Source organism: Dipteris shenzhenensis, chromosome 6, assembly GCF_047967505.1.
Source record: "Dipteris shenzhenensis isolate YYH24624 ecotype China chromosome 6, Dip_SZ_1.0, whole genome shotgun sequence".
Classification (NCBI taxonomy): Eukaryota; Viridiplantae; Streptophyta; class Polypodiopsida; order Gleicheniales; family Dipteridaceae; genus Dipteris; species Dipteris shenzhenensis.
Window position 1 is genome coordinate 19745554 of NC_141601.1, and position 141382 is coordinate 19886935.

At 42.7% G+C, this 141382-nt stretch overlaps 1 protein-coding gene and 1 pseudogene across 2 annotated transcripts; both read right to left on the reverse strand.

Moving 5' to 3' along the window:
* Positions 1–24943: 24943 nt before the first annotated feature.
* LOC147900906 (calcium-transporting ATPase 5, plasma membrane-type pseudogene) lies at positions 24944–30431 on the reverse strand (annotated as a pseudogene).
* Positions 30432–55425: 24994 nt separating this feature from the next.
* Positions 55426–110938, reverse strand: LOC147900907 (uncharacterized). Of its 2 annotated transcripts, none has more exons than XM_087375795.1 (6): positions 108633–110938; positions 108458–108526; positions 94144–94401; positions 57425–57641; positions 56779–57132; positions 55426–56504 (listed from the first exon to the last, which is right to left on the reverse strand). In XM_087375795.1, exons 1-6 carry the CDS (start codon positions 110409–110411, stop codon positions 56377–56379), a joined length of 2805 nt encoding a protein of 934 aa, XP_087231921.1. In that variant the 5' UTR covers positions 110412–110938; the 3' UTR covers positions 55426–56376. The 2 variants fall into 2 exon arrangements, with proteins under 2 accessions (XP_087231921.1, XP_087231922.1); XM_087375796.1 differs by having other exon boundaries at positions 56371–56504; positions 56733–57132.
* Positions 110939–141382: the final 30444 nt, after the last annotated feature.

Below are 141382 nucleotides of genomic sequence, written 5' to 3' on the forward strand. Positions count from 1 at the left end.
ACACACCTAGGACCATGTTCTTTTATGGTTGTGCATTACACTGAGACAAAGATGGTGTTTTATGCTTGATCGAAAAAGCAAAGCATATCCGATGGGCATAATACTTTGCACACACCTTAAATGAGGTGAAATTGACTTACATGCAAAGTGGAGCGCCCATCCCATAAGTACTTGATCGAATAACATACCTAGTAGCGTGTTTTTTTACGGATGTGCATGACACGAGCAAAAATGGCATTTAATGCTCGATCGACCATGCAAAGGATATCCGATGGGCACAATACTTTTCCTACGCCTCAACCTAGGTGGTATTAAAATGTTCTCACAGAGGCATACCCATCCGATAAGTACTTGGTCAGATAACATACCCAAGGGCGTGTTTTTTTGCGGATGTGCATCACTACGGTAAAAACGGTGGATAATGCGTGATCGACCATGCAAAGCATATCCGATGGTCACAATACTTTTCACGCACCTCAACCTAGTTGAAACGGACTTGTGTGCAAAGTGGAGCGCCCATCCCATAAGTACTTGATTGAATAACATACCTAGCAGCATGTTTTTTTACGAATGTGCATGACACTAAGGCAAAAACAGTGTTTTATGCTTGATCGACAATGCAAAGCATATCCGATGGGCATAATACTTTTCACACACCTTAAACTAGGTGAAATTGTCTTACATGCAAAGTGGAGTGTCCATCCCATAAGTACTTGATCGGATAACATACCTAGCAGTGTTTTTTTACGGATGTGCATGACACTAGAGCAAAAATAGTAAATTTAATGCTCGATCGACCATGCAAAGGATATCCGATGGGCACAATACTTTTCCTATGCCTCAACCTAGGTGGTATTAAAATGTTCTCAAAGAGCCACACCCATCCGATAAGTACTTGGTCAGATAACATACCTAAGGGCGTGTTTTTTTGTGGATGTGCATATCACTACTAGAAAAACGTTGTATAATGCATGATCGACCATGCAAAGCATATTCGATGGTGACAATACTTTGCATGCAACTCAACCTAGTTGAAATTGACTTGCACGCAAAGTGGAGCCCCCATCCGATAAGTACTTGTTTGAATAACACACCTAGGACCGTGTTTTTTTATGGTTGTGCATGACACTAAGGCAAAAATAGTGTTTTATGCTTGATCAACAATGCAAAGCATATCCGATGGGCACAATACTTTGCACACACCTTCAACTATGTGGAATTGACTTACATGTGAAGTGGCATTCCCATCGCATAAGTACTTGATCGGATAACACACCTAGCAACGTGTTTTTTTATGGATGTGCATGACACTAAGGTAAAAATGGTATTTAATGCTCGATCGACCATGCAAAGCATATCTGATGGGCACAATACTTTTCCTACACCTTAACCTAGGTGGTATTGAAATGTTCTCAAAGAGGCACATCCATCCGATAAGTACTTGGTCAGATAACATACCTAAGGGCGTGTTTTTTTGCGGATGTGCATATCACTACCGGAAAAACGGTGGATAATGCGTGATTGACCATGCAAAGCATATCCGATGGTGAAAATACTTTGCACGCACCTCAACCTAGTTGAAACGGACTTGCGTGCAAAGTGGAGCCCCCATCCGATAAGTACTTGTTTGAATAACACACCTAGGACCGTGTTTTTTAATGGTTGTGCATGACACTAAGGCAAAAATGGTGTTTTATGCTTGATCGACAATGCAAAGCCTATCCAATGGGCACAATACTTTGCACACTCCCTCAGCTAGGTGGAATTGACTTACATGCAAAGTGACATTCCCATCGCATAAGTACTTGATCGAATAACACACCTAGTAGCGTGTTTTTTTACGGATGTGCGTGACACTAAGGCAAAAATGGTATTTAATGCTCGATCGACCATGCAAAGCATATCCGATGGGCACAATACTTTTCCTACGCCTTAACCTAGGTGGTATTGAAATTTTCTCAAAGAGGCACATCCATGCGATAAGTACTTGGTCAGATAACATACCTAAGGGCGTGTTATTTTACGGATGTCCATATCACTATCGAAAAAATGTTGTATAATGCGTGATTGGCCATGCAAAGCATATCCGATGGTGACAATACTTTGCACGCACCTCAACCTAGTTGAAACAAACTTGTGTGCAAAGTGGAGCCCCCATCTGATAAGTACTTGTTTGAATAACACACCTAGGACCCTGTTTTTTTATGGTTGTGCATGACACTAAGGCAAAAACGGTGTTTTATGCTTGATCGACAATGTGAAGCATATCCGATGGGCACAATACTTTGCACAAACCTTAAACTAGGTGGAATTGACTTACATGCAAAGTGGCATTCCCATCGCATAAGTACTTGATCGGATAACACACCTAGCAGCGTGTTTTTTTATGAATGTGCATGACACTAAGGAAAAAATGGTATTTAATGCTCGATCGACCATGCAAAGCTAGGTAGTATTGAAATTTTATCAAAGAGGCACACCCATCCGATAAGTACTTGGTTAGATAACATACCTAAGCACGTGTTCTTTTGCGGATGTGCATATCACTACGGTAAAAACGGTGGATAATGCGTGATTGACCATGCAATGCATATCCGATGGTGATAATACTTTGCACACACCTCAACCTAGCTGAAATGGACTTGCGTGAAAAGTGGAGCCCCCATCCGATAAGTACTTGTTTGAATAACACACCTAGGACCGTGTTTTTTTATGGTTGTGCATGACACTAAGGCAAAAATGGTGTTTTATGCTTGATCGACAATGCAAAGCTTATCCGATGGGCACAATACTTTGAACACACCTTCAACTAGGTGGAATTGACTTACATGCAAAGTGGCATTCCCATCGCATAAGTACTCGATTAGATAACATACCTAGCAGCGTGTTTTTTTACGGATGTGCATGACACTAAGGCAAAAATGGAATTTAAAGTTCGATCGACCATGCAAAGGATATCCGATGGGCACATTACTTTTCCTATGCCTTAACCTAGGTGGTATTGAAATGTTCTCAAAGAGGAACATGCATCTGATAAGTACTTGGTTAGATAACATACCTAAGAGCTTGTTTTTTTGTGGATGTGCTATCACTAGCGGAAAAAAGGTGGATAATGCATGATCGACCATGCAAAGCATATCCGATGGTGAAAATACTTTGCACACACCTCAACCTAGTTGAAACCGACTTGCGTGCAAAGTGGTGCCCCCATCCGATAAGTACTTGTTTGAATAACACACCTAGGACCGTGTTTTTTAATGGTTGTGCATGATACTAAGGCAAAAATGGTGTTTTATGCTTGATCGAAAATGCAAAGCATTTCTGATGGGCACAATACTTTGCATACACCTTCAAATAGGTGTAATGGACTTACATGCAAAGTGGCATTCCCATCGCATAAGTATTTGATCGGATAACATACCTAAATGCGTGTTTTTTCACGGATGTGCATATCACTATAGGAAAAATGTTGTATAATGCGTGATCGACGATGCAAAGCATATCCGATGGTGACAATACTTTGCACACACCTCAAACTAGTTGAAAAAGACTTGCATGCAAAGTGGAGCCCCCATCCGATAAGTACTTGTTTGAATAACATGCCTAGGACCGTGTTTTTTTATGGTTGTGCATGACACTAAGGATAAAACGGTGTTTTATGCTTGATCGACAATGCAAAGCATATCCGATGGGCACAATACTTTGCACACATCTTAAGCTAGGTGGAATTGACTTACATGAAAGTGGAATTCCAATCGCATAAGTACTTGATCGGATTAAACACCTAGCAGCGTGTTTTTTTACGGATGTGCATGACACTAAGGCAAAAATGGTATTTAATGCTCGATCGACCATGGAAAGCATATCCGATGGGCACAATACTCTTCCTACAACTTAACATAGGTGGTATTGAAATGTTCTCAAAGAGGCACACCCATCTAATAAGTACTTGGTCAGATAACATACCTAAGGGTGTGTTTTTTTACAGATGTGCATATCACTATGGGAAAAATGTTGTATAATGCGTGATCGACCATGCAAAGAATATCCTATGGTGACAATACTTTGCACACACCTCAATCTAGCTGAAATGGACTTGCATGCAAACTGGAGTGCCCATCCGATAAGTACTTGTTTGAATAACACACCTAGGACCGTGTTTTTTTATGGTTGTGCATGACACTAAGGCAAAAACGGAGTTTTATGCTTGATCGACAATGCAAATCATATCCGATGGGCACAATACTTTGCACACACCTAAAACTAGGTGGAATTGACTTACATGCAAAGTGGCATGCCCATCGCATAAGTACTTGATCGGATAACACACCTAGCAGTGTGTTTTTTCCGGATGTGCATGACACCAAGGCAAAAATGGTATATTTAATGCTCGATCGACCATGCAAAGCATATCTGATGGGCACAATACTTTTCCTACATCTCAACCTAGGTGGTATTGAAATGTTCTCAAACAGGCACACCCATCCAATAATTACTTGGTCAGATAACTTACCTAAGGGTGTGTTTTTTTACGGATGTCCATATCACTATCGGAAAAACGGTGTATAATGTGTGATCGGCCATGTAAAGCATATCTGATGGTGACAATACTTTGCACAAACCTCAACCTAGTTGAAACCGACATGCGTGCAAAGTGGAGCCCCCATCTGAGAAGTACTTGTTTGAATAACACACCTAGGACTTGTTTTTTCATGGTTGTGCATGACACTAAGGCAAAAACGGTGTTTTATGCTTGATCGACAATGGAAAGCATATCCGATGGGCACAATACTTTGCATAAACCTTCAACCAGATGGAACTGACTTACATGCAAAGTGGCGCACCCATCCCATAAGTACTTGATCGGATAACATACCTAGCAGCGTGTTTTTTTACGGATGTGCATGACACTAGAGCAAAAATAGTATTTAATGCTCGATCGACCATGCAAAGGATATCCGATGGGCACAATAATTTTCCTACACCTCAACCTAGGTGGTATTGAAATGTTCTCAAAGAGGCACACCCATCCGATAAGTACTTGGTCAGATAACATACCTAAGGGTGTGTTTTTTTATGGATGTGCATATCACTACGGGAAAAACGGTGGATAATGCGTGATCGACCATGCAAAGCATATCCGATGGTCACAATACTTTGCACGCACCTCAACCTAGTTGAAACGGAATTGTGTGCAAAGTGGAGCGCCCATCCCATAAGTACTTGATCGAATAACATATCTAGCAGCGTGTTTTTTTACGGATGTGCATGACACTAAGGCAAAAACGGAGTTTTATGCTTGATCGGCAATGCAAAGCATATCCGATGGGCACAATACTTTGCACACACCTTCAACTAGGTGGATTTCACTTACATGCAAAGTGGCATGCCCATCCCATAAGTACTTGATCGGATAATATACCTAGCAGCGTGTTTTTTTACAGATGTGCATGACACTAGAGCAAAAATGGTATTTAATGCTCAATCGACAATGCAAAGGATATCTGATGGGTAGAATACTTTTCCTATGCCTCAACCTAGGTGGTATTGACATGTTCTCAAAGAGGCACACCCATCAAATAAGTACTTGGTTGGATGACACACATAAGGACGTGTTTTTTTACGGATGTGCATATCACTAGGGAAAAACGGTGTATAATGCGTGATCGACCATGCAAAGCATATCTGATGATGGTCACAATACTTTGCACGCACCTCAACCCAGTCGAAACGGACTTGCATGCAAAGTAGAGCCCCCATCTGAGAAGTACTTATTTGAATAACACACCTAGGACCGTGGTTTTTTATGGTTGTGCATGACACTAAGGCAAAAACAGTGTTTTATGCTTGATCGACAATGCAAAGTATATCCGATGGGTATAATACTTTGCAAACAACTTAAACTAGGTGGAAGTGACTTACATGCAAAGTGGCATGCACATCCCATAAGTACTTGATCGGATAACATAATTAGTAGCGTGTTTTTTTACGGATGTGCATGACACTAAGGCAAAAATGGAAGTTAATGCTCGATCAACCATGCAAAGCATATCCGATGGGCACAATACTTTTCCTATGCCTCAAACTCGGTGGTATTGACTTGTTTTCAAAGAGGCACACCCATCCGATAAGTACTTGGTCAGATAACACACCTAAGGTCGTGTTTTTTTACGGATGTGCATATCATTAGGGGGAAAACAGTGTATAATGTGTGATCGACCATGCAAAGCATATCTGACTTGCATTCAAAGTGGAGGCCCCATCCGATAAGTACTTGTTTGAATAACACACCTAGGACTGTGTTTTTTATGATTGTGTATAGCACTGAGGCACATGTTTAATGCGTGATATACCATGCAAAGCGTAGACGATGGGCACAATACTTTGCACGCACCTCAACGTAGGTGTTATTGAGTTGCATGCAAAGTGGCATGTTCATCTGATGAGTACTTGATCGGATAAGTTCTCCCACCAATAAATTAAGTACTAATTAAAAATTATAATAAATGAGTAGATTATTAAAAAGAGACTAATACTTATGTAATTGTTGCTACTGCAGCTTGCTTGCAAAGGACTCTCACAAAGGAGATGGCTATAGATTTTGTTCCAGGGATGGATGTGATTTTATGTAGCAAAAGAGAAGTAGTTGCATTTGCTACAATCCATGATAGTGATCCCAATTCAATTTGCCACTTTCGAAGACTTGGCGAAGATAAGGTGGCACTTACTGTATCAAAGATTCTTAGCGCACATGTTGAGCTAAAGTATAAATGTGGAGATATGGAAACACTTGGAGATGTTATGCCCTACAATACATCCAACAAATCATTTATAGCATGGGACAAAGATGAGACTTATGCAACAACCATTATCAAGAATACAAAGTGCACCACCTTGGATTTTACTATAGGGGACATCTTACAAATGAGATCATTTGCAAATAAGACTGTAGTAGAAGGTGAAGTATTGGGATTTGAACAAGTGGAGCAATGGTCATTTGCATAGATGAGGATCCTAAAAGTCACTGATGATGGTATGGTTGATAACATAACATCCTTATGTGATCCTTACTATGAGGTAGGCAAGAATATGAGATGGAGCATGCAATTTTTAAACATGAGAAAGAGGCACGTGGTTTTCAATGATAAAGACAAGGTATACTACAATATCAAAGGACCTAAAAAGCATGCCCATGTGCTAGGCTCTATCACTTCAAATGTGGATGATTTCAATGTACTCAATTATAGAAGTGACATCTTATCTGGAGTGGATGAGCTCATTGGTTCTGAGAAACAAAATGATTTTAGAAGCAAAGCCTTATCTGGGGTGGATGAATTCTTGCATAGTGAGAAGGGCAAAGGTTTCAATAGCAATGTCTTGTCAAGTGTGGATGAGTTCATGCATATTAACAAACCTGGTGTCAATCAAGCTTGTGGATTTGTGAAAGCCATGCAAGATGTCCCAATGAGCGATGTTCTCTTAGGAGTGGAAGAGTTTCAAGGTTCTCAATACTCTCGTAGAATATTGAATTCATTGAATGGTCCTAAGAGTATGTTAAAAATGAGGGTGAGATCAACAGAGGATTATTCAATATTTAACTTTGATTGTGATATGGCCAAGGATGCAACGACCAATCATAGATGCTTGGTTACAAACAAATGTGAGGAGAAGAAGTGCATAAATACAGATAACAACGTGCACAAGGAACGAAAACGGTCATACATATGCATGAAGAGAAAGCGAATCCAAGCAGATCCACAAAAGCAACCAAAGAGGAAGAGAGTAATGAAGGAGGAGAACATGTTAAATGCATTGGGATATCTATGTTGCAAGCGAAGATGTATGCGCTTCATTGATCTTGCAGACATCAGGGAATGTAGAGGACATGTGTGGCAAAGAAGAGGAAGCGAAAGAAATGAATACCTTCTCACAAGTCTCTCTTGCTTTCTTCAGAATGGCAATAAAAGGCTAAGTTCAAGACAAAAGGTAAAACCTCTCGTAAATGGAAAAAAGATTTGCAATAAGGCATATCGCAATATTACTGGATTATCCCATGGTACATATTGGGATTTAGTGACCAAGGCAAAGGGCAGCAACAAATTTAGCATTCACGGTAATAGAGGAAGGTCCAAATCAAGAATCCAAAATATGCACTGGATGTCACCCAAGGGTCAAGGCTTAGCAAGACAATAGGGAGTTAATGCAGATGGCACCTGGCAAGGGACTGTCACATTGAGTAATAAGACAATGGGGAGTTAATGCACCCAAGGGGCAAGGCTTGGCAAGACAAGTGGGAGTTAATGCAGATGGCACCTAGCAAGGGACTGTCATGACATTGAGCAATAAGACAATGGGGAGTCAAATTATGCAGATGGCATGAATTGAGGCTCTTTAAGAGCAACAATTTAAATTGTAAACATATGTTCAATCTATATCATTTTATACAAGGACTCTAGTTGAGAGCAACGTCTCTCAATGTAAACATATAATGATAGCTATAATTGCTATTATAATTCTTTGGTTCAATACAAAACTTGGGTCTTATGGATCATGTCTTTTGTTTTTTATTAAAAGTTTTAAAAATTTTGTGTATATTGCGAGTGATAATGTTATTTACATGAAATATTTAAGTCTCCTTTCATGGATTTATAAATTTATCACGTCAAGGAAAAATATTGAAAATAATTAAATTAACAAATAACTTAGGTATAGCTAGAATTTCTAAAATAGGATTATTTCAAATTCTTGCATGTTGGTGCAAAAGTATAGATTGAAAAAACCAAATTTTTATGTGAATATGATAGTGCCACAAAGTGAACTTTTGATTTGGGAAGAATATTTTCAGAAAGTAAAATTATGATTTGGGAAGGATATTTTCACAAAGTAAACTTTTCATTTGGGAAGGATTTTTGGGCTTCATCCAAAAACAACAGAAAAAGTCCAAAATTAATGAAATAGGTGTTTAGTGGGATAATTTTGTAACTGTAGGGACACTTATAACTATCCCTAAAAGCCACTAGAAGTGGCCTTATCCACCACACCATGTTTTGGACTATTTTTTGTTTTTGAATATTACCCGACGAATGATGTTATAAACTCATCTTCACCTCTTGTATGGGTGTTATTGTTGTGATCTTTTGGAATACAAACTACTAGTAACATTTCTACTGTATACACATCAATCTCAGTTCTTTTTGTGTCTTGAGTTATCTTTGCATCTTTTCGACGTTAGCTAGATGTGAGTCCAACCCTGGCGCTACCATTCCCTCGCGTGGATATGTGTTGGTGTTTCCCAGCTTTTAGGAGACACCATTAACACTATTGGCGATCCTCTAATGTGTTTGAACTATGACTGCTGATTGTCGCTACATAGCAATTCTACAAAAAGAGAACAAACAGTAAGATCTACAATGCCACATGAAAAATAGACTAGCAGACGCAACAACTTCCACGAAAATCAAGCATACAAAGAAGCATTGTCGCAATGACAACTTTGCGCAAAGCAAAAAGCAACAAACCACATTCAACAAAAGAAATACATAAGAAATCACTTGAAGGTGGACTATGGTCGGAATTCCTTCAAGGCTTTTGTTATCGACTTCATTCAAAGACAATCAGCTGGATAGCTGCCACACACTCTGGAAAAGTTTGCAACGAGTGGGGTGCTTACAAAGATGTAGCTTAGAATCTACAATCAGTGCCAAGCAGAGCCTAGTCCGACTCCTATTCGACAATACAAGGAAGGAACAAGCGGACCGACATCCTACTGTGCACAAAGCACAATCAACTACTTCCGACCAAAGGTTTAAGAAAGTGCCAGTTGACTACTCATGAAAATGCACTAGAGGCAACTCTACAGTAGGCAGTGATTAAGGTTCTATATTTTTCTCTTACATGGCAAGTAACTTGGTCCATGTCAGATAACTCTCAAGAGAAAACGTTGCCTTGGTGAATTGGCTATGCCTACTTCACCAGAAACCATGCTAGATTGGAAGCAAGCACATAGACGGATGATCAAGATGATATTTTCCATGTAAAGGACTCAACAAGGCATTAAGGACAACAGTAGCTGGTAGAGATCAGATCAAAGGAGTAAATGATTTCAACAACATAGTTGATGCTACACAAAGAGCAAAAAGAAGACTTGGCACTAAGTCAAGGTCCAAAAAACAAAAAAGAAGAAAAGACATTCTGACTCTGACACAGATTCTGAGACAGAAACAAATATTGATGCAGAAGAAGAGGAAAGTGATGCAATAGCAGATGACACATCAGATGAAGAGAGTTATGAGAAAGAGACCTCCAAGAAAAATAAAAGACAAAGCAAGGACAAAGACAAATTAAAAGATAAGAAGAAAATAGACAAGCTCTCTAAGTTAGAGAAAATGATCAAGGAGCAATTGGAAACTTTGAAAATGCCCCCACCTCCACATAAAATTACTTGTGCATTTTGTGGGAAGGACAATCATAAGAAAGAAAGATGCTGGTATAATCCACATTATAGGGGGAGAGTTCCTTCTCATGTACAAAACTCAAACAGCCAAGCTCCACCTGTGGTGGCAGCCAATCAAAATGTAGTAGGCAACCAAGGACCATAGAGATTCAACAATCCACAACCAAGAAGACCAAATCAACAGAATTGGGGAAATCAATAAGGGCAAAACTAGAATCAACCATGCAGATACTATGGCATGGAAGGATGGTCCTCAGTGTGAACTTTGGTGCAAGCACTGAGGAGAAAGAGGAATCCCCGTTATCAACTATAATGTACGCGATAATCAAAATCAGCAATAGCAGCCACCACCAGACGTGCATATGGTGTACTTGGATCCTATCAATGAGGAATACAATAAACAAACTCAAAGAAGTCAGAGTAATATACAAGAATTGGCAGTGACTAGCTCTAAAGGTACAAAGCCCATGCTCGGCCTTGGAGATGCACCAAGCATGACAACAAATCCCATGAACTGGCCCAATCAGGCACAAATCAAAAATCAAGCTCTACAATAGATACTAGAGAATAATGCAGCACAGAAGCACAAAGATCGCAACTCCACAACAAGGGTAAGGCTAAGCGTGACCTCGGACAAGTCCAAACATAGTCTAGCATTGTTTCGACAGAAGACATCGACATCAAGCTATAGCCAACAGTCAACTTCAGCATGGCAACATACAGTAATTTAACAAGACCCCTGACACACAAAGAAGAGCAGAAGCCTCCCCTAACCAGAAATATATTCCAAAAGATAGACAAGATTTGATGGCCGGACCTAGTTCTGACTCAATGCAGAAGCAAAACAGTGGTGAATAGATAACAGAAATCATAGAGGGACAGATAGATCCAATTCCAGACACCACGCTCAACACCAGAAGTTAGATACAGGAAAAGGAAAAGCATGAAAAGGAAGATGGAATATGTACAATCTCTTTCCTCCATCCTGAGTACCATAAATGTAACTGTGAAGGAGAGTCCCATAATAGTAATTTCCTATCCTCGTAGTATTCCAAGAGGTTGTATCCTCCTTTGGTCAGCCATTCTGACCTGAAATGGTGCTGGTGCAAGTCCATTACAACAAAATGTTTCAAAGAAATCCTCAGAGAGGATACTCACCGCTGACCCTCCATCAACTCGTACCTCAAGTATCCTTTGCCTTTTATAATCCACATCTATGAGTGGGACTTGATAATCCACATCTTCAATACAGGATGTGTAGATGTTGAGGGTTTCCTCTTCATCATCAATCTGTGGCTGATTTGTGGGTAGAGGATTGTCTATAAAATGCAAATTTTGGCATAATTGATGCTTAAAACCTAGAACAAGAATCAGAAGTTGATCCAATGTTATTTTCACTTTGGACTCCAAAAGCTCTTGAAGAGAGAGCTGCTAAAGTAAAACAAGACTAGGGATCAAAAAGAATTACAATCAGGAAAGGCAAAAAGAAGTTCAAAGTCAATCTCTCTTCGAGGAGAAGCTTCCCAAAACAAGCTCAGCCACGACAAGCAGAAGGCATTAATATGATAGCAGAATGTGAGGAGGATGAGGAAGAAAATTTCCTTAGGAGAAATCCTACGGTTTTTCTAATCTTTGAAATTGATGTAATCAAAATTATTGATTCAGTATACATGCTCAAATCAACAAACAGAGCCATCCGACCTACATCCAACCATGGTAGAACAGAAATAGTCTGAAAATAGTCGGAAGCAGATATTATCAACATTAGCATCCAAAGTAACAATCAGGCCCATCCAGATGACCCACTACATGAGGATACTTAGAAATCAGCTGCACAGGCCATCCTAGAAGCTGAATCTCACTTTGAAGAACATATGCAAAAGAGTGCTAGAGTTTGACAAGATGAACCTTGGAGACCCCCACAACCCCAAAACAATTTTGGTAAGTATAGGTCTTCCTCCACCATTCAGAATGGTGTTAAAAGGCTTATTGATAGAATATAAGGATGTCTTTGCTTGGCATTATACTGATATGAAAGGAGTAGACCCCAAGTTCTGTCAGCACAGAATCAACCTCAAGCAAGATGTTGTGCCAATGATCCAGGGAAGATACATAATGAATCCCAACTATGCCAAACAAGCTAAAGAGGAAATTGATAAGCTATTGAGATTTGGTTTTATTTATCCTCTCACACTTACACATGGCTTTCACCTATTGTGATTGTGCCCAAAAAGAATGGAAAACTCAGAATATGTGTGGATGATAGAAAGCTCAATGCTACCACCATTACTGATCCTTTCCCTCTACCATACTAGATGCTATAGCAAGTCATGAAATCTATAGTTTTCTTGATGATTTTAGTGGGTACAACTAGATAAGAATTGCACCTGAAGATAAAGACAAGACAGTGTTTGTGACTGAATGGGGAGTGTTTGCTTCAAATGTTATAACATTTGGTCTTAAGAATTCTCCTCCAACATTTCAAAAATACATTCAGGAAGTATTTGCTGAATATCTTACATCTTTTATGAAAGTTTTCTTGGATGATTTTTCAGTACTTGGGAAAAAAGTGGAGCATCTACAACACTTGAGCTTATGCTTTGCCAAGTGTAGAATAATTGGAACCCAGCCAAATGTGCATTTGCTATAAGTAGAGGAATACTAGGGCACATCATCTCCCAAGATGGAATGGAAATAGATCCAAACAAAGTTTCAGCCATTGAACATGCTAAACCACCCAAAAATATCAATTACCTTTAAGATTTATAGGCCAAATTAAATGGTAGTGTAAATTTCTCAGATACCTTGTTGACATATGGTGTCCTCTCACCAAACTGACATGGAAAATAGAGCCATACATTTGGGGTGATGCACAGCAATATGCTTTTACTACGCTGAAGAAAATGTTAATGATAGCTCCTATATTACAACCACCTGACTGGACTCTTCCTTTTGAGGTTTTTGTTGATGCTTCTGTTGCAACAGTAGGTGCAATACTTATGTAGTAAAGAACACCAATGTGGTTCAAACTAGTTTACTATGCCAGTAGAATCTTAACTTAGCATGAGAGAAACTATGCAGTCATAGAAAGAGAAGCACTTGGAATGATTTATGCATTGTACAAATTTAAACATTATTTATTGGGCAATAAGGTACATTTTCATGTGGATCATCAAGCTTTCTGCTTCAATAGCATTTTCACATGAAGGATATCTTCATCACTATCACCTATGATGATCAAATCATCAACATAAATGACAAGCAACATAATGCCTTTCTTTGTTTTTCTCACATAAAGTGAGAAATCTGCCTTGGAAATCTGAAAGCCAATAGTGACAAGATATTGTCCTATCTTCTCAGACCATGCTCTGGGTGCTTGCTTCAAGCCATACAAGGCTTTCTTTAACCTGCAAACAAACTCAAGATGAACAGCATGCACATCATTTATTTACTAGTGAACAAACTGCAATTAACAGGAAGATTGGCCAGATGGATGCTTTTGTTACAGGAATTAGACTACAGCATTGTGCATAGGCCTGGAAAACAACATGCCATTGTTGATTACTTGAGTAGGTTGCTATCAGGAGAAGCTCCAACTGGCATCGTAGATGGACTTCCTAATGTATTTTTATGGTAAGAATTGAAGAACCACCTAATTGGTATGATAAAATGCTATTCTTTCCCACTGATGGTTTAATCCTTGAAACATTATCTAGGGATCAGAGAAAGAAACTTGTTTTACAGAGCAGACCTTTTGTAGTCATTGCTGGTGTTTTGTATAGAAGAGGAATTGACCAGGTAATCAGAAGCAAGCTGGTTCTCAACTGGTTCATGGTGGCCTATAATTCTAAAAGATGCTCATAATTGGGCCAAAGCATGTCTTCCATGTCAAAGAGATGATAGGTCACTTAATAGTGATAGGATACCCCATCAACCAACCCTCCCCTTGAGACCTTTTCAGAAATGGGGGCTAGATTTCATTAGACCTATCAAGCCTCTAGCAAAATTTTTAGGTAATCAGTATATTTTGGGTGCCACTGACTATTGTACAAAATGGGTTGAAGCTGTAGCACTCAAAACATGCAAAGCTAGAACTGTAGCACATTTCCTTTATCATAATATTGTAATTAGATTTAGTGTTCCTATTGAAATGGTGTTAGGCAGAGGAACACATTTCCTCAACAAAACTATCAAGGAGATGACTAAGATGCACATGATATTGCATAAAAAGTCTACAGCCTATTATCCACAAGCCAATGGGCAAGCTAAGAGCTCCAATAAACTGATGAAAAAGGTCTACAAAAGAATAGCTGCTACTGATCACTTTGAGGATTGGGATCAACACTTGGATTTAGTGCTATGGGCACTTAGAACAGCATAGAAGGTTGCAACTAGGTTAACACCTTTCAAATCGATATATGGTTGTGACGCAGTAGTACCTATGGAATTTTCGGCAGGTAGCTTGAGAGTGGCAATAGATAATAAATTATCTCCAGAAGATTCAATAAATGCAAGATTAGAGCAACTTCTGCAATTGGATGAGGATAGGTTCACAAGTTCACATACTGCTGATATAATTCAGAAAAGGAGGGCATCATTGATAAATGGGAACATCAAGTTCAAATTATTCAAAAAAGGTGATTTAGTGTTAATGTTTAACACAAAGTTGGGGAAAATGCCGGGAAAGTTCAAGCTCAGATATGATGGTCCCTTCAAGGTACTTGAGGTTTTTAAGCAAGATACCTTCAAATTGGCTGACCTACACGGGAATGTATTTGACAAACCAGTCAACAATTTCAGGCTCAAACCTTATATTGGACCTGATCCCACTCAAGAAAAAATCAACACAATCTCTCTGTAACTCTCCAAAGACCTCCATCACAATCCTATATATGTTTCAATTATTTAGATTGATGAATCTATCTTTAACAAGCTCCGCCGACACAAGTCTGACAGGCACACATGAAACATGTTGTGTCATCAATAGCAACATTCAGGTAAGCTCTAATCCCAACAAGCCCAATTGATGCAGGTACAGAAAACTTCAAAGAAGCAAGCACAGTGGTGAGCCTAGCCCCAACAATAATTCGACAACTGTCCAACAAGAAAACATTTGACTCTGACTCCGACTCCCACTCCTATCTGCACAAGACGTGCGATGTCACTCCGCCCATCCGACCTCACTCCAACTCAAATCCAACTCCAAGACCCGCTCTCATTCCACTTCACACCGAAGGGGACACTTCATCTCTGAACCGACTACTTTCTCACCATCCGGCACCATTCCAACATATTGAAGAACTTCCAATAGCCCTATAGAAGCAGAGGGTTCCACCTATTCACAGCATGGCCGACCTGCCAACATCACCAACACAGAATCAAAGGGTTCTGCCTACAGAAGGAGTATAGGACAGTAGAGAGCTAGAACATGCACATAAATTTTTACAACACTATGTTGATGAACAAAGGACAACTCAGCTGTAGGTGAGACAGTGAGTACAAGAATTAACTAAAGACAAGAGGGATGGCCATGAGTACATGCTAAAGTAGGTTGACTTGCAAAAGAAGCTACATGCTACATAGTTAGAGCTCGAGGATGTCAAAAGAGAATATGCATAGTATAGAACCATGTAGGAGGAAAACGTCTCCAAGCTCACTGCATAGGTGCGAGTCCAGAAAGAATGCTTACCTACTGTCACGAATTATTCTTGCACAAAAACCTTAAGGTCCAGAAAGAATGTTTGTTATTGTCCAAAAAGGCATAATAGGGTGCAATAAGGGACAATAAGGTGGACCTAAGGCATAATCTCATAGGCATCCCATAAGAATGTTTGTTATTGTCCAAAAAGAATGCCTCTGAGATTATGGCTCAAGAGTTGGAAGCCCATAGAGCTGCAACTTAGAATGCTAAATAGAATCAAATGCTAGTGGATGGTGACACAAATTTTAGAGCTGCCAACAACAAAGCCTGGGAAACTAGATGAAACAGAGCAAGGCCAATATACATAATTGTCTGCTGGATATGCTCCTTTGAAATATGACAAATATTAGGATACATAGTTAATTGCTCTCCCCAACCAAGCCTTAGTCCCCTAGCGATAGATTTTGAAGAGGTAGAGACCAAAATGCAAGAGGAACTAGAGCTCCATGATCGCTACAAGGAAGAAACTGAGGAAGAAAATCCCATTGCTTCCAAGGCAGCAATCATCGATCTAAACTCAACACATACTATCAAGGTCCACCTGATGGACTATTTCTAGTAAGGGTTCATGTCTTCCACTTTTTGGCAAAAGTTTTACCACTGGGAGTGCCAGGTGTTGAGGGTGACCTCTCCACCCACGTGGACTTCACCCAAGGAGGGTTAGTACACCCCTAGTAAAGGGAAGTTACATTAGGAAGTAGTGGGATGATTTTGTAATTGTAGGGACGGTTATAACTATCCCTAACAACTAGTAGAAGTGGCCTTATCCACCACATGATGTTTTGGACTATTTGTTGTTTTTTACTGTTACCCGACTGAAGCTGGATGATGTTATAAGCTCATCTTCACCTCTTGTATGGGTGTTGTTGTTGTGATCTATTGGAATACAAACTACTAGTTCTTTTTATGTCTTGAGTTATCTTTGCATCTTTCCAACATTAGTCAGGACGTGAGCCTGCCCCTGGCACTACCATTGCCATGTGTGGATATGTGTTTGGTGTTTTCCAACTTTTAGGAGACACCATTAACAAGTGTTCTTTGAGCCTCCATAGTTCTTATGCTCATCTAGTCACACTAGGCTTAGTGGTCGCAATAACATTTTGTCTCTTTAACATGGTATCAGAGGTAGTTTAGGGTGAGTGGCACACTCTTATCTTGATGTTAGGGAGAGTTTGTGAGATTATGTCCATGAGATAGTTTCAATTCATGGTGGATTCTTGAGTGTTCATTATTCTATTCTCAAGAGAAAGTTATTGGTCATTCCTTTGCTTAGGGAGAGAGAGTTCTTTGAGTGTTCATTGAGAGATTTGAGATTTTGTGAGAGTCCTTTGTGAGAGAGAGTGTGTTCATTTTGAGAGGGAATCCCCTCTTTGAGAGAACCTTAGAGAAAGACAACGACCTCTCCATTTACAAGAGAGAAAGAAAGAGTCCTCTCCATCTCCACAGAACACGAGCCACCTCTAGTTTGAGTTCTGCCTTCAATTCTGGATCCTCAAGTTCCCTCTCCCTCTGATTGATTTCCCTTTGAGTGAGCCCCAATCTGTGTTGGTAAACTGAAAGGAAAGGAAAGAGTGGACACAAACTCAGAATACTTGCATTACTTGCTTTTTGGAATGAAGAAGAGTGAGGTCCTTAAGTAGGCACCTCATACATGCTCACTGACATCACTGATGACTTCAGAGCTCCACAATCATCTCCTCAATCTACTCCTAGATTCTCTCAATCATCCTATGTGGCTCTTCCACCACCTAACTGTGCTTGTGGGCACCTAACTGTGCCTCGCACTCACACATAGAAACCAAGGTGTGCCTGAGGCATGCACCTTGAGATATCCCAACAAACCCCCCCTCAAGGGAATGCCTCAGGCTATGTCAAGGATACATCTAGTCTCATAGTTTCTCATGCCATCTCATGGTGGTCAAGGATTAATCTATGGCTAGGTTCTCATGCTAGCAAGGGTTCCCTTGGGTGTAAGGTAAACAAAAAGGGTTACAAAAAGACCTTCCAATGGTTATCTCCCCTGCATGTACATGCACACAATGTCTGCAGGAGGTACCATGGGGCAAAACATACACATGGCCTACATCATAAGGTGACCAGAGGTGTTTACAAAACACACAAAACACAATAATTTATTTCATTCATTTTGGAGGACTATCTAGGCTGAGTACCTTGACATAAAAAGAGAGATCTGGAGCATACATAGAGATGTTTTAAAATGCATAATCTTCAAAGGATGCCTCATCTTGTGGAGGCTTATCAACTGAAAGTAGATTTGCATTTTCTATCTTTGCTTTGGCTCTGCAAAACTTCTCATTATGGTTGTTCTTGCCACAGTGCTTGCATGGATTAATTTTGAAGCAGTCCTTTGAAAGGTGATTTGTCTTTCCACAGTGATTGCAAGGGGTATACTTGCTCTTCTGGACTTTTACAGCATAAACAGTGTCATTGCCTTTCCTGAGCTCCATATGCCTTTCTTCTTCTTGGAGAGCAGAGATAATACCTTCAAGATTAGGATTAGGAAGATTTTTCAAAGTGGTAACTATGTAATCATAATCTTCAGGCATACTCTTAAGTAACACTGCCATAGCATCATCTGGAGTAATAGGAGAGTTGATAGAAGCTAGTTGAGTCATAAGACTCCGCATATAGTTGACATGAGCTGCCAAAGTAGTACCACTAGCCATCTTCAATTCAAAGGAAGAGATTTTAAGTGATAGTTTAGAGATGTGAGAGCTAGCACCAAAAATCATGTCAAGCTTCTGCCAAGCTTCTGAAGGAGACTCCAAGTCAGAGATATGGTGAATATAATCATCTCCTAAAGCAAGAGCAATTATACCGTATGCTTTTTCTTCTCTAGCTGGATCCCTTGCAGGTCGTGTCAGAGTTGAGGATTCTCCAGCATTGGAGGCCGTAGAAGAAGCGGTAGGAGTAGGTTTGATAAGTCCCCATAAGTTCTCCCTCATCAATGCAAATTTCACCTTCATCTGCCATGTGTGGAAGCCCTTTCCATTGAACTTCTCTAGATTCAATAAGGTAGCCATGAGAGGGTCTAACCCAGATATTGGGCAGTGTCTATCTCTCTTACAAGGCAAAAAATAACTGAAAGACTTCCAAAATATGAGCACTTGATGTAGCAAAGACTAGTGACCAATATTCAATCAATGATGCTTCTTCTTACATGCTTCATAGAAGTGGCTAAAATGAATACTTTCCAATCAAATCCAGGTCTAGTAATTCAAAACAAAACTGAAGCCACACTTGTACTGAAGTTATTGAAAGTTTCAAAAAACCAGAAATGCTAGAGTAGCATTTTATGTAGCATCATCTTCAAAAACTTGTCCAAAACTGTCAAAACCAAAAGGTTGAACTTGGAGGGCTTGTAGTTCACTCTTCAAAGCAAGGAAAAGAGGGCTTTTTGAAGCAAAAGAAAGCTCATATACTAGAGAGAGTCCAGCACAGAGGTTGGACGAAATGGTGCGCACTTTTGCCTAGGAGAGTTGCTATAGGCTGAACCTGAGTTTTGACGATTTCTCCCTCGTTACTAAACCAAATGAGCTGAAAAATGTCTCAAAATCTTCATCTTAAGGTCGCCCATCTACTCTTAAGAGGGCTCAGGCAATGGTGGAGCAGGCAGGGAGTATTGAGCAGTAGAAGAAATGACAAAAAATGCGCTGTTTGGGGAATGGCAGCCACCACAGATGTTTTTTCTTCAATTCCTTGCAGGTGGAAGTTTGCCCATACTAGAGGAGTTTCTAGCTCAGAGGGTTTGGGCAATGGTCGTTTGTAGGTGGAGAACCAAGCTCTCAAAGATTTTCGGAAGAAAGAGGAAAATGGAGAAGAAGAAGATGAAGAAGAAGATGATGATGTGGCAGAAATGGGCTCAAGGGGGATCAAAGGGCTCTGATACCATGTTGGTAAACTGAAAGGAAAGGAAAGAGTGGACACAAACTCAGAATACTTGCATTACTTGCTTTTTGGAATGAAGAAGAGTGAGGTCCTTAAGTAGGCACCTCATACATGCTCACTGACATCACTGATGACTTCAGAGCTCCACAATCATCTCCTCAATCTGCTCCTAGATTCTCTCAATCATCCTATGTGGCTCTTCCACCACCTAACTGTGCTTGTGGGCACCTAACTGTGCCTCTAGCACTCACACATAGAAACCAAGGTGTGCCTAAGGCATGCACCTCGAGATATCCCAACAATCTGTAATCTATACTTACAGATTTTGGCCTAACAGCCACAGTAGTATTCCTCTCTTCAGTAGGCTCTTTAGTTCCAACTATGCTCCAACGGCTAACCTCCATGCAAAGGCAACAACCTACTACACTCTACCAGCACATATGGGCTATCATAGTTCCGTAACCCATCAACTGCAAAACGCAACCTGGCTCCTAGCAAGGGTTTCCCAAGAGGGAAGGTTGTAAACCAGCAAAAGGAGAGGGGAGAGGGAAGCGACCTTATTAAGCCTCAAGTGCGTGCACATTTGCTACGAGAGCGCCATGGATTTGTCAAAAGGCCCATGCTCTTTTCGCCTCACATGTGCTTCTTCCTTGCCGGCTTCCTAGCATGGACTATGTCCACAACAACACCCACGGGCTACTCCACAACACGAGCAAATAGTGACGGTGTGCTGTGATAATAGCGAAAGTGAGAGAGGGAGAGAGAGAGGAGTGCACACGATATAGCTATCTGTACACTAAGTGTATTGACAATGAACATGAAGATATACATGTGAACCCCTTAGGGTTAGGGTTAGGGTTGCCCCTATGCCCTATGTGGATAGTGCAATTTACACTATCTTTAACACTCCCTCTTAAATTGCACAACAGGGTAAGTAGAGGGTGCATTTACAACACCTTTTTGTGAATTTCGTTTGGTGTGTATGCTAGCATCCAAAGCTAAAAAGAAATCAGAGTAGTATGTGTGTATGTGAGCACAGTGACTACGGAGTGGAAGCATGTACAATGAGTACAACTTACATGGTCTTGTACAAGATGTAGATTTCCTGCTCTTAAGTTGTGAGTCATCCTTTGCCTTTGGGAATAAAACCTTGAATATAGGCCAAAAGGAAGAGGAAGGAAATGCAAAAAGTCAAGTCCACCTGGATCAAAGATTGTGTGTATGGCTGTGTGCTAAACATGTCAATGCTAAACATGTCATAAGTCATCGTGGACTGTGTAGTTGCTCTATAGAAGAGGCATCCGAATGTGAGGCTAGTCTCAGTGTAGCTGTGGATAACAAATCCGATAGGTTGTGATAGACTATAATGTCACCAAACCAAAAGAACTGGCAGCAATGGCGGAGGTATGCTACAGTAGAATAATCTCTATCGAATGATGCTAAAGATGACTACGTGTATGGCTGTGTGCTGAACATGTCATGAGTCACCATGGATTGTGCAGCTGCTCTATGGAAGAGGCATCCGAATGTGAGGCTAGTGGATGTAGCGATGTGATCCGGCAGGTTGTGACATATGAGAGTGTCACCAACCCTAAAGAACTAATAGCAATGGTGAAGGTATACTGCAATAGAACTATAATCTCTATCGAATGATGTGGAGTCAAAGAAGACTGCATAGTGGGTGTGGATAGAGTGATCCAGGGGCTGAAAATTTGGGGACAAATGTGCAAGTATGATACGTTGCTCTGCTCAAGAAGAGGCTCATACAAATGACAAGGTATAGGAACCTGTCCAACCTGTATACTCAATTGTCATGAGCTAAAGGTCTCGTCTGATGTGTGCATGGCTAAACATCCATCGGCATGGAATGTAACATCTTTCAAAGGCTCATCAAGAATGAGCTAACAGTATAAAGGCCTAGAAGTGTGAAATACAACTGTGAAAGCATAACATGTCCCTAAGGCATATGTGGTGTCAAATGCTAATGAAGGGACTGATCTATAGTCATGGATCCAACCACTGATCTGCATCAAGTATGGACTGTATACAATAGCCGTAAGTGCATGATGAAACACTAAGTCTCCCCAGGTTGTGCTATGGCTGAACCTGATGATGTCCATTACACTGGGGCAGGGCCGTACTGATGCATAGGTATCCTCGTGCTGAGGAATGATCTGTTGATCGAAAGAGGTGGTGGTGATAACTGGATCTAAGGATGCAATGACTGAGCCAATGCTGAAATGTCCTGAAGACTGTCTTCTACTAATCTGAACTAAAGGTGGAAACTGTGTCCATGATATGCTCCATGTCAGAGGTGAAAGAGTCAATGATGGTTGCTGGAATGGAATCACCTGAGGAGTGGAATGTGCTATAGCATAAATCCTGCATGCGGCTGGAGATGTGAGTGCCTCGTACTGAGGTACTGAGGACTTACCTGCTATAAATCTACATGATCATTGAACTCCTGCTAAGTATCTGCATCTATGGCAAAGGATGGAGTTAGATCCATGCATGAAGGTGATGGATGTGCATCACGAGAATCAGTCTGAGCTGATGTCAATGGGACTACCTCGTACTGAGGACTTACCATCAAATATGCCTCATGTGGAGGGCTTACTACTGAATGTGCCTTATGCAGAGGGCTTACCGAGGAATGTGCCTCATGCTGAGGGCTTACTGACAAATGTGCATGATCAGAAACTACAGGCTGATCCATGCTAATATCCAAAGCATCTACATCTGATCTGTCAAGGCCAATGAGGCTCAAGTTAGCATCATACATTGGTACATACCCTATGGCAATAAATAATAGAAGAAGGTTCTCTTTCCAGTCATGGATCTTGTTCGGAGTCGTGACTGGTGTATGATCAACTGCGAGATGTGGATAACTCCATGATGGAGGCGGTCTAGTGCTCTATGCAAGAGGCTTACCTGTGTACCGGCGAGAGTGTCTACCCATGAGAACACTGTGTGAGAGCTCGCTGAACGGTCAAAACCAAGTCACGTGAAAACTACTGTGTACTAGGATCAAGCTTGTAAAGAGTGATGATAACTAAGTGTTTAGAGTAGCCAAGAGGTTGTACAAGGCTGATGAATGTGTGCAGGAACCAATGCCAAAAAATACTCAACAAGCGTGACTGTACATGGGTGGCATGTGGGTGTGCAAACGTGCAACAATCCCAAATCCGAGGGGAAGATTACTGCCAAGTGTCAGTTTGGTGTGGTGAACTACCGGATGCCAAAAGACTGAGCTGATGTCAATGTAGAATGTGTATACCGATGATAGAGCCACATGGATTGATGCCGGTGGGAATTAATCGGGTAATGTGGCATGGCTTGCTTGGCTTGGTGGAGTTGGATCTCCTCTATGGCAGTGCTAAGACTACACATCGAATTGCAAAATGTAGCAAGTGAATTTTATCTTCATTCATTTTAAGTGTTGGGTGTGCTGTAGAGGATCAGGAGGTGGTTTCGATGATGAGGTTTTGATGATGCTGGCCTGTGGAAATGTTTGATGGAATATCTGAGGTGCTCAACGCATAGAACACGATCTAGCGAGTATTTTTTCTTTTTGGAGCGCCTCGAAATTCCCTCTGGATCAAAAGATACGACCCCCAGAAGGATAGGCAGATTTTGATCCCAAGAAGGCCCAAAAATAATGATGTGGCCTAGAGGGTGATGTGGCATACTAGTGATCACATACAGAATACAACTGTGCCTATGAAGAGACAAAATTGTTCCTGTCTAGCACTCTATGTACTGAGGTGGCACATGGTGCTGACTGGGCAGCTAAGGTGTCCCCTGCTGATGTGGCAAGCTGACATGTCACTGCTTATTGGGCAGATGATGACGTGGATTTTGGATGATGTGGTAATGCCACATTGGTAGATGATGTGGCACCTCTAGCTACCACATAGCACAACCTTAACTATTCCTACTAACACAAGGTTATCTGATCCTAACCTTGATTACATCGTATCTAACACGTGTCACAGGCTAAACCAAGCCTTACTGACTAGACCCCGATTAAACAAGGTTAACTGAACCTAACCACAGTGAGTTTCAATCTACCATGTGGCAAAAGGTGGAGCTCTGAGGCTTTGAGCGATGGAGAAGATGGCTATGGCTAAAATTTGACGAGGCGTAGGTGAGGATGTAGATGAATTGGGTCGCTTGCGGTCTGGTCGTGGTGGTGATGGAGAGCCGTGGGCTTCAACGTTGCTGTAGGTGCAAGAGGTCGTTGGCGTGGAGAGTTGAGCCGCTTGTTTGAAGGCTGGAGTCAACGTAGCTACGCTGATCGTGGAGCTCATCCAAGGTTGTGGCACATGAGCGAGGAGTTGTTGGGTGGCTACCTTGCAGATAGGTTCGGAGCATTGGCGATCGGGAGCTGCATGAAGTCGTAGCCTTTGCTAAAGAAGCATGGATGTAGCCTTAGATGTAGTTGGCTCGTCCATTAGCCATTCATGTCGAGGTAGAGTTGAGTAGCTTTCAGTGATGCTGTGAAATTTTTTTTTTGCGTTCACTTTTTACCATTCATGGTGCATAATTGTCTAAATTGTGCATCGTATACTTCTACCTTACATGTTGACATCTAATGGTCATGAAACCTAGCAATGGACTTCTTTTGAGTATGGCTTATGTGCTTCAAAAATATGACATATTTGTATGATGCGGCATGCATATTTTCTCATGCATGGTGCATAAGTGTCAAAACATTATGCATCGGCGTGCTTACTAACTCATATATTTGTGCCAACTAGCTATGAAACATTTTAGGGAGGTTTTTATTAGTAAGATTCATGTATGTGTGAAGTTTCATAAGAGCTCTTCTCATGTAAACTATGCGACATACACATTTCCTCATTTTTTGTGCATGGGTGTTAAATGCACATCGGTATGCTTATATCATAAGTGTATACGAGTAGTTTGACCCATCTACAATGGGTTAGAGACCCGCTCCACTAGGCCTCAAGGGGGGATCTTAAACTGTCTTTAAATTTAAGAAATAAAATTACAAGTTTCAAGACTACCTCCACCATAGGCATTTCATGTTTCAAGACTCCCTCCACTTTAGAACCACTTGGCTTGCTCTATGCTCATATTACTCAACTATTAGGCATACTCAACTATTAGGCACCACTTAGCTTGTCTCTATGCTCAGCTTACTCAACAATTGAGCTGAATGAGTGGCCATGTGACATTGATCAAAAGACAAAGCAAAACTTTGTCCCCCTTCTCCCCCTCCCTCCCCCCCCCTCTCTCTCTCTCTCTCTCTCTCTCTCTCTCTCTCTCTCTGGACTTTCCCTTTGTGAATATATTTGACCTCATGCATATGGATGTATACCATCTCTCTCTCTCTCTCTCTCTCTCTTAAAATTTTATAGGACTTTCCCCTTGTAATTGTATTTGGTCTCATGATAGACATCCATATGCATGAGGCCAAATAAATTCACAAAGGGAAAGTGAAAAGAGAGAGAGAGAGAGAGAGAGAGAGAGAGAGAAAGCGAGTGAGAGTAAGCAAGCGCACATGAGAGAGAGAGAGAGAGAGAGAGAGAGAGAGAGAGAGAGAGAGAGAGAGGAGGAATATACATGCTCTACCACACAAATGATGTCCAAAAGTTACGAAAACTAGTAAATACATAGACTTTACTCAAACAAAGGTCCCTATAAGTTCTCTTGACCATCAAACACTAGTGGGGCACTACTGTATCTTTAAGGAGGATGCTAGAAAATAAGGTGCTCATTTAGGTTGGGGACAAAATTCTGGGTTTAGCCATGGTATTCTTTTTATTTATTTTTAAATCAATGTTGATTTCCAACAATAGCCAAACTTTGACAACCTTTCTCTTTTGATTTGACAAATGTCAAGACACGATTTGAATAATTATCATGCTTTTTGCACCATTTGGTAAAGTATCATGCAATAAAGCAAGCATATTATAAAGATTTGGCTAATTTTCTTCACCAAGTGTAGAGCATGGTCACCCATTTCAGGCTATCATTTGTCAAGGCTGAGGATCCCACTTAGTCACTCCCTTTTCATTTAAAAAAACACTATCAAACACATACACTTATGATATAATCCTACTAAGACGCAGCACACCATGCATGGTTGAAAATGAACAAATATGCATGCTCCACCATAAAACTCATTTTTGACCCATATGAGAATTTGTGAGTATATGAGAATCTCTTTAAGGAGATCCCTTTCAAAGTTTCATAACTATCAGGCACATATACATGTGCTGTCATGGATTGTCAAAATGAGAAAATGTGCATGCCCCACCATATGGATAATGCCAAACCCTTATGACATTCTTAGTATATGTGACCCTACTCAAAAAATGTACTTGCAAAAGTTCATGACCATGCGACACATAGATGTATGATATATGCATATTGATGCATACTTTAAATGAGAATATGTCCGTATGCTACCATACAAATGATGCTCACACACTTGAATGAAAAAATGCAAGTATATGGGACTTAGACCCTAATGACATGGAAATTTTGGAGGTTGCAATTTTATAGTTTTTTGGAAAAACTAATTCCCCATTTTGAAATATCACAAAATGTGGATTTTATGTCATTTTAAACCCTCAAATGCTTCACCAAATCTTTTCCCCACAAAACACTAAGCTCAAGAGCTCACTAGTTTTGTAGAAGACAAAAGTCATAAGGCATTTAGTTAAAAGAAAACCCTTATCGGGCCTGAACATGGTACCAATATGCATGTTTTAGACACTTATGCAATGTGTAGTCAAAATCAAGAAATGCATATGCTCATCTATGCAAAATGATGTATATCCCTTATGAAACCTTGAAAGTACATGGGACTCACTTTAAAAGAGCAATTTTTCATGATTAGTGAACTATGGCTTCATCCTCTAGTTCTAGAAAGGACTCTTTTCTTTTCTTCCTTTTCTCAAGTGACAATACCACATACTCCTCACTCATAAAATCTCATACTCTTCTCCCAAAAAATCTCTTACAAAGCTCACAATGAGCGTACATTCAATGGCATACATTCTTTAAAATGTAAAAGTTTTACATCATAGCTCCTAGAATAGCTCACCTTTATTCACCTTTACTAAGAGAGCAATAGGCTAGAATAGCTCACCTTTATTCACCTTTACTAAGAGAGCAATAGGCCAACTTAGTGATGCCAATATTATGCAAAGTAGCCAATGTTGCTAGTCTAGCCTCATAGTAGAAGCAAACTTCTCCACCATCACCACTTGCAATGTACATTCTTTAAAATGTAAAAGTTTTACATCATAGCTCCAAGAATAGTTCACCTTTACTAAGAGAATAGTTCACCTTTACTAAGAGAGCAATAGGCCAACTTAGTGATGCCAAAATTATGCAAACTAGCCAATGTTGCCAATCTAGTCTCATAGTAGAAGCAAACTTCTCCAAAAATTCCACCATCACCACTTGCAATGTAAGAGTACCTATCACAATCCCAACAAAGAGAGGGTTGTTGAACATGCCTTGAAAGATATTTTTCTTATGTAATTGGCGGGCATTGACCTCGTTGAAGATCTGGCAAAGAACAAAGGTATTGAAGATAATGGTGCGATTGATGAGAGTGGCATGAGGCCCCGATAGATGTAGGATTGATTGGCCACGAAATTGGAGCATGAGCAAGATGGCAACTTGGTAGGTAGCTTGAGCCAAGAGGTTACGCCACATGGTGTGGGTGATGAGGGGCTCAGTGTGTGGGGTAGGAGGTTGGACCATGAGTTCATCTGTCGGGGGTTCAGTTGCAAGAGCGAATGCACCAAGGGTGTCCATGATGAGGTTGACCCAAAGCAGTTGAACAGCTGTGAGGGGCACGTTGCCGGAGCTGACAGCAGAGACAAAATTGACAACCAATGCAGCCACATTAACAGTGAGTTGGAATTGGAGAAATTTTTGGATGTTGGAGTGGACAGAGCGGCCCCAACGGACCACTTTCACGATTGAGGCGAAGTTATCGTCGAGGATGATGATGTCAGAGCTTTCCTTGGCAACTTCAGTGCCCTGGATACCCATGGATAGGCCGATGTTTGCTTGGTTCAATGCTGGGGCATCATTGCTTCCATCTCCAGTCACGGCCACCACCTCTCCCATGGCTTGCAATGTCTTGACAAGCAAGAGCTTATCTGAGGGCGATGCACGTGCCACCACAGAGAGGTTAGGCAGATTCTCTCGCATCTGAGCATCGTCCCACTGTCGAAAAGCAAACCCCTCGACAGCCAACTGGGTACCACGATGGATCCCACACTCGGTGGCGATAGCGAGGGCGGTGCGAAGGTTGTCGCCAGTGACCATACGAACGTGGACACCAGCAGCAGACACAAGCTGGACAGCTTTGGCGACGCCAGGTCGGCAAGGATCTGTCATTCCCACCAAGGCCAACAGAATCAGTCCCCGGCAAGGTAATGTCCATTCCGTGGCATCGAGAGGGCATTCCGTCATGTGGCAATAAGCGAAGGCCAAGCAACGGAGGCCAGAAGAGGCCATTCCGTCGACAAAGGAAAGGAGTTCCGTCCGTTTTTCCGTCGTCATCTCCGTCGGAGTTCCGTCGTCTTCTCCGTCCATCCATTTCTCGCAGTTCGACAGAATGATTTCTGCTGCTCCTTTCCAATGCACCACCACCCTTCCATCCTTCTCCTTCAACGCCACCCCTGCTCTCTTCTTTGCTGAATTGAACGTCTCCACCTTCACCACCTCCCCCCCAGCCTTCTCCTCCAGCTCGTATTTCATCCCTGCTCTCATCCCCCACCATAATAGCGCCTTCTCCGTCGGACTTCCCCTCACCTCCGCCTTCTCTACGTCCCCTTCAGCCACAAACACGCTTCCCGTGCTGTTCTGCGCTATCCCCTGGAACAGAATCCTTCGTACTTGCTCCCTAGTCCTGCTCAGCTCCCTCCTCCACATGTCCTCCACCTTCGACTCGTCTTGTTTCCATCCTATCATCTTCCCACCAACCCAAGCCTTCACTACCGTCATTTGGTTCATCGTTAGCGTGCCCGTCTTGTCGCTGCAGATCGCCGTCGCTGAGCCCATCGTCTCGCACGCTGAAAGCCGGCGCACCAATGCATTGTCGTTCATCATCTTGCGCATGGAATACGCTAGAGTGAGAGTGACGGCTAAGGGAAGGCCCTCAGGCACTGCCACCACCACGATGGTAACGGCGATGGAGAAGATATTAACCACGCTATTCATCGCTTCGCTCGCACTCGTTTGCCCCGCGTGGAACTTTCCTGATTTGCCGCGGGTATGGCCTGTGAAGTAGAAAGCCAGGAGAATGACGAGAACCAGCATTGCCACCGACAGACCGACTTTACCAATCATCACGGCCGCACTACTCAAGCGGCGTTGAAGAGGGGTTTCTTCAGCGGTTTCGTTGCTGATAGCTACCATCATTTCCCCCCATTCCGTCTTGCTCCCCACCGCGGTGACCAGCATCGAGCCATAGCCATCCTCCACTTTGCAACCGGATAATAAGAAGGGCTGCCTTTCGTCTGGGAGCACCGCTTCACTTTCTCCTGTCAGAGGGGACTCGTCGATCGCCAGGCTTTGTCCTTCGACTAACAATCCATCAGCGGGGATTCGATCGCCGATACGGAGCTCTACGATCTCTCCGACCACAATGTCGAATATGGAGACCGTTGTTTTCCGGCCCCCTCGCACGACTTGCACTGGTATGTTTTCTTTCTCTTTGTTGAGGATTCGAAACTGCCGGGACTGCCTGTAGTTACTGATGGCTGTCACGAGAACCACTAAAACCACAGCAAATGCTATGCTAACTCCGTCGTACCAGCCTTGTTGCACACCGTCACTTTTGATCCCGAAGCCCAGTGATAGAATAGCGCACAGCATCAAAATAATTAGAGTCGCATCGCTGCAAGCTTCCCAGAGGAAATGCCATATTGTTCTGCTGGGTTTCCTAGGATATACGTTCTCGCCAAATGCACATCTTCGTCTGGCTAAACTTTCAGAACCAACGTCGGCAATACCTCTGTGTAGGTCTACTCGCAGTCGCCTTGCCAATCCCTCCACTCCACCCAGCTGTTGCAACTTCTCTGAATCGCGGCCGCGAGCTAGACTGTCGATCTTCAGTTCCGCAAATGGATCTGTGTTTAGGCTTCCACGAAGCCGAACGGCCGCTCTGATCGCGATAATCACAACCTTGAAACTCTTCAAATCTGGATCTACAGTGTTTCCAACCTGAATAACAATGTCTGGTACATTTTCTACGATAAGATTGCCGGCATGAATCGCCTGATTCGCCTGCAAGGTGCTCGAGAGGGCCGAAGTTGCGTACTTCGATGCAGAGATTTGGATCGCATTGCAGTTCGAGTTCGAAGAAACCATTGTAGGGTATGCTAATTATCAAGGGCCTTGGAACCGCGACGGAACAGGTATGTCTGTCGGTGATCTGCGCAAGCAACGATTCCAGATAAGCGTCTGTGCCCTTATAAATTTATCACGATTAGTACAGGACGTAACCTGGCGATCGTATCTTAGCACACACACGGAACGTTCAAATTTTAAAACACTAGTTTCGAAGCCCGAAGTGGGAACAGGTATGGGGGATAATCTAAATTCTGCGCGAGAAGTAGCTTTGTTTCTGTGATGATTACGGCACGTAGGTAGACACACAGCAGCTTCCTTCTCACCCTGCGCACATGAGGCTATTCCAGCAGACTATTGCTGAGGTGTCCGATAAATAGTCTGAGGTGTCCGATATCTCCCACCGGAAGAGCAAACGATTGCTATCTGTTGCCTGTCGTGTGCAAACGGACTACACAGTCAGGTTGCCTCAGGCAGCTTCAGGCACCTTCACGGTAGCCAATGGTTTCTTGGGAGGGAACGGTATCCCGCACAATGATGCAGATTACCATCTATCTGAACATATGCCCATAACTTCGATTACGTTCTGGCCAGTTTCAGGCAGCATGTCCCCATATTTCCGATAGCGTCAGATTGGGTGCAACTCCAGCACACATGTGCTCTGAAGACGGCATAAATTTTATCAATTGTTGGATAAAACACGACAAGATTACCGCGTCACGATGCGGATTTTCAATAAGAATCCTCCGTTTCAGCAATCAAAATGGAAGGGGAAACCATTTAGCCGGTCGTAACAACCAAAGATTTATGGCCAATAATTTTTTTTTGGGTAAGTTTTGACAGAGGGGAGTGACCCAACATCTTATGGGACGTACACAATTCCGAATCTGAGAATTCTAGCTCGAAATATTGTGAATGTAAGAGCTTCAAAATGCGAGAAGCCTGAGCCCAAAGCGAGCATGCATTAATTTATAGGTTCGTAACACACGAAATCAATGCAAGGCAACCTCTCTAATCGCAGCCTCACTTTCGGCAAAACGAATCACCAAGGTTCTACAAGTTCTAGTCGGTTACCATCAGTTCCATAGAAAACCAAAATTTGCCTGACCCCGTCAACTAATTAATGAGGAACGTCGAAGAAAATCAGAAAGGTAGACATAAGTGAGAAATACCTTAACACCCACAGAAGAGGATTGAAGCTGCCGTGAATTTGAAGTCCTGCGAGCTCCTCTACACAATAGAACAACGCCAAAAGAAGAGGATTGAAGCTGCCGTGAATTTGAAGTTCTGCGAGCTCCACTACACAATAGAACAACGCCAAAAGGTCAAGAGCTCGCAAACCGACGTTTAGATAGCACGGCATTACTTGGAGTGTACATAACATTTAGAGGGAAGCTACATTTGGTAGGTGGCCTATTTTGTCGGAGGTTGGCCCTTAATAGTCAAGACTCAAGCTGGGGTTCACACTCATCCACCGACAAGACGGGAAAAAACAATTCCCCAAATTCCAATCCGCGTTGAGAGTTCGTTTGTCTTCATTTCACACACGGGCACGGTCAAGTCCTAGGTGGACGTACTGCAACTGAAGTCTCACAATATCACGGGCAACCTCCCAACGTCGCCCATGAGCATGTCGGCCCTCAAAAAGTCAAGAGTATCCTACACGCTAGGATTCGAACCACTAAATTCGGGCTCATAGATCAAAGACCCTATATATGGGAGGTGATGTCCTCAATCATACCACTGGAGACCGACATGTGGTGACGTTTTTTAATATAGACAAGCGTGCTCTCTTCAGTGATCTTATATAAGTTAGCACTCTCACACACGGGGTGGGTTGAGAGCATGATAAAGCAAGCGGGATTGGGATGAACGCCCAGGTGGGTACTTGGTGCCTACGTGCAAGACACAGCACACAGGACGTGACGGAGTCATGGAGACACTTGCGTATGTTTTTTGTCATAACTTTTGCATCCGGACTCAGATTGGGACTCAGATTGGGACAAAACCTATGTCGGTGCGTAGGGCACGACAATCTCTTCGTGTTCTGGCATTCGGATCGGATGGCTCCAACCTTCAAGGCTGCTGGAAATGCGGTGCAACATTCGGGTTATCAGGACCTAGTCGCGAAGGCTAGTCCTTCGCTAGACCAGGAGTTGGCCACAAGGGAGTTTTGCTAGGGTTTGCCATCCCTCGGCAACCAATCATCTTGGGCTTAGTGTGACAGGATGTCGGGGTGTCACTCATGTTCGTGACCCCTTGTTACATTCCCACAAAAAGGGCTCATCAAAAGTCTCTTCCACCTAACCACGATTCCCAGAGTGCCCTCGTACATGAACTCCTCTTCGAGTTCCCTCTCTTCTCTTTCTTTTTGGAGCCTATCTCTAGAAATCTCCCCTGAACCCAGTGCTTGCCACTTGGAGTCCAATTGGGTGCCACATGTCCACCATAAAGGACCTTAGAACCCTAGTTCCCTTTAGACCTTAATATCGCACTCCATATTGATGCAAGCACTCTCGAGCCCCTTGGTTTCCCGCTTCACTGTAACCACACTGTAACCACACTAGATAATACCCGGATTACGGCTGACGTAACGTTCCCTTTCCCTTAAGAATGGTTTACGTCCTCGAAAACAAAATTAGGAAACCTCGTCTGGAGACTGCTTACCTTTTCTCATGTTGAACTCTCTTCAGATCTATCTTTCCACTTAACCAGACATTCTTTCCATATAGTATGTCACGTTCTTTTTTCTTGTGTATCTAAAATTTATTTTGGTTCATGTGGTAAAGATGCGGGTTCAATAAGTTCAACTAGGACTTCATTTCCAATGAGATTATCATCATCTCCTAATTTTCTTTTTAGCCTACTAACATGAAAAACTGGATGTACTCTACATCCCTCAGGTAAGGCTAATTTGTAAGCAAGTTCTCCAATGCTCTTAAGTATTGTGAATGGTCCACAATACCTAGGAGACAACTTCGGACATTTACCTGTTTTTAGAGATTCTGAAGATTCAGGTACCTTAAGGTAGACTTTCTCATTTACTTCAAACTCCAACTTTCTATGGTGGGGGTTTGCATAACTTCGTGCTCTATCTTGAGCTCTTCTTAAGCTATATTTAGCTAACTTAAGCATTTGATTCATATCCTCAAGAAAGTCTTGGGCCGCTTGAACCTTTTCTTTTTCAAGTCCCACTGTCATTGGGGCTCTACGTTGAAATCCATACATCATCATGAATGGACTGAAACCTGTAGCGAATGTTTGGCACTGTTATATGCAAATTCTAATATGGGCAAATACTGTTCCCAATTAGTTTGCCGTTTACTTACATATGCTCGAAGCATATCCTCAATGATTTGATTGACCCTTTCAGTTTGACCATCACTTTGTGGATGATCCGTGGTGCTCATATTCAATGAAGTTTCCAACCTCTTAAACACAGCCCTCCAAAAATGGCTATTAAATTTACTATCCTGGTCACTAACAATACCGGCGGGTAGCCCATACAGTCTATAGATATGCTCCACAAATAGCCTAGCTAATTCTAGAGTTTTAAGTTGTGCCCCCTCCGTGTCCTAGGTAGTCTCACAATGAAATCCATGGAGATGCTTTCCCATTTGCCAGATGGAATCTCCAATGGGTGTAGGAGACCTCCTACCTTAAGGCGTTCAGCCTTATTGACCTGGCATTTTTGGCACTTCAATACATAATCTTGGACGTCCTCACCTATTCCAAGCCAAAAGAATTGCCTTTTCAGAAGTACATATGTCTTCTGAATTCCCGGATGTCCAGCACTCGGACTATCATGACATTCAAAAAGGATTTGGCACCTAATGTCATTATCATCCGGGACACATACTTTGCCCTTATAGAGTAGGTAGCCATCTTCAATAGTATATTTTCTCCACTTGAGTCCTTTATCACCAACTTGTGGTGTGTCACCATTTCCATGCGACTCCTCAGTGAAAGCCTCTCGATTAGTTGGATCCCTGTTTTTAATTGCTTTCCATATTTCAAAAAAGTGAGGATCAAATTCACATTTCCCTTTGAAGGACTCTAGGAAATCATCCTGAAATTGAGTAAAACTCAATTCATTAACAATTGGCATTCGGCTAAGAGAGTCTGCTACCACATTAAACTTCCCTTTCCTATATGTCAATTGTATATCAAACTCTTGCATTAACTCAGCCCATCTAGCTTTTCTACCTTTAAGCTCTGGCTGATTACAAATCCATTTAATGCTTTCTTGATCAAAGATGATCTCAAATTTTGCACCATATAAATAGTGCCTCCACTTCTTTAAAGCATAGACTATAGCATATAGTTCCTTCTCATATGCCGAGTAATTCCGTTGGGCACGATCTAGCTTTTTGCTTTCAAAAGCCAGTGGTCGATCTTTTTGTATAAGTACTGCCCCAATAGCAAAATCAATGGCATCTGTCTCAACCACGAATGGTTCATTGGGATCCACTACTTTTAAGACAGGAGCTGCCGCTATAGCTACCTTTAATTTTTTAAAACTTCTCTTTTGAGGTTCATCCCATATGAAGGTGCTTCCCTTTCCCTTAAGCTGGTCCGTCATCGAAACAGCAATCTTAGCATAATCTTGGATGAATCTCCTATAGAATCCTAACAAACCTAAGAATATATGTAACTCTTTTGTAGGATGTGGCCATTCCAATATGGCCCTTACTTTGTCAGGGTCCATACGAACCCCTTCTTGGGATATTATATGTCCCAAGTATTTCACTTCTTTTGTAAAGAATTCACATTTGGATTCTTTTGCAAAGAGTGAATTATCTCTAAGCAGTTGGAACACTTTTTGCAAATGTTCCAAATGTTTTTTTCTGGTTTTACTATAAATAAGGATATCGTCTAGAAATACTAGAGCAAATTTCCCTAGATATGGCCTTAAGACACTATTCATAAGTGTCATGAAAGTTGCTGGAGCATTTGTTAATCCAAATGGCATTACTTTAAATTGATAATGCCCATACCTAGTACGAAATGATGTCTTAGGGACATCTTCTTCCCTAATCCGTACTTGATGATATCCTGATCTTAAATCAATTTTAGTAAAGTATATATTTTGCCCCTTGCAATTGATCAAAGAGCTCATCAAAGTGAGGCATAGGATACTTATTTTTTATGGTGATTTTATTTAGTGCTCGGTAATCTATGCATAAATGCATAGTACCATCCTTTTTATTTACCAGTAAAGCTGGTGTAGACCAAGGTGAACTACTTGTTTGGATTTGGCCCTTTCTAAGATATTCCGTTAACTGTCTTTCGACCTCATGTTCCTCCGTTTGACTAAGCCTATGTGGGGGTTTACAAACAGGGGTAGATCCAGGAATTAAATCTATTTTATGATCCACTTCTCTCTCAGGAGGTAAACCATCAGGTAAATCAAACGAAAAAACATCTTTAAATTCAAACATTAAATCTTTTAAAGAAGATTTATACTTTTTAACATTATAAAAAACAACATTACTTCTTTTCGATGCAGAAGACATAAAATCACCAATAAAAGTAAGTTCACAAAGATATACCTCACATTGTTCTTGGTGTAGTAGTCGTTCCAATTCCATCGAACAAATAAGAGGAGAGTTAGGCACATCATGTTCTCCTTGAATCTGAAAGACTCTACCCTCTTTTTCAAACATAATGGAGTTATTAAGATAACTCCTTTGTAAGCTATGCCCAAGACTATACAGCCATTCTCAACCAAGCACTACATCTGTTCAGTCGAGATGCATGATTTGGAAATCCAAGGCATCCTGATAGCCTTGAATATCCATCTCTACACCATATATCATGGTGTCCCAAACTTTTTTATCACTGCCCTTCGCCAAAGAAACCACATATTTATGGGCACTGGGACTCTCAGGCAATTTTAATTTCTTAACTAACGAGTAGTTTAAGAAATTATGTATTGCAGTATCATCGACCATCACTCTTACTCCTTGCCCCTTAATTTTCCATGCATCCTCATTAAATCATGAGGACCAAAGGTGGGCTGCCACATTGCCGATGATAGACAGCACATGTGGGTGCTGTCCTCATGATAGACCTCTACCTCAGTGTACTTTTTAGTACCATTAAGAGGCAACATTTGCACCGCATGCACTTGTTTTTGTGGAGGTATATTTGGGGCTTTAGCTCCCACTAGTTTATTTTTAGGACAGTTCCAAGTAGCATGGTCTTTGTCCAGACATTTGAAGCAAAGATTTTCTTGCGTGGCAAGTGCCCCTTCCTTTTCAAATTGGAAAATTTATTGAACTTTGGAACAAAACCTGTTTGCTTCGAAGTTCCAATTTTAAATTTCCCCGTCGTATCATCATATATTTGGGCATACTTAATGGCTTCCTCAAAGGTTTTTGGAGAATTTCTTTTCACCTCAACCTTATGTCTTTGAGACCTCTCACAAAACCCCTTATCTTTTGGAATTCATCAATTCCCTTCAGCTGAAGGACTGCCTCCCTATAATTCGCTATGTACTGGACTAGAGTGTTTTTACCCATAGTGCAATTGTCCCAAGCCTCCCACGCTCTTTCTAATTCATTTTTCGGTAAAAACTCTTTTAGGAAGGCTTGTTCAAACTCAGTCCAATATCTAGGAATTTTATCTCTCCCTGAGGCTCATCCACCATTTATAGGATTTATTTCCAAGGGAAAGACTTGCTTCCACAACTTGATTTTCAGGAGGTGTATTCCTGAGTCAATGAAAGTCTTGCCATTTTCGCAAGAAAGCATTAATCGCATCTGTATTACGCTCCTTTTCTTCCCCATTGAAAATTGGCAGTTTTAAGTCCTTAAGGACGTTCGAGGTTTCTCTAAGTCGAGAGGTAGACCTCTCAACTTGATTAGGAGGAATTGGTGATTTTTCAGTAATAGATACTGATTGAGAATCGACTATCTTAGTTATAGCTTCAGCTAGGGTTTTTAATGTTTTACTGATAACCCTTAACTGTGTTTCTATATTTTGTGTTCGAGTTACAAGTTTAGTGGATTCCGCATACAAAATTCCATAATCACCATAATCAATATCCTCCATTTCTACATTATCCTCCTGAGTTTCAGTTTGTACCTCCTCATGTATTTCCTCTCTAACTATTGCTTTTCCCTTTCTAGCCCTTTCCTCGGCCTCCCTAATCATAGCATCCCTTTCTAGAGTTGTCATTTTAAAAATGTATATTTTCCGAAAAAATGTAAAGCAAAGCGCTTTATATTAGAGAGAAAAAATATGATGCCCACTTCCCTGGTATTTGTTCGATGGTCATGAATTTGGTCTTGAATTTGTCTTTGAAGCTGACGCGTCCTCTCATGCTTTTAATTCTTGATCTCTCGTCCCGATCCCGCTCTTCTTTATACTCTTTGCTTCAAACTTTTCGACCTGTTCTTCGATCTTCTTCTTTGAGTTTGGCGAGGCTAAGGAGATTGGAAAGAAGAATACGGTGAAAAGACTTTGAAAAGAGAGGGGGGGGATTTGAGACTTTAGAGAGGGGTATAAATGCTCTGACGAGGTGGCTTTTACCAAAGGTTTCTTAAACTTTGGATGACATAACTCTGTGCTTTTTGAGATAGACGACCAAATGGTAAATTAGCAAAATGATGCGCAGCTTTTTCTTCACTTCTCTATAACTCTTTGTACTTATGATTTTGTTTTGGAAGGTCTACAAGTCCTTCCTTCTTGCACTAGAAATTGGCAACAAATCTATTGCAATGGACATTCGGCTGTAGACTTCGCAGATCATTTGCGTCTTCCAATTCGTTATTCCGTAAGTCATCTCTAATAGCCTTGGCGAGTCTGTGACAAAAGTCTGGCTGGTCACTAAAAGCTATCTTATCTGGGTCGAAGCTTTGTGCTGGCGCTCAAGCATAGAAAAGAATGGGAGTATTCTTAGCAATGAAAGCCAAGGCAAGTATTTTTAGCCAACGCAAGCCATCCATGGGCACTCTCCACTACACCAAGCACACCATATCCTTCAAATATGGATCCAAAGGAGCTATTCACCAAGCATCTCACCCCATGTACGATTACAGCCTGTATAATATGAATTGGGAAATCTCATTTCAAAACAATAGTGCAGATTTTGGGATTGATTATCAAATTAACGACAATCCATAAGAGCGTCCGTTCACCGAGAGACAATTCATCGATGCCTGAGTGCATGAATCATCTTCCCAATATTCTCCCTTCCTTCTGAATTCGTTTGTCAATCTCATTCCATTCCATCAGCTGCTCCATGACTTATTACTTGGTAAGTTCTTCATCCTATTAGCGCAAACTATCATCCCTCGAGTGAGGCGTCACGACCGTCATGGTAGAACTTGCATTTCCTTGGAGTTGAACTTTCATTGGCTCTGATACCAATGTTACATTTCCACAAAAAGGGCTCATCAAAAGTCTCTTCCACCCAACCACGATTCCCAGAGTGCCCTCGTACGTGAACTCCTCTTTGAGTTCCCTCTCTTTTCTTTCTTTTTGGAGCCTATCTCTAGAAATCTCCCTTGAACCCAGTGCTTGCCACTTGGAGTCCGATTGGGTGCCACATGTCCACCATAAAGGACCTTAGAACCCTAGTTCCCTTTAGACCTTAATATCGCACTCCATATTGATGCAAGCACTGTCAAGCCCCTTGGTTTCCCGCTTCACTGTAACCACACTAGATAATACCGGGATTACGGCTAACATAACACCCCTCTTGCTCATAGCGAGGTGCTCTCGAGATGGGATTCGGAGGCTTGCATTCGGGACCAAGGCGGCCATCCTGGGATTTCGGTTATCTTGCGAAACCGGCACCTTACACTTGGTATCAGAGCTAGTTTTCGGCAACACTCAATGAGGAGTCAGGAATCCTAGAATGCTAGGTTGATCGTTGCAAAGGCGCAAGCCCCTTACTAGCTTTGGGCAATAGGAAAGGATACCGAAAAACTGATGTGCCAAACAATAGCCGGATGGCAAAGAGATGAACTACAGGCCATGCGTGACAACGCTCTTACCAAAAAACTTCTTCATTCCTCCAGAGACCCTTCGTAGGGCCAAAAACTTTACCTCTCATGCTAAAGGCAGCATTCAATAGTAAATGAATCTTGAGTATAATAAAGGTAGTCTAAATCCTTTTTAATATTAATGGGATCACTTTAACAAAATACTCATGAAAGAGGGCAGATGGGCCTTGATTAGAAAAAACATAGTCCCTTCCGAGGACAACAACTACTCTATTCAAACAACAAGCCTTAGGTGGAAAAACCATTTTAATGAAAGGAAATGTAGTTGAGGTAGTAGTAAAGAAAGGAAACTTTTAATGCCCATTAATAAATACTTTTTGAAATTGGCAATGGCCTTTCTTTAATCAAAGGAAGAGAAGTCGGCTCTCCTTTAATGAAAGGAAAAGGAGTTAAGGTCATACTAAGAGAGGCTATCCAACATAAACGAAAATAGTAGCCTACTTTTTAAGACGGTTAGCTTGAGTAGACCCAGTAGCCAAAAAAATCTTAAGACCCTTAGTTGGGCCAAAAACGTACATAGAACCCACAAGACATTCAACATTGCTTGGCAGTTGCAGACTCACCCAATTTTAATCATACAAGGATAGAGTCATTTTCTCAAGTTCTAATATTATCTCCTTGCTATTGCCCAAACACCCATAGGTTGGATCTAACAACCTATTGAATGCTTAAAACTTTGGCTATAAAAATATCAAAAAAACGATTTGAAAATCCCTTCTGTTGAACCCACATGCTATGCTTATATATTTATGAGTAACCCCTCAAGACATATTTAATTTATATATTAGATTCTAGAGTTTAAACCTAGGGAAAGATTAAAGCCTTAGAATCTTATCATAGTTGTACACATAGCACCTACTAGTTTATTTAACCCAGTTCTAGAAATCCTAACAAATACTTTGCTAGAACCATACCTTTAGTCAACTTTACCTAGCTAGAATCCCAACTATAGTTAGGAAGAAAAAACTAAAGTCAACAATATAGAATCATACCTGTAGTCAAATTTACCTAGCTAGAATCCCAACTATGGTTAGGAAGAAAAAAACTATAGCCAACAATATAACAAAGTAGAAAAGGTATAGTACAATCAACTCGAAAATTGAATCACTAAAACCAGTATGCATAACCAATCACAAAACCCAAACCCTTGAAGGAACATTAATTGTGGGATTAAAACTTGGTCCTTAAAAACTTGAATATCTATACAATAAAATTCCTAGCACCTTCCCAAAGAAATAAAGGGAACTAAACACACCCAAAGACAATTCCAAAGAGAGGCATTAAGATATGAGAGCCCTAATCCTCGTTGTGTAGGCACTTGAGATCAACAAGCTAGCTAGAGCCTTCATATTTCAAGGAACTTTCCTACACTCTCAATGCCCCTTAATAGTTCAATCTTTCCCCATCAACCACTATCATGGTAGATTGAAGAAGAGGTGAAGGTGAACATAATGGAAAAGGTGGATTAGATCAATTCTTTCAATAGTGACTATGCAATGGCAACAACAGTACCAATGGTTAAAGACAATAATTGAGAATGTTGAACTTCCAAAATAGGGCCAAAATACAATCTAGAAAGGGATATCCAGTAGGTTTTTGCAATTATTTGACACAATTTCTATTACACGCATGTTTACCATAACCACGCCTAAATCCCAATGAGGGGCTAAAGTTACCCAATTTATTGGTAAATCTTGACCATGGGTTAGGATAAAACAATGCAAGTATTGGAAGGCAACCTAGTAATCATTGACAATCATTTAAGTTGTTGGTATGGCAACGTTTGGTATACCGTGTATATTACCCATTCAAGGGATATTAATAAAAGCGCCCCTTATCTATATAGAATGGGGCTTTTTTTAATGAAAAACTCTTTTAAAGCCCTTCTATAAGTATACTTCTATAATTTCTGCTAACCTACAAGGGCTATATATACATATGATGAGTGACCCCTCGAGCATGGGCACCCCTTGATCTTGTGTGAAAGCTACAAGTTGTTGTCACTTTCGATATTACGTGGGATCAAGGAGTGAGAAAAGTGCCCATGTAGGTCTCCACCTCAAGGGTATCACTATGTATAAACCCTATATACTGCATGTATTCAAGGTCTATTTTGTAAAATCTCTTACTTATGAATTTATCATTAATTATTTAATGATATGAACACCCTTTTCCTATTCAATATTATGTAAACTTTTTTCTAAAATACTTTTTACAGTACTCTTTTTTCAAATTAAATATGTCCTTCTATCAAACTCACGTGATAGTCACAGTCCCCCCCAAGGTCTCCAATCTTTGGGAGATGCTCCTTCACTTTCTCCCTAATGGGATGACACCATACTACAAGATCTATGTCCTAGGATGATGGATCTATTGGGTACTCTTTTGCTTATGGTTTTGTTCTATGCTTGCATGGATTTCTATGCATGAATTCTAACTAGAAAGGTAGAACATGTTTTAGAAGAATGATCCTCATGTTGCAAATATGAAAAAGATCTGTTTTTCCCTTTTTGTCCCTAAATGATGTGGAGTGGTTGGATCTAGAGCAAGGGTGAGAAACCTTCTTAGCTCTAGTTAAGGTTTACTAATTAGGAATGTGCTTCTAACCCTAAGTACTAACATAAGAAATAAAAGAATAAAAGATATTATGCCTATAATGAGATTCTAACTCTTTTTGTTGAGTTGTGAATACTATGAGGTGAATGGACAACATGGCATGAGGGAGCATCAAAACTTTATTTTCCTTAAAGTGGAGTCAAGGATGGCATGAAATTGCTTACAAATTCATAAGTACCGAATCTTCTATGAGTACTTGAGACTCTTTTTTTTGCTTCACCTCTCTCTCTCTCGGTTCATAACTTCCATAGGGGGGAACCTCTCCGAGGGATGTATCAAAGACCAGGTTTTCTACCTTAGTGTAAAAGAAAGAAGTTTAAGTATTCTTCTCTAATATGAGGGATGTAGCTAGAGGAATTTTTCTACCTAAGTGTAAAAGAAAGAAGTTCAACTTATTTTTCTAATAAAATTGAGGAAGAGAACTTGAGGAAATACCCTGCTTGTATTTAATTATCTTTTGAATATTTTATAAGTAGGCTTTTACCCATTGTTACTCTCATGATAAGATTTTTGTTTCCTCTTCCTTTAGCTACAAGAATGACACTTACCCTACATCAACAACTCAACGTGCAAGGCATAATTACCCATGGAAATATCCCAACTTGCTATGTAGAAGTCTATGCTCACCTCTATCCTTGTATGTGTGGGTTTGAATGCATGAGTGTGCCATTTAAAAAAAAATTTATGAATACAAAGTGACTCTTGCATTAAAGGCCTTCATTGAAAGTCTTCATCTATTTTAGTAAGCCTAGTGGTAGTTGTTGACGGAGAGGAAGAATGCAAGTATCATGTGGGTGTAAACATGATTGAGTGGACCAAAAAGAAGTGTCCGTGGACACTACTATGAGGGACTAATTTAGGATGCCTAAAGCATAGGTGGATAAATATTGTGCTTTTAATCCTTCTTATGTAACAGTTTGAAAAGCACTAGAAGCACTATTCTTTTTGCCAATGGAATTTCTAAAAGCAATATTAGGGGTGCTTTTTGACTACTAGCAAAGCAGTAAAAGTGTTCCAACCAATCATGCTTACAGCCATATACAATGTTGTAATGTGGGACTCATGCACCTCTATTGATGAATGTAGCATCTGAGCTTGCTCTTCAACTTTTTTTTATAGTTACTATGATTCAAGGCATGTCCATTGAGTATCTATATGCAATGTGAACTACATAAATGGCCCAGCAAGACGTGACATCTTATACAAAACATAAACTCCTCAATATCACATGGTAGACCTATAAAGAGTACCATCATATATAATAAACCTAAGGGATTTGAACATGAGGACTTCACATGATTGATATACAATCATGATCGCCTCCTAACTTCTTTAGGGGAACTACTGGGGTGCACCTGGGTGGGGGAACTTCTCATTGATCTCCAACTTGCCAAAATCAAGGTAGTGCACAGGATTGGTGGGATACATTTCTAGCTTTGTGTGTGTTTTTGGAAACTTATTAGGAAAAAATGGTAAACTTTACAAGTGGTTTAAACTAAGAAAGTTGTTTTCTTGGACATCCCAAACGCTTCAACATAGAAAAGCATAGAATATGCATGAGAATGCTATGTTCAAGTAAGCAAAAGAATGAGTATGCAATTGAGTGTACTATAATTTGGTTAGTAAGGCACTTGGACGAAACAACTAAATTTGTCATACGAAAGAACCTTGATAATGGTTAGTAAGGCACTTGGACGAAACAACTGAATTTGTCATGCGAAAGAACCTTGATAAAGTCGCTACGTCGCAAGGATGCCTCGTCAAATTGTTTGCATTCATTAGCATAATGTTGGACCAAGGACATCAAAGTGAAGCACAACACTACATTAGAAAATTTGCAGCCGGTGGTATTCCAGACATGCAGTTGTTGTGAGACATTCCCATGCATCTTAATCGCAAACGCTTATTTATTTAAACGATCCGTTGCTTTAGCTACAGCTCTAGTCGCTTTTATTTCTCATCAACAGCACACGAAGGGATCGCAATGCTAACGTAGTTTTGAGTTTTTCGTAGCCGACCTTAACACCGAGAGGGAGGATGAAGCTGCTGTGGAGAGACTTCGTTGGGAGCCTGACGTTGGAGCAATTGTGAACCAGCGGGCACCATTTATAGCAGCCTTACCCCAGTCAAGACGTGAAAGACCCGCGGCTTCTCCCTGTAACCTTCGAGACAGGACATAAGTCGACGTAACTTGGAGTGTACACAAGGCCCTTTAGCAGGTTCAACGAACCTGTAATGGTCGTACGTATGACTCCTGAGCACATTCGCACGTAGAGTAAATAGGAGCGTAGTCTATGGGAAAAGCAAATAGGAATAGGAGCACACGAGGGAGTGCGGGAGCAAACTTAGGGCCTTATCACATGGATGGGGCTAGCATGTGGTAATCTTTTTGTCATCATTACACCCATCCTAGACCAAATGGTCTAACATGGATTTAGAATGGGAGTAGCCACTTTTTCTCCCATCCTGAACCTTGGCCTCTAGACCTTGGCAACAAGAATGAGTTCCCCTTTTTTAGGGATTCGAAAACATGGGACGATGACAAGTGTCCTTGTCCCCACGTGGTCCCCACCTCCTAAACACATAAAATGATGCCATGTGTCCTCTTCTACCTAAACCCATCCCTAGTTCTTTTTTTGTTAGCACATGGTGGGATGGGAATAAGATACAAATATGCATGGGACCACTTGGGACCACCTTTACCCATGCTAAGCCCCTTAGAAGTTGTTCGCCAAGGGCATAGTGGGGTACTGTGTAGGTGCCCACACCCCCACAAGTTCACAATTGGGGAGTCATTTTGAGCATCGGTGGTGAAACGAATGCTTGGAGGCCTCCAAGGATCAGTCTGAACATGTGTGTGCGCAAACAGGACCTTAGAAATCTTTTGGGTATCTATGATTCTTCCACATTACTCTAGCTGAGAGAAAAGAGTTCCAAAAAGTCTGACCAGCATGAAATACATGCACACATGTTACACTAGTTCACATCGCCGTCTCCCCAAGTCCTCTACGTATGAATTAATATGTGGGTCTAAAGAAAGGTCATCGAAAAATGGCTTGCGGCTTAACGATCACTCATTTATATAACTTTCTCTACAAGAAAAGGTTATTAGAGCAGCTTGGAGGGAGCTCCTGAGTCCAACATTTCAGCTCCAGCATGAATGTTAGCAGCTGGGACGAAATTGTATCCTGAAGTGGGCTCCCCCTCCCTGAACCTACAATCTCATCATGATCTCTCCTCCCAGCACGCTAATGATGGGTTGGAATCCTAGATTTCAAGTTCTTTGGGTTGGCATTTGATTACGAGGGAGCCCTGCTGAGCCAGCTCTCAAGCTCATGGGGCTGCAAATAAATCCTGCTAGTAGAGCTCCCCCAATGCCACTGCTAGTGCAAGGAGACCCTCCTAGTAGAGCTTCTCTGAGCTCCTTAAATCGATGGCAGAATGGGTGGAAATTACTATCTTCAATATAGTGATTGGTTGGAATGGTAGTTTCTTTGACACAAAAACATGTGTTATATGGATTGAAGGTTGCCAAGAAGCGACCGTGATGAAATTGATCGAGAGCAAGGTGACATGTCATGCGTGAAACTTGGCAGTGGTGTTTTAACACCACTCGCCATTTTCTTTTGCAAGAAAAGGCTCCCATGGTCTTTTCACTAATATCATGAGGCATCACTTCATGGTACAACATACTTTGGCCTTGCTCTCTACTCTTCATTTCTATGCATGCTTGATTTTATGCATATCTTTGGCCATGCTAAACCCTTTGTTCTCAATATGCTCAATCCTTTTTAGTAAATTTTACTAAATGGTTAGAAGGTTGCATAGCTTCTTACCACTACATTTCTTAGTTTAAATTCTCCTAGATGCAAATCCCTTAGCTCTCTATCTTCATTACCATCATTGTGTAAGTCATATCCAAACCTGGTCATCTAAGTTATCCTTCCCACTTTATCGATATTACAATCCTCATTTTATGCTACTTTAGTTCTCTATCTTCCCATTGAAGTCTCCTAGATGCGAATCCCTTAACTTTTCCAAAACATTGCCTTGTGCCTCCCTTTCGCATTCCAAAATTGTCTACCTCAATTGCAGCCTGAGAAATTTAACAAAACATATTGATTCGAACATTCTTAACTATGAATTGAAATTGAAGAACTAAAACATACATTAAATTATACATGCATCTGCCTCCTCAAGACCTTTCCTATGAAGGTCAATAGAGCTCTTCATCTGATCAATTGTCGAAGGTCTAATAGACAAAGAAGCCTTTCCAAAGGATTCTCCCTGATGCCGATTTGTAGCTTGGCTTTTTCCACCATCATAGCTTGGGCTTGCTGATATTCTTCTTCTGATGTAGCTTTGTTCAGAATGCATCATCTCTTCCCAAATTGTATAGAATGCACTCTCCAAAGATTCCACTTTTGCTAGATCTGTGCTGCTAGGCAATTCTTTGTCTACAATGCCTAGGGCACTGCTTGATTCCCAACAATATAGCAATGATAGAACCTCTTCTTCATGAAATCCTGTCATGAATTGTATGTCTTTTAAAAGAATGTATTTTTTATCATCAAGAACGATAGGGGGCAAAGATTGTTACATTACTTCATCCAATACAAGCTCCCCTTGTTCTCGATCTTTGACACCTATCATCACTAATTCTAAAGCAATGTCTAGTTCTAGTTACTGTTGATATACAACCATCTCCAATCCAATCACCCTCTATTTTTCCATTTTAGGGCCTTGGACACTTGGTTCTGGCTCAAAAATCTATATTCCTGTCGATGGTCCTACCCCCTCCTCCTCCCTTTCATGGCTTTCCACCCCTAGCTCTGATTGTGGATGCTACAGGATCGATTCTTCATACGGTTGGATCCATGGCCCAACTTTCTTCCGGGTTGGCATCCATAATCTCTTTGACATTAGTATCTTCTTGAATTAATAAAAGTGTTGGCATGTCTTAAACAAACTATAAAATATCAAGGTCCTTTATCTCTAGTAAAATGAGACAGTAGGCCATCTGCCACCACAACAAGTACCATTTGCCACAGTCTTACAAAGTGAGATCTTCTATTTCTACATCTGAGAATTGCAAAAAATGTATGTCAGATAGATCCTTGCAGAACCTCTTGAGTCTTCATCTTGTGTTTGAATGCTAGAGCGTTGCGGCTACACTCAGACAGTAGGTCACAAGGCACCCAATCACCTCCATCAATGCCAACATGAACAGTGTATGGCTGAATGGTTTTGTTCATGAATCATATCACATCAATAAAAAACTAGTCTTGCATACCTCATGTAACAATTCCTGCAAAACTTGGTACCTTGTGACTAGTGTATCTTTGGAAACTACACATCTAAATTGATCCCCCTTTTGAATGCCTTCCTTAATATCGCAACTGAGATAGAGGAGATTATCCAAGAACTATTGTGCCATTTGTATATAAACCCACCTCGTCTTTCTTCTATGAATGAAGACCAATTTGAAGCAATGGAAAAACATTGAACAGGGCATGAACGAACTCACACCAACAGACTTAGAACCAAAAGTGAATTTCATGGATGCTTGAATATCTTTTTGCATCTTCATCCTAAATTCCTTGTTAGTAAATGGATCAAGAATGGGCCATTCTAAACTATCAAAGGCGAGAAGAGGTAGCGGGTGAGTGCTTCCACACTTGATGTCTTCAAGGCACTTGATAACATGCATTATTTTAAAAACCCCTAGATTGATTGAGGAGACTGAACTATCACCCTGAGAACATCAACTCCTCAATCACAGAGTAGAAATCTTAAAATGTTCCCATTAGACTCTCCAAAGGTTGGTTTCAAACTTTGTGGACGGAAATATTCTTCATAGATAGCCAAGAAAGAGAGTTTGTTCATGCTCTCTCTCTCTCTCTCTCTCTCTCTCTCTCTCTCTCTCTCTCTCTCTCTCTCTCTCTCTCTCTCTCTCTCTCTCTCTCTCTCTCTCTCACACACACACACACACACACACACACACCACATATAAATTTGAATAAACACTTACAATGTGAAGGAAAGGGAACTTGATTTTTAGGATCCAATTGCATGTCATGAGCCATCTACACGTGTTGGACCCTTGCCTTGATGCCCTTTGTGGTGTTCACAGGAGCCCAATGATATGATCTTTCCAATTCTTCTGTTTGTTGCTGACCTATTACAGATGGTTGCATTGTAACCCAAGACATGGTCTTGAACGCTTGAGTCCAAACACTATTAGCATCCTTCAAGTTGTGGCAAAAACAAGATTGAAGAGATACCTTTGGTTTATGAGAATGCTTCACCATGTTGAAACGGAGAGGATAACAAGAGGAGAAAGAGGCCCTTCAAACCTGGACACTTTGGAAGAGAAGAAAGAGTAGTTTTCACCATGGAAGAGGGCTTGGATGCATGGGATTGTTTTGGTAGAGCTTTTGGGTGTTGTGGATAAATTTCTAAAAAGCCAAATTTTTTGGAAGGAAAAAGTGGCGTGGTTGACCAAGGGAGGGGAGTAGTTGACCAAGAGGGGGGTGGACGTTGGGCACAAAAGGATAAGTGAAGCACATGGTGGTGGTTTTCGGGGGGGCAATGGGGGGCCTAGTGGGAAGGTTGGGGACCAAGGGAGGTCTCTCCACCAATGAGAGGCCTTTTTGGTTTCATACAAATATTAAATGGTGGAACCTCCTCATTGGTGGATTGCTATTGGTATTATTAGAGCAAGATTAGCTCCTTAAATAAAGGGCCCATTTTTATCGCAAATCTCCCCTAATGTTTTTCCAACTTTATCTAATATGATCATGTAGGCTAAATACCCTTTAATATCATGTAGCACACTATTGTTATGTCCTTTAATCACATTAGGAATATCTGTTTGGTTGAAAAAGCACTTCAAAACTTAATGTGATTCTCCAATGATCTACATTCATCTATACAACTCAAAAAACAAAATCCATGTTATCTTAACTTCAAATCCATGTTAAACTTCTTTATGTCATTGAGAGAAAGCTCAATGTTCAAATTTCTATTCATCACTGTTGGACTAACTCTCTCTAGTTTTTACCTTTGTCTGTGGCATTCTTCCATAGGCATCTTCCATGGCATTCTTCTATAGGCATGTCACAAAACTTGAGCATGGCCTACAATACTCTTCAAACGTCTGACGCAAAGTTATTTCTTCTTGCTAGTTCAACCTTGTCCATCTCCCCACTATGTAGTTTCACATTTACTATACTACAAACATGCCAAGGATCACTAGCTTAGTTTAAGTACTCCTAGAATGAGAGCATGCTGAGATTTGTCCAACATATGTCAGCTTTGGCATTTGGTCAATCACTTTTGATGCAATAGAACTGCATGCATTTTTAAAGTTCTTGAATGTGAGGTAGTATTCAAGGTCTCATATGTATGCCTGCAATATCACTCACTCCTTGCAATGAAATGTTATTCAACTTTATGATCAACTCAAACATTAAATGTGATATAATCTAATTAAATTTAAGATGTTGTATAGCAGAATAAAATCTTTCATTCTTTTATGAACCCTTATCCCATAGCACAATAGCCTTCGTGATGGACAAAGGTGAGTTATGAGATAGTCCTTCAAGTTGTTATGTGATGCTTCCAATTCCCAATTTCCTTACACAATTCAACCATCAGATGCTATTTTGTTTTGTGCTAGCATGCAACCTTTGGAGTGCCTTTCACTTATAGTAAGTTTTTGTAATGTCTTTTAAAGTTGTGTTTTACATCTGGACTTGAAGTGTTTTTATAGTACTCCCCATTTTAATATTTCATTGTTACCTTGCAATTCTTGATTCACCTTCTATAGACTAGCATAACATCTTTCTTCTCAGTTCATCATGACATTTATAACTTGCATGGATGATATGCAATGTTGATTCAAGCACTCTTAGGATTTTAATCCTTGCATCCTTTTCAAACTCTCTAGCATGGATGATATGCAATGTTGATTCAAATTCTCTAGCATTGTAAATCCTTGCATCCCTTTCAAAAACCAAAGATGGATAGTGGGCATGAAGAACATTATTTCCATGATGTTGTAACCTTACACAATATCCTAATAATACTATTAAATGCATGCGCAGCTATATCTAACATCCATTAGATTGGATTTTGTTCCCACAATCTATAACTAGCACTATCACAAGACATTAGATCATCAATAGGGAACAAATCTATAACTAGCACTATCACAAGACATTAGATCATCAATAGTATGATCTACTGGTGGAGAATAGGTGCCTCTTTTGGTCCCTTACATGGAGCATTTCATATAATGGATTTGATTTAGCTACTACAAAAGGGCCGTCAGATAGTCTTTAGATGCATTTCATCCATTCACAGTGCCCCTTTAAGCATGGAAACTTTAGCCAAAATTCATAATTGTCCCTAATCTTTTTCAGCTCATATCTCCCCTTATGGAATCTTGGAAGTGATCTAGAAACCTAGGAGGTGATCTTTTGCAAATGTTATTGAATATGTAGCAAATCCATCCCACATCAACCACATATCTCTTCTTATCTAAAGAAAAGTGTAAACAACGACCCTCACTAAAATATATATACATACACTTGTCTTCTTCAATCATTAGGAAAAAAGGGAGCTCATTTTGGGGCCCTGTAAGAAATTCACTATTTTCTCTTTTCTCTCTCTACAAAAGCAAGAAAATATGGATACTTGCATGAGAAATGTCAGTGTGAAAAGGAATAAATATATTCTTTCACATGCTTTACATTCAATGTTCATATAAGAGAAACACTTTTCTGTGCAGAATTTGGTGATTCTGACACCGCAGACGCGTCTGAAACGGCCCAAAACCCCAAGAACGGCACTGGAAACGCTGAAATCGGACATCCGGAGGCCCGAAAACGGCCCCAAAAGGCCGAAAAATGCGATTTGCAGCAAAGTGCGATTTGGCACTTTTGAAATTTCAAAAGTGCCAAATCGCATCTGCGGTGTCAGAATCACCAAATTCTGCACAGAAAATAAATTTTTTAAAGATTCAAATCAGATCACCTCATTAATGTGACATGCTTCTACGAACATATAGTACTATTTCTTTTTCTTATTTTCATCTTCTTTTGTTGAATTTTCAACGTTACGTTGGCCCACTCCTGATTGGTTCGATTCCAGCGTTTCCAGTGCCATTCTTGGGGTTTTGGGCCGTTTCGGACGCGTCTGCGGTGTCAGAATCACCAAATTCTGCACAGAAAATAAATTTTTTAAAGATTCAAATCAGATCACCTCATTAATGTGACATGCTTCTACGAACATATAGTACTATTTCTTTTTCTTATTTTCATCTTCTTTTGTTGAATTTTCAACGTTACGTTGGCCCACTCCTAATTGGTTGAGAGCTTATTTTCTCTCTCTTCTAAAAGGCCCCAAAATGAGCTCCCTTTTTTCCTAATGATACTCCACTTTTCTCTATGAATTTTGTTTACCCCAACGAATAAAATGCTATAAAAGATTTTGAAATATATTTGAATCAATATTGATACTCAATAAGAGAATTAAGGGTGCATATGTTCAAAATTCATCCAAATCTCGGTTTGAAAACAGATGATAATGCCTATGCAAGAGTGACTTTAAAACTAAGGCTTCACAAAACATTACATTTATCAAATCTCATTGTTTTCACTATACGTTACTAGTGGTTTAGCAAAGAGAAGCCTAAACATTGATGTTTGGAACAAAAATATATTTAGACCGTATGTATGAGAAGCTTACCTTCCTTAGAGATCTCCATAAAACTTGCTTACAAAAAAATGTAATGCTATAAAACATTTTGAAAATTATTTAGAATTACTTTTCACACGAAATAAGAGAAAATAAAGGTGCCTATGTTTGAAATTCATCCAACTCTCTAGCAGACTAAGAAGAGATTGAAATTGACACTAAAAGTGAGGATTTCACTCAACATTACATCATAAGAACTTCAAATCTTCTAGGTCTCACTATGCTTTGCTAGTAGAAGGATTGTAATGCCTCATGAAATCCACCAAAAATTATTTGAAATGTATTGAAAACAAATGTTCATACTTTACTAGTGGATGGACTATAGTTTACTGGTGGTGAAAGGACTCTTGTACCTCATCCTCCATGAAGTAAGCTTGTAGATCAACGAAATACACCAAAGCGTATTCAAAATAGATGAAAACAAATGCTCATACCAAATTGAAGATAGGAAGCGTGGAAGCAATGAAAGAATCTATAAAGTCCAAAAGATGGACAAAAGGAGGATAGATCTTGATGCACTAATAAATTTTATTCCTGAAAATAAAACCTCTTTCCATCTTCTTTCAAAGAATCTTGTCCAGGTATCTCTAGACGCATGTTGAATCATTGTTTCCTACAACCACATTGAATGTGCAACAAATTCAAAGGGTGATCCTAAAACATTCAATGTGGTTGTTTCATACAACCACATTGAATGTGCAACAAACTCAAAGGGGGATCCTCAAAGATCTTGCGTTTTTGTCTCAAAGAGCTTAAAAAGTAGAGGGAAACATTGATGAGAGAAGAATGGTGAGATTGTGAAGAAGATGCAAAATACAAGCAAGTCGCATCTTGCTTAGAAATGTTGAATTCTTTAAAAGAATGAAGGTGAAGAGGGAGGGGGAGGTGAAAGGGTGCCCAAAAGTGAGGGAGAAGGAAGGTGAAAATGTGAAAGATGGGAGGAAAGTGTTTGTCACATGGGAGAGTTTGGTTTCAAGAGATCTATTCACGTTTAGTTGACAAATGTGGTTTGTGAGATTTGTTACACTTCAAAATTGTGATAGGGGAGGTGAGGTTACAAGTATCTAAACTTTGGGCCATTTAAAAGTGAAAATACCATGTCACACCCCAACCTCCACAATCTGAAATTTATTCATCACAAGAAGGATTTTTTACAAGGATTTTTTTAATTCAATTTCCATAATGCATGTTGGTGTGCGTAGTGCTTGTGTTTGCTTCTTGTTTGTTTGTCTCTACATGTTGTGACCAAAGCTTATGCAAGCACTTATATTTGCTTATCTAGCATTGAGGCTACTTGTGTTACACATGCCTTGCTAACTTTGTCCAATTGATGCAAGTGTCTTGTTAACAAGATCCAAAGCAACACTGCAAAGCTATTTTGCTCTCTTGCTACTTGTTTGAATGTTACTGCATTCGAGCGTTTATAATTGCTATTCATCAAAGCTTACTCACAGGATTTTTCTTGCATGGTTATTATATTAGTGCTATTGTTGACTGCTACTTCAATGACATTGTTTCCTATGCCTATCTATACATTAGCAACTACGACGTTCTCTCGATCAAGTCTATTATTTTTCCTTATAGACATTGTAGTCTCCATACCTGCCTAATCATGTCGAACCTTGTTTGGAAACTAGTCTAGGCTCTAACGTAACTATTCATTGTAGTCTCCATGCTTAGCTACCTAATCATGTTGACCCTTGTTTGGAAACTAGTCTAGGCTCTAACGTAACTATCCATTACAAGTCTACCTAAGCATGGAGGTCTGCAATGATTGCTCTTGCATCGAAGTAGTGGGATCACTACTTGAACAAATGAGTGATATTAGTCAAGGGTGGCGAATACTAGCCCTTCCATACTCCTTTGAGCTATAATTTCTAAACATAGGGTGTTTACAAACTCCTGTCTGGAAGCTATAGTGTAGGCTCTAGAGTCTTTTAACCTAACTATTCTTGTCCAAGTGTGGAGATCTATAACGATTTGCCCAAGCACTGAAATCATTTGCACTGATTGTTTGAAGAAACCAACACTCTTTGTCAAGAATTGGCAGCTATTCTGAATGCAATTCTACTGCAATATGTCTAAACATAGGCTGTTTGCAACTCTTATGTGGTCTCCTACACAATGTTTTATGGAAAACGCCCTTGAGATGAGGGGCTTAAGCCTTAAACTAAGTGCTTTAAAAAAAATTCGAGTCTACAATGACACTTTTTCTAGACTCCCTATTTAGGAGTATGGTTCCATGGAGTGTTGAGTATCTTTTAACCATCTGTGTGGTTAAAAGATTATGTTCATGAGACTGTTACTCTCAGTATACTTATGTAAATCTAGAAAACCTTGTTATACAAAGATGATGGTTCTATATATTCAAAGTCAATTGTCCATGTTAAAGTTGGATAGAAGCAATAGGGATATCTAAAGTAGATTTTAGTATTTAAAAATTGTAATAAAAAGAGATTACATTGCATGACATGAAACCAAAATCTTGTAAAAAAACAATTCCTATGTCCTAGAGCAACTACATGACCCAATTGGCAAACATGCTAGCTTACAAGGCATTGCCAAGAAAACCTAAATGAAAGCACCCACCATGCTCATCTATTTTTTCACTTTTTCAAACAAGTAGAAGCGCCAATAGGAAAAATAATTAAGGAGCTACCATTAGCCTTTTGCAATGAATGTCATGTTTGCAATACTTACCCTACATCTAGGGATTGTTACTCACAATGAAAGATTTATTTTTAAAAAGTAAGGTGTGTGAGTCAAAAGTTGAGAGGTGAGCACACCCTCCCTAGAGTAATCGAAAGTAGAACTTTTCCAATCTTGACACATTTCTTAGCTTTAGAATGGTTCTTTTTAATGCAGCATTTCACTGCCTCTCTAGACTACATCAAAGCAATGAAAATTTTTTAGTATGCGATAGAATACTTCTCATTTCTTAGCTTTATTTGTCAATGTAGTATATCAATGCCTATAGACTACATAAAAGCAATGATAGTAAGAATATGGTATGACACTTCCACGGAACCTAAGTGCAAAGTGCAGTATGCCATTTAACTAAAACACCAAGAAATATTAAAATTAACACAAGAAAGCTACTCATTTGAACACTTGGTAATCTTAGATTTATGAAGAGGATTAACACAATCTTTCTTTGCATATATATGTGATGAGTAATGATTCAGATATGTTTGAATCATGATTAAGTAAAACCAAAATTAAGTACTACTCAATGAAAAGCCCAGAGAACAATTTATAAGTTTTTCTACACAACTTGAAATATTGTGCAAACAGCACTACAAAGAATCCTAGAACATAACTCCCACCTCTGTAAAGCATTTAACAATCAATCATTCTGCCAAGCACTCGGGAAAGGGTTCCTCTGCCTCTAACTGTCAAGATGAGGACCTTCTACATCTAAACCCATGTGACATTCGGAAAATCCAGAATTTGAACATTAACAATTGAAAATTCATTTAAAAAATCAAATGTAGAGATTTTAGTGTACCAAACAGGAGCAGTGGAAATGAATTAACACTATGACAGCAATCTTCAAAACCTGAACATGGTACCTGAATTAGAATTTGTAATAAGAGAGGACCTTTTGCAAACGAAAAAGAACCTGGAGGAAATAGAATGACCTTACGGCCAACTAGTGGATTAAGAAAATAGCACCCACTCAAATCATTAAAATCTTGGCCAATGACAAAGTAATCCCACAGGATCATATTGACACTGGGGTCTTCCATATGTCGATTCAACCCCAACTTTGAAAATATGGTGCCAAAAGGGACACTCTTAAAGAATATCACATACTTGAAAAATGTGTAGTACAAGCTGTATATGGAGATCAAGAGTACTTTGATGAGTTGAAAAATCCCTTTCTTGCTGATGAGAAGCCATTGTCAAATGATCCTTTAAAATGCCATCAGATGTGCATGCTTGCTCAAACTGATGCTTCTAATGCATTTCTGACATACCACGTGCACTTTTGCTTGCTGGCACTTCTGTTAATCCTGATAAGAAATCAAGAGACTAGAGACAGAATGTTGACATAACATTTGTATTCTAAAGAAGTTAAAGTTGTTTTTCATCATTTCACAAGAACCAACCCTACATAAGAATTCCCTGCCTCTACATCTTTCCCATGACAGTGTGACAGAAAACCCTGTTCCCTTTAAATATACTTTTGTTGACATCCACGCCATTACAAGGATCCCACCAAAGTTGCCACATCAGACATGTCGATGTTGCAAATAAAACAGGCTGGAGACACTTGGAGCACAGATCCCTGGCGGTTATGTCCTGCTGAGGGCTATGCTGTGACTGCAGTAGTAAGAGAGCAAATGTAACTCTTCTGCATTTTCAACCTGATATCAGGCATTGCACTGCAGGTTCTCCTGGCATACTAGCTCCTCACTTACCTTGTCCTTTAGACGCTTGAAATTAACCATGAGCTTATACATTTCGATCTCTCGTGGGAAAGATCAATACCCATAATTCTTAAGCTAAGCCGCCGAAGAGCAAGGCAGAGACCGAATAATAATGCTGCATGCATGAGTTGAGCCGATAAATTAAGCAATCCGAATGTTTCCTAGCTCAATCAAAGGCAGCCTGGGAGCTTCACGTGACACACAGTTAGCCCAGATATTGGCCAATGGCAGAAGATAACGGCATCCAGACCACTCTATAGAGGGTACACCTGTTTATCATAGCACGAAATGAATCACTCAATTTCAGGAATAAACATCTCTATGAATACAAAATACCTTAAGAAGAGAATACTGGTATAAGCTGTTATATCACATATGAGCATGAACAAGAATCCTCACACCACATAGAAGCAACAAACTGCTCGACCGATTTAGACCACAATTGACTTGAAAAAGATTCAGTTATTAAAAAAAAGATGCAGAGATGCTTTTTTAACCTTTATCCATGTTTACTCGACTGCATTTCAGATAAGTAGTACTCACAGCTGAATGAGAATAAAGGCAAAAGTGATAATCCACAGACAGGTTGAGAAAGCTCATGGCCACCAAAGCTTGCAGCCTTTACAGCTGCAGCATGTGCAGTTGATGCAAAACCCTCTAACTCTTTCCATGATACCACAGCACTTGGCAGCAAGCTGTCCAGTTCACAAAGGGCAAGACACACAGCTTCCTTCAAGCCTGTTCTCACCCAGGCTGCCTTGCAACGCTCTAAACTTGCTTGTAGATCTCTACCTTCCTTGGCAGCTACAGCCAACCAAGGCCTGTAGAGGGTCGAAGCTGCCGCCAAAATTAGAGACACTGCATATATTTGGCCAACTGCAGCAAAATATCTTTTACCTGAAAAGAGAGAGAGTCTTCAAGTAAATACAGCACTTCTTTTTCTTAAAGTATTAGATATATACCCAGCACTTTGTTTTCTTCTTCTTCAAGCCCACCCCACCCTTGCTTTATGTTTACATGTATAGCATTATTTTTAATTGTTTTATTCTCCTTTCAAGCTCACCCCTCCCCACCCTATAGGAACCTCAAGAATCACTCAAGGATGCATGCAACATATTGCATGAAGTAGACGAGAGCCTTCTAAAATAACTCTCAAATACCGAAAATTCCAGAAACCAAAAAAGACTACCTTGAAGATTAGCTAGCAATGAAAGATGCAAATCTGCATGCTGTGCTTGCTTCCACAGATCCAAGGCATGTTCAAGCTCCATAGCGCAAACTGTCAACACAGCTGCCCAAGCCTTCACAAACAAGTGCTGCTCCTCAACTGAAGCACATGCCAACACCCAAAACGTTGTGACTGCCTGAGAATGTAGATTCACTGCTGCGGACAAATCAGTTTTGGCCTGTATCACATACAATAGTCATTAGTCATAGACATTCACCTACTGCAATTAAATTTTGGCAGGAGAACAAGCAACCATACAATCAACGTTGTGAATAATACGCCACTAACAAAATTCTGCATTTGGCCCTGACTTACATCAGATATTTTCAAAAGAACTGATCATTATGACAGATTCAAATTCAGCTGATCTATGTTATCTCCCTACAGGATGAAATACAAAGGCGATCTAGCTCCACAAAGGTTCACAAGTAAAACCTTGAAAGGCGCTCTAAGAAACGGAGCTGATTTTTTATTCACAAATGAACAGTTCTAAGATGACTTGAGAGAACAAAACAAACAAAGAGTATCAGAGTATCCTACTCACCTGTTGGAATTGCAAGGAAGCCATATTCTCTTCTAGGAGAACTGTATTTCTTCGAGTTTGGAGGGGTTCTCCCTTTTTCTCAAAGGTTTCTACCGGATTGAGATGGCACTATCAGCCCCAATCCTTTCTTTTTGGCTCGAGTTGTTCATGCATTGCATGGTGTATTCCGTATGGAGCTTGCTCTAACGGTTTTCTTTAATACTTAATAGAAGTCTCTTTTTGCAAAAAAAAAAAGAAAGGAAGCCATATTGTGTTGCATCTAGTGAGAGGTGTAATTTCAATTGTCAATCTTGTTGGAATATGAGGGTCCCCTGCCCAATTACAAGCCCCCATATGAGGATGACATGGGAGAGGATAATGTACACCATAGGATGGGAGAAAGGAGTTACGATTAGGACTACCATGAGGGCAGCAGATTGGCTGCCACGGAGTGAGCGCATATCTCTTGTAAATTTAGTTTTGGGGAAGCCTCAACAAACACGCTGGCTAGCATCAATGGCTGGCAGACTCTAGAGGCCCTGGACAAGGACATGTCAACAAGGCACTGGGGCGGGTACAATACGTATGGAATATCTGCAACAGGTCAGCAGTACAGCAACAGCAGGTACTGCGACTGCAGCAGTGTCTCGGAAGATGAAGAGCCTGGAGGAGACAACACTGCAGGAAATATATCCTACAGGAAGGCACGTGCAGCAGGAGCTTATAAAAGGTCCAGATCAGGTCAGCAGGTGAGAGAACTGACAGACTGGGTCAGCCCAGAGTGTGTGGGCTGCTCAGGTGGCTGATAGACTCGTCGGCCACAGTCTGCAGCAGGGTTGACCATTTGGGGGGCATTCAAGAGCCTCACTTGGGAGTTCCAGGTATTAGTTGGTCCCCAGCCAGCAAATCATCTTACAGGATAAGAGCAGAGGGATCGCTAATGATCAGTATAGTCCCAGACACCCGCAGCAAATATCTAGATGAATCAAGGAGCATGCCCAAACTCATCCTCTAAAAACATAACACATAGTGCAGTTTCAAACTCATGATTGTTATTCATAAGATTGAAAACATAAACTCCATAACGCATAGCAGGGACTAGCTACTATGACATCCCCACTGACATCATCAGCGCCCACCGGTGGGTGTAGACCATAGTATAGACCTATGCTCTCACACATACAAATCCACACATCCACACATACTTGAGCATCCATTTATACAAAGGTCTTCGTACTGAGTTTCTGTCGGCACTCCGGAGGTGGAGGGAAGACTCAGCCATGACAAAGGCTGATCTGCCCTTCACCTCTCTGGACAATTTCTTACTAAAATATTCGTCCTCCAATGTGTCCCTCCTCTCTCATTGTGCGGCATGGTATGCTTTGACTGTAAGCATTGTAAACATATAGATTTTATAATGTACAATGATGATGAGACACTTTATGTTGTGGTGTTTCTATTCCCATTCGCATTTATCTTAAGGACATCTTGTTTCCTCTCCCATTCAACTTGTAACTATGCCTTTAAGTGGAGCATTTCAATCCTTCGTGACCATACCATCACACACGTGTGTACATACATGCGTACGTACATACGTGTGTATGCATATAGAGAGAGAGAGAGAGAGAGAGAAAGATATATTAACGTCTGCGAGAGGCCTCGCGGGCCTATGAGACAAAGTACACGCCAAAAGGTTACTCATACAAGCCACTGAGGGCTGAAGCAAAGGGTTCGCTAAGACCCTTGCTGAAAGCTAAAGTGCTAAAACTAATGAATCAAGTGTCGAAATGCTACAGTAGTGAAAGCCAAATAACAGAGGGGTGTCAGTGCTCAGAGGTAGCACTCCTAGTACATGCTCAGGTTCCGTATATCCAGGTAACCTAGAGGCTCTTTGGTGAGATGTGAGGAGCTCTTGTATCTGTGTCTGTCGAGCTGTCTCACGGCGTGGGGAGAGCATGGTCTCCTCGATCTTTGGATCCGGTGGGCTACGTCAAGGGTGATGCCTCGCCTCTGGCGATCACCTCTAAAAAGGGCTAAGAGAGACCGAACATCGATCGTGAGTGCTCTAGTCCCTATCCGTGTCGCACGTAGAGTGTGTCCCTCGTCTGGCAGCATCCTGGTGGACTCTCCTGCTGCTAATCCATGATGCTCTCATCTCCTCAAGCTCCTCTCCCTCAGCCTCACCGGCAGCTGACTCAGATGCATAAGAGTCTGTAGCAAAAGTCTATGACCTGTCTTGTGGCACCAGTCTCTGTTGCTCTCTGATCTGTTGCATCAATGTGTCTCTCCGTCGACGCATCTCAATCAGGTAGAGCCCAACACAGACCTGATCGTGAAAATGGATCAGCCATGTAAGTGGACCAAATCCATGCCCCTCCTGCAAGAGGCAGTGGTATCGTCCTCGTATCTCATGATAGACTGGGCAGACACATAGAAAGTGCTCCTCCATCTGGCGTAGTGTGCAAGTCCTCTGCTCTCTGGGTAGGGACCATACCATCACATCTACATGTCACATACATTAAGGATTGCATGGGCATACTAATTTACCCCTCCAGCAAAGAATGCATAAGATATGTTACTCCTCTAAGGCCGAGAATGAGGGCCAATAGATATTTTTATAAAGTTCCTAATATGAGATCAAAGGATGGCTCTCTTTGCTCAGCCCTCTTGTTATCCCCCTCCCCTTGCTCCAGATCGCCCCTCCCTACTCTGCTTTTAGCTCACCACACCTCCCGCCTTCTGCGCACGCCCCCCCCCCCTCCACTCCTTGCATGCCAATTCGCCTCTCCACCCACTTTGTTGCCACCTATTATTCACAGCTGTTCACAAAACAGCAGCAGCTCTTTCACTACCGGTGGCTGCTGGCGCAGCTTCCCACGAGGGGTCTCTTCCACCCCCTACTCATTGTGCTGCTCGAGGAGCACTCTGCGGGGGGGTTTCTTGCCCCACTCGTGCTCACGACCCTTGCCACATCTGGGGGTGGGGGTTCTTTATTTCCCCCTTCCCTGGCTGGCTGCCAATCACCAAGGGACTGAAGCGCTTGCTATAGTTTCCTTGCTTGGCATTCTTTTTGGGATTTTGCACCCTGTACAATGCCACCTCTTTCCCCTTCTTTCCATCACCGCCGCTTCCTTCTTTCCGAGCTTTTTGTTTCGATTATGAGAACTGAAATCTCGTTGGTGACCCTTTTTTGGCCGGCCAAAGGGTGGCAGCTCTCCCTATGCTATCCAGATTTCTCTCCCCAGAGGACAAAATACAGGTGAAGATTGCTATTCAAACCCTTCAAGACAGAGCACTGAGGGACCGCATTGTTGGTCTCACACCCATCTGGAGCCAAGTACGTGATTAAATACATATGAGTTTGGCATTAGAGGGTAACTACATTCAAAAGGTCACCATCTAGGTTTCTCAACTCCAACTGAGTCCCTGAACATCACCCAAGCTCTTGTGGAATGTAGTTCGATTTTCCTAGGCCCCCATCTAGTGTTCTTCATAACATGGATGATGGTACCATGGTTTCACAGTTGATGATATGCACACCACGTGCCACAAAAAAGACGAAAAAGGACTATCATCCCATTTTGTTTTCCATCGGAGGTTTTTTGGGTACACTACTCGAGTATCCGCTTACACCAACCTTGAGTCTCACAAATAGTCGGATTCCTCCCTCGGGGTAATCGTAGAGTGCCCACAGTCCCTACCAGAGGAGATCCTGCTAGAGACCACCAATCATATGGCAGCTTTGATTGTGGGAACGCCACCCCTTCAAGAGCTACAGTGGGATCCAAGAGAGTGATTTTGGCCTTCAAGGGTAGGCCACTTGGAGAGAATTACGAAAGTTCCCTTCTTCTCGTACACTACACGCATCAATCACTACCTGGACCGCTTAGACCCCTTTGAGAGAGTGGCACTAGATAAAGCAACATGTGCCCTATTAGGAAATTTCCAGATTTTAGTCACGAATATGGACCAACCTCCGACCACGAAAGATTACATATTTCTCTTGCAGACCACAAGATGATACCGCACTGCATGTGGAGCTTCCCGCAACGTAGAGGATTTGGCAAGAGGCCCTCTGGATTGCGGCTAGGATGCAAAAGATGCAAAGGGACTTCGCTTGGGCGCATGGTAGCCTGGCTCACGGCAAGGGGTCGCATCTTCTCAATCAACACGATTACGCCAACCTACAAGATCCAAGAGTAGAGGCTCCTCAAGCTTGACAAACAGAATGTGACTCTCCTTCACGTCAATGGCCCATATCCTCACCAGAGGAGACGATGTCCAAGATCAATGCTTAAAACATCCAGGTTGCCCATTGAAGTTTGGTGATGGGAGGCATGCAAGGCCCCCAAGCAGCCACTCTCGTTGCCATTTGGCAAGATATCATCTACACCTTGCACGCCATATGGGAGCGATGGACAATGGGATCTCAAACGACTGCTAAGAGGTGTCTTGGAGCACGCCATATGGGAGCGATGGACAATAGGATCTCAGACGATCGCTGAGAGGTGTCTTGGAATATGAGGGCCACCTCCCCACGTGTGAGATCCCATATGAGGACATGAAGGAGGATGACATACCCTAAGAGAATGAGAGGAGAGCGTAGAGTGAGAGTTGCCATGTGGACAATAGACTAGCTACCACATGGGCAACACCTAGATTGTCACAGAATAAAAGTCTGAATCACTCAAACCTCACACAGTGGAATGAATCGATGAACTCTTTGCAATCATTCTAGATGCACTCACTAGTGAAGGCGTCACTCAAGAAAGAAAGAAAGAAAGATAGATATATTAATATCTTCCGAAGGCCTCGCCGGCCTATGATACAAAGTACAATCAAGAAGGTAATTCATACAAGCCATTGTGGATTGAAGCAAAGGGACCGCTAAGGCTCTCGGTGGGTGCTAAACAACAATCTCAAAAACTCAAGCACTCAAAATATCAAGGTGCCATGGTGGCTCTCTGATGAGATGCGCAGATATCTTGTGTTTGTCTCTGTCGGGTCGTCTCTCACTGTGACTGGGGCGTCGTCTCTATGATTTCTGTAGCCGGTGAACCATATTGACAGTGACAACCCGGCTCAGGCAGTCTCCTCTGAGTAGAGCAAGGATGGGTTGGCTAGAAGACAATAGATAGAAGAGAGGAAGAGAGAGAGAGAGAGAGAGAGAGAGAGAGAGAGAGAGAGAGAGAGAGCTCATACTTTATTCATCCATTGATGTGGAAAAAACAGCTCACAACAGGACACAAAGCTTCCAACAAAGGGGCTAGGCATAAAATAGTAATCCAATTGATTACACTGCTCAAATCTCACAAGTAGATCGCTCCACACTCTCCCCAGTTCACGTTGACAGCCGTATTGGCTTCAATGAGTGTTGCAGGTAAGTGTAAAGATGTGAAGGGGGTTTATATACGCTGGGAACTAGTCCTAAACAGCCGACTAAAACCCGATTGGGTCTATAGGTTCCACCATGCCTTGATTTCAATCTGTTGGACCCACCATCTGCTGCAAGCTGCCCTACCTACTGCCACGGCCTTGGCAGTGGCCTATTCTTGTTGTCCATCTACCCTGGTGCCACACAAAAACTTCATGGTCCATCATGGCTATTCCAAGATCTTCACCCAGTCACTAGCTGCGCAAACAAGCTCCGAGTAACCCTATCCCCTCTCAGTCTACTGACCCCTTGTCATCCTCATTTGGGAACCTACACATGGGCCAGTGACTTCTAACACCCCCTCTCAATGACGTAACTGTGGGCCAATCTCAATCCATCGAATGACTTGCTCCAGTTGGTCCTTTGGAAAGCCTTCGTGAAATGTTGTCAATAGTTGGACAGTACATCAGCTCCACAATCTTGTCGATGATAAGCTTCCGAACATCTCGATGTGCTTTGTCCGAGCATGGAACACTGGGTTTTCAACAATGGCAATGCAACTTTGATCGTCTCACATGATCATCGTTGCATCCTTTTGAAGCTTGTCCATATCTTCCAGAATCCTTCTCAAGCACCACGTCTTCACATGCTACAATACAATCAGCCTTGTACTCTACCTCTAAAGAACAAAGAGTGATTGTTGGTTGTTTCTTGCTTAGCCATGAAATGAGCCTTGAAGCAAGAATGAAACAACAGCTTGAAGTTGAACACCGAGCATCCCAGTCACCTGCCCAATCTGAATCACAAAAGACACCCAACTCCAACCCTATGCTATATGTGATACCATAAGTGTTGGTGCCCTTTTAAGTACCTCAGCACCCGTAATCCTGCTTTCCAATGATTCTCCCTGGGCTTCCAAGAAAACTAACAAAGCACACAAATGGAATAAGAAATTTCTAGCCTAGTGTAGCTGAGATGTGCACGCTGCAATAAGCTATCTTTTGAGTCCGTCCTTACAGAAAACATCGATGCTTTTGAAGTAAACTCTCCTGTCAATATGGAATGTCTTGAAAACCTTCCCTAATTCCTTTTCTACCTTGGCCTTCCACTCCTTGAATTTATCAAATGCTTGAGACTTCCTGGATAGGCAGTATACCCAAACCATACAGCTACAATCATCAATAAAGGTTAGAAAGTAGCGAGGACCTACAAATAAATTCATTGACAGGGGCCCGCATAAATTTGAGTGCACCAACTCCAATAGGGCTTTGGCCCTCGATGTGTCCTTTGGGATTGGCTCTCGATGTTGCTTGCCCTCCACCTTGCAAACTCCATCCGTGCCTACAATTGGTCGAAATCCATGCACCATCTTCCCTTCTGTATCTCTGATAAAGTCCTGTAGTTTATGTGAGCCAGTCACTTTCATGCCACAGCTTGCACTCCTTTGTCACCATGACCCAATAGTGCATTGGTCCTATATAGCCCATTTTTCTCAATTCCTTGAGCCACGATCTCTCTGCTCTGTTTGGATCTTACCAAGACTTCCTTCTCGTCGAACCCTACCTTCATCTTGTTTTTGGTCATTTGACTCACAGGTAGTAAGTTATTGTAAAGACCAGGCATTTAGAGAACACCAAAGATTACCTTCTTGTCTTCCAAGTCTATCAACCAATACCTTTTCACGCGGCATGTCCTGTTGTCCCCAAGCGTCACCTTCAAGTCTGGATGTGCATGCTCCATGGCTTTGAACCATGCCTTCTTGTTGGACGAATGTCGTGACGCTCTGCTGTCCACATATCATTCATGCTTGCCTTCACTCAATGGCCATGAAAAGCTCTCATGTAGTCACATTAGCTTTGAACTCCTCCTTGAACTTGCCCTCCTTTCTCCTCTTCTGGTCTGCCTTCTTCCAGAAATCTTTTGCAAAGTGGCCAAATTTCTCGCACTAGAAACACTTCTTGTCTCGGTTTCTTTTCTTCTTTTCTGCATCACTAGAATTGTCACCTTTGGAGTCATCGTTAGACTTACCCTTGCTGAAATTTCCTTTGTCCTTTGCCAAAATGCTTTGTCATTGTTGTTGTCATAGAGTTTCTCCCTAGCCTCCTCCTGCAGCAGCAAGGCAGGATTGCATTACTTGAGGATGCCTTGCAGCAGTTATTAGCGCAACAGTTACAGGCCAATGCAGGGCAGTCTGAACTTAGAAGAGTGATACAGAGTATGTCTACCAGAATGTAAGAGGCATGGTCCTCTCTCTTGCTGTCACAGCACTCACGAAGCTCTTGAAACTCCACGGAAGAATTCCAAGTACCACCAATGCTAGCTGTTGCTTTCACTTCCCATTCCATTCCATTCCATGTCTTACATCTTCATATGGTATCAGAGCAAGGTTACCTTCCAGCATCTTTATAAGGGGTGAATGTGGTTGGATGTTCTCAGGTTTGTGCATGGTACCAATGTGAGTGACTTTTAGCGTGTTTCTATTGAGTTCTAGGGTAGTACTATACTACTTTATATCCTAGAGTGCCACGTGTCACTATGGGACTTATCCCATATACATTTGACACTTAGAATGTGTGTGTGCCTATCCTATAAAGGCATTGTACTTTCTCATGTCAAATCACTCAAGTCTCAAGCCTTTCTTGATGATGTAAGTACTTTACTTTGGTTGTACATTTCTTTCTTTCTTTCATTTCCATTATGGTTGTTTAAAAAAGATAACTATCCCGGTAAAACAATACTTTGGATGTAGTCATATCTACTCCTTGCTTTCAATTCCAAAATACTGTTAAGGCTTTGTTCACCTCCACCCTTTTGTTCCTCCACATCCTTCTTCCATCTAGACACCCTACACATAGGCACAAAAGAGAACTGATTAAACTGAAAGGTAAGAACTGTGCATTCAAGAAGAAGAGTAATGAAAAAGTACTGAACACCTTACCTCTTATTGTCAAGCAAAGGCTCCATTCTTTTTAGCAACGCATCCAGTTCAATGTGAGTCAAGGGATTGGATTGTTCATTGTTTGGAATGATAGCTTCCAACACCATCTCTTCAACCACCATATTTTGCAAAGCCCTAGGCCTGGAAGGATGCTTACTTTCCACCATTTTAGAAACCTTTCCTTTCAACTCCTCCAACTCCCCCCTGAATGATCCCTCCACCGCCAAATGCATATGAAAACCAACATGAATTGCACATATACTCACTGGATGCTCCATGGTGTCTCTTGGAAGACATATGTACAATTTGCAAGGATAGCTGGCAATGCAAAGTGGACTACTCTTGCAATGATAGCACTTGAGAGTACCTCCTGTGACTTGGTGGATCTCGGGAATCTTTAGTAATCGTCCCTTCCAATGACTCTCATTTTTAACACCCGATCTCGGAAAGAAAGGACACAGCTTACTATCACATTACAATCGACCTGCACATTTTCTCAATCTAGCAATCCCATTGAAGTTGGCGATATTTGTTGTAACATCCTCACTCTAGACATGACCATCAAGCTTGTTTTCCAATCCTACTATCTTTTGCTCCTGTGAAGTTGGAGGCAGCTCGCACAGAATATTTCCATCATATGACCTAGGCAGCTCCTTGACAAATTTAATTGAAGAGACCATTTGAAAAGAAATAAAAAGAGAATTAGAGGGTGGCAATTTATGCAACAAGTCAACAACACTATGGAATGTCTTATCTTTGTCTCTTTCTGTTGAAGGCAATCTATCTCTAGTCACGATGAACTTATTCCCAAATTGAATGTCCAAGGTATATTCCCTCCCAACTCCTCTCATTGCAAATGGCACTTAAAACACAACCTCTCACTGTGACACATCCATACACTAGTGAATCTTGATGGAATAAGAAATCAAATTGAAGACCAAAACTATTTCATTCTCCTCCAACATGCACACACCATTTTGAGCAACCTTTTGTAGCAACAAAACATCATTCTCATCATGAAGCATAGCACTACTCTCCATTTCCATCAGAAATCTTTTGAACAAGGATAACTGGTCTTCGTTTTATAGTACAAGCTTCAAAATCTGTGAAAGCAATTGTAGTACACTATTGAAGTCGAGTCAATAAGCCGGAAGTATCTACCTTGCAACACCCTATACATAATGTCAAAATAGGAAGGGGAAGATTACGAAGGTGGACATACCGAAAGGTTAGAATTGAAGCAACGCCAACTGACATGCCAAGGCAAGTCAATGTTGCGCAAGTAGAAGAACAAGAACGGCCGCAGCTCTTCGAGGTAAGTGATAGAGGTAGTATTGAATGCAGAAATGACACCTCAAGCACACTGTGGATCCACCCAAGCAAAAATGACAGTGGAAATGAAACTTGGAGGCACGTGCGAACAAAGCAAGACGTTCACAACAAGCTATGGAACTTGGAGGCAAGTGTTGGAGTAGTGATTCAGTAATGCCAAGTCTTAAAACGTGTGGCACTCATGACAGGATGTCGCACACTTGTAAATGCCATTAATATTCTTCCATGGAAGGTGGTGGATGTTGGAATATGGAAGCAAGAACTAGAAACTAGAAATGAAATAACAAGATTGAAAGACAAGAAATACCTTGAGAAGAGTGTAGACAAGACACAAGCTAGACAGATAGATTGCAATGATGTGACCCATGAATATATGGGCCAAAGTACAAGACATAAAGCAATAGTGCTTATGGGATAATTGTAGAGGTGCCACATGGCACACACTCAAGACACAAAGACTAGACTAGACTTAGACAAATGTAGACTAGGAAATAGTACACTTAGTGTGCACTTATCTCCAACACCCTCCTTAAGTGGACACTAGGAGTAAGACAGAAAGACACGACTAGAAGACAGACATAAAGACTGATAGACTGAGAGACAAGATAGAAGACATGACAGACAAAGATCCTGAGACACCCCTCCTCAAGTGATATCCCCATATGGGTCCACAAGGGTAGGGACAAGATGGATCTAAAACAAAACATAGTCAGATTGAAAGACAAATAGATTTATAAGACTAGATAGACAGATGACTGACTGTAGTCAAACAGAAAGTCCAAGACACTAGAACCCCTTGACCTACATCATCGGTGGTCAAGGTGGTAGACAAGAAATAGAAGTAATCAGAAAGCCCACTTCTCATCATATGAGGAAGGAACAGCAGGATCTGTTGATGGAGATGCTGCAGCAACATGGGCTGAGGTAGATGCAGGGGCTGATGTAGAGGGTTTGGAGTAGCAGTCCCTCTCCCGGTGATTATCACGGCCACAAATGGTGGATGGATGAGCCTTAAAACAGTCCTTCTCCATATGATTAGTTTTGCCACAATGGGTGCAAGGCTTTCTTACCTTAGAACTTCCTTTCTTTGCTAAAAATGCAGTGTCAGTTACCTTTCGTTGTTGAGTTCTTTCTTCCTCTTGGAGAGCATTGATGATACCCCCAAGAGAAGGATTATTGTGATACTTGAAGGTAGTGACAAGAGTAGCATAGGTGTCAGGTAAGCTTTTGAGAAGCACAGCAATAGCAATATCTTCGGAGATGGGAGACTTGACTGACGCAAGCTGAACCATAAGACTGCGAAGATAATTGACATGAGAGGCTATAGTAGCTCCTTCCTGCATATGTAGATCAAAGAATGAGATCATAAGTGCAATCTTAGAGTTTTTAGATTGGGGTCCAAAAAGGGTATCCAAAGTGATCCATGCTTGAGGAGCAGACTGTATGTTGGAGATGTGATGAATGTAATCATCTCCAAGGCCGAGCAATATGATAGCATAGGCTTTGTCGTTCTTGGCAGCGACAACTTGCTCAGTGTCGGGACTTTCGGGAGCAACACGGTGAACAATGTCCCAAAGACCTTCTTTCATAAGATGGCACTTGATTTTGATTTGCCAAGTATGAAAGTTGGACCCATTGAATTTGTCGATAGATATGAGAGAATGAGAGGAAGATGCCATGTGGGAAGGTCTTACCTCTTGCTAGGATGCAAGGGCAGTGTCTATTCCCTTACAATATTGCAGAAATAAATGAAAGGAGAGATCCAAGAAGCCGGTTCTCTCACCACTTTGTCAAGGCCATAGCATATGACAACCCATCGAAGCAGGAGGAACCAGCAAAAAAGAGAGACTGCTCAGCAAACTGAAAGAGGCAAAGCACACTACCTTTATCCCAGGCAGAGGCAGAGGTGCAAAAAGGGGCGCAATCCAGGAGATTGAACAGATGGCGCAGATCTCCGTGAAGATGGTGCAGATTTCGAACAGCAGCTGGAGAAGTGCGACCTGTGCAGGTACGGATTCCGTACAGTCGTACGGACTGTACGGACAGCGGAGTACGGCGTACGGACGACAAGGTACGGCGAGCGAATCTGCACGGCGTTGTACGGAGTACGGACGCCGAGGTACAGCAAGCAGATCTGCACGACGCTGTACAGCGCAGATCTGTGCGGTGCTGTTTGGCGCAGAACTGTACGGTGCTCTTTGGCGCAGAACTGTGAGCAGTACGGCGAGCAGGTAAGCAGTACGCAGAACTGTACGGCAGGTGAGCAGATCTGGAGCGGAACTGCACAGATCTGGCACGCAGATCTGGCGCACAATGGCATGCTGTGATGGCGGGGCAGAAAGAGGCGGGCAGATCTGAGCAGGAACGATAGCAGCGTGAAGAAGACGAGCAGAAAATGGAGATGGCGACCAGCTGAGCGGAGCAAAAGTCTGAGAAGAGGCGGCTATGGCTACAGCAGACTGAGGAGAGAGAAGAGGAATCTACATGGCTCTGATACCATGTTGGAATATGGAAGCAAGAACTAGAAACTAGAAATGAAATAACAAGATTGAAAGACAAGAAATACCTTGAGAAGAGTGTAGACAAGACACAAGCTAGACAGATAGATTGCAATGATGTGACCCATGAATATATGGGCCAAAGTACAAGACATAAAGCAAGAGTGCTTATGGGATAATTGTAGAGGTGCCACATGGCACACACTCAAGACACAAAGACTAGACTAGACTTAGACAAATGTAGACTAGGAAATAGTACACTTAGTGTGCACTTATCTCCAACAGTGGAGTGGTGATTCTGAAACGCAAGCTAGAAAAATGTGTGCCACTAACAAAAGGACGTGGTATGTTTATAAATGTCTTTATTCTATTAAATTTTAAGGGAATTATTGAGAAACATTTTAAAGGGGGGTTTGAAAAAAATATTATAATGTTTTTGTCTTGCAAAAGATAGATTACAATGTGGAAGATTGATCACATACAACTGCAAAACTGTCAAAGAGTTAGGACACTTAGCATCCATCATATGATCTCATACAAATGGATAACTGTTTAATACTTTGGACCTTGAGCATCCATAATTATATTGTGAACAATCAAGTATTTGTAATATATTTGTTCCTAAGGTTCGCCCTTAGGAAATTATTAAATTTTTAATTTATGTGCTTCCTTACAAAACTACAAATATACTTATTCACTAAAGAATGTTTATCTAATGGTGTAGAAAATGTTTTTCTTAAATCTACCAACATTGCATTTAAATAAAATTGTCTCAAAACTTAGTGTTGCCTTACATTGTTTTTGTTTAAATGTAATATTTTTATATCATAAATATTTCTTCTCTTTCAAAAACAATGGGTTAAAATACATGGATACAAGCAAACAAGTGATTTCCTAGCATGTTTGAGCAGCGGATTTGATTGGGCACATGGTCCAGAGTTCCAATAAAAACATCAATCCCGTTAAACATGCTTTATTGTACACATGATGGAATGGACTAGTGGTCTTGAATATCAACCTCGCTAAACATCCCTTTTTGTACACATGATGGAAGGGACTAGTGGTCTTGAAGGAAAGTAATTGATGCACTTTCCTTCCACCTCACGTCCTGCATGAATTCACCTTTTCTCCCTCTCTGTTGAGGACCCAACCTCTCATTCTCCCTGTATCACTAGACATCACCTTCAACGTTCATCCCTGTCGTGCTCCCTCCCTCTTCAATCTCCCTTGCCTCTTCGCCATGCCTTCTTGTTTCGAACTGCTACAACAGCTCCACCGGGCTTGTGCTACATACGAATCACGGGCTTGTGACACCTTCGAATCACTAGGCTTGTGCTACATCCAACGAACCTTGAAGACGACCAGGTAAGATTCGTTTTTTGTGTGTTTCCTCTCCCCTATTCCGCCGGCGGAATAGGGGATGGAGCATGTACCAACAACTATGGGTGCAATTCATAGAAGCCTCTTCCCCCCTATTCTGCCGGCAGAATAGGGGATGGAGCATGTCCATCCTTAGAAGGTCCTGAGGTATGGAGCATGTCCATCCTTAGAATAGGGGATGGAGCATGTCCATCCTTAGAAGATTCATAGAAGCCTCTTTCCCCCTATTCCGCCGACGAAATAGGGGATGGAGCATGTGTGAGCAAGGAAGGGAAGGATTAATAGAAGCCTCTTTCCCCCTATTCCGCCAGCGAAATAGGGAATGGAGCATTGTAGCCTTTGGCATCCATTGAAGGCCCTGAGGCACCCTTTGGCATCCATTGAAGCCTTTGGTATCCTACGAAGGTCCTGAGGAATTGCAGCCCTTGGCATCCATTGGCATCCATTGCCATCTTTGGCATCCTTTGGCATCCATTGGAATCCACTGCCATCCTTTGGCATCCATTGGCATTCTTTGGCATTCGTTGGCATCCTTTGGCATCCTTGGGTGACCATAGGCAGCCATTGGGCATCCTCTTTCCCCCTATTCCGGTGGCGGAATAGGGGGAAAGAGACCTCTGATATCATGGGTGGCTGCCCATGCAGCCCCCTATGCATCAATGAGCCCAAGGATCCCTGTGCTTGGGCATCCATAAGCATCCATGAGCTTGATCTTGCATGGGTGACCATGAGCTTGGGCATATATGACCTTGAGCATCCATATGCATCATTGGGTATCCACAACCATCCTTGGGCTTCCACATGCATCCATTGGCATCCATTGCCATTCTTTGTCATCCTTTGGCATCCTGGGGTGACCCATTGGTCATCCTCTTTCCCCCTATTCCACCGGCGGAATAGGGGTTGGAGCATGTCCTAATGAGGAAGAGCCTAGAATTTGAAGGCCTCTTTCCCCCTATTCCGCCCTATTCCACAACGGCAAAATAGGGGGAAAGAGGATGCCCAATGGATTCGTTGGGTCATGCACATGGCCTATGGGCGTTGGATGTACATGGCATTGGGCATTGTATGTAGCTTATGGTAGCTCATGGATGTATAGGGAGCCACCCAGGAGCTGCATGGGCAGCCACCCATGATATCAGAGGTCTCTCTCCCCCTATTCCGTCAGCGGAATAGGGGGAGAGAGACCTCTGATATCATGGGTGGCTGCCCATGCAGTCCCATCTCATTGCTCCAAATGCCCATCTCATTGCTCCAATTTCCCATATCATTGCTCACCTCATTGCTTCCCTACCCTATTCCGCCGGCGGAATAAGGAGAGAGGCATTGCTAGTTTCAAATGCTTAGGTTAAGCTAATTTCTCATATGAGCTCCAAATATAGCCATCCAAGTACTCAAATCGACCGGCACAAGTCATCTAGATCCATATACATGGTTAGATTTTTCAAATTATATCTTATAAAAAACTCTTATAAGTTTATGCATACCATCACCCTTTAAAGCCTTAAAAATGGTAGCATGGGCTAATATTTGCAACTTTATGTTGGGGAATAGGGGGAGAGGCCCATCTCATTGCTCCACATGCCCATCTCATTGCTCCAAATTCCCATCTCATTGCCCACCTTATTGCTTCCCTACCATATTTTGTTGGCATAATAGGGGGAGAGGCCCATCTCATTGCCCATATCATTGCTCCAAATGTCCATCTCATTGCTCCAAATGCCCACCTCATTGCTTCCCTACCATATTCTGTTGGCGAAATACGGGGAGAGGCCCATCTCATTGCTCCAAATCCCCATCTCATTGCACACCTCATTGCATTATTTGGCATCCATTGGCATCCATTGGCATTCTTTGGCATCCTTTGGCATCCTTTGGCATGTACATTGTAACTTGGGTTTTGTTTTTCTCATGGATGTAGCATTGGATGTAGCCCCTTTCATGGGGGATGCCTATGGTCATGTATGCCCAAGCTTATGATACCTTGGGATTTCTTTTTTCATGGATGTAGCATTGGATGTAGCTCCTTTCTTGGGATGTAGCCTCTTTCATGCATTGGGTGGAGCTGAGGATTGACATTTGATTTCATGCATTGGATCTAGCTGGGGAGCAACACTTGCCCAAGCTCATGGATGCATAGGGAGCCACTCAGGAATAGTGGATGTAGCACAGCTGCATGGGCAGCCACCCATGATATCAGAGGTCTCTCTCCCCCTATCAGAGACCTGTGATATCATGGGTGGGCAGCTCCTATATCCCCTATTCCTGGGTGGCTCCCTATGCATCAATGAATCCAAGGATCCCTGAGCTTGGGCATCCATGGGAATCCATGAGCTTGGCCCTCCATGGGTGACCATGAGCTCTTTACTTTCATAATTCTCTAGTTGCTTGAGTTTCATGAATCTCTCTTTGCATATTGTTGGTTGGAAGATTGGAGACTGAATTGATTTTTGTATAGGCCCAAGGTACAAGATCACCAGGTTTTTCTGCCATGGTCAATTATATTCTTTGATTGATTTTTCATTCAACAGCTTTCTTTTCCTCAAAATAGAACAAATAAAGAATGATGGCTGAGATCTAATATCCAATTTTGTTTCGTGTATGCTAGAAGTCATGACTAGGTCAGAAAAGAGGGAATATCCAATAGGTGATAAGGCAAGTGGTAAGAAGAAAAAGACTGCCAAAAAGAATGTGCAAGCACAAGCAACACCATCACCCACATCTGCCGACACACAAGCCAAATCTCCAAATGCAAAGGGGGTTGAAGAGATGTCTGTGGAGAAAGAGTTTGCTACCAAGAAGGACACTGGAAAGACTAAGGGCGATGGAGAAGGTAATGAATTTGTCCCTGAATCAATGGATGGTATTTGCTAGAAGTGATTTTCTTGAGTCCATAACTATCAATAGAGAAATGGTGCCTCCCCGTATCCCTTTGTGAAGATTACTTATCAACCCTAAGGTGAGATAACTTAGGAATGACCTCTCCATTCTTAAGAGAGCGTTTGAGATGCAGGACAAAGCGGTCGTTTATTCTTTCAATTGAGATGTGTGATGGGACAACCAAAGAGTTGGATGATGATATGCTTCATGGGATAAGCATTGGCATGCTGAGTTTGAGCATGAGCTTCAACAGACTCTTACATGGCAATTCTTGTCCTGCAAGATGTTATATGTGTGGGAGAGAAACCATCAAACTGTCTCATGGATGGAGAGCATTAGGGAGGTCTTTGTAAATAACAAGGCAAGGCATACCAGGATTCATGCACATATTATAGCTCCAGAGGCTGACAATGAGTTGAGGTTGATTGCAGCTTTACAAAGGTTTAACTTGTGAGTATCATCTTTCATTCTTCCACTAGTTGTTCCTAGAACATATTTGTACTTTCTACTTTATTGCTACTACAGAATCCATTGTCTAGATTGAATGAGGAGGCAATTGTCACAACAAATCTTAAAGATTACTTGTATCATACAAGTACAATTTTTGGTTGTGATGCACAAGTATTTTTGGAGGATTTCACTAAGGAAGAGAAGAAAAATATTGAACTTGTACGGCAAAAAGAGATTGGACAAGGAAGAAGGGTTTGGTATCCCCTCACACATGCTATTCTTGGTCGCATGGTTTATGCTGTGAGTTCTTATACTATGTACCTCCTATTTTTATTCCTTCTGCTTTGGCTTCATCAATTCCTCTATATAGTTTGAATTTGTTGTTTTGGTGCATACTTGCTTTTGTAGGGCAAGTGGTAATCTGATTTTTAAGCAGCTTGTAAGAAGCTGCCTCCTGGGATCGATTAAAATGAAAGAGTTATTAAGATAGCTGGGATTAAAAGAACAGTCACTCAAACATACAGGAGGAAGGTGCACAGGGTGAGTTTGTGCTTTTGCCTTTGTCTACTATTATTACTATGCATTGCTTTCAAATGTCATGCTGAATTTAGTTTATATGTTTTTCACAGATTTTGTCAATAATAAATCCTACTCATGGCAAAGATTGGTTTGACAAATTATGGTCCTTGCCATATGAAGACACAACAGCTAAGGTTACACTTGACAAGTTGTATCAAGTGGCCATTGCTTCATGTAGCAAGGCTAGGCAGCTTGCAATTTTATCTTTGCTTGGGTCTGATTTAAATTTGAAGAATAGTTATGGAATGCCAACAAGTGACCATGCCTTTATTGGGTGGCTTGCAAAGGAAGTTTTTATGGACCAAGTTCTTGAAGAGTGTCATAGGTTGTTGTCACAGGTTCAAGCTTCCTTTGTTGGTGTTTCCCCTTTGGAGTTGCCAGAGCATCCAATACTATGCGACTATTTTGAGGATATTGTGGCAAGATATTGGACTGATTTGTATGAGCCCCTTGCCTCCTTCATGTCTGTGGCTACCGTGCCTGCAAAACAGGTTGACCTTGTGAATGTAAGCGGAAGAGTTGTTTTCAGGTACGCATTCATCTTTCATTGCCTAATTCTAGATTTTCTATTTCATAATGTTCTTATTCTTTCTGTTGTTTGGGTTTTGAATAGGTTTATTCTTCATTTGCTGGAAACAAAAAATATATAGACCATTCCATCTATTTGCAAGGCATGGACAGTGCTCAAGCCTCAAGCCTCCTACATATTGCATGTACACACATAAAGTCTTTCATGAGGGCATGACTGCAAAAGGATCTATAAGGCTTTCAGAGTGGGAGAGAAAGCATTGTCCATGGTAGTTAGACATGAGTAGTGGAAAGTGTGTGGAGGAGGAGGCTTAATGCTAGAGAGGTATACTTTTCCTGTTGGTTCTTTCTGTATAGATTGTTCTTAAGTACTTTTCTATGTTTGACTTGCCCCATGTGTTTCTTGTTAAGGCACTCGAAAGGTAAATGTAAATCTGATTTGGGATCCTCTGGAGAAATGACCGAGAAGGAACATCAAAAACTAGAGGAGCAACAAAAGATATTGGTGAAGAAACAAAAGTAAAATATAGGGAATCCTGATATTGCAAAAGCAGGGAGAAGGAAGAATACAGACTTCGGTGGAGATGGTAAGCTGAATCATCTTTCTTGGATTTTTTCAATTCCTTTTTTTCAATGATTGTCATTTGATATGCATTGCGGTTGCAGATACGCCGGAATTTGATGACTCCAGGATAGTGAGAAAGCCTTTCTCCATTGATTTTATTTGGGTTCCACTGTCCATGTGGTCACTTTGGAAACATCCCCTCGTACCAAGGAGTTCGGTGAAGGTATGGGAGTTTGACTACATCAAATTGGGCAAAGAGATAATGCAATCATAGCTTGCAGATGGATATCAAAAACTGCCCAATTTCTTTGCACTTTTGCACTAACAAGGGAAGAAACGAAACTCACAACAATGCACATGGAGTGTGGACTATTGCATTGTGGATCTTCCCATAGGGTATGCTGTAGGTGGTGAAGGGGAGGTTCCACCTTGGAATGTTGTGAAAAAAGATCATATCTCCTCTTCCTTGGCCAAATCTGCAGCTGTGATGGATGGCAATCGATGGGCATTGGTTTTCTATTCTCCATCCACTTTGCGTGCAGTGGAGCGCTATGCAGTATGCTTGAAAATGGAGGTGACTTGCAGGTAAATTACTTTATGTTGAACACTTCATGATGGCTTGCGGTTTTTAGGGTGGGGTCTAATTCTATTACATATTAATTTTCTTCATGTAGATGGATAGTACAAAGCATGGAACCTCAAGGCATTTCAGACACACTAGGGATTGGCGTAAAGGTGAGTCTTCAGCAAAATGTTTGCTTCACTTTTGCTTGTGTCATACATCACATAGAAATTGACTCCAAATTAGGGCATACCTGGAGAAAAAATCGTCCAAAATTCTTGCAGCCAGAAGTTCCTACCTCAGGAGTTGGCTCTGATACCAACTAACACGACCCCAGTACTCCTGAAACCTCTGGCCTGCAACACAAGAACACACCAAACATGAAGAAACTGAGCAGGCTGCTCACCACCCAACCATGACATCTACGGGATGCGATCCCGAATCAAGAGATGTCCCCTCCGAGCCACGAGCTGAGCTACTGGCACGAACTCCCAACCAAATCCTAACCAGCCTGGTGTCCCATACCACCAAGTGGCACTATGAAGCCTGGGATCTGCTGATGGGCCTTGGGCTATGCTATGATGCAAGCGCACGTCCGCAACTCAATCCAGGATCAGACCTAGCACCTAGGAACGAGACTTACTCCCATCGGCTCCCTGAGAACTGAACCTCTGGGCCCTTTATATAGACTCGGGCCCCAAGCGCCAAAAATAGCTAAGACCTCTAGCTGGTTCGTACCCTTGCCACTCAACCGAGAATCAAGCCTGCCTAGCTCTAAGCCTCCCCAAGCTACCCGAGCTAGTCTTGTGTACCCAGTACACGTCGGATACCAATCCGTGCACATGACACATTGCCTCTGAAAATTACATTGAAAGAAAATTGATCTTGCTGTAGCAACCAAATAAGCACAGCACACACTTTTCCTTGAATCGGGGTCACCTTCGAGCTTGGAGGGATTCCTTCCTTTAGAGTGAAAACAACAGTTCCAACGTTGGCTCCCATACCATGTCAGGGAATGGAAGCCTAAATCACTGAAACCTCACACGCAACGGAATGAACTGATGAACTCTTTCCGATCACTCTAGATGCAATCATCAGAGAAGGCCTCATTCAAGAGAGTAGACAGCAGATAGAAAAGAAGAAAGAGAGAGAAGAGAAAACTCAGATTTTATTCATACTTCCAGCAAAGGGGCTGAGCACAAAACAGTAATCCTGCTGAGATCTCACGAGTAGATAACTCCAGGTTCTTTCCAGACGCTGGCAGTCATATTGGCTTCAGTGAGTGTTGCACTAAGTGTAGAGGGGGTTTATATAGGCTGGAAATCAGGCCCGACCAGCGGACTGAAACCTGACTGGGTCTGTAGGTTCCACTGACCAGATCTGCCCTGATTTCAGTTTGTTGGATCTGCCATCTGCTGCAGACTACCCCACCTACTGCCAAGGCTATAAAAGGCCCTGGCAGTGGCCTATCCTTGCTGTCCATATGCCCTGGTGCCATGCAGATACGTCCTGTTCCATCGTGGCGGTTTCAAGGTTCTCTGCCTATGCAGTCACTGCTCCAAAACATTGCAGATAGCTGCGCAAACATGCTAGACTAGAGCACGAAACAAAGGTCAAGCGCCTATAGATCTATTTATAGGCAGAAGTAGGCGGCAGACTGACTGACTGAAGTCTGTAGCATGTCAAGTCGGGGCAGGGCAGCATACTTAGTCTGTGAAAACAGACGCCAGACCAGCCAACCAGTCGGCTGGTTCCAGGGGGATTCAGCCCTATAAAAGGGCCCCTATGGGGAGCAGAGATTATTCCAGTAGATACCCAACCTGCAGCTCAAACTTCAGGGTGAAGAGCAGAGGGAGTGTGAGGACTCAACCTCCTCATTTCTTGTAGGATAGAGGTCCAGGAATCTTCAGCACATTTTTTGAGAAGTGCAACGGAAATGAACGGAAGAGAGAGGGAGAGCCAACCTCTCTCACACACACACAAAACAAGAAAGGAGAGAGAGATGAGAAAAACTGCAAGTGATCGCAAGCCAAAACCCCCAGCCTGCTGGGAAAAACCTCTACTGAAATGGACTGCCAAGGGGCTCACTAGACTTCTCCACAAGGCTCCAAATAAGATGCTCCAAACAAAGTGGGGGGGGGCTATATATAGCCCCAATCCCCCTAGTTGGTCAGCACGAGGCAGGGCCGACCAGCCTGCTTTTGTGGGCCGACCCTATATGCTCTAGAGTCTACACAAGGGGCTGAACAGGCCCTATAGGGAGGGCTGTGCCCTCCAGCCGACTAGCAAGGGGGCCTATGGCCGACCCCCCCTGCCCTATATACAGGGCTGGTAGTCAGCCCTGCTGCACATCTGGGAGCCGACCCCCTCTGCCCTAGAACCTGCCACATAGGAGGCTGCCACACAGCCATTGGAGGCTGCCAAGTGGCCGACCAGCAGGTCAGACCACCACAGCAAGACCAGCCTCTGCTGGGGCCTACAAAACTGCCCACAGAGCTTCCTACAAGGCCACCTCTACTGGCACACTAAGGGTATCTCCACAGCCAGCCACCATGGCATGAATACGGGCCAACAAGGGGCGCATCCTTACCCTAGACTACCCTCATGGGGGGCGGGCACACCCACAACACAGGCCCTCACTCATTTACCCTAGCCTCTCACTGGGCAGGCACACCCACAAGCAAGGCCCTCTCTCTAGGTGACATCAGGAGACGTTGACCTCCAACACATCTAGGTGCAGACCTACACCCAGTAGGGAGCGCATAAGGTGGCGCAACGGAAGGAGCTTTGTCTGCAGTACATATCAGAGCAGAAGTCTGCAGGAGTTCTCAGGCTTGAGCAGCTACTGAAGCCTACACAAAGGTGCATGGCAAAAGAGGAGTCTCCATCAGAGGGTGCACCAAACAGAGCCTATTTTGGTGCCTTACCTCACTATTATCGTCTACAAAAGATCAAAGGGTCTATGAATGAGAGAGAGAGAGAGAGAGAGAGAGAGAGAGAGAGAGAAGTGAGAAAATAGTTCTGTATAACACAGCCCAATCAGGCTGTAGATGAATCTGCACAGGTACAAGTCTGGAAAAACACATCCTCCTCTACTGTAGTGGCCTTGCACAACTCTTGAAATAGAAAATGAAGGAACAAAGCGCAAGGATGCACTATGCCTTAGACACTCTTGTTCTCTTGAAGGGATGAATATGATGATAGAGAGTGGGAGTGGAACTCCCACTTTGTAACCCAACAGACGGGGACAAGTTTGGTGCCTTACCTCACTATTATCGTCTTCGAAAGACCGAAGGGTCTATGAATGAGAGAGAGAGAGAGAGAGAGAGAGAGAGAGAGAGGTCAGGCTGAAAATGAATCTGCACCACGTACAAGTCTGGAAAAGCACATCCTCCTCTCCTGTAAGTGGCCTTGCACAACTCTTGAAACAGAAAATGAAGGAACAAAGCGCAAGGATGCATTATGCCTTAGACACTCTTGTTCTCTTGAAGGGATGAATATGATGATAGAGAGTGGGAGTGGAACTCCCACTTTATAACCCAACAGACAGGCAGGGCACAAACAGTCGAACCAACCAGCCAACAAAGGTGAAAGCAAACCAGCCAGCTGACCAGCAGCTGACTGCCATGTGACACAGGGCGACCTGCCACATCAGTTACGAACAGTCCAATTTGGCCATCTGCCACATCAGCAGCCTCCAAACAGCTGTCAAGTCAGCACCGTACAGCTGCCACATATCATACATGCCGTGTCCGCAACTCGGGGTGGCCAAGACCACCTCCTATGCATCCTTTTAGATGCATGGATGATCTGGACTCCCCTCATCAAGACAATGGATGGCTGCATACTGATTCTCGTGCATCTTTATTCATCTAGAATACATGCTCATGGCTAAAATGTCATAGTGTTTCTAATTTCAGTTTCAGTTCTCATTAGGATATTTAGGGCTAAACGCCTCATCTCCGGATGCACTTAGGTATTAGCCTCATAAAGCCTTTCTTGTGAGAAAAGTGACCTCTCACACAGATGGTATCCCTATCCTGCACAGCAGAAGACTGATAGTTAGCCCAGGATTTACACGCGGAAGTGTTTCACTATGGAATCAATGTGTCATCAAGTGTGTGTACTTCACAACATTCATGTGTATGTGCAGACTAGTAAAGAGACTGCTCAAAGACAAATATAGAAGCAACACTTTATATTTCTCTCCAGCCCTCTTCTCTCCTCCTAGATGACGCCCAGATGATGCTGATCTGCTGCTCCTTGGAAGGCTGCTCCAGGTGATGTGTAGAAGGTCCCAAGGGGCTCCAAAATGACCGACCCAGCAGGGGGCTGAACCGACCCCCTTGTTGGCCAACTTGTCGGCCACAAAACCGCCCCCTCTGGGGCTCTCAAAACAGGGCCTATGGCCCTCATTTCAAGGCAGAGGCCCAGGCCCTAGGTCTGCCCTATGACTGGCCTGGTAGCTGGCTCCAACCAGCCCAACCAGCTCCTCCATGCAGACAACCCCATCTGCTGGTCTGCCCCGCCCTATTGCACCATCTTCAAGGCCTTGCTGCAGGTCGTACAACTGCCCACAGACCCGCCAAACAGTGTCCATGTGGCAGCCTCTTCAGCACTCTTTTCTTTGTCTGATCCCTGCCCCCATCGTAACCAGGATGCTGCCCATGTGGCATTCTCTCAAACCCTAGGTTCACCCCCCCAATGCTCTCCTCAAATGGGGGCTTACATAATACAAATGGGGAGGTGACCTATCCATTTCCAACATTTTTTACCTTCCACACATGCTACGAAAATCTCTCTCTCTCTCTCTCTCTCTCTCTCTCTCTTCCCCCCCTCCCAAGCAGTTCCATAAGGGGAAGATAGGAGCCACATGGTGGCAAGGAAGATATGGAAGGTGACAACCTGAAGGAGCTGAAACCTCAACCTATAGAACGGTTAAGTGGAAGGACAACGATGCTGAGGCACTGTCAATGATTATTGGAACAGCAGCATGTGCAGTGATTCTGCACATTCAATTGGTAGATACTACAAAGGAAGCATGGGAAATCTGGAAGGAGCTATATGAGACGAATTACTCTACGAGGATCATCAACCTTCACAATCCTTTTTCACCATGAGGGATGGAGGAGGGAGTTACCTGTTGGGGTAAAGGCACATTGCCACCCCTTTATTAAAGTTAAGACATCTATGACTGTCTTAAGACTGTCATAGGATAAAACCTAATCCTAATAAAACTAATGAGTTTGTGGTGTGGCTCATCACTTCACACCCGCACATTTGGAGTCCTCTCTCTTTCTCACTCTCTCCCTCTTGCTCTTCTTCCCCCTTCAGGCCCTTCAACTGGTATCAGAGCCACCTTTCCCCTCTACCCTTGCCCAGCCACCTTACCCCTCGACCTCTACCTAGCCAGCAAGCAGCAGCGCCGTACGTCCGTACGTCGTCCGTACAGCCGTACGAACAGGCTTCGAGCAGCGACGGCATTGCGGGCACGGGCATCGAGCGCGAGCGCGGGCACGGGCAGCGTGAGCAGAGCGCGGACGCGGGCGCGGGTGCAGGCAGAGTGAGCAGGGCGGCGCCGCGTCACGCCAGCAGCTGCTGGCTGTTGAGCCCTCGGGCATCTTCCTCGCTGTCGCACAGGTTCCGGAGGTATACGACCGTACGGCCATCCGTACTATCGTACGGACTCCGTATGGCTGTCCGTACAGTACGGACGACGCCGCCGTACCTGCAGGGAGCTACATCAGGGGAAAACTTTCGAAATTTTTTTGTTTTCCCTCTTCTGGGATTCCGTACACTACGCAGGTACAGGAAGTACAGCAGGCGCAGATTTTTTCTTTGGGAAGAAAAAGAAGGAGAAAGAGCTCTCTGCTCTTGATTCAGGGTCATTTTTCAGTTCTCAAAACTGTGTTATCTTGAAAGTACAGCAAGTACCTTCATTTACCTCGTGCTTGAGGAGAAGAGAACCACAGTGTGTGGTTGATTGCACAGTTATCTATTTTTCGTGAAGGAAATGCCTTGATTTTGCAGAGGACTTTTATGCTTTTATTGGGCTTGAATCTCAGTTTCCGGGTGAGCAGATCATAGGGCTTTTGCCTGGCAGTTGATGCTTTGTATGCCTTGAGGTAGTGTGGTGCCAGAGAGCACACATTTGCCTCGATTTCCGTAGTGTCGAGGTGACATTTTCTTGCAGGTCACATTTCTTGTGCAACACTCAGAGAACCTCAGTTGAGCCACGCTTGGCCAGGGCGCATCGAGTTTACTCGGTCCCTAACTGTCCATCATTGACAGTGCTCAAAAGGTTCCTCATTGAGTGCTTGTACGTTGGGATCTGTGTATGTCATTTCTACACAGGACAGTATATGCATTACACTGTTGGTTGATTTAGTCAGAGAGACTTTCATATTGCATACTACCTCAGTGTTGAGGTGTTTTTCACTTGGTCCAAGTGTCAGATCAAGGGGCTTTTGCCCAGATTTTGTTTGATAGCACTTGGGTCACCGACAGAGATCTTCAGATGCATTTTATCCCCTTGGCAGAAGGGTGATTGCTTGGGATTTATCCCATTTTCTGTTGCAGGTTTTGTGACAAACTGAAGTGTCATTTTTGCCAAGCTAAGGGCATCAAACAGGAACTCACAGCTCCTCATAATGCATCTCAAAATGGTGCAAGTGAGCGGATGAATCGAACTATTCAGGAGAAGGTTCGATGTATGTTGTCTTATGCTGCATTACCCCATGGCTTTTGGGCAGAAGCCGTGCAAACAGCAGTTCACATTATTAACAGGTTTGCCAAGTGGTTTATGCATATTAACTCAGTGCAATACCTCATCTGAGGTGGGAGAAGTGATCAGTACAGCCAGTACAGCAGTGTTTACAGCAGTGTTTGTGCACTTATTGAGCAGCTGCAGCATTCTGAGATTACTGTTTATGCCTCTTTGAGCACGGTACAGTGTCAGAAGGTACAGTTTTTTGCAAGGACATTTACTGTTTTGCTGCAGATTTTCCTGACAGTAAAAAAACAGCACTATTGTGAGTGCTCCTGTCTCTCGATAGAGCAGGTTTTTTTTTTTTTTTTTTTCTGAGAAATCAGAGTTTTTATTCAGTCTTTTTTACTTCCAGTGAGTCAGATACTTTCCTTATCTGATATGGCATCAGGGGGAAGTGATTCTTCAATTCTGAACATAAAGAAACTGGAAGGAGCACACAATTATGCATTATGGGCAGAACAGTGCTTGAATGTACTTCTATTAAAGAAGATTTCTAAGCCCATAAGGGTGAAGGGTGTCAAGCCATCTGACATGGCAGCTGATGACTGGGAAGAGCTTGATTTGTCCGCAAGGGCAGCTATCATGCTCACTATTTCTGACACTCTTGTGTTCAATGTTCAGGCTGAAAAGACCTCTTATGGTCTATGGCAAAGGCTAGAAGAATTGTATGCCCAAAAGAGCTCAGCCAGTAAGGTTTATTGGTTGAAGAAGCTGGTTGATCTTCGCATGAAGGAAGGTACAGCTATGACCTCACACTTGAGTGAGTTCAATGCCATCTTTACACAGCTGATTGCACAGGGATTGAATCTTGATGAGGAGTTCAAGGCTACTTTCTTGCTGTGTACCCTCCCTGAGAGTTGGGACACTTTCAAGACCACCCTGTCAAATTCGAATGTCACTCTTATTTATGCTGATGTAGAGAGCTCTCTCCTTATGGAGGAGATGAGCAGGAAGAATAATGCGAGCAGCAAGTCTTCAAATGCCTTGCAGGTACAGGATAGAGGCAGGACTTAGCAGAAGGGGAGATCTACTAGTAAGTCCAAATCCCGCAGTCAGTCCCGTGGCAAAAAGGATATTGAATGCTTTTATTGTGGCAAGAAGGGACATGTGAAGTCTAAGTGCTTCAAGTTCATACGGGATCAGAAAGCCAAGAAAGCTGAAACAAAGGATGCAAGAAATGGAAGCAAAGGCAAAGGCAAGGCCAAGGCAGATGACTTGGATGCAGTGAATGTTGCAGCAGAGGACAGTGACAGTGACATACATGATGTTTTATGCTCTTTTGCTGTAATAGCACATGCTTTGGTTATTGATGGCCATGACATGCACACCTAGCTCTTGGATTCAGGTGCTTCTTTTCATGTTACTCCTCATAGGGAGTGGTTTACTTCCTACACAGGTACTCATGGAGTTGTTCATCTTGGGAACAACTATGCATGTCAGATTGCAGGGATTGGCAGTATACAGATAGTATTTCCTGATGGACGCATATTCATGCTTGATGGTGTCCGCCATGTGCCGCAAATCAAGAAAAATCTGATTAGCACTGGCTTATTGGATGACAGTGGTTACCACACCACATTTGGGGATTCCAAATGGGTGATTACTGATGGCCAAGCTGTAGTGGCTGAGGGTTTTAAGAGTGATACCTTGTACCCTCTTTATGTTTCCAGTGTGGGTAATCATGTTGTTGCCATAACCGAGCTGCCAAAGGTTTCATTGTGGCATAGCCGGTTGGGACACATGTCTGTTAAAGGAATGCAAGAACTGTCACGTTTGGGTTATCTGCCGTCTCTTTCTTTTTCAGATTTGCCTACTTGTGATCATTGCATATTTGGCAAGCATTCTGTGACTCCTCATAAGAGGAGAACTCCCCAGAATAGAGCACCACTTGATCTAGTGCACACTGATTTGTGTGAGATGCCACAGTTATCACTAGGGGGTGCAAAATATTTTATTACTTTCATTGATGATGCCACACGCAAAGTGTGGGTCTATTTCTTGAAGCATAAGGGCGATGCCTTAGATCGATGCCTTAGATGCTTTCAAGAAGTTTGTCGCTCAGGTTGAGAATCGGACAGGTCGCAGGCTGAAATGCCTCAGATCCGATAATGGGGGTGAGTATGTGTCACATGCTTTTGTGCAGTTTTGCCAAGCTAAGGGCATCAAACAGGAACTCACAGCTCCTCATAATGCATCTCAAAATGGTGCAAGTGAGCGGATGAATCGAACTATTCAGGAGAAGGTTCGATGTATGTTGTCTTATGCTGCATTACCCCATGGCTTTTGGGCAGAAGCCGTGCAAACAGCAGTTCACATTATTAACAGGTCGCCAAACAAGGCTTTGGAGTTGAAAGTGCCAGAGGAGGTGTGGTCTGGCAAGCCACCTTCATATAAGCACTTACGTGTATTTGGCTGCGAGTGCTTTGCTCATGTACGCAAAGAACTGCGCACCAAACTGGATCCAAAGTCTATCAGATGCATCTTTATGGGTTATGGTGACGAAGGTGAAATGGGGTACAGGTTATGGGATCCCGTTAAACGGAAGATTATACGCAGCAATGATGTCATCTTTAAAGAGGATAGTGTACACAAGGAACCCGTGCAACCTGTGGAATACAGGAGGGTTATTTATGATGATGTTGGACAGCAAAGAATGCCCATTTATCTGCAGCAGCAGACTGCTGCAGATAACCCTGTTCAAGAGGGTATACAGGCTGAAAATCAGCCAGATAATTTTGCCAATGATGCACCACTGGATATGCCAGCAGATGGGGCTGTAGAACAGCCAGATATGGTGGTACAGCCACCCGTCATGCATGAAGAACAGGCTGGACAGCAGCCTAATCCGGAACATTTTGTTAGGAGGAGCACCCGTGTACAACGGCCTCCTGCCATGTTTGTTCCAGGAGCCAATAATGTGGCTGATTTTATCATGCTGACAGATTGTGGTGAGCCTTCCAGCTTCAAGGAAGCTATGGGAAGAACAGAGAAAAAGAAGTGGGAGAAAGCCATGCAGTCAGAAATGGACTCCCTACTTCAAAATGATACATGGGACGTGGTGCAGTTACCTGCAGGCAGAAAGGTTTTGCCATGCAAGTGGGTTTACAAAGTCAAAGTAGATTCAAATGCTTTACCGAGGTATAAGGCCAGATTGGTTGCCAAGGGATTTAAGCAAGAGAAGGGCATTGACTTTGATGAGATCTTTTCCCCTGTAGTCAAGATGACTACTTTGAGAGCAGTGTTAGCTCTTGTTGCTCATGACGACATGGATTTATGTCAGATGGATGTGAAGACAGCTTTTCTTCACAAAGATCTCCATGATGAGATCTATATGAGTCAGCCAGAGGGATATGCTGTTAAAGGGAAAGAGCAGCTTGTGTGTAAGCTCAAGAGGAGCTTGTATGGACTCAAGCAGGCGCCAAGAGAATGGTACAAGAAGTTTGATGCCTTCATGCAGTCCCAAGGGTATCATAGGTGTGAGACCGATCATTGCTTGTACACCAAACGGGCAAAGGATGGCAGTTTGATGCTACTCATTCTATATGTGGATGACATGCTTATTGCCAGTAAATCTCAGCATGAGATTAGTGCTTTGAAGAAACAACTACATAAGTCTTTTGACATGAAAGACTTGGGTGATGCAAATCATATTCTTGGCATGCGGATTACTCGTGACAGGTCCAAGGGACTTTTGTTTCTGTCACAGAAAGAGTACATTGACAAAGTACTGCAGCGCTTTAAAATGGAGGGGGGGAAGTCTATTAGTACCCCGTTGCCTCCACATTTAAAACTCAGCAGTAAGGACAGCCCCAGATCAGATGATGATAAGGCTGAAATGGCCAAGGTTCCGTATGCATCTGCAGTTGGATCTTTGATGTATGCCATGGTTGCCACCCGTCCGGATATTGCTTTTGCGGTGGGAGTCATCAGCAGGTATATGGCAAATCCAGGCAAGAAGCACTGGGAAGCAGTGAAAGGTGTCTTGAGGTATCTCAAGGGTACCAAAGACTTGTGCATATGCTATGGTAGGCAGGATGCATTGGTGCATGGTTTTACAGATTCAGACTATGCAGGGAATGCAAATAACCGGAAGTCTACTACCGGTTATATTTTCACATTTGCAGGAGGTGCTATATCATGGGTGTCTCGGTTGCAGAAATGCATTGCACTGTCAACTACTGAAGCTGAATATGTTGCAGCCACTGAGGCTTGCAAGGAAGCAATATGGCTTACTCGGCTGGTGGGAGATTTGGGCATTACAGGAGATATGCCAGTTTTGCATTGTGATAGTCAGAGTGCTATCATGTTGGCAAAGAATCCGGTCTTTCATCAAAAGACCAAGCACATAGATGTGAAATATCATTTCATCAGGGAGGTACTAGAAGACAAGCGACTTGAGCTTGTGAAGGTGCATACTGATGATAATCCTGCAGATTTGCTCACTAAGAGCTTGCCTACAGAGCGGTTTGCACATTGCCGCCACATCATGGGATTAGGATGAGACCATTCTTATTTTATGGTCCTGTATACAGTAATTGTATATTGCTGTAATTTTTATTCTTTTCTCCCCTTTAGGCACATTGGCCTTTAGGTGGGAGGTTGTTGGGGTAAAGGCACATTGCCACCCCTTTATTAAAGTTAAGACATCTATGACTGTCTTAAGACATAGGATAAAACCTAATCCTAATAAAACTAATGAGTTTGTGGTGTGGCTCATCACTTCACACCCGCACATTTGGAGTCCTCTCTCTTTCTCACTCTCTCCCTCTTGCTCTTCTTCCCCCTTCAGGCCCTTCATTACCGTGCATGATTATCTCACAAAAGTGAAGCATGGACAGGTGGTGCTACATGGACGGTACTGTGTTCCAAGAAAACTTACTACTGCGGACCTAGACCTAGAGGAACAGAAGATGCAAATTCAAGGACCAAAAATTGAGGGCGCCTTCTAATCGTACTCTTCTGAAGCGGCCGATGGAGCATCTACATTGACCTGTGGGTAGCATTTGATCTTAGGCACTCGCACATTTTAGGTATCACATGGGGCCCGGGTTGGGTCAATTCCAAGACCCCTAGCTCTAAGCCTTAGATGTTGAGTGATTGATACATTAATTGAATGTAGCACAGAGGGGTCATGGGGTAAATTTTCAAAGATGCAGAAATTTAACTCACACCTTAACCATAAGGCAAGTGTTCTTTATCTATTGGCTAACTTTGATTAATTGTGTTTCCACCCGTCTTGTCACAGGCATCGACAAGCCCATGGACATGCTGGATAGCCAGCACAGCAGGTGCCATGTAGGCAGCCATGTCAGCTGCCACGCAGACAGCCACGTCAACGCACGTGGCAGGACTGCCACGCAGGCAGCAAACAGGCCAAGTCGACAGCAGCCCAAAGGAAGGCAAGGACATCGGCAGACGTGCCACATCAGGAGGCGACGCCAGCAGTCACGTAGTGCTGCCACGTGGCAGGTCGGTGGATCAGGGTACAGCAATTGGCCATTTTTAGGGCCCAAGGGGGCCTATAAAAGGCAGCCCCTTGGCCCTCATTCTTCATCCACTCCTTAGGCCTTCAGAGGCATAGTTCAGCAGCTCCTCAAGCCAGGATCAGGGCAGTACGTCCCACAGCAGACCAGCAGGGTGGCCTTGCCTCTGCAGGGATTTCTATAATGAGGATTCACCTCCTCTATACGGTCTCTTTTCCATTACAGTTTTGTAGTGAGGGTTTTAGCCATTTCATCCGGTTGTATTCAGCCCTCTGGAACAAACCTTGTTTATATATTATTTTCCCTTTTCGGAGGCCCAATATATTCTCTCCCTCTGATACTCTCACTCACATCCTATCACTTGTGTATTGAGTGCATCATTCTTATAGTTGAGTTAGTATTGAGCAAGAGAGAGAGTGAGTCGGTCTATTTCCCGCTACATTGGTATCAAAGCTTCAGTTTCCTTCTTGAGGTAGGGAGGGTCAGTTTATGGACAGCCTCACTGTTTTATGGTCCAGACGAGATCCGGTAAGGACGCCATGAGCACTAGTGAGCAGTCCAAGACAAGCGGGGAAGAGGGATCAGGTTCCGAACCCCTACCACCACAGAACAGAATCCTGCAGATACTTCCATGTCTACCATGACAGCCTTGTTGCAGACTATGATGCAGATGCAGCAACAAGAAGGCTCTCTTCAACCACATAACCTAGCTTCAGGAAATGCGGGAAGATTGTGAGCAGGCCGCCAGAAAGCGCGATAGGGCAGCTCGAGAGGCAAAAGAAGAACGCGATCAGGAGGCTCGAGAAGCCAAGGAACTCTAGGACAGCGAGACTTAGGAGGCCAAGGAGCTCAGGGAACATACAGCTTGAGAAGAGAAGGAAGAATGGGACCAGCATCTCCTCAGTTCTCTACTCCAACCATCGAGATGGGTGGGGCAAGGAGAGACTTCCACCTCCAAACAAGCCTTCTTTTCCAAGGACACTCAACTTCACGCAGTACAATGGTAAGCAAGAACCCTTAGAGTTGACTTCATGGCTCAATCAGTTCAAAAGTTATATCTCAATGATGCCTACGAGCGACAATGAGCGGTGCATCCTAGCATCCATGCACCTTACAGGCGAGGCGGTCACCTGTGAGGACCACTATGATGCAAACGAGGAGACACCGCTTTACAGATGAACGGAATTTGTGAAAGACATCCGATCACAATTCCTGCCACCCCAGTACCTAGACAGGCTTCAGAGTCAGTTCTACGAGCTACGCCAGGGGGACACCGAGACGGTGAATCATTATGCCAACAAATTCACTTAGGTGTTCGTACAATTGCAGCTGGAGGAAAGTCAGAAGCTAAGCAAGTTCCTTCATGGGCTGCGTTCAGACATCCAATGGTACATCCGTAGTTTTCGTCCACGAGACTGAGTGTGCATACAAGCTTGCTCAGAGAGCTCATGCACAAGCGTCAAGGACCCAAACAGATCAATAGTAAGAAGCCCCCAGATTCTGATGCTCTTGATGGCGGGAAGAAATCCGACACGGGGTAGCAGAAGAAAAACTAGACGGCAAAGCACAGCAATAGCCATGGAGGGTACTTGGATGCAGCAACTCGAGCTACCTATGCCAAAGAAAACCGCTGCTTCTTTGCCATGAGCAGGGGCACAAGAAGTAGGATTGCCCGCATTTCAAGAAGCTTCAAGCACATGGAGCCACATTAGGTGGTTCTTCTACAGCTTTGACTCCAGCCAAGACTACCTCAGTGGTGATAGAGGAGATCGAAGATCGACAGGAGAGGAAATCTCAACGGTTTCCCACGATGTTCCACTTCTACAACTAGGTCGGCAGCCAGAAAGTCCTTATTCTTATAATTCACATATGTAAGTCCAACTATTACAATAGTTCCAGATGTGGAGCAGCCTGAAATCATTGATGAGGCAGGTCGTTGAAACTGAGCAGATCTTACTTCATTGGTTCAAAAGAAGGACATGCAATCAACAACGCTTGTATGCAGTCAAATTCGAGCACAGGTGCTCCCATGAGGCCCCATGGGTGGAAGAGGATTTTTTCACAGAATGCCCAAACCTCCTTGCAGCATAAAAGGCGGCTTTTTTCCTATCCAAGTTCGAGTTTCAACAAAAAGGGATGTCACAGGCATCCACAAGCCCGTGGACATGCTAGACAGCCAACATAGCAACTGCCACACAAGCAACCACGTCAACTACCATGCAGACATCCACATCAACGCAAGACTGCCACGCAAGCAAGCGGCAAGCCAGATCAACAGCAACGCGTAGGCAGGTGATGACGTTAGCAGATGCACCACGTCAAAAGGTGACATCAGCAACAGCGACGTGGCAGGTCGGTGCAACAGACTACCAGTCTGTGGAGGAAGGTGCAGCAGTCGGCCCAAGGGGGCCTATAAAAGGCATCCACTTGGCCCTCAACAGCCGGAAATTCGGGTGTCAGAAGGGGAACGGGGGAACGGGAACCGAACGCCACGTCATACACATCACGTCATCATAAGGCTTAAAACTATGTCAGAAAATGGAAGAAACTAACATTTTACAGCTTTAAACTTTATATACAAGCTTTAAAATACCCATTTTAAACTTTCAAAGAGCAACACATAGAAAAAACAAAAAAAGGGACATTCCGGCCTACTACCTGGAACGGCGTTCCAGACGTTCCGGATGTCGGAACGCCATTCCTTGGTAACTATGCTTCATCCACTCCTTGGGCCTTCATAGGCATAGTTTAACAGCTCCTCAAGCCAGGATTAGGTCCACAACAGACTAGCAGTCAGTGAGGAGTCACCTCCTCTATACAATCTCTTTTCCATCACAAGTTTGTGGTGAGGGTTTTAGCCCCTTCATCCATTTGTATTCAACCCTCTCGCCAAGACCTTCTTTATATATTCTTTTCTCTCTTCGCACGCCTGCTATATTCTCTCCCCCTAACTCTCTCACTCACATCCACAGCATCACTTCTGTATTGAGTGCGTCATTCTTACAGGTTCAATTAGCATTGAGTAGAAGAGGGAGTGAGTCAGTCTCTCTCTTGCTAACACATCTCCTTGTGCACAATTTCAACTCGATTTGTTAGCTTTTTGCTTTTCTCCTTTACTACTTTTTAGCCTGTTGTGTTAAGCTAACCCTACAAGCATAGTCACATGAAAACCTGTTTTGTCCTATTGAAACCTCAAAACAACGAAACAAACGAAATGTTTCAAAATAGGACAAAACACTCTCAAAGTAACCTCTGTTCACCCAACTCAAAATACACGTTTTTGCCCAATTTTTTTCTAAAATCCATACGCTTTTAAGTTTTGACTCCATATATATTAAATGATATAAAGTTGAAACTTGAGAAAGGAGCTTGAATTTAAATAAATTTGAAAAATGGGTTTGTGTTTTGAATTTCTTTTTTAGGTGTCTTGACTTGTATTTTCTTTATTCACTCTAAACTTGAATATAACATATACCTTTGTAAAACTAGAATATATCCAATCATACATTTGTGTTGATCTAAAGTCCCTACATATAATATATCTTATTTGCCCCTATCCTTGTATATATTTAATATTATTTTGAAACTTATCCAATTTAAAGAATGTGTTTGTGTTTTGAATTTCCTTTTGTAGGTGCCTTGACTTGTATTTGTCTTTGTTCACTCTAAACTTGAATATAAAATATCTTATTTGCCCCTATCCTTGTATATATTAAGTATCAATTCGAAACCTATCCGTTTCATCCAAAAAACAAAACTAAACATGTCGAAACAACAAAACGATGAAACAAACAAAAGTTTCTTTTGACTATGCCTATGTGTAGCCTCATGTATATTAGAATCTCACCTCCATTCCACCTGCTCGAATTAGAAATTTCTTGACCAGCTTTCTTGGTGGTTTCACTCATATCTCCTCTCCCCACAACTCCAATTCCAGTCATGTTAGCTTCCATGTGTGCCAGCTTCTATCTTGACACTCATGCACCCAAATTGCAGCACAGATCAGCTCCCTACAAGAATTGTCAGCCTTCCTAAAGCCCACCCTTGCTGCAACTTGTGATTACTGCAGCTCCCATGTTCACTTCAAGAAAAATGATCATCTCCTACCATGTCACCTCCCACTGCTCTCAAAGCCTTCCTTTCTAAAAATGCAGCTAGCATCATCCTCTGACATTGGAATCCTCCAATGTAGATCTGATCCTACCAGGGATTTCCCAAAGGAGGATCATAAACATAGTTACAAGAAGCGTTTCGTCATTTCGTTGTTTCGACACGTTTTGTTTCGTTTCGCTTCGTCTTTTCAGGCGAAACGAATAGGTTTCGATTTGATACTTAATATATACAAAGATACGGGCAAATGCGAAATGTTATATTCAAGTTTGGAGTCAACAAAGAGAAATACAACTCAAGACACCTAACAAGGAAATTCAAAACACAAATCCATTCTTCAAAAAGTCAATCTCCTTTCTCAAGTTTCAACTTTAGACCATTTAATATTTATGGAGATTTGACAGGACGAAACGGGTTTTCATGTGACGAATTCATGAAGAGTGAAAGCTGGGAAGTTTGGTTATCTTCTTTTGTACATTGAAGAGTCTGAGTACATGGATTTTTGCCTGGGGAATCACTTTTGGACAGATATATATATCATGCCTTGTGCATTATTTATCAATATGTATCTCTTTGTTAAATCAATAAAGATAGAAAATCAGCGGGTATCAGACCCTGAGCCCAAATAGAAAAAATAAAATCACCAACCCAAATCTGAAATGCATGACCCTCTCAAAGATATGCATATTAAGTCAAGACTTGTGCTTACCAATGAAAGGACTTTGTCAGCTTGAAACTGCGCTTCAAAAAGGATGGCACGAGTGTCTGAACAAGACTTTCCAAGGTTCTCAAGCATGTCTTCAATTGTGAGGCACAAGCTAATCCGAGAGCTTGCACTTACTAAAGATAAACCATCTGTATCTAATCTGTTTAATAAAGGCTCTGTTGATGAAGCATTTGTAGCCCTGTAGTCATGCTTTTGCCACTGACGTATCACATCTGGTTTTGCCAACTTTGCCTCGGTTTCCTGTACAATACCAGAAAAGGCTTGTAATCCAATTCTTTTTTGCAACCTCCACCACTCTTAATGATTTCCAGAAATAAAAAGCAACCCTTCACAAGTTTGTTTCCAATTCTCTGCTAAGTAGAAAAAGTAAAATTAATAAATTGACTATGAGGTCAAATGTTAAATAGGACCTAAGCACTTCTAAATTCAAGCTAACCACAAATGCTGTGATTTACATGTTACAGCAAGCTTGCTCACTTTCTGAACCATATACCTAGATGAATCCAGGAACATTCCTAAACTCATCCTCTAGAAACACAACATAGTGCAGTTTCAATCTCATGATAGTCAACCATAAACTCCATCACAGATAGCAGGGACTAGCTACTATGACATCCCCACTAACGTCATCAGCGCCCAACAGTGGGTGTAGACCATAGTATAAAAATTGTGCTCTCACACATACAAATCCACACACCCACACATACTTTAGCATCCATTTATACAAAGTCTACGTACTGAGTTTCTGTCGGCACTCTGGAGAGCAAACTCAGCCATGATGAAGGCTAGCACTAAAGGAGAAGGCTAATCAAAAAGTAGTCCAAAATCTCTTCATTCAAGCTACAAAACTGCTTGTGAAGTCTAAACGATTTCATTTTAGTCTCTCCCAAACGAGCATCTAAATCTAGCTGATAGGGCAATTCACCATTTAAGATAGAAAGAATTATCGCAATACCAGCAGACCGCAACATGGACAAAAACTTCACAAGGTGAAATTTGCATGTCCGCTAATACAGCAAAAGCATATACCTAGATGAATCCAGGAACATTCCTAAACTCATCCTCTAGAAAGACAACATAGTGTAGTTTCAATCTCATGATAGTCACTCGTAAGGTTGAAAACATAAACTCCATCACGCATAGCAAGGACTAGCTACTAGGACATCCCCAATGACCCCATCGCTTTCTGAACCAATTCACTTTCATCAGAAAGGGATATGTCTCAATGAATCCAACATTTTGCTCCAACTCATCCTATAAAAAGAAGAATGAATAGTGCAAAGTTTATTTCCTGGAAGTCAATCACGAGTCATCTGCATCATGCATAGCATGGACTATGTAATGAAGGGGCGGAAAGGGCTATTTTAGAGGCCCTTTATTGGCCTTTTAGGTGGGAAATGTGGAGAGACTATATAAGTCTCCATCCACCACTCATTGTACACTTTTGATATGTGACATCTAATTCTATCAACTCCCTCCTCCTTGCTCCTATGTGCTGCCTACACTCTCTCCCAATCTCTCTCTTCCCCTCACTCTTCTCTATCTCTTCCTCTCCCTCTACCCCCTTTCCTAACTCCTCACTCCTTCATCACCCTTCCTCTATCTCCCTCCTGCCACTTCTATCTCCTTCCTCCAATCTACCCCTACCCCCTTCTCTACATTGATATCAAAGCTCTGACGCTAGCACCTTTGTTTTGCTTTCCTTTTCACCTTCTTTCCAATTTTCAACAGTGCACCAATGCCAGCAAATATAAGCGCTCAGGGTGCAAGCGTCAACGCCAGCATCGCCAAGGGCTTCAATATCAACAACACTGGGTGACTAGCAGATGCAAAATTACAAGAAGGTAAACAATGCCTCAGGACGATCAAAATATTCATATTGCATCCCTACTCCTTCATTCGAGCTAAAGTGGAAAGGACCATATCACTTTGGCCTACCTTGATCAGGCCAAATAGAAGGCTCGTGTATGTCATCATGTCTGTCACCTTCTCACATCGTAGTGGGAGTTGAGGTGTAGCCCATATTCTGCAGTAGGTCATTGTTCGACGCCCCAGCTTGGTGGCTGTCCGTCAAACTTTGTTCGCCTATTTGTGCTGCAGCTGGCTTGCAGCAAGCCCTCATGCAGCACGACCTCTGACTTGCAGCTTCCCCCATCCGTTTCATTGGTAGCTGCGCTGCCCATGACATGAGTTTCGGCCTTGCCAAGCTAACCTCCATTGCACCTAGTTGAATCGAATAACTAGCAGGACAAAAATTTTGCAATACGTACTATTTATTCCTCACACTGTTATAGTTGATAGTACGTTTTCTCAAAGTTATACAATAGCATGCATGAGTGTTTCATGTGTATAGATTTAGTACTTTCTCTGCTATTTTTTCTATTTGTCTTTTTTGTGAGATACCATTTCTCGGTTCTAAACTGCGTCATGATACTTTCTAAAGTTTTGCAACAATTTGACACTCGAACAAGCACAAGACTACGTTAGTAAAGTAAAAACCTATTAATACTTTGGCAACCACAAATCTTGTGTAAGCAGCTTTCGAGTGCAGCATGGTATCCAGTGTGACGGTGTTGATCGTGGCGCGTACAAACACTAGAAAAGAACATACTCCTTTCTTAAGCAAATTGGGAGATCGTGCATGACTTACCATAGGAATGGTGTTTCCTGAAACTCCCGCTGTAATGCTCACATCTCTACCCTTATGTTGGAGGGTTAGAATATTCTTCACATAATTGATTCGGGGGTTGACTTGCTTATGCCAGGGCATGCCGAGAATTACATCTAATCCTTGAAGTGGTGCCACCATGAAGGGTAGATGATCCACGCACCCCTAGATGTGTACCCCAAGCTTGCCGATGATGGGGTACACCTTCTCTTCTTGGTTCTTGAAGGCTGCAATTTCCTCCAAGGCTTCTCCTTTATCCTCTGGGGCTATCCCCAAGTTTTGTGCCATCTCATGAGAAATAAAGTTGTGAGTAGCTCCACTATCAAACAAAAACAAAGCGGATTGATCCTTTACCTGACCCCATGTTTTCAACAAACTATGGGTGTCATTTACAAGTCCCTTTTCTGGAGGTGCTTCCACCTTGTTAACTACCAAAACTGGCTTTTTGGGGGCTGCTTCTTTGTTGCTGCTGTTTTTGGCAGCTTGAGGGCATTCGTAGAAGTTGTGGCCTCGCTGGCCACACTTGAAACACCACCCTTCGGAGTAATACTTTTGCTTCTATTGTGGAGACAATGAGCTGAAAGTGCGGGCTGCTTTCTTCGAAGGAGGCTGGCTGGCTTACTTTTGCTCTTTTGGTGCGTCCTTTGCTGTCTCCTTACCCTTTTGTTCCTTGGAAGAGGTTCCCTGGGACTTCTACTTGTTGCTGCTGCCGTTCCGCTTGTTGGAGAAAGACTGTTTCTTCTCCACCTTCAAGGCGATGCTGATGGTGTCTTCGAGAGAAGCAGGAGTGGCAATGTCCACCTCATGCTGAACAACATACCGTAGGCCAGGAAAGAACTTTCTTTGCTGCTCTTTTTTATCCTTCCTACTAAATGCTTGAATTTTGACAAAGTATCCCAACATACTCACTGACTTTCTCTTCTTGACGTTGGCGGAGGATGTCCCACTGCACCATTGTATCTCTCTTAAACTCCTTAGGCAAGAAGTGCCTCATCAAGTTCTTCTTGAAGTGCTTCCAGGTGTGGGCTTGCTGTCCAGTGTTGACCATAGCTGCCCACCATAGTGAAGCACGGTCTTGCATGTGCAGGACGGCAAACCAAATCTTCGCCTTGTCTTTATACTCATCCCCCTCAAAGAAATACTCGAGGTCTCGGATCCAAGCCAGCAAGACCTTGGGCTTGTCCTCTCCCTTGTACTTGGCAAACTTGAAGAGCTTATCTCCAAGAGGTACCTTATGCTCTGCATACCTTCGTCTCCGTGGACGTCTCGAAGGAGATGGACTCCGATGACGCCGTCTACCTCGAGGAGGGGAAGAAGAGGATGTTCTTCCCTCCTTGTTGGAGTTGGTGTTGTCCGCACGGTCTCTTCCTTGGGATTGGGGCCCTATGTCATGAGATTCTGCTTGGTTGCTTTCCAGCACTTGAACCTGTTGAGCGATGTTTAACAAGAGAGCACTCAACTCATGCAGGTTAGGAGGAGGGTCAGGTCCATTGGCTGCCATAATGACAAGATGACTCAATGAAAAAGACTCAACAAGAGAAAGCACAGAGTACAGGACCACTGCCTAAGCTCTGATACCAATGTAAACTACTCGGTGCTTTCTATCAATTCAGACAACGGATTTTGAGAGGCGTTTGAATGAAATGATTGTGAGTTGCCAAACACATATACTTGAACTTAAGAGATTGCAATTAAGCTCGAATTAAGACCTATACAGCTTAAACACAAAGTGACATCATTGGAAATTGCAATATGATTGAGGGGCCAAGACAGGGCCCCCCCCTTATCCAGGCTCACTTTATTCTTGAAAATGGAGATACAAGACCAAGGTGCAATGCACCTTCCAAACTGATAAACTCAGTGAAATTCTTTGCAGGGAAAGCCATACATTCGAGCTTCCTCTCCCTTCCATGACACTGATCATGGCACCCAAGCGTGCCCCATGTGATTCAGTACATGACAATGATGAGACTGCTCAGTATGAGCAAGTGCCTACCACAGTGGGTGCATCTGCTGGTGGTACAAACATTCATACCACTCAGCCCCTCTCCCCTGCATGTCGAGAAGTGCAAGCACAGTTTTTGGATGCCTTGCTTCTATGCTCCAAGGTGCTTTCTGCCAAATAGGAGAGCGGTTCCGCCAACAACTCACCATGGCCATGGCTATGCAGGATACCACTCTTGCTCAGATGGGACAGCAGATTGGTCAGCAGATCACATCCTGCCATTGCTATGCAGGATAAGGGTAAGAATCCCGCACCCCAGCATGGGGATCAGTCAAATAGCCATGATGAGTTTTCGGGACAACGCAAAGGGTTTATGGCTGATGCACATGTGCATATGAGCACCCGTTTTTTGGACCATTACATGTACCCCAACATGGGGATTATATTTGATTTGGGTGATGCCTTTTCTGTGCCATAGAGCGCTTTCTTGACAGATGCAGGCCACCTTTCGGCTCACAGTTTTCTGCTTCTACACAAGCTGAAACGTCTATACTGGGCCAATCTACGAGTAAGCATCCGTTCAATACTGAACTAGTGAGTATGCCTGGATCTGGTTTTGGGTTGCAGGGCTGGGAGCGAGGTCAATCCTCTTCTCAGGCTTACTGCGCCATCTTTTCAAAGGGATGCCTTTGGGAGGTAGACTCGGCCAGGGCTTCATGCTTCTATGGCTCCGACAATAACACTTTTAGCCAAACACAACCTATGCATCAGGCGGTGGGGGTTACTATGCAACAGAATGCTGGAAATGGGCAGAAATTGACCATGGATGATATGCTTTCAGATGCCTTATGCTCTTACTGGGCTTTGCCTGAAGATGTGCATGGTGAGATGCCTTTTTCTCAATATGTGAGTCTTAAGCGGCGTGAGGATGCACGATATTTTGATAGGTAAAACAAGAACTATGCAGCCAAGGACGTGAAGGATAAGCTCACAATTCTTAAGTTTAAAGAAGACACTCGCACTCCCAATGAGTTGGAGGAGTGGCTCACAAAGCTGGAAGACTAACCCCAAGATTGGTGAGCAGCTCATCATCTTTACAGGTATGCATTTGCAGGACTATGCTCACACGTGGTGGCGGTATATGAGGGTCTCCTCAAAGGCCAACCACATGGAGGGGTTTTAACGAATTGATGGCCACTACCTTCGTATCCCCACTCATCTTGGATCATTACTTGGCTGAGTTCTATGCATTGTCGTAGACCGGTACAGTCCAAGAGTACTTGCAGCGCTTCTGGAGGCTTTCCTTGTTTGTGCAGGACGTATTTGAAAAAGGAAGCTGCTACGTTTCATCCATGGATTGAGTCCTTCCCTGGCTGCAGATGTGAAGGCACATAACCCTCAGACTATTGAGAGGGCAGCCCAGCTTGCGGAAGTATTTAAGCCAAAATATTCCAGCAAGTATAAGAATGTTACAGGCAGTATGCATGGTACTGCGTATGAGGCTGAGAAGAAGCCTAAGTTGGGTGATTGGAATGATAAGAAATCTGCAGCAGTTCCTTTTCCACAGTTTCCTACTGTTTTAGGGAATAGGATGGCCTATGCCAAGCCATACAGGCCATCAAATGCAAAGCGAGAAGCCAAGCCTACTGCTGGAAATGAGCAATCAGCAATTCAGCAGTATACCAGGGCCATAATGGACAGTAGGAAGAAAGAAAACTTGTGCTTTAAGTGTGGAGAGAAATCGACCCCTGAGCATCGGGATGTGTGTAAGATGCGGAACACTGGTTCAGCCAAGCGTGGCATGATCATTGAACTCTCTGATGATGAGGATTTGGTTGATGCCACAGATTCCTTGGATGCCTCTCATGATGAAATGGCGAGAATACATGAGGTGGAGGAGGCTACTGACATTGGAGCCATGAAGGGAACTGGTTTTCCTTTTGATCCAGGTGGTGCTACTGATCATGATGTTCATGGTATGCAATCAATTGACATTCAGCCCGCTTGTTGCATGCGAGGTCGTAGGCCTACATCTTTTCTTGTGGAGCATCAAGTTGCTATGCCTTTTCACACAAGTGAGGATGGTAGTGCTAATGCTCCTATGGATGAAGAGGAAATTCATTGGGATGCCCACCCAGCCAACACTCTATGTCATCTCCCATCATGCTTTGATGGGTGCCGAAAATGCTGAAACTACCAGATTGAAAGGGATAATTATTGGCAGGACTGTTCACGTGTTGGTAGACAGCAGTAGCACTCAAGGTTTTATTAATTTCAAAACCTTAGAAAACGTGGGACTGATTGCTACTGAAATAGATCATGGGCTGAGAGTAGAGGTGGCAAATGGACAGCATATGATCAGCAGATATGGTTACCAGGATGCAAGGATTAAGTTCTCTGATGATTATGAATTTACAAGTGATCTCTTGGCATTGGATATGGGCCGAATAGATGCTGTCCTGGGCTGTCATTGGTTGAAATCATTGGCCAAAATCAGTATGGACTTAAATGCTTTGTCCACACGGGTAAATCTATGACAATGCATGGTATTGCAACCCCTAAATTGCAGGTCATTTCAGCAAGGCAGCTGGTCAGGGAGCTCAATTTCTAGTGCATGCATGTTAGCCTACATGTAGGGATCCTGGGAAAGCAAGGAGCAAGGTCCTAGGTTGCTTGGAATGCTAGAAACCCCTAGCAATTAATGCCTTGGGGGTAAAAATGGTGGTTGGATCCAAGAGGGGGACAAAAATCCCTAAGGATCCAAGGTTGGGCCCTTGGAATGGACCCCATAGAGAGGGCAAGGGGAAAATGCATTTCAAGTTGGCCATTGGAGTGACTACAAAGAGGGCTTGCGGGCGAACTAAAGCCAAAGGGGGAAAAGCAAGCTGACGGGCAATGGGGGGCAGCATGAGCTATGGGGCAGGAGGAGGATTTCGAAAAGAGAATAGTGGGCTGGCTGTTGGTCATCACGCTGGATGGACAAAAGCAGTAGAGCCTAATCTGCCTTCACAGCCACCCTCATCCACGTTTAAGACAACAGAACAACACCATCAGAAAGCAAAAGGCATTCATTCAACATCCGTGTCTCTACACACCTCTATATACAAACGCATACTCTAGCCACATTTTCTCCGGAAGCCTAACAACCTCAGAAAGAAACCCAGTGGACTACACAGCCCAGCACAAGCTCCTACTGACTGATCAGGAAACACATACATGACCCATGAAACATAACACTCCAGAGAATGACAACTTCAGAATTGCATAACTGCCATGAACACATCCTGACAACTCAAGGTATAAACAACCATGCTCATATCTCCCGACAAAATATGTGAAGAACAATCCTAGATCTCTTTGACCTCAAGTCATTCATCTGCTTCATATACTCAAAGCCATCACCCCTCTTCTATGCCATTAAACACTTACAAAGAGTTCTTCAATTCGCACATAGCCATCCAACACTACTACCCCATAGCCTATGAGCAAACTTCATGAACAACATGCTATATCAAAACCCGCCACAACTCTCTGAGAGAACCCACACTAAGAGAAACATAAGCAGCCAAGAGTTTCACAAGTCCTTCCTATGATTCCAGACTACAATCGGCCAGTCTTCTTCTTGCGAGATCCACGATCATGTATGGCGACAATCACAGAGCTCTTTTTTCGACCAAGAGTATGTCATCTTCACTTTGGATTTGCACCTTTGGACTGCATGAAACTCATTGTCTAAAACCATCTGCTGGCCATACTCCCATAGCATAAGTAATGCCCACCCTCTTCACGAAACTTGTCGCCTTTCCCTTTCATGGGATGATCACAAGTATTACCACTCTTCTCTTGTTCACAGGGCTCATGAAGCACATAGTCTCTGTCACCCAACTCCTCCCAGTGTGCAGTCGTGTACTCTGCTGAAATTTCCTCTCTCCAAAACTCCTCGGCCTCCGCTCCTCCAGTCTCACGTCTCGGCCACTCTTGGCTGCTGTTCACTTGCTCACAAGCTCCTATCAACGAGAGGCTCCCCCCAAGCTACAAAGCTCCAAAGTAGGCCTTCAACAAGCAACAGCCCACTGCTCCACGCCATCTCAACAAGTTGCACCACCAACAGCATCTCCAAATCGACCTCTCCACCAACAACCCCTTCAATCCAAAAGCCTCCAGCCACATAGTAGCCACACCCGTCACCCAGCTCGCAAAACAACTGATCTCCACTCCTCCCTCCACAGCTCGCAGTCCCGTACTCTTCTTTCTTCACCAGCTCATGTGCCCTCCCCATATCTTCTTCTCCCACACAGGCCTCTCTCTTTGCTCATGGAGTTCCCGCAATCGAGTCGCCTCCCCCCATTGCACACAGGGCTCTCCTACTTTACATATACTCTCAGCCTCCTTCAATAGCGACGCCCTCCTTCATTCAGGAGCTTCCAGCCTCTTCGCTGCTGTCCCATCGCCGTCGGCTTCTCCAGCAGAACTTGGCTCCTGTAAACTATTTCCGGCTTCTCATACTGATGGCGCACACCTTAGCGACCCCAGCTCCAGAATAAACACCCCCCAGCACGGCAGTAGCGTCGCCACCTCTTCTCCAAGCTCCTTCTTCCATAATCCCCTCCCCCGTTCCTCCTAGCTCATGGTTCTGCTCACCTAGCTCCTCTCCGAGCTTGCAGAACCCCCGCCACTTCCTCTTTCCTTCTCCGGAAACCCCGATTCTCCCTCGAGCTCATGATCACCTCCTCCCAATCCTCCAGAAGCGTCCAGCTCCTTTTTACGTAGACACCTCATGCATGCCTTTTTTATTAGAGCCACGTCATCACGTGAAATTCACCACTCTCCATAAAAAGATGCATATAGCCTCCAAGGCACATTTTGGACCTTTTGGTCACTCAATTCTCACACATATTAGCATGCACCTTAAGACTTGTATGCACCCGTGTACATGCTCATGAAAAACCCCTTGGCATGGACATCAGAACATATCAAATTCCTGTAACATGCAAGACCATGTTGACTCAGGAAAATGTAAAAAAACCCTTCATGACTTGACTTTATAAGACCCCAAAAACATTTCACTTGACCACACACTGGACACCCTTGCTCTGGAAATCTGGTACAATCACATTGCTTTCCATCATCTCCCAGAAGTCCCTGTAGAAGTTTCTACCATCTGTACATCAGCTCACTTTGCATCCAAAGAGCATTCTTTTTCCTGCACGCAAGCACTTTCAGAGCTCTCTGCACTCTGGCTGGGAGTCAGATCACACATAGCTGGACCTCAATGCATCTGTCCTTCCCGTGACCACATTCTCCACACCACTCACACTGTATCACTCTCATGTGCGGATTTCTTCCCATTGCTTGCAACACAACTTAGAACATCTGCTCTTTCAGTCTTGTAAACTGAAGTGAACTCGTCCGTGGAGGCACCAAAACGTGGATGGACAAAAGCAGTAGAGCCTAATCCGCCTTCACAGCCACCCTCATCCATGTTTAAGACAACAGAACAACACCATCAGAAGGCAAAAGGCATTCATTCAACATCCGTGTCTCTACATACCTCTATATACAAACTCATACTCTGGCCACATTTTCTCCGGAAGCCTAACAACCTCAAAAAGAAACCCAGTGGACTACACAACCCAACACAAGCTCCTACTGACTGATCAGGATACACATAGATGACCCATGAAACATAACACTCCAGAGAATGACAACTTCAGAATTGCATAACTGCCATGAACACATCCTGACAACTCAAGGTATAAACAACCATGCTCATATCTCCCGACAAAATCTGTGAAGAACAATCATGGATCTCTTTGACCTCAAGTCATTCATCTGCTTCATATACTCAAAGCCATCACCCCTCTTCTATGCCATTAAACACTTACAAAGAGTTCTTCAATTCGCACATAGCAAGTAAAAAACATATTTACATTTTTGTCCACACAACGCGAGGGGATGGCGAGCTAGTTGGCTAGCTAAAGACTATGCAGGGTCTGTGGATGCCTAATGGGATGTGGAATGCCCCAGATGCTAGAAAGAATGTATCCTTTATGTAGCCTCAATTTCAGGGCCTCTCACTTAATTAAAGAAATACCCAAAGGGGCGTCAAGGTTTCGGGCCAATCTATGTCTTCGTCTTGGTGCAGGGGCACACACTCTAGCTCCCAATCTGCTAGTTGTTTACTTGTTAGTTCTACTACCCTTTAATTTATTGACGGCCGGTTTCATGCCCCCAAGGAGAGATGTTGATCATGCCATAGTCCTAGAGCATGGTAGTAAGCCAATTAATAAGACCCCGTACCGTCTCTCTAAGAAGTGGCAAAGAAGAAAGACGGTTCATACCGCATGTGCATCCCCAGTACTCCTGGTAAAGAAGAAAGACGGTTCATACCGCATGTGCATTGACTACAGAGACTTGAATATGTGGCATGCTTCATCTGCTTCATTTGGGATGGCATGTGGCCGGATGTGGTTAAATATGTCACTAAATGTTTGCCTTGCCAACAGAATAAGGTGGACAGTCTCTTACACCCATTACCTATTCCAGAAGGCAAATGGACTCACATAGCTATGGATTTCATCACAGGGTTGCCTTCTACAGAGAGGGGATGGGATAGCATTTATGAGTCGTGGATAAAATGACAAAACAGGTTCACTTCATACCCACTTAGACCCAGTATTCAGCATCACAGGTTGCTTGGCAATTTATTGAGCATGTTTTTACACATCATGGCCTCCCTCAGGAAACTGTCAATGACAGACATGCAAAATTTATGGGTCACTTTTGGCAAGAGTTATTCACAACAGTGAGTACTCTCCTCACACCTAGCACTGCTTGCCACCCTAAGGCAGATGGACTGTCAGATAGGGTGAACAAATGGGTGGAGGAATACTTGAGGCACTTTTGTCATGATACACAAAAGTCCAGGGATAAGTGGTTGGCTCGCTGAATTTTGTTACAACAGCACCAAGCACCTTTCTATTGGGATGAGCCCTTTTGAAGCAATGTATGGATGCAAGGTTGGGATGCCGCCTTTAATTTCAGACATGGCTGTGAAAAAACAGCAAGCAAGAAGTGACTTGGAAAGAATGGAAGCCCTTCTGCAATTGGCTTAGAAGAATGCAGGATGCTGCGGATGAACGCAAGAGGTATTGTCTTTTGATTATGTACACTTTGTGCCTCCATAAGAACCGAAAGGTAACACCAACACGAAGCTTGCACATAGGTTACGGTCCCTACAAGATCATCTGCAAAGTTACAGAGGTGGAATATGAGTTGGAGGTACCCAGTACCTCCAAGATTCATAATGTTTTCCATGTGTCCTTGCTGAAACCGCATATAAGACAGCATGTCCAAGTTCTTCCTAAGCTACCACCTATGGATGAGGAGGGTCACATCCTCTATGTCTCGGAGCGCATCATGGGTTTCAAAGACCATGTGTTCCCAAACAAGGTCTACATAGAGTATCTCATCAAGTGGCAGGGACTCCCTAAGGATGAGAATTCATGGCAGCCAGAAAGCATTGTCCAAGACTACCCCTATCTCCTACCGGGCTGATTAGTAGTTGCTGTTTGCTGAACCTCTTTAGACAGCCAGAATGTAAAATTTTGAGGGCAAAATTTTATGGGAAGGGATGGCTGTAATGAGGGGGGGGAAAGGGCTATTTTAGAGGCCCTTTAGAGGCCTTTTAGGTGGGTCTCCATCCACCAATCATTGTACACTTTTGATGTGACATCTAACCCTATCTACTCCCTCCTCCTCCCTCCTACGTGCTGCCTACACTCTCTCTCCCAATCTCTCTCTATCTCTCTCTTCCCCTCACCCTTCTCTCTCTCTTCCTCTCCCTCTACCCCATTTCCTAACTCCTCACTCCTTCATCCCCCTTCCTCTATCTCCCTCCTGCCACTCCTCCAATCTGCCCTGCCACCTTCTCTACAGACTAGCTATTATGATATGGAGCTCACCGACGCCTAAATGTTACTCATGACAAGACAAACACACCAGATGCAGGGCAATCCTTAGAGCTAGGATCATGCCCTTCTTTTCCATTTGACCCAAGAGGCACAAGTTCGCATGGTCCTTTCGCATGTAACACCCCTGGGATGAAGGATCAAAAGAGGGCCACTTTTTAGCCCATTGCTAGCAATTCACACGGTGTTTCCAGAGTTGCACTAATTGAGCACCTTGATGCATGCCATTCCATGCACAGGATGATGGTCAAGGTGAGCCCTTTGATAAAGAAAAGCAGTATTAGGATGCGCAGCCAAGCTTCTATTCCTTATCCCAAGATAATGCCAAGACACATGTTTGGGAAAATTCATAGTTTCAGTAACACAAAGACCTTACAGAAAGTTTCAACCTGGGTATAGTCTCATCTAGGGCGGAGGTTAGCTCTCTATAGAAGGGAGGACAATCAAGACATCTGATTTCGTCAAGCACTATTTTTGCCATTTCTCAGCTCCTTCCTATCAATAGAATTACGGAGTCAGCAAGTCAAAGGTAGTCTTGTGTGCTATGCTCTGTTCGAAAGACTCTAGACTCCGTTCTCTTGGACAGAGGTGGCATAGATAATTTGAATGAATACTCGATAAGGAAGGTCGATTTATTCACTGAGTAGAGCAAGAAGATGCTCGAGTTGGTCAGTACCTTTGGTCACATCTAAGAACTAAATAGTATTCCTGTGTTATGACTAAATGACGTTAAGATACACCTTGGTGGACTGTCGGAGGAGCAACTATGCACTACTTTGAGAATTAGCAGATTTCATCCTGGATACTGTGGCTTGCTGATTGCAAAGAATTAGTGAACTGGAGAGAACAAACAATTGAATGTAAAACAAATGGGAAGAGAGCTCCTTTAGTGCTAGCCTTTGTCACTGCTGACTCTGCCCTTCACCAGGGAGTGCTTAGAGAAACTCAGTACAACGACCTTCGTATATATGAAAGCTCAAAAGTGTGTGTGTGTGTGTGTGTGTGTGAGAGAGAGAGAGACCAAAAGAATGACCTAGGTTCTAGGGCAAATTAGAACTAGAAAACCTCAATTAACCTTAAACTTTGTACACGTTTTTTGCAAAATTGCAAATAGTATAGGTGACCTTCAGAGATATTAGTGACCTTAAAAATTTAAGGAAATTAGAAACAAAACCACAGCATTTGGCGGCAAGGGATAAAAAACCTACACATTTTAAGAAAACCAGAAACAAAACCACAGCATTGGGGGGGGGGAGAGAGAGAGAGACAACGGAACAGTCAAAACAGAGGCCTCAAAATGGAGAGGAGACACATTCATGCTTTTCAAGGCTTCACTATGGTTTTCTTTTACCTTTTATTGGAAAAGGGAGAGAACACCCCATATCCGGGGATATTCCTGCAGGCAAGAAGGAGACAGGGAAGTTACAGAGGATCATAAATCCGATGAGACGTGGAGTGAGCCAAGAAGGAGGCTTTGCAAACCCCCACTTATTCTCTCATCTAATGGTTGATGATCCTGAACGTACCCAAAGCTATGGACCAAAAACACTTCATGTAGTATGGACCTTGAAATCCAAAAGGGAGTAAAAGCTGATGGCACATTATGATCGATTGACAAGTGTTCACATGACAGGAGAACGTTCTTTGCTTTAGATATGCCCACAAATTCTTGCAATGGCTTTACTAACATACTAGAACATGACATCATCATACCTCCATCTCCCTTGCTATGGAAGCTGCTTTTTCTTGCTCTAATGCATCCACAGCCACATTATACGCTTCCTGTAAGAAATGACATCAATAATCACATCAACAAGTTAACAACCACACAAAAGCTGAAGAGTCGCTTCAGAAAAGAAAACAAGCTACAAATGGTTCCACTTTATACCTGTAAGAGAGACAGGTGATCTAGCAATGACGCATGGGCTCTGCAAGCTGAAGCTTCATTTATCCTCCCCTCTCCGATTAGCTGCATCAAGAGCTTATCATAATCTAGACTAGCGAAAGACTGTGTGTCATCATTAGATTGTTTCACTTTCGTTTCATCGCCTGCATAATCAGGTGGATCAGCGCTATCTTCTTTCAACAATATGGACTGTCCACGGATTTCATGAGCATTTCCATTTGAAACTCTGTGGTTGAAATCAAAGTGCAGTAGCTTCCCAAGATCTGATTTAAGATCGAATAGTTGTTCTTCCAAATCGTTGTTTTCACCACCTTTGACATTCTGATGACGATGAGAAGATGAACTGTTGGAAAAACCAACCGGGTCAACTGCATATCCAAATGAATCCCTTGTGGTATTACTACCGGACACAAGGATTTCACTTTCTTTATGAATGTTTAGACCATTGTTGTTCCGACTATGGGCATCTGTGGCATGTGTCTCCGTTTGAGGCTCTGCATAAAGGGACGCAATGAAATTAGAGAAGTTTCCTACATCTGATGGCAACGAACCACTGCTTAAAGATTTACTCCTGGAATGCCCTTGAAAAGGTCCTGTAAATTTCTCGCTAATGTCTTCTCTAGACTTCTCGTTTTCCAACTCCTCTTCACCGAATAACGATAGTGGTATTGGAGTAGAAAAGTTCTCAATTACAGAACCCCTCCTACTATGGCTCAATTTCTGGCCAGACAGAGTCCGTTGAAGGGGTAACACAGTTGCTTGAGGTGTAAGGCCATTGGTCCAATTGTTAAGACCTTCTGCATCCAATCCCTCTGAAAACTCTAACATAATATCGGTAGCCCCTGCTTTATTAAAATTCTGAGGTTCAGCAAAAAGAGCAGCATTATCAGCCGCAAAAAACACCGGCTCTGGTTCCAGGGCCTGTCCATCCAGTTTCTTCGCAACCTCCGAGTTAGGAGTCACAGTTTCCTCGATAGTAAGATTTGAAAACCCGGCAAAATCACTGAAAACATCCGGCGAAACTCCAAATGTCCCATTGGCAGCTAGCTTGGCGGATTGCTGGTAGATCCCTCCAGGCTTTGCCCCATTCGTGTTGACTTCCGTTGCCGATACTTCCTGTACAGGACGTGAGTTCGAATCAAACCAGTCGAATGCTTGGACACTTTCCTGATTTGCAGACTTCGAATGCTCTACGAAATCTCCCCAATCATCGTCGGAATTAATCTCCGGCGTTTGGGCATTGCCTAGTCCCCAGGCATCTGCTGATTTGTCTGCGGTGAACAACGGAATTTGTTGGGTTGTAGCAGAAAAATTCCCGAACAGATCATCAGGGATTACGCTCGGGCCAGTAGTTTCCGATTTTGCATTTGATGGGGTTTGAAGTAAATCAAAGATGTCGTGAGATCCCTGGCGTTGCGACGTGAGACTAGTAGATTCCACCACTGAAAACCCCGCATTTGAGAGCGCATTTGCCCGGAATCCTTCAGCTGGAACAGACTCGAAATCGCCGAATTCGTCGTCGGAGTCGATAAACCCAGGATTCGCCGCCAAGGAAGAGTTTGGCTGCAAATCGCCAAATACTGAAAACGGCAAAGGCTCTGATTTTGCAGGGACGCCATGGTTTGTACTAGAAACAGATTTTGATGGAAAATCGAAGCCCAATCCGGCTAGAAACTGTTCGTTTCTGAAAGGCGAATTGGCACGAGGCAACGATATGTCGTCCGGTTGGGAGGCCATGGCGAATGCAACTTCAAAATCCATTCCATTAGATCCGCAGACCTCACATGTTGTGCAATCTCGCGATGCTCTGCGACAATCTCATGCACATGAGCGCATTCGAAGACGATTTCACATCTGCGCAGATCTAGCGACACCCAAAATCGGAAACGCAGATAGCTCGTTCTCGATGCCGAGCGCGGAATCGAAAGAGATCTATAGCGTAAGGGAATGCGCACGGTTTCTGAAGCCCTTCCGTCTCTCTCTCTCTCTCTCTCTCTCTCTCTCTCTCTGGCTCTCTCTGGCTCTCGCTCTCGCTCTCTCTTTTGCTCTCGCTCGCTCGCTCTCTGCTGTGTCTTTCGCGGCTTGCTGGCGTTGCTTACGAATGCTTTTCAGCGCCTTCTCCTCCGAGAATCGCAATTGTTCTGAATCAGCTGGCGACCGACTGTCTCCGCGCGATCTCCGTGATCTTGGAGCGCCGTTGTGGTGTGATTCTCGCGAGGATCCAGTGGGGAGGCAGCAGAGGTTGCTTGGTTGCTGTGGACGAGGAAGACAGAGGAAGAGCAGCATATGAACGGGAAAAGAAATGCAATCAAAGAAACGTTAAAGTCTCACGTTTTATTAATCATAAACAAAACAAGACAAGTTTAAGGACAGGGTTTTTTTTTTTTTTTTTGGCTTGCTCACTCATTCATCTTGTACTTTCCTACACACTATCATCAACATTTCTAATCCATTCACTTCACCATGGCTTTGGCTTTCGCAGCATATCGATCGAGGGATGTGATCTTGTCCGGCCTCATGAGCAAGAGGCGGTGCTTATCGAGGCACATTGCAGGGTTTCGGGTGGACATTTTGCGGGGGCAACAACCGCAAAGAAGATTCTACAAGTAGGCCTATGGTGGCCAACCATGCAGAAAGTTGCCGGGTGGTTCGCAAAGAGTTGCGATCTCTGTCGACGGTTGGGTCAACCAACAGATCGCGATCGGATGCCCCCAAACCCCATCTTGCCACTTGAACCATTCCAAAAATGGGGTCTGGACTTGATGGGTTGCCAACTGGTTTCGAGGGACGTCGTCGCTCCAACAGTGGTGGGGACAAAGACGACTCAGGAAGAACACGATATGAACTGAACAAAATGCAGAGAAACTGGATGAGGTTTTACTATAAGCAAGTTTAAAAGGGAAGTGGTGGTTGACTCGTTCATCTTCACACTGTAATCAAAATTTATAATCCAATGACTCATTCTTTTTAGTTCCATTCCACCATGGCTTTGGCTTTTGGAGCATAAATCGAGGGAAGTGGTGGCTGACTCGTTTCAAGGGAAGTGGTGGCTCAAGCAGCTGACAAAGAAGATAAAGGAAGAGAAGGATATGAACTGGAAAGGAATGCGAAGAAAAAGGATCAAGTTTTATTATAAGCAAGTTATAAAAGGGAAGTGATAACTCATTTATACATCCACTTAACACTATACTCAACCTCTTACTTATTTCTGAACCAATGACTTATTTTAAGTTCCATTCCAATCTGGCTTTGGCTTCTGGAGCATAGATCAAGGGAATTGGTAGCTAACTCATTTCAATCTAACTCTTTGATTCATTCAGTCCATACTTCACAACTTAAGACGATGCTCAAATGACTTATTTTACATTCCATTCCAATATGGCTTTGGCTTTTGGAGCATAGAAGTGGTGACTGACACATTTTAAGAGATCCTGTTGATTCATTCATTCCATACTTTACTATTTAACGCTTTGCTCAACCTTTTATCTATCTCTAAACCTATGATTTATTTTAAGTTCCATTCCAACATAGCTTTGGCTTTTGGAGCATAAATTAAGGGAAGTGGTAGCTGGCTTTTTTCAAAAGATCCTGTTGATTCATTCATACTATACTTTACGACTTAATACTATGTTCAACCTCTTACTTTTCTATAGACCAATGACTTATTTTAAGTTCCATTCCAAGATACAATGTGCTCCACTCATACTCTAGTGTCACATTCTCTTCCCCCATTTCTCATGGTCTCCTACTTTTGTAATTTTTTGCCTTCTAATGGATACAAGGGAACTAATCATAATGGCTACTATGTGTCCACCCTAGATGTGCTTTTTTTTGTAATGGCTACTATGTGTTCACCCTAGATGTCCCTTTTTGTAATAAGCTTCTATTAAGTATGAAAGAAACAACCGAGAGAAAAAAAACTCATGGTGGACCCTGTAGTGGCTCAATCATCTTCTCTTCGGCATTGGGTATCAGTGGGCACTTCATAGACATACAAATTGATTATTAGAATGCATCCCCTAGCATTTAGCACTCTGTCTTTCCTGACAAATTTGATTCGCAACTAGTTCTTCTAGGCTTTACTCTCTCTGGTGGTCATCACCATGCTGACTCTCTAGAGAGTCCAGCTGCATGAGATAACAATTTATTGGGAGGAAGCGCTCTAATTGATCGTGGTCAAGCACTGTCCTCTCTAAGTTTTGCTTGTATTGAAAAAGATCAATTGCCAATAGGTATCAATAAACTATCGTCAAGTTAGAGATCAAACCAATGGTCTTAGCCTTTCTTGTCTTGATCGAGTTTAATTCCATGCGAATTTCGTTGCAAGGGGAGGGTGAACTTCGATTGCCATTTGACCACCTCGACTGCAAATGCCACCTAGATTGCCTTCAAACTAACACCAACCTCTATCACCCCAGGACTCTTTGTCTAATGAATGTGGAAGAATGTGATCAAGTCTTAGAATGCATGTATAACTATCAACTCATTTAGCTTCCACCCCCCTTCTTGTTGCACTATTTCACCCAAGTCATCAATGTTGGGGACTGGTTGCATATACTCCATCAAAAACTAATTCTGGAGCTGATGAGATGCTTTGTTAGAATTGCTCATTGTGATTCCTTGTGTTTAGTTTCCTAGTGCACACACTATGAGGATGCTTCTGACAAGGTAGAATGATCTTCTCCAATGGCAAGAAAGAGTAATGAGTGAGTTTGAAGATGTGTGCACGTTTAGGGGAGAGTAGTTTTGTCACTTTTTCTCTCTTTTCCAATTTTGAGAGGTAGGTCACCTAAAGTTATGTTGTTGCATGTTGTAGCATAGGTGTTTACAATCAGATCATAGGTGCTCAAACAAAAAAAATTGTAGCATAGGTCCTCGAGTCATATCCCCTTAAGAGTTATAGGCTAAAGTAGTTCTTGTGAGCTTAGGTGGGAAAGAGGTTTGATGGAGGTTCTCACATCCATATGGGTTCTAGGGTTTAGGAAAAGTCTGTATGGTTTTGGATAGGATAGGGTTGAGTGATCTAGTTAGGAGTTTAAGATTGAGAGAGAGTTGCAAGGTTTAAAGTTTTGTAGGGCTTAGGAGGAGGATAGGGCTAAGAGATCTAACTAGGGGTTTAAGATTGAGAGAAGAGTTGCAGTTGCAAGGTTGAGGATGAGTTTGAGGTTGGGAGAAGAATTGCAAGGTTTAAAATGAGTTCAAGGTTGAGAAAGAGGTGCAAGGTTGATGAGTGGAGAGCTAATCTCCTTCATTAGTTAAGGGTTAAGGAGGAGTCAACAAGGGTGAGGAGGAGGTTGGAGCAAAGAGGAGGAGGAGGAGGAGGAGGAGGAAGAGGAGAAGGGAGAGAAAGAGGGAAGGGAAGAGGAAGAGGAGTCAACAAGGGTGAGGAGGAGGTTGGAGAAAGAGGAGGAGGAAGGAGGAAGAGGAGAAGGGAAGAGGAAGAGGAGAAGGGAGAAGGAGGAGGGGGGGGGGAGGGAGGAGGAGGGGGGGGAGGGAGGAGGAGTTGGGAGGAGGGAAGTAGGAGGAGCAGGGAGGGCACAATAGTATGGGGGTTGCAAGGGTGAGGGCATGTGATTACCCATTGATATTGTAAGGGAGTATGGACGCTAGGAAATCAAGTACATGAACACAAAAGTTAACCAAATACTGAGCCCTAAAGAGTGAGAGCTTCTTTCCATTCAGAGAAATATATACTTGTTCTAGAGTATCCTCTCTACATACAGTGTATGTTAAGAAATTTATACTATCTTTCTCTAGCACAAAGTGTAGGTCAAGCATTTTCTATCTCTACACAAATTGTATGTCAAGGATTTTAGTATTTCTCTCTACAATGCAAGGAGTAGCTTGATGATTTTCTATCTCTACACAAAGTGTATGTCAAGGATTTTAGCCCTTCTCTCCAACACAAAGTGTAGGTCAAGGATTTTAGTGTTTCTCTCTCTAGATCATGATTTTGCAAGTATGTCTAGATCTTTTCTAGAGAGTGTTTGGGCTTCCTTATCCTACTGGTCCATTGAATCTACCTTCAAGCTCAAGTCATTACAAGCAGAGTTGCATTGCTACTCCACACACACAATGAACACATATTGGTTACTCTTCACTATTTTTCTTATCCTTATTGCCATTGATGGATGTTGTTCCAAGGCCTTTATTAGTGTACCTCGGGTTTTCCATTCCACCTTGGAGTATCTGTGAATTTAGTCTAGTAGGATTGCAAGATTGTGTACATTTGCATTCCATCTATGTCACGTGGTGCCACATTAAACTTGGGATTCATTAATGATTCAACTTCAAGGAAGATAGTGCGATAAGGTGCTCTCTAATGTAAATTTCTTTGAATAAATCTAGTCTCTTGCATTCAGGTTGTGGCTCCAATTCACTCCTGATCTTGAGTGATTTGTTCTTGGCATATATTGATGGGAATCATTGTGATGTCCCTTACTCCTCTTGTGGTATTGATGCAAAGCAAACAAAAAGAATACCATCTCCCAATAGTCCCATTAGAGACTTTTGGGAAAAATACTCCGAAAAGTTGGATCATTTGGATCTGAAACTCGTAGAATGAATCATTGTCTACTCTAGCTCTTATAAATTCAATGGATGTCTAAAGAAGGTGTGGTCTTAAAGGAGACGATGAGGTCATGGGAGATAGGTAAGAGGTGGAATCAAGTAAAGAATCAAAGAAGATTGGGAGGTGGTATGATTGGGGGAAGTAGAGGAAGAGCAAGGAAAATGCTTGTTACTCTTGTAAGGTAGGATTATCAAAATGTGGAAGAAAGGTAGGCATTAATAGATGATATGTTTGAGAATCTTAGATTAGTTGAAAGTGACAGGAGGCATGAGCAAAGATGCATGGTAATGTAAATTTCTTTGAACAAATCTAGTCTCTTGCATTCAGGTTGTGGCTCCAATTCACTCCCGATCTTGAGTGATTTGTTCTTGGCATATATTGATGGGAATCATTGTGATGTCCCTTACTCCTCTTGTGGTATTGATGCAAAGCAAACAAAAGAATACCATCTCCCAATAATCCCATTAGAGACTTTTGAAAAAAATACTCCGAAAAGTTGGATCATTTGGATTTGAAACTCGTAGAATGAATCATTGTCTACTCTAGCTCTTATAAATTCAATGGATGTCTAAAGAAGGTGTGGTCTTAAAGGAGAGGATGAGGTCATGGGAGATAGGTAAGAGGTGGAATCAAGTACAGAATCAAAGAAGATTGGGAGGTGGTATGATTGGGGGAAGTGGAGGAAGAGCAAGGAAAATGCTTGTTATTCTTGTAAGGTAGGATTATCAAAATGTGGAAGAAAGGTAGGCATTAATAGATGATATGTTTGAGAATCTTAGATTAGTTGAAAGTGACAGAGGCATGAGCAAAGATGCATGGTAATGTAAATTTCTTTGAACAAATCTAGTCTCTTGCATTCAGGTTGTGGCTCCAATTCACTCCCGATCTTGAGTGATTTGTTCTTGGCATATATTGATGGGAATCATTGTGATGTCCCTTACTCCTCTTGTGGTATTGATGCAAAGCAAACAAAAGAATACCATCTCCCAATAATCCCATTAGAGACTTTTGAAAAAAATACTCCGAAAAGTTGGATCATTTGGATTTGAAACTCGTAGAATGAATCATTGTCTACTCTAGCTCTTATAAATTCAATGGATGTCTAAAGAAGGTGTGGTCTTAAAGGAGAGGATGAGGTCATGGGAGATAGGTAAGAGGTGGAATCAAGTATAGAATCAAAGAAGATTGGGAGGTGGTATGATTGGGGGAAGTGGAGGTAGAGCAAGGAAAATGCTTGTTATTCTTGTAAGGTAGGATTATCAAAATGTGGAAGAAAGGTAGGCATTAATAGATGATATGTTTGAGAATCTTAGATTAGTTGGAAGTGACAGGAGGCATGAGCAAAGATGCATGGTAAGGAATATCTATTAAATTTTAGATAAGGTAAGGATTATGTTGTCCAATTTGGGGAGGGATGAGAGGAGATTGGTGAACATAGTGGCAAGGTAGGGGAGGTTGGATTTGAGATACACTACATATACTTCATATGTTCTTTTTTATATTTTGGCTATCATTGTCAACTTCAAGATTGGATGTGGCTTGGAATTAAAGTTCCCTAAGGATGACGATGATGGCTTTTACAATAAAGGCAACAGTATAGTTGATACCAGAAGAGGACTTCCCATCAAACATTCATAGACTATCAATGCATCTTGTTTCATGTGTATGAGGCTTGCATACATGGATTAAGGGACAAAACACATGTTTTTCATCCTCATTCACCAGTTGGGATTCCCAATTGAGAGTGGGTAATGCATTTCACATGTTGAGTTGTGACTATCTCCAGGTCATCCTTCAAATCATCATCTTATTTAAGGACCAACAAGATCTTGGTACAATGTTGTGGTGCTTTATAGGAATAGATCTTGTATTGGCTCCTATAGGTCTTCATTGTTTTGATTCAATAATTGGAGTTACAATTTTGAGACTATTGCCTTTTGACAAGGCCTTGAACTCACTTAATAAATAGGGTTTACATATAGTGACTCCCCTGAGTATGTGCCTCACCCAACTTGTCGTAGGCAATAGAGTTTGCACCCTCTCAAGAAAATATCTTAGTCCCTTGGGCTTCAAGGATATGCGTGGATCTTCTGAAATGTTATACATGGAGACTTTTGTCCATACAATATCTCTACAAGATGCAATATCTTTTCTTTTGCTACTACCTCTTCCTTGCCTTGGATGTTACTATTATCATGATCTACATTTCGGATGGTTGATTACTCTGCTTGTGGTTCTCCCAATCTAGTTCCTCCTACTCCTTGGCATGCTTGATACATTTCCTCATCATCATTGTGAATGTCCAACGCCACCATCTTTGGTCATTACTGGGATGACCTTTTGTGTGATGATTCTTGACTTTACTGCCCTTCACAAGGTTGAGTTGGGGATGGATATTGGTGTTGAGGATGTGGTCCTTTGACACAAAGTCCCTTTGATAGCGGCGATGTAGATCTTTACCCCTTCATATCGAGTTCCTATAATTTGTTTTCTTTGTATCTTTTTTACACTTTGCCCTATGCCATCAGTACATGTTTCTTTTGTGAGTCACTGATAGCTTTTAATCTTTTCTTTCAAATTTCTTTAGGGTGGGGTGCAATGAGTCTGAAGTGAGACAATTTCCTATTAGGGCTTTTATTCTTGAAATTTAGTCAATGTTCCCAAAAATATGTTCAGAGTGCTCTATGCATGAATAGTGAGGTGAGATTCCTCCTATACACTTCTAGTACCCATACTTACAATCCCAGGTTAAATTGATTCCTACCCATATATATGCAATTGAGTAATTGTGTGACAATCTAATGCTAACTATGAAAGATTTGGGACTCCTGAATCTCTAGCCTTCAGGGATGACTTGCATATTGACGTAGAGTGCTTTCGTCTATTCCATTGATGGTTGAGGTGAAATGGACTCCATTGAGGGTTTCTAGTAGAATGGCTTTGATAGGATTCATATCTTTGGCTCTATGAGGCCCTTGACCTACATCAACATGCAAGCCATCATCAACAAAACTAGTAATTAGGGTGTCCCAAATCTTTCCTAGTTAGCATTAAACTGTCACACAAGCACTCAATATGTATACACATGCAAGATAGGTGACTAATTGATTTAACTTGGGACTCTAGGTATAGGTATTGGCTATCCTATGATATTCCTGGAAATAAGAACATAAGAGGAATATCGACTCACTAATCATACATTTAGCACCCACACATTTGTGGTGTGCTCTCTAGTTGTGCCCTCTCTCCTCATTTCCACTCTTCTCCTCTCCCCTCTTCATATTTTGTCATGGAATCAGAGCTCCCTTGCCTTCCACTGAGGCATTGCAATTCTAGAGAGAGTGAGAGTGACTGGGAGATTGAGAGCAATTGAGAGTTCTTTCATTCTGTTGATGAAAGATTTCCGTTCATTCCTTTATGAAATTCCATTCATTGAAGAATTTCCGTTCAGTTCATTGTGAGCTTGAGTGTTCTCTTCCGTTGAGAGAACTTCATCCATTCCATGTGTGAGAATTCCGTTCATTACTACGTGTGAGAGAGATTTTTTTTAGAGAATTTTTTTGTGAGGGAGAGATCTGTTTTCTGAGAGGGAACTTAGATCCTTGAGAGTACAAGAGACTCTATTCTCCTTACTCTTTTGCAAGAGAGAAATTGTCTCATGTCCTTGTGAGAGATAGATAGGGAGAGAATAGACCACTTCCTATTCTAGCTCGAGAGAGAGAGACCCTTCAGAGATATACCTTGTCTAAAAGCTGCTCCACGACCAAGTTTGCTGCCTTGACCAAGCTACTCCAAAGCAACACAAAGACAAGAACGGGGACTTGTTCCTACGCCACCACAAACAAGACGACTCTTCACCATCATTAACGAAAAATACCTCTACGGGCCGACTATAGCAGCCTGCTTCTCCAAACGACCTCCATATGCTGGCTCTAGCCTCTCGCCAGAGCTGACAGCACCTATAAGCTCCTACACAACCATGGTCGACTTCTAGTGACTCCAACTTGACCTCTCCATGAGCCTCTACTAGGCAGCTCAATAGCCTACCTATGCACCTCCATGCTAAACCTAGCACACGATAGTTCAGCCACTCGACGGCTCTTCAATGCTAGCAACTCCAAGCAATCCATGCTCAGCGACCCGCTCTAACTGGCGACAGGCAGATTTGCTCTCATCCCATTCCGAGCTTGCAGAGTTCCTCCAATAGCTGCGGGATGCTTTCAACGAAATAGGAACACCACACATCAACACGTCCACATCAGCAAGCTAGCACCTCATCAATGCCATGTGGCTATCTGACCCCTTGCCAGGCACGCTTACCCCTTGCAAGGCACCCACAGCACCTTGCATGTGAACATAGGTGCCACCTCACATAGTGCTCCACAGGCACTATCCCTTCACAGGCACAGTTCTTCATTTTTGCATGTGACTCCACTTGCCACGTCATCAATGAGAATTTTCGCTCTTTTTTTACCCTCCACCTAGATCAAGCAGTATCTCTTGATCCAGGAGGAATTTGAGGGTGCTACAAAAAGGTAAAACGATTGATTTTTCGTGCTCTATGTGGTCGTCACATCATGCACACATTTTGGTGCAAGTATCACTCACTTTTGAGCCTCGTCGACAAATCCACTTCCTACATGCACATCAGCCTCTACATCAACGCGTTTGACCCATCACATAAAAAGAACCAAAGAAAAGAAATTATTTGTTGTTATTTCATAGATCGATGGTTAGTATAGATCTAGATCAGAGTAGACTAGATTGCCATAGAGGAGACGCTTTGAATTTCTCCAAGTTGCCAATCTAAGCCATGCCCAAAATTCCAACTAGTTCCTACTCGGAGTCAGTCCCTATGCTCACATATGGTTTCACATCATCACATTATCTGAAACCTGATGTTCATCAGTTCAGTGAGCAGACTTCAGAGTGTTCAGAGGCATTGTCATATCTGATCAGTGGGGCAGATAGCACATGATTTGATTTCACACACACATGCCATCATTGTAAAGCCTATTTGGCTATTTCACGGCATTGTGCACTTTATTTCAGCCTTGTAAAGCCTCTTGGCCATTCCCAAATCATTTGCCACAAGCCTTGTCATTCAGATCAGATTATGCGTATTGCAGTTCTACCTTCACTAACTTTTTATATTTCACTCGCCACAGCCAGTGTTTTGCAATTGATTCAGACAATAATTTTCATGATACTTTGAGTACATTTCTTGCACCATGTCTACAACTAGGAACCTCAATCTGGAGGCATCTGCTAAGCTGGACAATTCCAATTACGGCACATGGAAATACCAAATGGAGACCATTCTTGTACATCAGGACAAATGGGAGTATGTCGATGGATCTACATCTAGACCATTGGACGATCCAGCTAGCAGTAGCTCTACTCCACCTATAGTCACAACACCAACAACTGGATCTATAGCGGGATCTTTAGCTACACAAACAGTTTCCGCACCTATAGCAGATCCTGCCATTGCCTGAGCACAGGCAAAATGGGATAAGAAAGATAAGTATGCATATCATCTGATCAAGCAGAATGTGCAAGATGTCATGCTAGGACAGCTCAACACCGTCACGACATCCAAAGAAGCATGGGATATGATCACAGCTCTCTGCGAGTCCAAGAACACTTCCAGGATTCTCACACAGAGAAACCAAATCAACCAAAGTTTCCACAACAACAGCGAAACCGGTCATGCTTATGTACTCCGAATCAAAGACTACAACAATCAACTTGCAGCAGTAGGAGAGACTATGAATCCAGCAGAAATGGTTCAAGTCATCCTGAATGAACTAGGAGAGGGATATGAGAATCTAGTCCAGAGTATTGCCATCCAACGATAAATTTTGACACTGGAAGAACCTCAGTCAATTTTTCTTGGTGAATAACTCAAGACTCAGGCCATTCATGCACGCAAAGGTCATTCTCTAGATCAGGCATTCACAACTTCAGATAGAAGTAGAGGCAGAGGCAGAGGAAGAGGTAGATCATTCCAGAGAAGTGGTCATCATCAGTAACAAAATTAGCATCAAAGTCAACATCAGCATCAGTATCATCCTCATCAACATCATCATCAACAAAGAGGAAATCATTCCAACCAAAAAAGATTCCAAGGACGAGGGAATGCATCCACCAACGTGTCAAACATCTAGTGCAACTACTGTCATAAGTTTGGACACTATGAAAGAGATTGCCACAAGAAGCTGTACGACCAAGGCGATCAATCTAGCAGTAATCAAGGGAATTTTTGCGGCTGAGGAAATCATCGTGGTGGACATTCTATTCATAGTCATTTTGCATGAACATGGGAATATGTTTCTTGCAAACAAGGAAATGCAGAAGATTGATACAGTGTACCTAGACAGTGTACCTAGACACTGATTGCAATCCAAAAGAGGATTTCAGCTTTCAAGTCAACCAAGCAGAATAGGATGCTTGGTATATCGATAGCGGTGCATCATCTAATATGACAAATCATTAGGAATGGTTCACAGAGTTGAAACCATTAGAAGGTCAAAAGAATGTCATCTACATAGCACATAATACAGTGTACCTAGACACTGATTCCAAAAGAGGATTTCAGCTTTCAAGTCAACCAAGCAAAATAGGATGCTTGGTATATCGATAGCGGTGCATCATCTAATATGACAAATCATTAGGAATGGTTCACAGAGTTGAAACCATTAGAAGGTCAAAAGAATGTCATCTACATAGCACATAATACACCAAATCTAGTTCAAGGGACATGCATTATCCCTATGAACAATTTCACTGGTATGAAAGGATTGGTGAAAGATGTACTCTATGTTCCGAAGCTCAACAAGAACCTCTTGTCAATAGGTCAAATGATGGAACACAACTACCGAGTCATCTTTGACAGAGATGAATGCACTCTCAGAGATAAATCCAAAAGATTTCAGCTAGTAGGTAAAGGTGTCAAGGAAGGACGCTTGTACATAATGCTAGCTATAGTACCAGATTTACATGCCATGTCAGCTCAACCGCAATAGATGCCACTATATGCAAAATGGCACAAGAGATATGGTCATGTCAATTTCAAGAGCTTGCTAGATCTCAGGAATAAAAATATAGCAATCAGGATTCCTAAGCTATATTTTCTTAGAAAAGTTTGCGAAGCATGCTGCTTCGGCAAACAAAAGCGAACCAACTTGATAAAGGCACCTCTCGAGCATGAGGTGTTCTTGATTTGATACATACAGATGTGTGGGGTTATGCCCACAGACCCGCAACATCAATGGTTCACTTTACTACTTGACTTTCATCGACGACTACAGCAGATATTGTTGGGTCTACTTTCTAAAAGAGAAATTTGAAGTGTTTTCCAGATTTCAAGAATTCAAAGCCATGGTAGAAAACCAGATAGGTAGAAAGATCAAAACCATGAGATCAGATAGAGGAGGTGAATACATGTCTTCAGCATTCATGAACTTTTGTAGAAGTCACGGCCTTTGAAGACAATTCACTTGTGCAGATACTCCTTAGCAAATTGCAAGATCTAAAAGGAAGAATGGTACTTTAGCAGACAGTGCTAGAGCAATGCATAGTGAGAAGCATCTTTCGAATCGGTATTGGGCAGAAGCAATAGCCACTGCAAACTACTTGCTTAATCGGCTTCCTACCGAACCGATACAGGGTAATATGACACCTTATGAAGCATTCACTGGACATAAGCCACATATTGGGCATCTCCTCATATTTGGTTGCATAGCATATGCCCACATACATGATGATCATCACAGGAAATTGGATGCGAAGTCATGTAAATGCATCATGGTTGGCTACAATGAAGAAAGCAAAGCATACAAGTTGTATGATCCCATCAACTGCAAGATCATTATCTCCAAAGATGTAATATTTGATGAGGAATTAGAATGGAAGACCTCAAACACATATGAGATAGACACATCGATTTCACAGTCATCTACAGAAATGGTTGATGAAGAAGAGCAAGAATTGCCAAAAACACCCCAAACAGAGCCACAGTAGCTCAGACGGTCTACTAGGGAAAGCAGACCACCAACCAAATTGACATATGCTCAAAAAGGCAAAGCAATTCAGGTTGAAACCACCAACTATGCTCTTATGACTACCATCATGGCTACAAAAGAGCCAGTGTACTTCGAAGATGCAGTAGACAAGCCAGAATGGCAAACTACTATGAATGAAGAAATGGATGCCTTGTACAAGAATAATACTTGGGAATTATGCGACCTTCCACCAGGAAAGAAGGCCTTAGCAAACAAATGGGCATACAAAGTGAAGTACAATCCAGATGGAAGTATTCAATGATACAAAGCCAGACTAGTTGCAAAAGGATTTGCACAGCAATATGGTCAAGATTATGATGAGACTTATGCTCTAGTAGCAAAGATGGATTCCATATGGTTCTTGATATTACTCGCGATACTCAACATATGGAATGTGTATCAGCTCGATGTCAAGAATATATTTCTCAATGGTTACCTAGACAAGGAAGTCTACATGCAACAACTAGCAGGTTATGTTGAACCAGGAAAGGAGAATTAGGTTTGCCATCTCAAAAAGAGTCTAAAGCAAGCACCCAGAAGTTGGTACAGCAGAATCGACAAGTATTTTGCTGATCTGGGATACATGAAATCCAATGCAGATCATACTCTCTACTACAAAGTTCAAGGGAAAGACATTACTATTGCACTTTTGTATGTAGATGATCTGATTGTGACCACAAGCAAGGATAGCTTCATCAAGAAATTGAAACAAGACTTATCTGTAGAGTTTGACATGAAAGATCTTGGACTTATGCACTATTGTCTTGGAATTGAGTTCTGGAGAGATTTAGACGGCACCTTTATGAGTCACCTCAAATATGTTGACAGTCTCCTGAAGACGTTTCATATGGAAGATTGCAAGATTGCAGCCATTCCCATGGAACAGAGTTTGAAACTTACTAAAGATTCAGAAAAGCCTATAGTCAATGCCCATTGGATCTCTTATATATATGACTATCACACGGCCATATATTTGTTATGCAGTAAGTTCACTAGCACAGTTTATGGTAAATCCAAAACGGTCTCACTGGAATGTAGCCAAAAGAGTCTTGAGATACATCAGAGGTACAAGATAGTTTGGAATAGAATACTGAGGAAGTCATTCACGGTTGCATGGATACTGTGATATTGACTATGCCGGAGATCATGAGTCCAGGAGATCCACACAGGGATATGCATTTTTCCTTGGTTAAGGTGCTATATCATGGTTGTCAAACAAACTACCAACTGTTTCTTTATCTTCAACTGAAGCAAAATATAGAGCACTCACTACAGGTGCATTTGAGGCTATATGGCTCAGAAGACTATTGTCAAAAACAGATTACTTTGATGAGTCAAAGCCAACAACAATATACTATGATAATCAATCGGCTCAAGCATTGGCCAAGAATCCAATATATTACCCGAGGACAAAGCACATTGATGTCAGAGAGCACTTCATCAGAGAAAGAGTGTTACTTGGTGACATGACACTACAACATTGTGATATCAAAGAGAATGTTGCAGACATCTTTACCAAACCACTTGATAAAGAGCTTTTCGAGAAACACAAACAAGCTCTTGGTTTGACATAGAGGAAGGGCATTCCCATTAAAGGGGTGAGATGGAATGTAATGTTCAGTCCTTCTTCGATTCCCTAGAATCACCATCTTGAGGGAATGCCTACTTCATGATGTTGATCTTGAGGGAAGGTGTTGAGAGATCACGCTCAACATCATGTGATCATATGTGCATAGCACTAACCCAATAGAGTGCTATAAAGGAAAGGGTTAGATGCCCTAACCCTAACCCTAACCCTAAATGGGTTTGTATATATTCTATATTTTCAACTAAATCTAGTGTACAGTTAGTCATTTGTGGTGTGCTCTCTAGCTGTGTCCTCTCTCCTCATCGCCACTCTTCTCCTCTCCCCTCTTCATATTTTGTCAAAGTGAACCATTGATGTTGCGGGTCTGTGCATAACCCCATACATCTGTATGTATCAAATCAAGAATAGCTCGTGCTTGAGAGGTGCTTCTGCCAAAATTGGTTCTCTTTTTTTAATCGAAGCAACATGCTTTGCAATTTTTTCCAAGAAACTATAGTTTCAGAATTCCAATTGCCATTTTTTTATTTCTGAGCTGTATCAAACTTTTGAAATTGACATGCCATATCTCTTATGCCATACTATGAAAAGTGGCATCGATTGCTACTGATATGACATGGCATCCAAATCTGGAACTGAAGCTGGCATTCTAAACAAGCATCCTTCCTTGACTACTTTTCCTACTAGCTGATGTCCTATACATTTGTCTCTGATAGTGCATTCATCTCCATCAAAGATGACTCGATAGTTGTGTTTCATCATTTGCCCAACTGACAAGAGGTTCTTGCTGAGCTTTGGAACATAGAGTACATATTTCACCAATCCTTTCATACCAGTGAAATTTTCATAGGGACAATCCCTTTCAAGTTTCCCTTGAACTGGATTCACTGTGTTATCTACCGTGTAGATACCGTTCTTCTGTCCTTCCAATGGCTTCATCTCTGTGAACCATTCCTAATGCTTTGTCATATGAGATGATGCAACATTTTTGATGTACCAAGGATCATGATCTGTTTGATCAACTTGATAACTACATTCCCCTTTTGAATTGCAATGAATGTCAAGATACACTTGCAAGAAACTTGATAATGGCATTCCCCTTTTGAATTGCAATCAATGTCAAGGTACACTGTTTCAATCTTCTGCATATCCTCACATCTTTTGAGGTTCATTGGAATAATGATTGCGACTTGGATGTCCACCCGATGATTTCCTCTTCCTCAAAAATTCCCTCGATTACTACTGGATAGACCTCCTTGGTCGTACTGTTTCTTGCGGCAATCTCTTTCATAGTGTCCAAACTTATGACAGTAGTTGCACTAAATGTTTGAAACATTGGTGGATGCATTCCCTCTTCCTTAAAATCTTCCTCTGTTGGAATGATTTCCTCTTGGATGTTGATGCTGTTGCTGCAGATGTTGATGCTGATGCTACTGCTAATGAGTTCGAAGTTGATGACCACTCCACTACTGAGATGCTCTACTTCTACCTCTGCCTCACCTTTGCTTCTATTTGAAGCTATGAATGCTTGACCATTAGAAAGACCTTTGCATGCATGCATGGCATCAATCCCGAGTTCCTCGCTAAGTAACACCAACTGTGATTCTTCTAGTGTTGGAATTTGCCTTTGAATGGCAATAGTCTGGACTAGATTCTCGTATCCCTCTCCTAGTCCATTCGGGATGACTTGAACCATTTCTATGGGATTCATGGTATCTCCTGCTACTGCTAAGATTTGATTGGTGTAATCCTTGATTCTAAGTACATAAATATGACCAGTTTCATTGCTATTGCATAAACTCTGGTTGGATCTAGTTTCTCAATGTGAGAATCCTAGATGTGTTCTTAGACTCATAAAGAGCTATGAACATATCCCATGCTTCTTTGGATGTCTTCATTGTGTTGATCTGTCCAAGCATGACATCTTGCATATTCTTCTTAATCGAATGATATGCATATTTGTCTTTCTTGTCCCATTCAGCCTGTGCTCGAGAAATGGCAAGATCTATTACAGGTGTGGGTGTAGATCTCGCTGCTTGTGCTACGGCAATGGTAGGAGTTGGTGTTGGACCATCTAATGGTCTAGGTGTAGGCCCATCGATATAATCCCATTTGTCTTGAAGTACAAGAATCGTCTCCATTATGTATTTCCATGTGCTATAGTTGGAATTGTCTTAGTAGATGCCTCCAAATGGAGGTTGCTAGTAGTAGACATGGTGCAAGAAAATGTACTCAAAGTGTCTGCGAAAATCATTGTCCCAATCAACTTAGTAGATGCCTCCAAATTGAGGTTGCTAGTAGTAGACAAGGTGCAAGAAAATATACTCAAAGTGTCTATGAAAATCATTGTCCCAATCAACTACAATTTGATTTTTTGGTGAAGATGGGACTGCAATATATAATCAATCTGCTGCAAGGCTTGTGGCAAATGATGCCGTGAATAGCCAAGATGCTTTACAAGGCTCAAATAAAGTGCACAATGCCAAAAAAATAACCAACCTTTAGAATGGTGGCATGTCAGTGTAATGTGCAGTCTGCCCTCTGATCAATCGGCCAATGCCTTTGAAAACTCTCAAGTTTGCTCACTGAATTGATGGTGGTCAATTTTCAAGAAATGTAATGATCATGGTTGATTTTTTCGAGTTATTTTCGTTAAGAAGCTAAACTTTTATATTGCCATTGAAAGTTTGTATGCCCTAATAAAAATGAATGTTTGAAACATTCGCCAAGATTTGAAACTTTTATGCAAAAAATTTTAAAGTTTCGCCAAGATTTACATATTTTCCTTTAAAATTCAAAAGAAATTCAATAAAAAAGAACTACATTCTACTAATATTATGAAACTTAAAAAATGATCTTGAAAACTTTTGCCAAGATGTTATATTAATATATAATCAAAGCTTCAATAAAAACAACCTTGGTAATGATGTGAAACCGCATGTGAGCAAAGGGAGTGACTCCGAGTAGGAACTAGTTGGGAATTTTTGGGCATGGCTTCGATTGGCTACTTTGGAGTTCTCTCCTCTAAGGATGAGCTATGCGACTTTGATCTAGATCTAGACCAACTTTTGAGCGATGAAAAGTAGCAAATAATTCATTTTCTTTTGTTTGTTTTAGGTGCTAGCTCATATATGTTGATGTAGACTCTTGTGTGCGTGGAAGAAGTGGATTTGTCACCGAGGCTAAGATGTGTGTGATACTTGCTCTAAAATGTGCACGTGATGTGGCGAGCATGTAGAGCACAAAAATCGAGCATTTTTTCTTTATGGAGCACCCTCAAATTCTTCTTGGATCAAGAGATATCGCTTGATCAAGGTGGAGGGGCAAAAAGGGTGCAAATGATGATGTGGCAGGAGGGGTCACATGCAAAAATAGTGCCTGTGGAGAGGTGTGATGGTGGAACACTGGATGATGTGGGAGCCCTAGCAAGAGGTAAGTGTGCTTGACAAGGGACTACCACGTGGTAGTCCTGAGGTGGCAGTCAATGGTGATGTGGCAATCAATGATAATATGGTAGATGACTGGACTAGCTAACATGATTGAGAACATGGAATGGATGATGTGTCCTATCCATGTGGCTTGAGTGACATGCCACTTTAACTTTGACTAGGCTACTGATGGGGCAATCTTGATGATGTGGCACTATGGATAGGGTGATGATGTGGCACCATGCACTGACATGGTAGATAGGACCTGGATGAGGATGTGGAAAATAATGTTGAGTTGGCAAATAAGGCAAGGTTGATGATGTAGCCCTGTGTGGATAAGTGCCACATGTTAGATATTTCGGTTACATCACATGTCACAATTGTGTGGTGCCACATGTCTCACAGGAGAGGATAGAGGATTTGCCATATCTTGGATAAAATCTTTACGATGCCGATGAAATCTTTGAGATTCCATTACCAGCCTTCTCTTCCTTCATTTGACAGTGGTTGTGTGCATGCGTTGGCATTAGAGTGGTGGATCGTGGCGGCCTTGGCTCTGTGTTGTAGTCGAGGTGTGATGTTGGAGTGTGCTTGCAGCGCTGGGTCGATGGGTTTGGAGCTAGACTATTGCTATAGTGGAGAGCTTGGGCTACAGTTCATTGGTGCATTGTGACTTGGAGTTTGCCCTTGGCCATAAACCAATGGCATTGTGTGAGCCTAAGCTATTGGAGTGGCATCTGGTTGTGAGTAGCCTGGGAGTTGGCGGCGCTATGACTAGCCTAAGTGCCTTTGTAGTCCAAGAGGTCATCTAACGTGGTAGTCGAGATGCTCGTTGTCTATTTGGTGCTGGTGGAGCATGAGCTCATTGAGCATGTTTGGCGTTGTAGCAACTTGATGGCCCGTCTGTTTGTTGTGGCGTGTCTTTGGATTGATGTTCTGTGAAGGCTATGGTGGCATCGTTTGTGGAGCTCGTGGAGTTGATGAGCTGTAGAGCTAGAGGTGATATTTGTTGGACATGTCGAGCTGAGGAGTCATTGAGTCAGTAGACATTTATCCTAGCTGCTCTGTGGTTGCTTAGTAGCTCATGGCTATGGACGTTGGAGCCAGACCGTGTTCATCGCTGTGGCTGACAAAGGCCATGCTAGTTCATTGCATTGCTTCTTTGGGCTTCACAAAGGTGTGGTCGGCTATGATTGCATGTGGATCTACAGGGTTGATGGAGAGCTACCAGGGTCGATCGAGACTGAGTAGATGTGTTGCTGCTCATGAATCGGCCAGTTAAAGAGCTTAGTTTTTCTAGTTGATAAGAAGTTTCTTAAAGATAGAGCTTTGGAGGCGCCGAGAACGGGGTCTCAATTGATTGGCCTCACTTTGCTGAGTCAATGTGGTTCGGTTGTGATGTTAGTAGCTTGTAGATGGAGATTGTGTGGGTAGCATTAGCCACTAGTGAGAACATTAAGCTCTCTCTCTCTCTCTCTCTGAAATCTCTCAGATGGAGAACATTCTCTCTCACAAAGTAGGAAGAAAAAAAAAGAGATCTCTTTCTCTTTCTCTCAAGAATCTCTCACTCAGAATGAATCTCTCTGAACTCTCTCACATGAAACTCTCCCAACAGAAATGAATCAAGAATTTCAAATATAAATCTCCCTCTTGAAAGAATGACAAAAATCTCTACGAAATGAATGGAAATTTTCTCTTGACGGAAGAGAAGAAATGAACTCACTAGATCTCACTCAAGAACTCTCAATCGCTCAATCTCTCACGCTCTCATATAGATTGCAATGCTAGCAAAAGGCAAGGAAGCTTTGATAGCATGAACAAATATGGAGAGAGGAGAGGAGAAGAGTGGAGATGAGGAGAGAGGGTACATCTAGAGAGCACACCACAAATGACTAATTGTACACTAGATTTAGTTGAAAATTATGCAAACCCCTTTAGGGTTAGGGTTGGGGTTTCTAACCCTTCCCTTTATGGCACTCTTTTGGGTTGGTGCTCTACATAATATCGAACACGTGATGTTGAGATGGTTCCTCAACATATTTAGCTACTTTTCTTCTATTAAATGCTTGCTTGGAATTACATTGAATGGGACCAGCTAAAACAACCCAATCCATGACTATATACGAGGATTGTTTTGCATCCTTCCCTTTATATTTTAAACATGTTTAGAATAATGCTTGTGTATTTTAAGAAGATAGTCCTATTGATGGATCAATAGGTGCGAATGCCAAATCATGGTGATGGTGCAACTGGTTTGACACTATATCCTGTTGCACTTTGTTTATTTGGGTATGCCAGAAAATTTCCTTTTCTAGATGACCCTAAGAGCATTGAGCATTGAGCAACTACAAATCAATAAACGTATCCATAGTAGCAAGGGTGCAAGGGGGAAGAAACAACATAGATCAATGTGTGGGATAGAAGGAAAGTTTGCAATCGTTGGTACTTGAAGAGGTCTTTGTATTACTTAGTCGAATTTGCTTGCATACAAACAACTATTGGATGCAATCCACTCACATGATGAGTCCAAACTTACTTGAATAAATGAGGAAGATAATGAGGATGCCTCTATATCTGCATTGTTTGATGTGCCCATCATTGTGGTGGTTGACTTGGGCCACTGCAAGTGTGTTCCATCCATTGTGGTGATGACTGGTGTGATTGGTTTTAAGCCTATGTCCTCCACCAAGAATCATGTTCATGGATTGAAATAGGCATGAGTAGTGCCAAGTGTTTTGCATTAAGAACCAATATGATGGTTTTCATAGATTACAAGTCCATGTGGCATGCTGCCATCACAAAATAGATCTAATGATGCTCATAGTGCTTGTGCAGTAAAGGAGTTTGTAGCGAGATGGCAGCTGGTAAAATTTTTGTTGTTGGTGAGGATTGGGGCCCTTCCATATGATAAAAGATGCTGCAAAAACAATTTGGTAAGTGTGTGGGCTATTTCATGTCATTGTGGGCAATCATCAATTTTGTAATTGCCCCACCAACGCACATCGTAGCGCATCCCAGGCATGTCCCAAAAGTAGTTTCATGATTGGCTACACCTAATCATGCATTGACCTAGAAGATTTGCATGACCAAGTCTAGGTCCTTCTATTTTTGCCACATGTCCTCATGTGATTGATCTTCCACCTCCACCTCAACCTAGGAAAGTTGCGCCTCATTAGATATCGGAAATGGGCACTGAAGACTACCGTCATGATGATATGGACGTAGCCAAAAACCATTAATTGGATGTGGAAGTATGTGCCCTTGCAAATCTGCAAGATAGAACAATGTAGACCCGCAATCATGAAAAATCCAAAATGGACTAGACCATTGCAACTTCAGCTTTCCTAGCGCATCCGCTCAAGGTGAGTGTTGAACAGAAGCACCAATTGCCCGCGCTCGAATGATTTTTTCTTCGAAGCCAAATCCACCCTTCGCTTTCGCCTTGCTTGAACCTCCAAAGTCAGATAGTAGCTCTCCAGTCGCATATCATCCAACTGATCCAAAACATCCAACCGGAACACCATAGACTCCTGCAAAAGAATCCTATCCTCCACTGCAATCTGCAAACTAGGAACGATATGCTTAATTAGCATAATTGCTTCTAGCCCAAATGCCAACTTGAAAGGAGTAAACCCAGTCGCCACCTTGAATGAGGTGTGGTAAGCCCATAATTTTGGTAGCAACTTATGATCCCAATCCGTGCGGTGCTCATTCACCAACAGCGAAATAATCCGCTTGAATGTATGATTTATAGATTCAGTTGATCCATTAGCCTGCAGATAGTAGGGGGAAGACTTCTTGTGAATCACCATATAGAAGGAATTCATTCGCTTAATGACCTTGTTAACAAAGTGGGTCCCCCTATCACTGACAATTTCAATTGGGCAACCAAATCGGGTGAACACATCACGGTACAGGAATTTTGCAACCAAATTTGCAGTATTATCCCGCAAAGCCCACGCTTCCACCCATTTGGTACAGTAGTCAGTTGCTACCAATGTGTAACAGTTCCATGTGTGAGCAGCTGCTGGCTTGAATGGACCCATGAAGTCCATACCCCACTTCTAAAATGCCTCTAGTGGTAAAATGGGGTTAAGTAGCATTCGCTCATGATCTATGGGTTGGCCCAATCGTCGCTGGTAGAGGTCGCAACTCTTTGCAAACCCCCTAGAATCCTTCTGCATGATTGGCCACCATAAGCCTACTTGTAGAATTTTCTTTACGGTTATTTCCCCCACAAAATGACCACCCGAAACCCCACAATGGGCTTCCATCAGCACTGCCTCTTTCTCATGAGGTTGAACACACTGCAGTAGGGCCTCTGTCAGATGCTGCCAGCATAGCTAGCATAAGAATGCTTCAAAAGATCGGCTCTGCAATGCCAATCGTTTCCTTTGGTCTCTATTCATGTACTTGGGCATTATGCCGATAGTCAGGAGTGAGAGCATCTCATCATACCATGACCACGGGCCTTCCGGAACCACTTCGGACCGGATCCGCTCGAAAAATAGCTATCAGTTCCGCATCCAAAAAATCATCTTCCACTCCCGTTGGTAGCTCCCCAGACTCTAGTCGAGATAAGTTATCTGCTACTACATGCTATGAGCCCGCCGACCGATGAATAACATGAAAGTCATATTCCTGCAGTAACAACACCCATCGTGCTAATCGACTCATAAGACTTTGCTGTTTGACTAAGTACAACAATGCAGAATGATCAACATGGAGTACAAACGGTCGGCCCAACAAATGATGCCAATTTTTGTTGACTGAATAAATCATGCCCAGTCCTTCTCTTTCCTCGGGGGGTCCACTATGTATAAACCCTCTATATCACGTGTCCAAGGCCTATATTTAAAGTCCCTTATTTGTAAAAAATTTCATTAATAAAATGTACCGCTTTTCTATACAAATCTATAAATTTTTTCCAAAACTATTTTAAATAGTCCCTTATGTATATTTATTTCTATAAATTTTAGAAATTAAAAAAATCCTTCTGTTGAACTCACGTGATAGGGTTACATATGATGAGTGACCCCCCCGAGTCTCTTTCCATGACAGAGTAGTTCTTTTTGACAGTCAAGAGCCGTCGGCTTGCATAGCAGACTCGACGATACCACTTTTTTGCATCTTCTTGCATCAAGACACTACCAATAGCCCTATCCGAAGCATCTCCCAATCTGGAGACATCAGCATTGGTGCTTTAGAAAGCTAGATTTTGAGCTGTCGGTAAGCTTGGTTGCACTCCGCGGTCCACACAAATGCCTTCGGTTCCACATGAGCAAGTGCATTCAAGGGGATCGCCATATGAGCCGTGAACCGTAGATGTCTGCCATGCCATCGAATTTGACTCAGAAAGCGCAAGCACTCCTTAGGAATTGTTGGAGCAGGTCCTTGCATAATCACTGCCACTTTGTCCGGATCCACTACAATTCCTTTCATCGAGATTACATGACCTCGAAGTTAGCCGCTACGTACTGCGAATGCACATTTCATAGGATTCAAGCTGAAGGATACCTCCCTGCATCGTTGGAAGCACTTCTACAAATGCTCCAGGTGCTCAATGAATGTTCCGAACACACTGAGATTCAAGTACAGACTTCATGCACTGATTTTTATTGCAGAAGATCCCGTAGATCCATATCTGCTGCTGCTTCTTGCTGAGGCTCAGTCACCTCCTCTGGAATTCTGCTAATGGAGCTCGCCAGAAGATTCTGATTCAGGTATCTCTCTGTAATGCCTTCCACATTGATGGTGAATATCAAAACCAGCTCCGGATTTGCTATGAGAAAGGCTTCTCCTCCTCATCCTCCAGTCCGTCCACCATGTTAACTATCTCGGTTAACACTGGTCGTACCGCATTCGCCAAGGGTGCTGCCACTCCCATTGTGACCCACACTTTCTTCTTGCCTCTTCGCATGGAGATGACATTATGCTCCATGTTTTGCTTGACCTTTGCTTGCTGCAACCACGGCTTGCCGAAGAGTACACTATACTCTGATGTCGAGGCTTCCATATTGAGCACCACGAATGAGACCACAAACGAGATGCCCGCCACCTCCAAGACCATTGCCTGTAAGATTCCGAGTGGTTGAACTCGGCATTGATCAGCCATGCAAACTAAGAATGGCACCGGTTCCCAAGGCATCCATCCCATTTCTTGGCAGGTCTTCAAGGTGACTATATTGACCCTCGAACCTCCATCTACTAGAACCTGTGCAAAAGTCTGCCCTTGTGCTTTTGTTGATATCATCGGAATTCTCATGTCAGTCAGAGAGACCGCTGGTAGTGGAGAGGAATCAGCTCGTCACAGATCCATCAGCTTGTCGCCTTTCTTGAGGGTTGGCCCCTGCAGCTTTGTACCCGCCTAGGTGATTATACTAATCTTTGGGCATATCAAGTGGTCATCCTCAACAATGTGCACCATGGAGGTGCTCAGCATTTTTCCCATCCACTTTTGCTACTCCGCTCATTGCTGATCCCATTCATGTCCATCCAGACATTCGTTCCGCCAATAGCCTTTGCCCAAGTAGAACAAGCAAGTTCTCGATCGATTTTGGACCTCCACCTTCACGTCTGTGTCTGCGGCTCCCGCTACCACCACCTCATTGGAACGATGGTTGTGGTTGCTCCTCTTGCACAAAAGATGCATCCAGATCCTGCTGTTGACGTCATGTGGTTTGACGCACCTGAGTCAACATACCACACATCATTGCTTTTTTTTGCACTTGTCACAGAATTGGTCATGTGCTGCACCATAAACAAATGCTCATTTCTGTCATCACCCTGTCTACTAGAGGATGCATAATTGCCTTCCTGCAATTTTCTAGTCATGATGTCATTCTGCTTTTTATAGTAGTCTTTAACCATATGACCCATTTTACCACAGTAGTAGCATTCAACATTGCTGTTTGAATTTTGGCCTCTCTGCCATCCACCATGACCTCTTTGGCTCCCCCTGCCTCTAAAGTTACCATGTCCTTCTCCATAGGACTGGTTTTCTTGAATTTGCTGCATATTCTGATTTCTGCCATGACCTCCAGATTGGCCTGCTCTACCTCTGCCTCTACCTCTTCCAGCATTTGAGTAGAAGACAGTTTCTTTTGAAGTTCCTCCTGAAGAAGATGCACCACCATTTCTCTGCCCTTTAGAAATTAGAAGAGCAATCAACTCCCTAAAATTAGGAAAATTCTCATGGACGGCAATGGATGTCCGGAACTATGCATAATCCTTTCCTATACCATTCAAGGTCACATAAACTATCATCTTCCACCTGCGACCCAATGGAAGCAAGTGCATCTGCAATCTTCTTCAATTGCTCTTTGGCCACGACCATTATAGTGGCATCCCACTGTGTTGTGGGTGTTAGTCAAGCAGATCGCTTACCAATTCGCATTGAGAGCACACTCAACTGTGGAATGACCAGGATTGTGGCAGTGAGTGCACCATATACCTTTCAACCCTTTGGGGACTAATCCTTCTCCAAAAGCCACTAGAGCGCCCTTACCTCCTTTAGAGGCTCACCAGATCTTCATCTCCGCTTCTGAGTCGGATTCCTTTGAGCTGGTTTCTTCAGAGTTTTTGTCAGAGGTCCGAATCTTCATCGCTATCATCCGACTTCTTAGATTTTGCCAATTTCTTCTTGGTTTTGCTTTTTGAGGATTTGTGGTTCTTGGTATCCTGCCATGCAGAGACTCTCCTACTCGCATTACTTGTGTCATAACCCATCGTGAGCGTCGTTTGTGTCTGATCCACTGTGGCCAACACCATCCGTAGATCTCGAGATAGGATATGCAAAAGAATTGTTATCTGGAAGGAGTGGGGAGGGGGACTCCCTAATGCATGCTCTGGTGGCCGCGGCTACCAAGCCCCTAATGCATACTCTTGGAAGGGGAGGGGAGGGGTGAGGAAAGGATGGCGAGGGGAGGGGGCTAACAAACACATGCTCTCGAGGCCACGGCTGCCAAGTCCCTCCGACAATTTAAAAAAAAATAATTTTATAGGGGCAACTGCCCAATTTGTGTTTTGGATTAAAAGGGGGAGGGGTGAAGGGAAGAGAGAGGGAAGGGAGAAGAGAGAGGGAGAGAGGAAAGAGAAAGAAGAGAGAGAGGGGAGGGAGAAGAGAGAGGGAGAGGGGAGCGGAAGGGAAGAGAGTGAGAAGAGAGAGGCAGAGGGGAGAGAAAGAAGAGGGAAGAGAGGAAGGAGAGGGGATGGGAGGGGAGAGGAGGGGATGGGAGGGGAGAGAAAGAAGAGGGAAGAGAGGAAGGAGAGGGGACAGGAGGAGAGAAGGGAGAGGGACATGAAGGAGAGGGGAGAGGAAGGAGGAAGAAAAGGGAGTGGAATGTGAGAGGCTTCCCTGTTGAGATATCGAGCTCCACTCGTAATATGCCAGGGTGACTGTTGTGCATTTATGTCACCGACTTGTTAGCTGGAGATGCGGTTGGTACACCGCCCACGAATAATAGCTGGATGACAGCTATCCTTATCTACACTAGTTCATGGCTCAGTTAGTATGCCACCTTAGTTAGTTGAGTTTGGTTTGAGACCCACATATAGGGTTCTTCTATTTTCTTTGTATTAGAGTTCTTTTGGCTTTCACAACTAAGAAGAGGAAAACTGTTTTCAGCCTCCACCTTCGTGTGTATTCCCCCATTGTGATTGTGAGAAAGCCTCAAGTGAGACTCCTTCCCTCTCTCCCACAATCTTCACATGGTATCAAAGCCTTGTTCGTGGTAAGGAGCTCAAGAAAGCAAACCAAGTTCGCAGTGTCCTGGTAAGAGGACAAGTGTTGCTTTCCTTTTTCGAGTTTGGGAGTAAATCTCTGTAGGTAGCATAGCCAGAAGTGAAGGAGTGCACTGTTTCAGATTGAGACGCCCTTCGCGGTGTGGCGAGAGCACAGTGACTTTATTTTTCTGATTTGAGTCCATTTCGGGGCCCGTTTTGAAGGCGAAACTTCTTCGTAGGCACTCAGAAAAAGGCCCTATTTTTTGCTGTGCGACCACTGCGCGGCTAGTCGGTGGAAAGGTGCCGCAGAAATTACATCGTATGCCTGTGTGCAGAGATATTGGGAGTTGCAGATTCATGCCTGTTGCCTGTTAATGCAAAATCGTCACTAGGAAGTGACTGTGTGGTGAAATACCACTTTCGTCAGTTTTGCAGATCTACCCGTGTGAGGCAAAAGCTGTGTTTTTTTGCAGTGACAGAATATTTTGCAGTGTTCTGTAATGGCATCTGATTCTCTTTCACAGATTGTCACTGAAAAGCTTGACAAGAACAACTTCCAGGCATGGAAGTTTAGAATGACGAATTTCTTGATGGGAAAAGGCTATTGGGAATTCATTACAGGAAATGAAGAAGAACCTGTTCTTCCTAATGTTCCCAGTCAACAGGAAATGCAGGCATTCAAAGGATGGCATGAGAGAGCCAGGAAAGTTATGTACTGGCTGTCTATTAGTATTTCGGACTCCATGATTGTGCATATTCAGGATGCAAATACGCCAAAGGAGGCATGGGATACTTTGGCAAAAATGTATAGCACAAATACGCAAGCCAGGAAAATGCAACTCAAACAGGAGTTGCACAATGTGCAGAGAGAAAATTTGAGCATAAATGACTACCACATGAAAGTGAAGAAAATTGCAGATGCACTTGCTTCCATTGGGTCGCCAGTGGATGATGATGATTTGGTTTCTGTGACCTTGAATGGTCTAGGAAAGGATTATGCACAGTTCCGGACATCCATTGCTGTCCGTGAAAAATTTCCTAATTTTGAGGAGCTGATTGCTCTTCTAATTTCTGAAGAGCAGAGAAATGGTGGTGCATCTTCTTCAGTAGGAACTTCAAAAGAAACTGTCTTCTACTCAAATGCTGGCAGAGGTAGAGGCAAAGGTAGAGGAGGCCGATCTGCAGGCCGTGGTAGAAATCAGAATATGCAGCAAACGCAAGAAAACCAGTCCTATGCAGGAGGACGTAGTAACTCTAGAGGCAGGGGGAGCCAAAGAGGCCATGGTGGATGGCAGAGAAGCCAAAATGCAAACAACAATGTTGAATGCTACTAGTGTGGCAAAATGGGTCATATGGCTAAGGACTGCTACAAAAACCAGAATGACATTATGAATGGAAAATTGCAGCAAGGCAATTATGCATCTTCTAGCAGGCAGGGTGATGACAGAAATGAGCATCTATTTATGGTGCAGCATATGACCAATTCTGTGACAAGTGCAGAAGAACAAAATGATGTGTGGTATGTTGACTCAGGTGCGTCAAACCACATGATAGGTCATGCAGAATGGATGCAAGATGCAAGGAAAATGGAAAAGCCAGGATTTGTGGAGACTGGTGATGATACTGCACATCCTATTGTGCAGATTGGCAAAATTCCTTTGTCTATGCAGGATGGGAAAAAGAAATACTTGTCTAATGTATTTCATGTCCCAAACATCACCAAGAACCTGGTTTCTGTTGGTCAGATGGTTGAGCAGGGCTTGTAGGTCAGATTTAATCCTCATGGATGCTTTGTTGAGGATATGAAAAATAATGGTCGCTTGATAGCAAAAGGAAAGAAGAAGGGCACGATGTTTACGTTGGATGCAGACATGCCTGAATTGAGTGCAGCAATGTTTGCACATGGGACCGGTGTAGTTGCAGATATTGATATCTGGCACAAACGCATTGGTCATGTTAATATACACCGACTTAAATCAATGCAAGCCCAAAATATTGTTGCAGGATTGCCTAAATTCAAGGTTGCAGAAATGCACAAGGTTTGTGAAGCCTGTCAATTTGGGAAACAGGCAAGGAAACCTTTTCCTAGGCATGTTCAAGAGAGTAAAAAGCCATTGGAATTAATCCACTCTGATGTGTGGACTACAAAAGCTGCATCTATTGGAGGCTATCACTATTTTGTCACATTTATTGATGACTTTAGCAGAAAACTGTGGGTGTATTTTATAAAAAAGAAAAGTGAAGTGTTTGGGCACTTCAAAGCTTTCAAAGCTATGGTTGAAAAAGAAACAGGCCTGCAAATAAAATGCCTAAGGTCAGATGGAGGGGGAGAGTACCTCTCAAATGAGTTTGCAAGGTTCTTGCAGGAGCATGGTATAAAGCAGCAATATTCATGCAGTCATACCCCACAGCAAAATGGAATTGCAGAAAGAAAAAATAGGCATATTGGAGAGGTATCTCGGGCTATGCTAAATGAAAAAGATCTACCAGATTATTATTGGGCTGAAGCAGTTGCTACAGCAGTCTATATAATGAACAGGACTCCCACTGCAGCAATACATGGCATGACGCCAGAGGAGATGTATACTAGTAGGAAACCAGATATTTCTCATTTGAAGATTTTTGGTTGCATTGCCTATGTCCATGTGCCAGATGAGTTGAGGTCCAAGTTGGATCCAAAAGCTGAGAAGTGCATCTTTATTGGTTATTCTCTGCAACAGAAAGGGTATAGATGCTATAACCCTTGTACACGTAAGTTCACAGTGAGCAGAGATGTTGTTTTTGATGAGATGAGCAGCTGGTATAAACCAGTAAATGTGATGATTGATGTAGATGCACAAAATGGTAATGCTGCACAGAATGCACAACAGCAATCACAAAATATCAGTGGACCTAGAGTGTCCTCTACCAGTGGTTCACATACTTCGCCATGGATAGGCAGATTGAGATCAGGAGAATCCCCTCAAAGCAATGCAGAGAGTGGTATGCAGGTATCACACGAAAAGGAAAAGAGAAGGTAGATCAGCCCATGTTTGATGTGAATGCAGGTCACTCTTGTGTGGATGGTGAATCCAGTGGCTCAGAACAGAGCATTGATGATGAGTTGGGTATTCCTTCTGTTGTTACACCTGGAGTAAGGAAGACCAGGGATGTTTTGAGAGCACCTGGAAGTGAGCCTATTTTGCGTAGGTCTACCAGGGTTAGGTATCCTATGGATAGGCTGAAATATGATGGATTTACAGCCATTCACTATGCCTATATGGTCAAAGTGATACAGGAACCAGAACCCACTTCTTTTGAGCAAGCCATGGGAAATGAAAAATGGGAGAAAGCCATGGATGAAGAAATGGATGCCTTGGATGCTAATGCTACATGGGAATTGGTGCCTTTGCCTAAAGGCAAGAATGCAATTGGTTGTAAGTGGGTTTATAAGATCAAGCACAATGCAGATGGTTCTGTGAATAGATACAAGGCAAGATTAGTTGTCAAGGGGTATGCATAGACATATGGCATTGATTATGAAGAAACTTTCAGCCCGGTTGCAAGGATGGCAACCGTAAGAGCAGCCATTGCTATGGCTGCATCAAAGGGATGGTCTTTACATCAGATGGATGTAAAGAATGCCTTCTTGCATGGTGATTTGCAAGAAGAGGTCTTTATGGAGCAGCCAGCAGGTTATGTTCATGCTATTCATCTCGAGTTTGTTTGCAGGTTGAAGAAAGCCTTGTATGGCTTGAAGTAAGCACCTAGAGCATGGTCTGACAAGATAGGACAGTATCTTATCACTATTGGCTTTCAGATTTCCAAGGCAGATTTCTCACTCTATGTGAGAAAAACAGAGAAAGGGATTATGCTGCTGGTCATTTATGTTGATGATTTGATCATCACAGGTGATAGTGATGAAGATATCCTTCATGTGAAAATGCTATTGAGGCAGAAGTTTGAGATGAAGGATTTGGGAGAGCTGCGTTATTTCTTGGGCATTGAGGTGATTAGATCACCAAGTGGGATACAGCTCTTGCAGAGGCAGTATGGATTGGACATGCTGTCCAAATATGGGATGACAGGCTGTAAGCCTATTTCAGTTCCTTTGGAGCAGAATGTGAAGCTGAGCGCAGATGCATGTGAGCTTCTGGAAGACCCTACTATGTACAGACGCATAGTAGGAAGTTTGATTTACATGACTATTACCAGGCCAGATTTTGAGCTATGCTATTGGGTTGGTAAGTCAATTTATGCAGGCTCCAAGGAAACCGCATTTGGATGCGGCTAGACGCATACTCAGGTATGTGAAGTCCACATTGCAGTATGGACTATTTTATGAGGCTGGGGTTCAGATACAGTTGCATGGATACACA

Excerpts from the sequence above, each read along its gene's own strand:
- LOC147900907 (XM_087375795.1), bottom strand. The coding sequence starts at position 110,411 with ATGGATTTTGAAGTTGCATTCGCCATGGCCTCCCAACCGGACGACATA. Across the intron at positions 57,133-57,424 it reads ATTGCTAGCTAATCTTCAAG|GTAAAAGATATTTTGCTGCA; the intron begins GTAGTCTTTTTT and ends CTCTCTTTTCAG. Across the intron at positions 56,505-56,778 it reads GCCTTTATTCTCATTCAGCT|GTGTACCCTCTATAGAGTGG; the intron begins GTGAGTACTACT and ends TATGATAAACAG.